Raw genomic sequence first — 144,179 nt, forward strand, 5'->3', positions numbered from 1 at the left:
TCCCATAAATTAATTAGATTAAATATTCATTTTTAGAAAGTGGTTGGTCATCTCTCTGTCCTCACACGCGCGCAGAAAATCAAGAAGATGGAAGCGCTGGGGGAGCAAAATAAGAAGCTCACAACCGAGCTCTCTCAGCTCAACAAGAAAATGGACGCGTTGGAGGAACGAAATAAGGAGCTTACAGCCGAGCTCTCACAGCTCAAAGAGCAAATGGCGCAAATGATGGAACTCATGCGTCACCACAACATACAAGGGGCTGAGCACAGTGACCATGAGTCCCATCATGTTGGAGGAAGAGTGGAACAAGAGCTGAAAAGCGGGAAGCTAGCTAAACCTTCCCAATCATTTAAAGCTAAGAAGACCTTTGGGAAGAAGAAGGAGAGAGAAGTCAGTGCCATAACCATCTCTTCGTCTTCTTCCACTTCGAAGTCAGGAAAATCGCAATTCAAACCTGTGAAGAAGTTTGATAAACTTCCGACCACATATAACGACATCCTGCCGAAGCTAGTGGAAGCACGTCTTCTAGCTTACGTTCCACTAAAGAAGATTGATCCACCTCATCCCAGTTGGTACAAACCACAAGACAAATGTTTATACCATTCGGGGACATCAGGGCATTCAACGGAGAACTGCAGAGCTCTCAAATATAAGGTCCAAGACCTTATTGATGCCGGGTGGATCACTTTTGATTCGATAGCGCCCGACGTGAGCAAGAATCCTCGGCCAAAACAGGATTAGAGAGAATAACAAGCCATGATAGGGCCCCTCCACTTTTTTCTTTTAGGGACTCATGATCTGTACCCGAGATCATGAGAACCTTTTCATGTAAATAAGGGTTTTGTACAGTTCTACATACATATATCAATAAAGAGGCATATTTCACACATTATTCTCTTATTTTGTTCTTTTCTCTCTCTCTCATTAACATTAATAATTCTAAACCTAAACAGAACCAATAAAATAATTATGTCTGTAATTGTTCGCTCTGACCGGGATCCGAAAGTTGAGGATAAACGGGTTGAGTTGGACAGTGATGAGGAGACCATCTCTCCGGATCTGCAAAGACTGCTAGATCAAGAAACTCGTCTACTCCAACCGTGTCAAGAGAAATTAGAGACCGTGAATTTGGGGCAAGGCCGAGAGATAGAAGAGGTCAACATTGGGACCCATATCAGTGATGAAATAAAGACTAATGTTTCCACTATGATTATAATAAAATCATTCTTCATTGCTTCTTTTCTTGCTTATAATAAAATTCTAAACCACATTATTTTTAACCCTGTTTGAATAAACATGAATGAGGTTAAAATCATCTTAATAATAATAAGCCCACATCATTTTTATGTGGAGGTGTGTGTGACAACTTGGAGCACCTTCCCTTGGCCTTGACAAGTGCCATCATGGGTAAAAAGAAACCTTTCAAAATAAAAGAAGCTCGGCAGGAAACTCAAAAAAGGGGACTGCGCAAAAATAAGAGCAAAAGACCCGTTAGGAATCCCACGAAAGGGTGACCTAGGCAAAAGTTAGGGTTACAAAAAATAAACAAAAATAAAGGTCCGCTAAAACGCCACAAAAGGGTGTTTTAGGCAAAAATAAGGGCAATCAAAAAACAAAATAAATCCATGATGGTACCATGAACCGAATTCAAAAAGAAAGGTTCAAGGGAAGTTATCTAAGTTGTCAAATCACAACGTCAATAAACAAAGATTTTCTTAACTTCATAAGTGTTTAATCAAACAAGCCTAAACACATAAGCCTACCTTGGCCAAACATTCTTACAAAAACCATTTTTGAAAAATAAATCCCTTCTAAAACACAAACTTCAAAACAAAAATATCTTTCCCTTCTTTTCTCTCTTGTCCCAAAAGATTTTAGAATAATCTAGTGGAAGCATGGAGAAATAAATCATCACTGATAATGGATCCAATCTAAATAACAAGATGGTGGAAGAACTGTGCCAAGAGTTCAAGATCCAACACCACAACTCTTCCCCATACCGACCAAAAATGAATGGGGCAGTCGAGGCAGCCAATAAGAATATCAAGAAGATAGTACAAAAGATGGTTGTCTCATTCAAAGACTGGCATGAGATGCTACCCTTCGCTCTCCATGGTTATAGGACTTCAGCACGTACATCCACAGGAGCTACTCCATTTTCCCTTGTTTATGGAATGGAGGCAGTTCTGCCTGTTGAAGTCGAAATACCTTCTCTGAGAGTAATCATGGAAGCAAAACTTTCCGAGGTAGAATGGGTTCAAAGCCGGTATGACCAGTTGAACCTCATTGAAGAGAAACGGCTGAACGCCATATGCCATGATCAAGCCTATCAGAGGAAGATCAAAAAGGCTTTTGACAAGAAAGTCCACCCTCGAGTCTACCATGAGGGAGAGTTGGCAATGAAGAAATTACTACCAACTCAAAAGGACAAAATCGGAAAGTGGGCCCTAAATCACGAAGGACCGTACATGGTAAAACGAGCTTTCTCAGGAGGAGCATTGATCCTCACAAACATGGATGGAAAAGAACTTCGATACTTAGTCAACACTGACGTGGTAAAGAAGTACTATGCTTGAAGACGTTGCTTGCATAGGCCCGCTAGGATGAAAACCCAAAAAGGGCGTCCTAGGCAAAAGTTAGGGTAAAATAAAAAGCCCGCCAGTACAAGGGTACTAGGCAAAACAACGGCAAAATCATCCCCGCTAGGATACGTCCTAGGCAAAAGTTAGGGGCAAAAGAATAAGATGTAAAAGCAAAGCAAGTAACGATCGCTTGAATCGAAAACCGAAAGGCGATTCAAGTGATTATCTTCTAGAAGCAAGCATCTTGCAGCATCTACACTCCTGGCTCAGGCCGAAGCAATTAGGGGAACGTAAAGAGCAACAATTACAGATATAATTGTTAAGCCCAATGTATATAGCCTACCCTGGCCAGCCATTCTTCATAAATTTCCTTCTGTATATCTTTCTGTAAAAACACTTGTGAATATCAATAAAAATATCCATTTGTTTCTTTTCTTTCTTGACCATGTGATTATGCCTCTGAATTGGTTTTTCATAAAAATTGTACGAAATTCCATTAATAATCGGTCAATAAAAGAAAATTGGAGGGGTTCCTGTAAAATCCATAATCTCCTGCATAAAGGCTCACAAAAATACTCCCTCGCGTCAATGACAGAAAGTCCTCCAAGAAGAAGAGGATAGGGAGAGCCACTCACTTTTCTAAATAAATGAACAAAAATAAAAAATTGTATTGCATTTGTGCATCACACACACATTAGTTGCACATTCAAAGACCTTATCATGAGGCAACTGCATAAAATAGAAAAATAGAAAATTGCTTGTGTATGACAGCAGCAAGCAAAATACAAAGATTCAGAAAATCAACAGCATCATACAGAATAATTGAGCCTGGAGAGGCTTGCCGAAAGAATACTCTCAAAATAACTGAGCCTGGAGAGGCTCGCCGAAATAATACTCTCAGAATAATTGAGCCTGGAGAGGCTTGCCGAAATAATACTCATACAGAATAATTGAGCCTGGAGAGGCTTGCCGAAACAATACTCCCACAGAATAATTGAGCCTGGAGAGGCTTGTCGAAATAATACTCCTTCAGAATAACTGAGCCTGGAGAGGCTTGCCGAAATAATACTCTCTCATAATAACTGAATTTAATTTCTTTAGCACTTTTAATTTCTTTACAGCAAAAGCCAAAAACATAAAAAAGGCAAAATACAGAAAAAGCCAAATCAGAAGAAAAGGCAAAATACAGAAAAAGCCGAAAATAAAAAAGGCAAGGATATAGAAAATCCAACAAACAATTTGTACCGAATAACTAAGCCTGGAGAGGCTTACCAAAATAATACTCCACATCCTCCACAGTATGCAGAATAACTGAGCCTGGAGAGGCTCGCAGAAATAATACTCCCCAGAGGGAACCTCAGCTCAAGCTCACGGAAAAATCCCCAGCGAGAGCTATCAAAGCAAAATCGACGCAATCCCCAATGGAAGTGCGATCATCCAAACAGTATATACAAGTCAAAGGACTTAACACTTCCTCAGTGGAAGATAGCTCTCCGACTCAAAGCGCTGAGCGAGGCTAAGCCTGTAGAGGCTTCCTAAAAAATACTCTGGGATACGTAAGATCCCCAAATCCCCAGTCGCCTACTCAAGAGGCATTCCTACAAAAAGAAAAGATCAAAAATTTCAATAAATATTCCCCAAGCGGAATGCGGCACTCAGCCAAACACTGAACATCAAGATAATTCGCCTACTTAGAGGCACTCCTACAAAAAGAGAAAATCGAAAAGATCAATAATAATTCCCCAAGTGGAATCTGGCTCTTAGCCAAACATCAAGCGTCAAGATGATACGCCTAACAGAAGAGGCTAATCAAAATGAATGACAAAATCCCCCAGCGGATAATAGCCTACACAGAGGCGACAAAAATCAGAAAACCCAAAGAGATACCCGAATAAGGATAACCGGGATACTCCACCAACGTCAAAAGACGTCAGCCAAACATAAGGCATCGCTCAACTCAGAGAGAGAGCATCTGTGTCTACACCCCAAGGAGTCAAAAATTCCCATGGGTACCAACTAAGCAATGCAAGTTGGGACACAAGAACCTATGAATGACTGCACATCCCCTAGACGGATCCCTGCGTTATCCAGCCCTCAGCGGCACAAAATCAGAAAAACAAACCGTCGAAGCAGCATTGTGGACTGTGGAGACAAACTATACTCAACTACCTCATCTTTGAGAGGCAAAGTCTGGAGAGACGATACTCAAACGAAGTCTGGAGAGACAGTACTCAAACAAAGTCTGGAGAGACAGTACTCAAACAAGGTCTGGAGAGACGGTACTCAAACAAGGTCTGGAGAGACGGTACTCAAACAAGGTCTGGAGAGACAATACTCAAACGAAGTCTGGAGAGACAGTACTCAAACAAGGTCTGGAGAGACGATACTCAAACAAGGTCTGGAGAGACGGTACTCGAACAAAGTCTGGAGAGACGGTACTCGAACAAAGTCTGGAGAGACGGTACTCAAACAAAGTCTGGAGAGACGGTACTCAAGGTCTGGAGAGACAGTACTCAAGGTCTGGAGAGACAATACTCAGCCATCAGCGTCGTCAGAGGCACGTTGGTGTTAAACTCAGCTACCGAGGATGTCAGAAGCGCCGAGGTATGCACCCACCTGGAGAGGCTACTCAACAATTTTCCACCGGAAGACATTACAAGTCAGAAGGTCGGCACATCACCCGGACAATTGGGTCAACTCCTTTACTTGTCAGCCGGTACACTAAAAGGCCGTCCGACCAAGTAAAGGGGGGGCAGCTGTAGACCCCTAAAATTGTCCGGGTCAGAAATAAAGCTTGAAGACTCTCGAAGACTGAAGGAAGATCAGCCAGAAGGACTCCTGGAAGGCCCTAGGAGGGTTCTCTGTAGGTCTAGAGGTCTTAGAATAGCTCAAAATAAGGAAGTGGAGGGAATGAAGCCCAATACGGCCGTACTGAACTTAATACGGCCGTATTGAAGCTTCAATACGGCCGCAGTGAACTCAATACGACGTATTGAAGTTTCTAAAACTTCAATACGGCCGTACTGAAATCAATACGGCCGTATTGAAGCTTCAATACAGCCGTATTGAACTCAATACGGCCGTATTGAAGTTCAAAAATTTCAATACGGCCGTATTGATTCTGTAGCCCGTATTGCGCCTATTCCCTATAAATATGACGTCAATTGGACGTCATTCCACACTTTTTCACATAGTTTTAACCCTCTCCTTGAGTATTCTGGGGTTTTTGAGCAGTGTTCTGCCCTAGAAATCACTCGGAGAGTTGATCCGACGAAGTTCTTGAGCCCCGAGCCATTTTGCTTGAGGATCGAACCTAGTCGAAGGGAAATCCTCCGGATTTCCATAGTTAAAAGTTTTTAGAAGGAGCGAGCGAGCTTGTAAGAGCGAGGGAACGCCAAAAAGCTTCCCAGTTTTACTCAATATATAAAAGCACGCTTCAAGAGGTTTCTTCTTAAATCCTTCCTTTTACTGCTTTCTGTGTGCATATTTAAACTGTCATCATGTAGATAATTAATTTATAATCGCTTATAATAAATAGGGGTAATTTAGTAATTTTACGCTGTTATTTTAGAAAATAATCTGTCATAGGGAACCCGAAAGGGGCGCTGTGGGGTGCTAACACCTTCCCCACGCGTAACTGACTCCCTTACCCAACTCTGGTTGTAATGGCCAAAGTTGATTTGTAAAAATCAATTGCCTTATCCCTTTTTCCAATGTTTTGATTAAAACATTGGTGGCGACTCCACGAACCCCTCCTTTTGCGAAAACTACTAATCCATGGAGGGTCCCGCTTGGGATTAATATGGATTGGTGAATCATTTAATAAAATTGCTCGTTTGACAAGGTCTCAGTTTGAGAATACGTCATTCTAGCAATCCATATTTTTAAACAAATAAACGGGTCCAACCATCCTTCGCGAATGCCGAAAGCCCGTTTCGGGCCGGTGGCGACAGCATTTGCTCTCTTTTCTTTATTATATATTATTACTTATGTGTTGTTCAGTTGGTTGTTGATGTGGCGACCTAAGGCGGGTCGTTACATTATACACCATCTTGTGAGGTTCTATCATTTGATAATTATTCTTTAATTTGACTTGTTCTCTTTCTAGCTTTTAATGTCATTTATGTCTCATAGATTGTTTGTAGCCTTGATTATAGGAATTATTGTACTCTTTTTCTTTTTCTATATATTGGAAATTAATTAAAATGTGTTGACATTTTGTATTTATTTTCTTTTGAGTTTTAGGTTTATTAGTGAGTTTTGCCCTAATGTGCAAAAAAATAAGTGTGGGGGTATTTGATAAATCAATTTTGTATATCTTTCTATGCATTATTTTTTGTTTATTTAACTTTTATTAGTATCATACTGTGATATATTAGTTTTAATTTGTTCTAGTGAGTCATTTTGGTTTTAGTGTAAATTTTAATTAATTCTCGTAATTTATTCTGCTTTGACATTGTTTCTTGTGTAGGCCATATCTAGAGCTCCGGACATTGGATTTGGACGTTCTTATTGTCCCTAGAAAGCTAAGAGAGAGTTCTACAACTTTTCTATTGGGAGCAAAGGCTAGTTCGGACGTTAAGTGACCCAAAAGTGTAACGTAGTAAGTTATTTCAGAAGGCCCAAAAGCCCAATATGGGTGTTTTAGTAGCCCAGAATGGGTCGTTCCCAAACTGCAACGGGCCGTTCCAAACTACTAAATTAACCTATAAATCGTAGTTGAGAACAGGCCATTCCAAACCCCAGAACGGGTCATTCTGGATGGAGTACGGGCCGTTATGGATGGAGAACGAGCTGTTCTAGATGAGTCCCAGAACGGGCTATTCTGATTTCAGAACGGGCTGTTCAGCATGTGATTTTTACACATGATGAAGGGGAGCAAAATGGGCCGTTCCAGATTCAAAATGGGTCGTTCTGGCCACTCCTGAATTTCTATAAATAGGGGTTGTGTGGTTGAGGAGAAAGTGAAGTTTTTTAGAGAGAAGTTTTAGAGAGAAGGACTTTAGGTCTGTGAGCTCCTTTCTCTCCCAAATTTCTCTATATGATTCTTTTTCTCCTCTAGATCACTAATGTCTTTTGTCTTTTCTTGAAATTCAAACTAGAAAGCTTGCTTTGGGTGGATTGAAGTTTCGGGTTGAGCTTTAGAAGGAAATTCTACTTTTCCTCAATTGTTGGCCATTTTGAGCCAATTTTCGGGTAAGGGAAGCTAGAATGTTTGTTGTTTAGGTTGCATGTGAGTTTAGAAACTCAATTGATGCATGAGAGTCGAGGATCCATGGTTAGATCGGAGAATTCGCTCATTTATTTGGGGTTTTGGGAAAAATGGGGATTTTGGTGATTTTGATGCATCGGATGGGTGCATGTGAGATTTAAGTTTATTTTTGAGTTGTATGGAGCCTGTGCATTGTGCTTTGTGTTTGTATGTGGCTAGATTTGTTGGTTTGGATGAGAGTTTTGAAACTCTTTGACTAGGATTAGGTCGGGCGCGCTCAGGCTGCACACGGCGTGAACATGTTTATTTGTGATAGTTGAAATGATGCTTCGGCATGTTTAAAGTTGAAGTTTTAGATCATGTATGTATGATATATGATGTATGATGCATTATTGCATGTAATGTCTTATGACATGTGTATGATTGTTGATCATGATGGTGGGTAGACCATGTACGATGTATGATGCGTTATTGCATGTGATGTCTTATGACATGTGTATGATAGTTGATCATGATGGTGGACATACCATGTATGATGTGTGATGCATAATTGCATGTGATGCCTTATAGCATGAGTCTAACCTAGGACTTGAGGAGAGGAAAAATATTTTCGAACTAGAAGAGCTCACATAGAGTCTCTTGAGAGTGGTGCTTGGATAGGCCACTGATATATGAGAATGGTGCTCAGGTAGGCCACTAGATTTGGAAGAGTGGTGCTCAGGCAGGCCACTAGGTTGGGTGAGTCTTCTCTAAGTCCTTAGCTAGTGTTGGAGCGGGGTATGAGGTCGAGGGTTATTCCCTTAACCAAGTACTCGGGAAGGTGCGTGGATCCTTGTAGATAGTCGGTGGGCGAACTCCACAATTGACTTAGTAATGCATGCCAAGGTCGTGGTAAGCTTGTACCCAGCAGTGTTATACCTGACGATGGATCTAGACTTCCAATTGTGTAAGTGACATCATCCGAGTAAACCCGAGTGAGGATTATATCCTGTTTAGCTATGACCGAGCGAGCGCATTGGGCGTGAAAATGGTTGGAGTGGTTTCGGTAGGATGGGATGTCCCTTATACTGCTTTGTTGTTAGGGAGATCTCCTAGGTGTATGCGTGATGACGCATTAGATGATTGATATGCATTGATATCTGTCATGAGTTGCATGTATTGCATGATTGTTATGATGATGAAGTGTATGGTGTTTGACTTCATGTTTGATGAATGGATGATTTGATTGAGAAGGAAGTTCCTTTGGGACTTAATTTGGATACATGTGTAGTATAGATTTTATTCTATTCTTGTATGATTGATTTTTGAACTCTAGCTTACCCTTCTATTTCCATGTGGTGGGACTGCAATGATCATACTTGGTATGGGAGCAGGTCAAGGATAGCTTGGAGTTGAGGTGACTGCTGCGAAACGGGGAGTTTGATCCTCGTGTTAGAGTTACCATTTTGGGTAATAGTTTTGTCTGTGCTTGACCGGCACTAGGGAATATTATTTTTTTTGGATGACTGTACATATATGGTGTTCTATTTTATAACCAGAAACTTAGTTATTGTCATTCTTATTTATACCTGTATGTATGAGTTATCCAACTTAATATTTCTCTTAGTTCACTGGTAGTAGTGCGATTCCACTAAGTGTAGAGACCATGGCGGGTCGTTACACTTTTATGGTATCAGAGCCGGTCGAGTCTTTTGGATACTCTATGGGGAGTGATCCTTCTAGGTTTCTGTTGTGTCGTATCTCTGACATGTGTTAGTTTTGGTGATATATGGTGGTATAGTGTTACTAAAAGAATGTTTGAATTCTTTTAGTATAGTGAGGGCTCAATATGATCAGATCTCTAGGACCATGGAGATGATGGCCATGGCGATGCAGTAGTAGAGTGCTTACTTTGCTCAGATGGAGGCGGGTAGAGCTGCGATTGAGGTAGCTAGACCGGTGGTCTCTTAGGATGGGAGAGATTTAGCAGAGTTCAGGAGATGTCAGCCTCCTCAGTTCAAGGGGGATTTAGATCCTGATGTGGTAGATCAATGGTTGAGTGAGATGGAGAAGATCTTCAGTGTTCTAGGGTCTTCTAAGGAGAGGAAGTTGGCCTATGCAATTTACATGCTGGCAAGCGAGGCTGAGTACTGGTGGAGAGGCACTAGGAAGATGATGGAGAGTAGAGGTGTGGTTGTAGATTGGGATTGCTTCAAGAGAGTTTTCTTGGAGAAGTATTTCCTGGATAGTGTTAGATACGCTAAGGAGGCAGAGTTTATGAGACTACATCAGGGCAGCTTGTCTATTTCTAAGTATGCTATGAGGTTTGAGCATCTGGCTCGTTTCTACTCTCAGGCATATTTGAGGCTTGGAGATGTAGGAAGTTTGTAGAGGGTTGAAGCATGAGCTGAAGAGGGTCATAGTCCTTATCGTGGAGTTTCCTGCCTTGGTTGAGAAGGCAAAGACTGTTGAGAGATTGAAGGGTGATGGTAGCAGCGACAAGCCTGCTAGAGTTTAGGAGGGATCATCTGGATCTAGGAGGGGAGGCCAGCAGAGGTGACCCTATGACAGGCTTGTTCAGTCTCAGAGGGGTGCTGTTAGTAGGGGACCTCATTCTGCTACTCCTCAAAGTGGAGCACCATCAGTGCGATGCTACAGATATGGAGGAGCACATGTGGTTAGAGATTGTTCCCATCCGGGGAATGTTTGTTTCAGATATGGCAGGCCAGGGCCACCTTTCCAGAGATTGTCAAATGCCATCGACTCCATCTAGGAGTGCTCCGAGGCCACCTAGGTCTACAGTTACGGGGAGAGTTTTCTATTTATCAGGTACAGAGGCTTCCACTTCATCAGATTTAGTGAAGAGGAAGGGGAAGGCAGCAGGTGAGAATGTTTTGTTCCTGTTTGATTTTGGTGCCACGAATTATTTTATCTCTATTGATTATGTGAGGAGAGTGGGTTTATTAGTATTTGTATTGCGTGTTGATTTGTCTGTGTCTACTCCAGCTTCAGTTTCTGTGGTGACGTCGGAGATGTGTGTGAGATGCCCAATAGAGGTGTTTGGTAGGAGGTTCCGAGTGAACCTGATTGTGTTGCCCATGGTGGATATCGACATAATCTTAGGGATGGATTGGTTATCTGCCCATCACATCCTTATAGATTGTGCTCGAAGAGAGTTGGTATTTTCTCAATTGGAGGATGAGGTGTTGGTATCAGTGGGTTAGGCTAAGTAGTTGATGAGGGATTAAGTTAAGTGCTTCATGTTTGCCGCTTTGAGTATTGATACAGAGAGGGCCATCACTGGGATTAAGATTGTTAGTGAGTTTCCTTAGGTGTTCCCAGATGATGTGTCGGGATTGCCACCTATGCGTGATGTTGAGTTTAGTATTGATCTGGTACCGGGTGCAGGATCTGGTACCAAGTGCATGACTAGTATCAGTGGCTCCTTATAGGATGGCTCCAGCTGAGTTGATAGAGCTGAAGAAACAGATTAAGGATTTGTTGGAGAAACAGATGGTAAGGCCTAGTGTTTCTCCTTGGGGTGCTCCGGTATTGTTAGTGAAGAAGAAGGATGGTGGGGCCCGTTTGTGTGTTGATTATCGACAACTGAATAAGTTAACAATAAAGAATAAGTATCCACTTCCGAGGATTGATGATTTGATGGATCAGCTGAGGGGAGCTTTGGTGTTTTCAAAGATTGATTTGAGATCCAGATACCATCAGATCAAGGTAAAGGAGAGTGACATACCGAAGACTGCTTTCAGGACTAGGTATGGTCACTATGAGTATGTAGTGATGCCTTTCGGTGTCACTAATGCTTTGGTAGTGTTCATCGATTACATGAACAGAATTTTCAAGTCATTCTTGGACAAGTTTGTGGTGGTCTTCATTGATGATATATTGGTGTATTCTAGATCTTTAGAGGATCACCGTGAGTATCTGAGGTTGGATTTAGAGGTGTTGAGGTAGAGGTAGTTGTATGCCAAGTTGTTCAAGTGTGAGTTTTGGTTTTCCGAGGTGAGGTTTTTGGGGCAAGTGATATCAGTAGAGGGGATTGCAATGGATCTAGCCAAGATAGAGGCTATGATTCAGTGGGAGTGTCCGAGGACTGCTAGGAGATTAGTAGTTTTGTTGGGTTAACGGGTTACTATCGGAGATTCATAGAAGGTTTTTCTCGAATAGTAATGCCTTTGACTCAACTGACTCGGAAGGATCAACCTTTTGTTTGGACGGATGCTTGTGAGTAGAAGGGGCGATTGACTACTTATCTAATTTTAGTGTTACCGGACATTGGTGAGTATTGTGTTTTGTGATGCTTCTCACCAAGGGTTGGGCTATGTGTTGATGTAGGGAGAGAGAGTAGTGGCATATGCTTCGAGGCAACTTAAGACCCATGAGAGGAATTATCGTACTCATGATTTGGAGCTTGCAACTATGGTGTTTGCCTTGAAATCGTGGAGGCACTATCTGTATGGTGCGAGATTTAGTGTATTTAGTGATCACAAGAGTTTAAAGTACCTGTTTGATCAGAAGGAGCTGAATATGAGGCAGAAGAGGTGGATGGAATTCCTAAAGGACTTTGATTTCCAGTTGTTGTATCATCTTAGGAAGGCGAATGTGGTAGCAGATGCATTGAGTAGGAAATTCATTCACATGTTGACTATGATGATTAGGGAGTTGGAGCTGATTGAGCAGTTCAGAGATTTGAGACTAGAGGTGGAGGTTGTTCAAGATCACATTAGTTGTGGTATGATCACCATAACTAATGAGTTCTTGAGACAGGTGGGAACTAAGCAATTATAAGATCTAGAGTTGTTGAGGATTTCGGGATTGCTTGGTACCGAGAGGACAACTAGTTTTGAGCTTGGTATTGATGGAGATTCCTAAGTGGAAGTGGGATAGTGTCACTATGGACTTTGTAGTGGGGCTGCCTAGGACAGCTAGGAATAGTGACACTATCTAGGTGATTGTTGATAGGTTGACCAAGTGTGTGCACTTTCTTCCTGTCAACAAGAGGCTTGCACAGTTGTATATTAGAGAGATAATACGGTTGCATGGAGTGCCTTCTAGTATTACAGAGATCCAAGGTTTACTTTCAGGTTTTGGCAGACTCTGCATCGAGCTTTGGGGACGAGGTTGAGGTTGAGCTCCGCTTATCATCCACAGACAGATGGTTAGTCGGAGAGAATAGTTCATCACTAGAGGATCTCTTGAGAGCTTGTGTATTGGATCATCTAGGTAGCTGGGAGGAGGTGTTACCATTAGTGGAGTTTACCTACAATAACAGTTATCACTCGAATATTGGCATGGCGCCTTTTGAGGCTTTGTATGGCAGGAGGTGTAGGACTCCATTATGTTGGTATCAGGAGGGTGAGTCAGTAGTGGTTGGTCCAGAGTTAGTTCTTCAGCTACTGAGATGGTGAGATAGATTCAGGAAGGGTTGAGGGCTACCCAGAGTCGACAAAAGTCTTATGCTGATAGGAAGAGGAGACCTCTAGAGTTTGAGGAGGGAGAGCATGTGTTTCACATTTCACAGTTGAGGAAGTACATCGAGACCCAAATCATGTGGTAGAGATGGATGAGGTGCAAGTTAGAGAGAACTTGACCTAGGAGAAGAGACCGATAGCTGTGGTTGATCACAAGTTGAAGGAGCTTCGTGGTAAGTCCATCAGCTTGGTGAAAATTCTTTGGGATGCAGCTACTGGTGAGGCAACTTGGGAAGTAGAGAGTCAGTTCAAGGAACAATATCCATTCCTCTTTTCAAGTAAGCCTATTTTCGGGGATGAAAATTCTTTTTTGTTGGGGGGTATTGTAACGTAGTAAGTTATTTCAGAAGGCCCAAAATCCCAATATGGGTGATTTAGAGCCCAGAATGGGCCGTTCCCAAACTGGAACGGGTCGTTCCAAACTACTAAATTGACCTGTAAATCATAATTGTGAAACGGGTCGTTCCAAACCCCAGAACAGGCCGTTCTAGATGGAGTACGGGCCGTTCTAGATGGAGTACAGGCCGTTCTAGATGGAGAACAGGCTGTTCTGGATGAGTCCTAGAACAGGCTCTTCTGGTTTCAGAACGGGCCATTCTGCATGTGATTTTTGCACATGATGAAGGGGTGCAAAATGGGTTGTTCTAGATTCGAAACCGGTCGTTCTGGACACTCCTGAATTTCAATAAATAGGGATTGTGTGGTTGAGGAGAAAGTGAATTTTTTTAGAGAGAAGTTTTAGAGAAAAGGACTTTGGATCTGTGAGCTTCTTTCTCTCCCAAATTTCTCTGTATGATTCTTTTTCTCTTCTAGATCACTAATGTCTTCTGTCTTTTCTTGAAATTGAGACTAGAAAGCTTGCTTTGGGTGGATTGAAGTTTCAGGTTGAGCTTTGGAAGGAAATTCTACTTCTCCTCAGTTGTTGGCCATTTTGAGCCAATTTTCAGGTAAGGGAAGCTAGAATGTTTGTTTTTTAGGTTGCATGTGAGTTTAGAAACTCAATTGATGCATGAAAGTCGAGGATCCATGGTTGGATCGGAGAATTCGCTCATTTTTTTGGGGTTTTGGGAAAAATGGGGTTTTTTGTGATTTTGATGCATCGAATGGGTGCATGTGAGATTTAAGTTTATTTTTGAGTTGTATGGAGCCTGTGCATTGTGTTTTGTGTGTGTATGTGGCAGGATTTGTTGGTTTGGATGAGAGTTTTGAAACTCTTTGATTGGGATTAGGTCGAGCGCGCTCAGTCTGCGCACGACGTGAAGATGTTTATTTGTGATAGTTGAAATGATGCTTCGGCATGTTTAAAGTTGAAGTTTTAGATCATGTATGTATGATATATGATGCATGATGCATTTTTGCATGTGATGTCTTATGACATGTGTATGATTGTTGATCATGATGGTGGGTAGACCATGTATGATGTATGATGCATTATTGCATGTGATGTCTTATGACATGTGTATGATTGTTGATCATGATGGTGGGCAGACCATGTATGATGTGTGATGCATAATTGCATGTGATGCCTTATGGCTTATGGCATGAGTCTAGCCTAGGACTTGAGGAGAGGAAAAATACTTTCGAACTGGAAGAGCTCACATAGAGTCTCTTGAGAGTGGTGCTTAGATAGGCCACTGATATATGAGAGTGGTGCTCAGGTAGGCCACTGGATTTGGGAGAGTGGTGCTCAGGTAGGCCATTGGGTTGGGTGAGTCTCCTTTAAGTCCTTAGCTAGTGCTGGAGCGAGGTATGAGGTCAAGGGTTATACCCTTAACCAAGTACTCGGGAAGGTGCATGGATCCTTGCGAATAGTTGGTGGGTGAACTCCACAATTGACTTGGTAATGCATGTTATGGTCGTGGTAAGCCTATACCCAGCTGTGCTATACCTGACGGTGGATCTGGACTTCCAATTGTGTAAGTGACATCATCCGAGTAAACCCGAGTGAGGATTATATCCTGTTTAGCTGTGACTGAGCGGGCGCATTGGGCGTGAAAACGGTTGGGGTGGTTTTGGTAGGATGCAATGTCACTTATACTGCTCTGTTGTTAGGGAGATCTCCTAGGTGTATGCGTGACGACGCATTAGATGATTGATATGCATTGATATCTGTCATGAGTTGCATGTATTGCATGATTGTTATGATGATGAAGTGTATGGTGTTTGACTTCATGTTTGATGAATGGATGATTTGATTGAGATGGAAGTTCCTTTAGGGCTTGAGTTGGATGCATGTGTAGTATAGATTTTATTTTGTACTTGTATGATTGATTTTTGAACTCTAGCTTACCCTTTTGTTTCCATGTAGTGGGACTGCAATGATCATACTTGGTATGGGAGCAGGTCAGGGATAGCTTGGAGTTGAGGTGACCGCTGCGAGACAGGGAGTTTGATCCTCGTGTTAGAGTTACCATTTTGGGTAACGGTTTTGTCTATGCTTGACCAGCACTAGGGAATATTATTTTTTTTTGGGATGGCTGTACATATATGGTGTTCTATTTTATAACCAGAAACTTAGTTATTATCATTCTTATTTATACATGTATGTATGAGTTATCCAGCTTAATATTTCTCTTAGTTCACTAGTAGTAGTGTGATTCCACTAAGTGTAGAGACCATGGTGGGTCGTTACAAAAAGTGCATTGAAAAGTTGTAGCCCTACAAAGTATTTTTTTATTTTTAGAATGTAATGTTAGGATTTGTTTAGGATGTAATTAGTTGATTTACTAGACTGAGCCTTGTAAATCTTCTGATTAGGCCCATTATATTTCTCTATTAATAGGTGTTGTGAAACTTTTTATGTACACTTTACACATTTTTTTTAGATTTTAGAGTTGCTTCCTCTACAAGTTTCTCTAAATTCTTTCTTCTCCTTCTTCACTTTCTTTCTTTGAGAATTTTCTCTTTACATTTGTTTACACAAACGAATTGTAGCATCTTGATGAAGATGTGTGACTAATTCATTCATCTGATTCTAGGTTTCAAGAACTACAATAAAATTTGAGTTCTCGATCTTTTTACTAAACAAATTCTCTTCGTCTTCTTCTCCGTTCTAGATCTATTTTCCATTCTTCGTGATTATGAATTTTATTTTAATGGATCTGGATCAGATTTGAAGAATAATTTTGGATTTAGATTTAGATTTAGACCTAAAATAACCTAAACCATCTAATTCAACCGTTCATCATTCTTGAATTTCAAGGAAATTGTGAGATTGCAATTGTGTTTCATGTTTTTATCAAATTCAATAGATCTAGATTTATATTATGTTCATGTTGGTTTAGATTGATTGAATTTGGATTATAATTTTAATCGTGAAAAATTTACCGTAATGATTGAAATCTTGAAATGATATAATTTTTTATTGAATTTTTTGTTTGTCTTTGCAATATTCTAATTTTTCTTTGCTATTCATAAAAATTCCCTTTCTAATTACGTGATAATTTTGAAACCAATTGGCTTGTGTCTTCAAGAAGAATGACCTGGGTTGTTCCCTATATTACAAATCTTTGGGAAAAATCTAGAAATTTTTTATAGTAATTCGACAAAGCTATCACACACATAACTATGAAATTCTCTAGTAATAAGCTATTGAAAAATAGATGCATCTTGTTGATATAGGTAGTATAAATTAATTCCTTTAAGTCATCCTTAGTCATACAATCTGACACATGTACATTTTTTGGAACCATCTCACTCTTGTGTGTCTAAGATATTAAACACATCATTGATAAAACATATTTGATATGTCCCTTTATGCATTGTATTAAGCTCATTTGACATTTATGAGTGTCTTAAATTTGTAATGAGCCTAATATAGTGTATAAAATGATGTATCAAATATGCTTTTATGAACGATGAGTGTAACATCTCAGACACATAAGAATGAGATGGATTCAAAGATTATACATGCATGAGATTGTGTGACTAGATATGGCTTAAAGAAATTAATTTGTACTACCAATACTAACAAGATGCATCTACTTTTTTGATAGTTTATCACTTAAGAACTTTACAATCAAGTGTGCTTAACTTGGAGCGATTTAAGGATGGATGACATTTTAGGAAGTTTTTCGAAAAAGTGTGCAAATGAGGACTAAGCATATTGAAAAGTTTTGTGTTGATTTGTAGGGATAATTGTTAATCCTAAAGGAAAACGAAAATCTTAGAAAGGGCTACCTATAGAGGGTTCTAACCAATGAAGGGTTTTGACCAACGAGAAGTTGTGTGAAGCATCACCATGTAAAATGTCATGGAGTGGATTCGCTGAGAGGTCAAATTTGAGGTGTGTTACAATGTGTTGTTTCTTATGTTGCTAAGTTGTTTACTATGAAGACGGGGTGTATATCTATATTGATAAGTTTAGCTAATTATGTTGCTAAGTTATTTACCTTATATGAAGTTGTTTAGGGTTTAGAGTTGAATAGTTATGTTGTGAGTAGCTATATGAGTTGATGTGTTGTCTTTTTGTGAAGTTTATATGATGAAAGTTGTTCATGTTGATATAGGTAGTTGTTGTTTTCTATTCTATATATGTTGTTTTCTTGTTATACAAAACTATTCATATTTTTTCATGTGTTGGACTACTATGATTATACTTGATATGAGAGCAAGTCAGAATTCGACTAGAGGATGAGTTTGGAGCTTGATGGCCATGTTTAGAGATGGCATTTTGTTGGTTTGTTCATATGAAGCTATGAAAGTGACACTTGACTGATGCTTAGGATTTATGGTTTTAGTGTAGATATTATACTTGTATAAGTATATATGTGCAATTTTTAACCTTGTAAGGAGCTTTATATATGTTTTCTTGTTAATATGAGTAAAAACTGTTTTATGTTTTTTGCACCTTATACGTATATCTATGACATAAATATCTAGGTACTGTTTGCATGATAATCTTAGGTTAGTTGATGTTTATTTTTTCCACTATGTTGTTTTAAATGTAGTGGTTTGTCAGATCATTAGACTTTTACGAATATACATCAATTTCAATTTAGTAAAATATCAAATAATTTTTAAATTTTGTAAAATTTTTAGTCTTAATCTATTCATTTAAAATTTTTAATTTAATTGTTGGATCGTTAAAAAATTTAATATAACCAATGTAAATTATTAAATAAAGTAAGTCTATACAAACTTACTCTTAATTTAACTAAAATCCTTCCTATTAATAATTTATTAAAACATTTCAATAGCATTTTTTTATATTTATATTTCAAATCGATGTAAGAGAAACAAATATTAATTACCTAGATATATCCATGTTTTTGTAAAAACGGAAAATATTTAGTAAAAATATATATTTATCTATTATTATCATAAGATTCCCTTATTTGGTAATATTTTTTAATACCATTAGTGTTATTATTTAATTAAACAATTAAAATAGTAAAATAATAAATACTTTTCATCACAATTTATAATTATTTTATTTCTTGGTATCTAAAAAATTCAAAAAATAAAATGCAAAGAATGTAAAATTAGGTGTTAATAAAAATAATACATGTTCTAAAGATTAATTTTCACATTGTTAAGATAATATTTAACTAATTAAAGTGAAATTTTGTGAGTATAAATTAGCTCTTAATTATCTAATAATTTTGTCTATAAAAATATAATTAGCATTTTAGGGATGCTTGTTAAAGAAAAAAGAAAGATTTTCTTTTAGGAAAACAAGTTTATTGTGTTATAAATATAAAAAAGTTAACACTTATATTTAAATAATTAAATGGATCATGTAATATATTTAATATTCTTTATCTATTACTTATTGTATTAAGATTATGTTTAATAGTGAAATTTTAAAACAAAAGAAAATAAATGAAAAAATTTATTTGATAATTTTAAAATAAAAAAAATATGTTAATATAAACTCAATGTCATGTTAATATTAACTCAATGTCATATGTTTTTTTTATATGCCTTTTTTAATTTAACAAATAAAAAATTGGTTAAAATATTTTTTTTAGTTCTCATACTTTTATTTAATTTTTAATCCTTATAGTTTAAAATAAATATTTTTAGTCATTATAATTATCTTTTTAAACCATTTTAGTCCTAAAATTTAAGATAAATCTTTTTAGTCCCTGTACTTACAATTTTTATTTAATCCTATTATTAATTCATTTTGTGTAACATTTTCTCTTTTGTATTTATATGACAGATGTATTAATTCAACTTTGTGTTTGATGTTAACTTTATTTTACTAGTTACTTTAAATAAAATATCTCGAAGTTTTGTGTCTTTTTGTATCCTCACTCACGATGTCCATTATTGAGACATTTTTTTACTCTAAAAAATTGAATACCTCTATCACTAACACAAAACAAATAACTTTACCAAAAAATTTAATGATAAAGACTAAAAGAATTTAAAAATTGCGAGTAGAGTGTTAAAAATATTTACCTTAAACTATAAAAATAAAAAATATTGATAAAAATAAGTATACAGACTAAAAATGTCTATTTTAAATTATAAGAATTAAAAAATAAAATAAATGAAGTTATAGAGATCAAAAAATATTTCATCCTAAAAAAAATTGTTCTTTTTTCCTTTTCTTTGATATACTTTAGCCTTAATAAATATATCCTAGTACACTTGGTATAGGGACTTACATCTAAGGTGAGAATAGGCTCAAGCTTAAACAACGGTCTATGATCTGTCTCTTTAAAGTCTGGTTTGACATGACATCTTTAATAAAAATATCATATTTAAACTTTTAAAAACAGTCTATTTATTTAAAAATGATAGGTTTAAGTTTATAAAAAAACTTATTAGACCTGATAGGACAACCTATTTATCTATATAATATAATAAAAAATTAATATATATTATTAATAATATAAATAAACAAATAATTATATTAGTATTAAATTGATTGTATTAAATAATTATCATCTTTTTAAATTACTAAATTTTGCTATAATTAAACTAATAATCTGAATAAATATTATCATAGTTATTTTAATTTTTTAAAAGAATAATTGGTTATGAAAGTATGTCAAATGAGATAATTGAAATAATTAGGAAGTTTTTTTTAATAAGATTAACCCTTACATGTAGGGATGGCAACGGGGCGGGGCGGGTACAGGTTTCATGATACCCGTCCCCGTCCCCGCGAGCCAAACTCATCCCCGTCCCCGTACCCGTACCTGTCGGGTATGTGATTTTCATCCCCATCCCCGCCCCCGACGGGTATCGGGTATACCCGTACCCGTCAAATTTTTTATTTATTTATTTTTTAAATATAATATTTTTAAATTATTTTTAAAATTATATTATAATTATAATTAGGTTATTTCTTTATCTCATATTATAATAAATAATCACACATAAAAAAATATTAAAATTCTTTAATAAAATTAAATTGAAAGTGAGTATTAAATTAAAAATGGGAACGGATACGGGTACGGGGCGGGTAAGTACATACCCATACCCGTACCCGTACCCGATTTAATATATCGGGTTTTACCCCGTACCCGTACCCGTACCCGGTCAAACTGGGTATTCACCGTCAAAGTCGGGACGAGTTCAGGTATTACCCGTGGGCAGTGACGGATCTAGAAATTTTAGATAGTGGGGGCAATACTTATTTATATATTTGTAGTATTAAATTTTTTACATATATAACTTTTAAAAGAATAAATATATTATCATAATTAATTTTTACAATTTTTTATATTTACGATTACAAGTAAATATGAAAATAAATTAGGTTAGACTAAATTTTATTATAACTTAATAGGTTTGAACCTAACTTTTTTAAAAAATATATATCTTAAGTATGACTTATTTATCTATCATAGACATTTTTTAAATTTTTGGTTAGAACTACAATCCTAAAGACTTACTTTATAATAATTCAACACTATTAAAAATATAAAATAAATATGTTAAATTTTATAAAAATCAAGTTTAATTTATTTATGATATAAATATGTTTTTAATATCTAATATGTATTTTTAGATGATAATTTATTTTATATTTTATAATAACAATTCTAAATAGAACATAAATCTTTCGATTTTTTTATTTTGATTTTTTTAATCAATATATACAATAAATAGAAAACACAAAAGGTAAACATGCATATTGCAAATTTTATTTTATTAAAAATTAATTTTTTTTAATATATTACATTATATATGTGAGTATTAATATATATATATATATATATATATATATATATATATATTATAATTAAATCTTTTAAGAAAATTGTTTCGTTATTAAGAAGTATTTTTTATCACATAAGAGAATTAATTTCCTTCAAAAATTTGACAGATATCAAATAAATAAATCTCCTTTACAAATCTATATTTTATTCATATAATAATTTAAATATATATTTATTTTATTAAAATATTATTTTTTAAAATAAAAAACATGTATGTGTGAAATAGTAGTGGGGGCAAGTGCCCCCACTATTCTCAATCTGGATCCGTCCTTGCCCGCGGGTACGATTATATTTGTTATCCCTACTTACACGACTATACTTCAGTAATAGATGTACATGAGTTGTATTATTATTATCATTATACATGTACTTGATATCTTGAGATTACCTCATACATAATAAGTATATTTTTAGTTTACAAATTATTATTATAACTATTTTATTTTATTAAAATATAAGTTAATTATTTAGAATATACTAAATTAGATATAGGAAACATTTAAAATATTTTTTTATACTATTATTTTTTTCATTATAACTTTGTAGGCTTATGACATATGTGTAAATATACACCAACATCTCGCACATAAATTGTTCTTATAATAAAAAATGATTCACTTTTTTTTTTCTTTATGAGATTGTATATATTTAAAAATTTTAAATTTTAATAATATTTATATTATATTTTATCATACAAATTAAAAAATAACTTGTAATGACGTATATAAAAATAAATTTGTTATTTTTCTAAAAATTAAGTTTATTCACCTAATTAATATTATTAATATAAAATAATTTTTTTAAATAGATTGACTTTAAAAAAAGCATGTCAGACCAGTAAAAAAAATTATAATAAATAATAAAATCAGATTTAAACTTTAATTTTGTAAAAAAATCTAACTATTCTCATATCTAATTACACTGGACAAAGATGTTGAATAAAATAATTTCACATCTTATAATTATGCCGGAAAACAATCTTATAATTTTTCCTACTATTAAATAAAGAAAATATTAATTGTTTTTAGTTTTTACTTATTCTAATTTTGAACTTACCCAAAAACAAAAAGAATTGAATTCAAATAAACCAATACAATTTTTTGGCCGTTGAATAAGTTACTGTAACTCCTTTTTCATTTAGTCAACAAGTTTAATAGTTAAACATTTTTATATTTTGAATACATTAAATATATATTTTCATTTAATATTTCATTGATAAATCAATAAGAAAATCATTAATAAAATATACCTATATCCTATATTTTATTTATATAATATAAAACAATTTAAAGTTTCCTCTGTCCGTAACAGAAGACAGAAAAAAAAAACGTGTCTTGTGTAATCTTATAAAATTTATTTAATCAATAATAAAAAAAATTATTAAAAATTATATAATAAAATATTATTTAAGTTCTTGAAAATGCATCTCGTTAACACTTTAGTCTATAAAAATAAGAAAATTTAAAAATAATATTTGAAAGTTCTAAATTTTTCATTTAAGTTCCTAAAAATAATGACTTATTGTTAACTTAGTCTTTAAATAAGTTGCATATCTATTTGAATCTTGAACTAAAATGAGTAACATTTTACACTTTCATATATTTGAAAATGATGTTTTACCAAAAAAAAAATAATATATATTATTTATTTTTATATCTAAGAAGAATTTGTGGGTAAGGTGAGTATGAAAGAAGCAATGTAGAAAGAGAGAAGAAAAAAATGTGGAAAAAGAGTTGGCGGGGCAGGGAGGGAAACAAAATTACAAAATCCTCTAGAATCCGAAAAAAACACGGATAAAAAAAAATAAAAATAAAAATGAAAAAATGTTAATAAAAAAGGAGACGGAAAAGGAAAAAGGGGGCGAAAGGAGAAAAGCGTTAAAAAGAAAAGCAGAGTGATGGATCACGCTGCTGCCTAGATACACTTCGGAGAAGACGAGACACAACACTTCAAGCTTCTTCCTTTTTGGTCCTCTTTTCAAATGAAGCGAAAGGCTACCTCGGAAGCTCCGAACGAGGTTGTTGCTGCCTCCGACGCTGCGGATTTGGGTGGCGGAGATGTTGGGGGTGTTCAAGTTGAGAGCTTTGTGGGAGATGAGGGTACTCAGTTGCGGAAAAGTGGGGGTGAGGAACCCCTTGTGGAGGATTCTGAAGATGAAGAAGAAGAGGATGAGGATGAGGATGAGGAAGAGAATGAAGGGGGAAAGGATGGTGCTGTTCCTCATGTGGCTGAAGGAGCACACCAACCTGTTGTTCTGGCTGAGAATTTCTATGAAGTTGAAGCTATTCGTCGCAAGAGGGTGCGCAAGGTCAGAAAGTTCTCTTTTTTAATCTTCTCTGGGGGTTGGGGTTAAGTTTTTTTCCTTGTTTTCTGTTGGGTTTGTGTGTGTGGGTGTTTTTTTTTTTTTTTTTTGTTTCATTTTTTATCTGTTATGGTTTTTTTTAGTTGTTTTACTGCTCTAGTTTTTATTTTTATTTTTTATCTGCAATGGGGATTTTTTATTTTTTGGTTTAATGGCGTCTGTGATTAATGTTGCCATAAGTCTTTGTTGTTGTTGTTGTTTGGCCTGACTTTTTTTTTTTTTTTTTCTTTTTGGGGTTTTGACAATGTGGATTTCAAATGTTGCAAATACAGGGTCAGCTGCAATACTTTATCAAATGGTGAGTGCTCCTCTTGCTGTTTAGTCTTTTGGACTGTATTGTGATGAAACTAAAGGGGAAAATGTTTATGTATGTATTTTTGCTTATTGTTTGTTTGTTTATTACTTAAAGGCGTGATTGGCCCGAGACAGCCAACACATGGGAGCCTCCAGAAAATCTAGAGTCTGTTCCTGATGTTATTGAAGCTTTTGAAGAGAGGTATTCACTTTTTCTTTTATGAAACTCTTACTTTTTTTCTTTGGACCCCATGTTAGATTTTTTGAGTAAGGATGTGAAATGGCTATTTCGATTATATTTTGAATTTGAGTTCTGGTTTTTAACCGTGCCGAAAGGCATCATTGTCATGTAATCCATGTAGCGGACCTCACCCAGTGGGGTAAGGCTTTGTTGTTGTTGTGTTGTGTATTTCTGTGATTGTGAATAGGTTGCTTAAGTTATAGGTAAAAAGACCAATTGCCAGAAACTGGTTGGATTTATGTGCCTAGATTGTGAAAAATTGTTTGTTTACAAATATTTAATTAAAATTGTGGTTTTGAAGCTTGAAGTCAGGAAAACCTCGTAAGCGCAGACGGAAGCACGTGGTGCATCATCATACTCAACCCAAGAAGCGGCTGGAGCGTTCTAGCACTCCTTACAGCCTTCGACGTTTTTCAACTAAAACAGCTGAGAAGCATACACAGTCTGCTCCTCTTAATGATCCTATCCTTAATGATGTACCTGCCTTTCCTCAGACTGTGCTTTTTGCTGATGAAGTGGGAAATGGTGGTGATGGCAACAGTCTTGGAAAGGCCACAGATGGTAACGCTAACAAGGCTGCAAATGGTTCCCAACAAAATATTGAAAGGAATGAGGAAAATGATTATGATCCTAAGCTTAGTGAGCTTAAAGCTACGAGTGCCAATGGGAATGATATAGACAAGCTTGCAATTCAGTTTCAAGAAGATAAGCTTTCTTCAGGCAATAATTGTCAAATGGATGGTACATCAAAGGGGGATTTCTCAGACACAGTTCGAGGAGCCAAACGGAGAAAATCTGGTTCTGTAAAGAGATTCAAGAAAGAAGCACATGCTGGTGGGCTTGCTAATACTCAAAATCCAATTGGCACGCCTGTTGGTACAGTTGAGCAAGCACGAACAAGGAATCCTAATAGTGGTGGTAATACTGATCATGCCAGTCCTGCTAGCAATATTGTAAGGATTATAAAGCCAATAGGCTATTCAGCTTCAGCAGCCAGTGGAATACAGGATGTTTTAGTAACCTTTGTCGCTTCAAGGTAAGTTACTCAGCAATTAACATTGTGCATTAGCTTTCATATTATGTCTGCTAAGATTGGTTGATTTTTACTCATGTTTATTTTTAAGATTTTTTTTTCCTGTGATACAGCTTGTCAGATTAGAAATGGAAAAATGTTAGCTCTGGTTGCGTGTTTCCACCCTCCAGTAATGATTATTCTGATTCATGAGACCAATTTTTGTGCTTATACTTGCTCCTTTGTATTATATTTTGTAAAGACAAAGTTGAACAAGCTTCTGGTTAGTGAATGAGGACAGTCACAAATGTTTGCATCATTTACTTTTATTTTTTGTTTTAATTGATAAAACATATACTTATATGATTAGTATAGATAGAAATGTTAATGTAGCTTGAAATTTATTATGTGGTTGAGGCTTATTTCATTTTTCTTTTTGGCTACAAGTTGAAGCTTGAATTTTCTTATGCGTATGGCTGGTGTTTTTTCTTCGGTTGATGGATGTGGTGCTTAATTCTTGTTAGAAAGGAGGAAATTAATGTAGTTGAGAAGCTAAGATGTCTGCAATTCTTGGGTTAGTTGAGCAACTAAGATGTCTACAAGTTGAATTCAATGCTTACTAATGCTTGGATATATATAAGCCTAGTTGTCAATAGTAGCAAATAGGGGTGCTATGGTGCTACAATGAGATTGTAGCATCTTGATTTAATGTTGTGACTGTTGCGGCCACTATCCCAAGGTAGAATAGTGGGTGCAATTGAAGTGGTGGAGCAGGTGCAACTCCAAAATTTGAAAGAAATTCCTTAAATGCTCTCATCTAGTCATCAATAATGGGGGTATTTTGGGAATTTTAGTTGTTCATCATCCTTCAAAGGGGAAAAATACCCTCTTCAAGTTATTTCTTCCTCCTAGTATCCTTTGTGTGTGACCCAACCTTTGTTTAAGCAACCAACTTCATTTATTGACTAGCCTCTCTGTTTTACAACAATCCACTTATCTTTTTCTCCTCTCCCACTCTTGCAAGTTGAAACCCATTTTCCTTTCTTTTCTTCCTTTGCTCAATTTGCTTCCTATTTCTCTTCTATTGGTGTTGACTTCTATCAAATTCCTTTTTCATTTTTCTCCCACTAGTCAATTACTACATTTTGTTTCATTTACTTAGTTACCCTCTTTTGCTACTTACATGTATGTTTTGTATAATTACTAGATGTTGGCTAGGGTGGGAGAGCATATCATAACCCCCATCATGGGAAATTAGTTTTCAATCCCTAGATTATTTTAAATGGATAATTAAGATTTTCCCTTTTTCTCCCTCTATTTTTTTCAATTTGTCCCTCCACTTGTACCCCTCTTGTGACCCCTACATTTGTAAGGATCTCTTATGTGCTTTTCATTGTAAATATTATGCTCCAATGTCATGGAATTGACCTTCAAAACATGGCTCTTAAGTGCATGTCATTTTGATGTTTGTGAGAGGCAAACGTCCGTTTATTTGAATGCACCTAGATACAGGCTTTTCCATATGGAAGTATCGGAACGTGTGCAAATGATAATGCAAACACACTCTAAATATAAATTTTGGCTCATATAAAATGGACAGGTGAATAAATGCATATTTTGAGCATTCAATCCAACCATAGAGTACATCTTACTCAACACTGAAGTGCAACATGCACATGTTGAGCATCTAACATTAGTGTATGTGCTATCAATGCATTATGACGCACTATTGTTGAATGGATAAATGAATAAGTGCATTATCAGTGTGTTGCAATCTTGGCTAATCCTCTCTACTACCATTGTTGAATCCAAAAACCCATTCAACCAATAGATGAAAATCAACAAAATAGAATGGAGAAAAGAGAAAGGATGACAAACAAAGAGATAATTAAAGAGAAAAAGTTGGGAAGATGACGAGAAAAATGAGTATAAGAATATGAAAATGCACAAGAATGCATTTTACCACTGATGGTGGTGGTGTTGCATTATGTCGCCAGAGCAATTTTCGATTATTGTAGATGATGACACTTGCCTTTTCCCCATTTCTTTCTCTATTTTTCCTTTCCTTCTCACGACATCTCTCTCTCTCCCCCCACTCCCACTCTATCTCTTGCAACTCTATTATCTTTGCATGTTGCGATTGCCATGATCGATTTCTTGATTTGCATTCAACAATACTCTGTCTATTTTTCATTGCCAAATCACAAACCATGTGGACAAAAAGTGTTGTCTCGTGGGAAAAGAGAAAGAGTGGGTTGGGTCAAATTGAGAAAGGGAGGGAGAAAAAGAAATCTTCACCATCCATTTCAAAGTTATTATATCTAAGGGTTAAAATCTAGCTTTTTCACGATGGGAGACTTGATTTACTTTCCTACCCTAGCCAATGTTTAAGTACTATTGGCTTTTTATTATTTATCACAAATAGTTCATGAGTTTAGTAATTTTTCTATTTTTGAACATTTATACATATAGTATTAATAGCCATCATCCTATTATATGCTATCCCATTTTGTAGTTGGCCCGTTCTACGGCGCTATGTGGGATTGATAACCATGTATAAACATTAAAACATATCCAAGAATGAATGAAGACATTCTTTTTTCATGCTCAAACGTGATATGGGCTTTGAGAAGGTCCCATGCGATGACAAGGGAAATGGGAGATGAAGTGCCATTCGCACGCAAGCATCATGTGCCTAAGCTGGAGGCTTGTTGGCAGAAAAATATTATTCGACAAAAAAAGTAACGAGTACCAAAAGAAAGATGAAGGGAAGAAATGGTAATGGGAGAGGAAGTGCCATTAGCACACAAACATTAGGTTTTGGCCAAATGCTTGTTGGCAAAGAAATATCATTGGACAAAAAGGTATTGAGTACTAAAAAAAGGAAATGTGGGCATCAAATGCCTGAGCCAAGGGCTTGTTGGCAAAGAAATATTATTAGATATATAAGTAATGAGTACAAAAACCAAAAGGCCAATAGGGTATTCCCAACAAAGACACAAATATGTTCTTTGGTACTTCTCACTATTATTATATATTCAAGTGTGATTTTAAATTGTATCGAGAATAAATTATCTATGATAGAAGGCATAACAACCAAGGTTTTAAATTGAGGTTGTAGTTTTGTTGCGAACTTTAACATTGCGAGAAATTGTGTATAAATGCAATTAATGCAACCACAATTGTGATTGTGATGCATTCATAGAGAATCGAAGAACTTTAACGTTGCGACTAACCAAACCTTGGGCATAACTTTGGATTCCAAGAAATTGATGTAAACATATATAGCCTATAAAAACAATAACCTTTTCTCAAAAGGTATGTTGGCAACATACATGGATCAATGAAGCCATTCCATTTCATCAAAAACCAATTTTTTTGGAAAGTCCAAATAGATTAAAGTCTTTTTTTTCTTTTTTAATCTTTCCATTAGGTTTTCTTAGGACTTTCTCTACTTTGGTCTATTGGCTATGATCCATAGCATGCTATAGTGGTGAATAACATGCTATAACTAGATAGCAAAGTGGCCTTAGGTCACTATGAGATTCAAATAGTTGAGTGGTTTTCTATAGTGGCTATAGTGGCAACAATAATGGCCAAAATAGTAACTTTTAGTGTGCTACCATGATATTGGCTTCAAAATCCCATTTTTACCCTTGGAACGTCATTGTTTGAGGTTTAATTTTGGGTAAAATATTTCAAAACACGATGAGTTGAAGAACTTCAACATTGTGATTGGGAAATATTGGGGCATATTTTGGGTTCCAAGAAATTCATGTAACACATATAGCCCTAAAACAACATTTTCTCAAAAGGTAGGGTTGGCAACATACATGGATCAAAATGATGCCATTCCATTTCATCATAAACAAATTCATGTAACATATAGCCCTATAACGACAACAAAATTTTCTCGTAAGGTAGGATTGGTAACATACGTAGATCAAATGATGCCATTCCATTTCGTCAAAAGCAATTTTTTTTGGAAAGGCCAATTAGATTATTTTTTTTAATTAGGTGTTTTCAACCTATCTCTATCTTTGTCTATTGGCTATATGATACATTTAACTACTTTACTTTTTAGGGCATCAAATATAGTAGTCAATATTGGATATTGCAATTATAATAATGACTAAAATAGTGACTTTTAGTTTGCTACCATAATATTGGCTTCAAAAACCCATTTTTTCCCTTAGGTCATCATTATGTGGGGTTATATTTTATGTAAATATTTCAAAACATGGAGAGTCAAAGAACTTTAACATTGTGGACAATAAATACTTGGGCATAACTTTGGGTTCTAAGGAATTCATGTAACATCTGTAGCCCTGTAACAACAATAACCTTTTCTCAAAATGTTAGGTTGGCAACATACATGGATCAATGATGCCATTCCATTTCATCAAAACTAATTGTTTTGGAAAGGCCAATTAGATTAAAATCTCTTTTTATTATTATTTTTTTCATTAAGTTTTCTTATCCCTTTCTTGGTCTAATTGCTACGGTCCATTTAATTACTTTTCTTTCTAGGGCATCAAATATAGTAGTCAATAGCATGCTATAATTGGATAGTAGAGTGGCCTCGAGTAGCAATGAGATTTGAATTGTGGAGTGGTTTCCTATAACAACTATATTGGCTGCAATAATGGCAAAATAATGACTTTTAGTGTGCTACCATGTGTGCTACCATGATATTGGCTTCAAAAACCCATTTTTACCCTTGGAACATCATTATTTGAGGTTTTATTTAGGTAGAATATTTCATAACACGGAGAATCAAAAAACTCTGACATTGTGACTAAGAAATCCTTGGGCATAACTTTGGATTCAAAGAAATTCATGTAAACATATATAGCCTTTAACAACAATAACCTTTTCTCAAAATTATAGGGCTTGCAACTTACATGGATCAAATTATGCCATTCCATTTCCTCTAATACCATTTTTTTAAAAGCCAATTAGATTAAATCTTTTTAATTTCATTAGCTTTTCTTAGGGCTTTCACTACCTTGGTCTATTGGCTATGATCTATTTAATTAATTTTCTTTCTAGGGCATCAATTCTCAATAGCATGCTATAATTGAATTGCAAAGTGGCCTTGGGTTGCTATGCGATTCAAATAGTGGAGTGGTTTTCTATATCGTCTATGAAGTTGCAATAATAGCCAAAATAGTGACTTTTAGTGTGCTACCATGATATTTGCTCAAAAACCCATTTTTACCCATCGAAATGTTTGGGGCTTTATTTTAGGTAAAATATTTCAAAACAAAGTCAAAGAAATTTAACTTTGTGACCAAGAAATTCATAAAAACATATAAGTCGGAAGGTCTCACATTGCCTGCCTGAATTCTTGGAGTGCAACTTATATATCTATTAAGCAACTTCACTTAATGCTAATTAGTTTTAAGATAAATCTAGCATAGTATCTATGCCTATAGCCCATCTTGGTAAGTCACGCATTCTGGTTGGCTTGCCTGTTCTATCAAGCATATGTGGAAGGGGAAGATCCCACATCGCTTGCTTCAATTCTTGAGGTGCAACTTATATATATGTTGGGTAACTTCACTTAACAGCAATTGGAAGGAGAAAATGGGCCCAATGTTGAGGGCCTAAGAATTGATGAGGGTGAGTTAGTGGGGCAAGGACCATCAGAAGCACTAGAGGAGGAGAGAGAGGCTAAGTATAGTGTTTTTGTTTAAAAACAAAATTAAAGTATCTTTACATATGATTTATATTTAAAATAACTGAGCTAAAGTTGTTCTAATATTTTGCTTGAATAGTGCTTGGTTTTAGGGAAATGGAGGGGAGGGATTTTTTTAAAATTTGTCTTGTTTGGTTCATTTTTAGGAGGGGAGGGGTGGGGAGCAAAATCCCTTCCAGCTCAATTTTAGCTCCCCTCCAAAATTGGGGGGGTTTGGAGGGGAGAGGAAGGATTTAAAATCCCTCTTCTCTTATGAACCAAACAAGTAAAAAGTTATTTTGTCTCCCCTCTTCTCATCAACTAAACAAAATTTCTAACTCCTTTCCTTACTTCCATTAAAATCCCGTCCCTTTCCTACTTTAAACCAAACAGACCCTTAGATGCTTGATTCCTTTATTGACTAAACAGGTAGAAAGTCTGGAGAAGAAATGTATAGGAAGGAGAGGATTATATCACTTAATTTAAGCCTACAACATGACTGAAGCTTGATCCTGCCTGCCATTTTGTTAATTTCAAAAGCATCTGGAGAGGAGGAAAGTTGTTACTTTTATGTGAGAATTGATTTATATTAAAATAATTTTAAGCTAAATAACTTGGAATGTGTAAAGGAGAGTAACAAAGGAAGCAGTAGGTTTTTATTAATACCATGGTTCTAACTGCCATATAAGTTTGTTGTGAGTTATTGAGTAAATGTACCTACTCTTTGCTTTTTGGCTTATATTACTTCATTCTGTGAGATCCTATGATTTCATCTTCGTTATTCAATTTTGTTCCTAAATGTCTTCATTTACATCACTTTTATGGTGAGCTGGATTATATAGTAATCATTCGACATGCTTCTTCACCTAATCCTTATCTCGTCAACTTTGTAGGTCTGATGGAAAAGAAGTTACGGTTAACAACGACCAACTAAAAAAGATCAATCCAATTCTTGTAAGCACCCTTTGCCATTATACCTTTACATTTTACACTTGAATATCAGACTTAGAATAATCCGGATGCATGAGGAGAATGATTCCTCAGCCCTTTATTTATAATCATCAGAATTAAAATACAATAATGATAGGATCCTTGATTGCAGGATTATACAATCAGACATTGAATAGTGAATAGAGTAAATAAGGTAACTTGTCAAGAATGGTAACAGAAATATGGAATCAGATAGGAACTGGGATCAAATCTGAACAATTAAATTTGATTATTTCCTTGTTAAAATGTTGCTATGGTCTCTTTTTCACCTAAACCTTGTATTGTCATATGTTGCAGCTAATCAATTTCTATGAGCAGCATCTCCGCTACAGCCCTACATCGTGACCAAATGTGGTATAGAAGCTTCAAATATGTAGTTAGATTTCAAAGTGTTGGTAGTTTTGTAGTTATGTTCAAGAATGCCTCTCTTTTGTCGATGCAGAAGTTAGTGAACTGAAGGGTAAGAAATGCATTGCTTGTTAGTGACATATAGGTATGACTTTTTAACCAGTGGTTGCAGTGTGGCTCTACATACTATGATATGATACATGCTGATGGCATAAAGTACTATAGTGCCTCAACACATGAGGATAGGGAATAGTTTTCTTAAGAGTTAATCAAGGATGAAGAACTATTTTGGATTAATGTCAAATTTATGGAAATTCTTAGTCATTTATGAATGATTTTTTTTTAAAATTTATTTATAGGAATTATAACGACGGCAATAGGGTTCAAAGTTAAGACTGCATATTATTCCAACCTTTCACCATTAGGTCGACCTTAGTGGTTCTGATCGATTTGTGTTTGCCTACATTGATTGGATGATTGATTGAATGACTTGATTAACTGTTAAGGTGCAAGTGAAATCTTAGAATGAAAATGCCATGTTTCACCCAGTTTTCTGCCTACATTAAATGCAAGTTTGGTTGAAAAGTTTTTATTTATTTATTTATTTTATATGGTGACTAGGTATTCAGAAGTTATTTTGGTTTTCTTATCAGTCCAGGTTAAGCTTGGTGGTTTCATATAGTGGATGATTTCTAGCTTTTTTTTTTTTTTTTTTTAATACTATATTTAAATGTTACCTTAGAAAAGGGAATACAATTTTCTTGAGTTAGGTGTTGGTGGTCAAAAAGGAGGTTTGCTTATTGCAATGTTAACAAACCTCGTTGAATTAGACTTCTTGATGCTTGTACTCCATTCCACTTGAAGTGCTTGACTATCCAAATATTTGTTGAATTTTTGATGTATATAATTCTTTTGTTGATTGTAAAAAATGTCTTGTAAGATTTAATGTGAAAAATGAAAAATGGATATTTATCTTTTTTAGCAAAGACGCTTGTTAACATTTCTTTTATTTGTTAAGATAGATAGTTGCATTGAGATTTGATATGCCTTGTGGTGTAATTTGATTGTCTGAAGATGGATTCGGAACTTGCTAATTTTCGTTTTATTTTACGTGTTAATTCTTTGATTTTGGGACAAACTTGTATGAGCAACATGCTCCTGGAGCAAGTGAAATATTGGACCATTTGGAATGGGTGAAATATTGGTGTAGCTTGGCTCATGATTGATGTGTCGTTGTCAATCATGTGTAGATAGGCTATTAACAGTGCCTAAGAAATAATTAATTCGTTTTATTCCTATAGATACTAAGTTAACCAAGGGCTTTAGTTCTTCGGTTAAGGAGTGAGTTGTTGAAACAAAGTTATAAACGTAACGATTACTATCAAATAATCATTCCATCTCAACATAACTTCACATTTAAAGGAAACACAACATACAAACTCTTGTGGATTTCATATCGATGAGTGAGATGATCATTAATAGTGTATATAAGTTGTAAGTGATTCTTGGTTTGAGTTAGATTTCAATTTACTATTATAAGATGATATTAGAATTTATTTTAGTGAGTGTTGTTGAACTTATCAAATTATCTGTTATTTGGTAGTTATCATACTATCTGTAGATGGGTAGTCTTGTAAAAATTCTTTTAGAGATGTCGAATTCTAGAGATCAGAAGTGTGTTGAAGATTTTATATAAACTAGTGAGATGGTTATATTAGTGTGTATAAATAAGGAGTGATTCTTATTGAATATGTAAAATTGAGTTAAACTCTAAATCACTCTCTTAATAAATCTTTCATTTATAGCGAAAAAAAAAACTTCAAAATTTGTTTTAGATCTCTCAATTGGATGGGTTTAGGCTACGAACAAGTGTGTGGCTATGTAACTTGATATTGTGCGTGGACTTTTGTCTGTTGATCGTGGCCTGTGAGTGAAGATCAAACAAGAGTGTGGTTGATCACATGCATGGATCCATTCATTGGAGTGTGTGAGGCAATTCTCCCCACTAACTTTTTGAATTTACTTATAATAATGTGATATATTTATAAATTATTTTTGTAATTTGGAATGCTGTAAAAAAGTTATAATAAGAGTATTGGCTTCACAAGTTTATTTGCTCTTATTCTCTTTTCTTTTTTAATTACACATTAAATGCTTTTTTTTTTCTTTTATCTATATTTTATATTATTAATAAAGGAGACTTTTTTGTTGATAACTATGTTTAATTTTCTCATTGAACCATTTCATCCTTAATAGTAATACAAATATGGTATCTAATTATTTTCTCTTCACTTTTTGGGTATATTTATTATTTTTTCTTCTATTTTTTAAAATAAATACATAGAGATATAAAGCATCTTTTTTTTTTCTTTTCTTTCTAGTTGTTTATAATTGTAGTTCACGTAGTATTTCTGCATTAAGTTAAAAAATTTACCTTAATTTTTCATTTCAAACTATATATTTTTTATCTTTATATATAAGTTTTTTTTAATCGCAATCCGTATACTGCTTTTTTAATCACTAAATTTCAATAATAATTTAAATTATCAACAATAAAAATAATTTTACAATACAATTCAAATTATTCAATATAAATTCAAAATTTGATTCATATGTACTCAGATACATTTATTTACAATGAATTTTAATAATAATATAATTTTTGCATTAATTTTTATATATATATATGGTCTCTCATGACATAAATAAGAATATATTTTGGAATTCATGAACATTAAGTTAACTTAATCTAAAATTCACATGCATAAATAACATAACTAGTATATTTCTTCCTAAGTTGTTTAAGTTACTACATAAATTTTAATCATATATTATATTATAATTTATTAATGTATTATATTTCTTAGGAGTAATATATTAATAAAATTATTAAATCGGCGAAAGCTTCATTTTCTCCATCATCCATTGATAACTTCACAAAAAAAAAAATTTCATTTAGTATTGTAGATACTTTTGTTATAGTTTTTCGATCAGATTTGAGTTTCATATTAATAATATATTTTATATAAATGAAAACTCGATATTATATATTCATGCATATTATTGAAGTGAATAACATCAACAATATTGTATCTAAATTTTGTCCTAATTTCAACTACATTTGTAATCTATGACATTAAGTTAGAAATTCGTATAATGAGAAATGGAGACTTATTAATAGAATATGAAATAAATAAAGTTTCCAATTGCATTTTTTTTTTACTTCAAGCCATGACTTAGAAAAAATTATGGGATAGTGAGTCAGTTGAGACGTTAAATCACTCATTGAATTATATATCTTTTGTATTATTTAATATAAATTTAAATATATTTTTACTTTCTACAAAATAAAAGAATCTTAATTTTTGTCTCTATAATTTTTATTTTTATTTTTATTGCAACCGAGATCGCAACGGGACGACAAAAATAAAATTTAAAACAATAAAGTCACCACTATTGTTTATTTTTATATAAAAACATTAGAAAAACTACGAAATCGAAAATGGTCTACAAAAATCAGATTTTTGAGTTCGGGAGTCGGTTACGTGTAAGGAAGGTATTAGTACCTCATATCGTTCGTCCTAAGACGATTACCTTTAATTAATTAAACAAAATTATTTACAGCTTATAAAATATTTATCTCACCCTAAATTAATTAACTATAATGATCAAATATATTTTATTTAACTAATTTAACTAATGCATTTAAAAAAGGTTAAAGTTATTATTATTGTTGTATAAAAATGAAGATAATATTATTTTTTTATCACATACACATTTGTATAAAGAAACAACTTAATCACATAAAATCAATTAAATTAATTTTGTTAAAACAAGAAACAAATACCATCATCTAATATTAAGGGAATTTCACATAAAAATAATCTTTTTTGTTCTATCTTAGTAATATTAATATTGATAAAAGAGTATTATTATTATTATAGTAACTATTATTATTATTATTATTATTATTATTATTATTATTATTATTATTAAGGTTATGTAATAACCTAATCTATAAAATTACGTAAGAATCTATTATATATATATATATATATTAATTATGTATACTATTTGTTATATATACGTATATAATATTATTATAATTATAACTAAAAAATATATTATTTTAGTAAAATATTATCTGATTACTCTTTTTTTTTAAAAATAAAATAGTTAATTAATTGTATGTTAAATGGACTTAACCCATATGCTGGACCAAAATAATTAATTAATTGTTTGTTGAATGGGCTTAACCCATATGTTGGCCCAAAATGGAAAGAAAAGGGGGGAATCAGATGGCACTTGGCCATTTCAGTGGAACCCTAAAAATTGAAAAGGGTGAGGTCTGAGAGGAGTGGGGGAGGCTCTACTAGGGTTTTGCGCTCAACCTCCCTCCACGGACGTTGACGACGCGGGCTGCCATGGCGTCGTTGTGGCTAAGGTGGACGGTCGGCTATGTAGAGGGAAGGAGAAAATGGCTGCAGAGGGAAACGAAGAAAGGTGGAGGGTGGTTGCCGCCACTGGAAATCGTTTCTGATGGTGGTGCACGGTTCGTCACAGTCAGGCATAGTAAGGGTTCACGGAAGAGACTAAAGGCCGACGATGCTGCCACCAAAAATTGCCTCCGATGGCGGCGCATGGTAGTGCACGGTGATACTCGCGATGGTCGGAAATTGCCTCCGACAGCGGTGCATGATGGTGTTCACGGGAAGCACCGTTTCTCTGGTACTGTTCATCAGCCCTTTTTTATTATTTTTTTTAATCTATTTTGCTATTGTAACTGGATTTTTACTTGTTAAATGCTTTATGAGAATGAGGGTTTCAATTCCATTGTAAAAGATTCACTAAAAAAAATTGTTTTACTGATTAGAAATTAATTTGCATTTTATATAATAACAACAACATCATACTAAATAAAAATCAGAGAGAGTAATTGATACCTGCACTACTTTAGCCTCTTCTTTTGCCTTCTGCTTGAGTTGTCCCTGTTTGAAATTTGGTTGTTCCCTGGGTTCTTCTCTGTTTCAAAATTTTTTCATTTTCTTCAGTTCATGTTATGTTCTATTATTTATAGACTCACTACTGTAGACACCCAATTTCGTCCGGGGGGCATACAAACGAAGAAATGAGCGTCTATTATCAAGGAAATGAGCTCCCAATAATGGAAATATCAAGACATGACATCAGGAGGCTAAAAGCCCAAAAAAGCTAGTTTTAGTAGTCCGGAACGAGCCGTTCCAAAATCGGAACGGCTGTTCCAAAATTGGAACGGGCCGTTCCAAATTTGGAACGGGCCGTTCCAGGCTCTTTAAAGAAGGCTAAAAGACACGTTTGGAACGGGCCGTTCCCAGATTGGAACGGGCCGTTCCAAATAACAAAAAAAGGCTTGAATTTTTCATTTGAAACGGGCCGTTCCAGAATGACCTTTATGTGTTAAACGCGCCTCCGGAACGGGCCGTTCCAATTTCGGAACGGGCCGTTCTGGACCCTGTCTGAAGCCTATAAATAGGAATCTCGGCCACATTTCTGAGGGACTCCAAATTTCGTCCGGAGCTCGAAATTTCTCTCTTTTTCTCTCTTTTTGCTTTCTTTTTCTTTCTCTTGTATTTCTTGAGATATTATGAGGTATTGTATTGTGAAAGGTTGCCACAAAGGACCTAGAATCACCATTAACAAAGCTTGATACGAGGTATTTTAGTCAATCTTCTTCTCTCTCCTTTATTTTTTATCTTTGTTTCTTATTTTTGATAAACATTATTATAATAAAAACAATCATGTAGATATTTTAGGGTCATTCGTATAATTTAAATTTCAAGCATGTGAATAGTTATTAACAAAGGGGATCTAATATTTAATTTATTATTTTTTATCATGTTAACTTCATTATAGGGTACCGATTTAGGGCGCTGTAAGGGTGCTTAATACCTTCCTTACACGTAACCGACCCCCGAACACAATTCTGGTTATCAAGGCCATTATTGGACCTTTTAAAAATCTTTTCTTTTTCCAATGTTTTGAGTAAAACATTGGTGGCGACTCCATAAAACCTATTTTCAAAACCATCAATTAAGGATTAGTCTGGTGTTCGGGCATTCCTCAATTGATGAGATCTTTAAAAGGATGTCTAAACCATAGGTCGCAAGATCGGAAATTTTCGGGTTGCGACAACTACTGTTTTAATTGTGCTTTGACAGTTTGTCCAAGCTCATGCTTTTGGAAGCATATATGGTAGAAGCATGCTCTTAGGGACATGTTGGTGGCTATGGCAGAGGTAAGCTTGTTGGAGGAGAATTAACAGTACAAAAAAGTGTAGGATGGCAAAGATTTTGGGTGCAGAGAAAGATTTGTTTTCTGATTTTTTATTATTATTTATGATTATTGTGTATATTTTTTTTTGTTTAAATCTAGTTTATAAATTATTTGTTTTTGAATCATTAATTTGAAAATTTTGGGAAATAAATTAGTAGAAAAATTAGTGGAATAAAATTATTCTTTATGGTTGCCCCTCTTTACTTAAATTTTACTAAAGAATATGAATAATAGTAGTTTTCATATAATTGTAGTAAAAGATAAGTAAAGACTTAAACTCCAATTTTGTCTAGGGCAAAAGTTACGTGTATTCACCACTTAGAGGAAAGATAGTCATGAGGATTTAGCATACATTGGAGAGTATAAGAATCTAAAAGTAATAACCATAAGGATCCTAAAATATCAAAAGAATAGTGGACTTTGGGATATAAAATATTCGAAGCAAAAAGCACGATGACTCAAATATGAAAATAGTGGACTTGGGGGACCCAAAATATTAAAAGCTAAGAGCATGGGAACTCAAAATATGAAAAATAGTGGACTTAAAGATCCAAAATATTTTGAATTAAGAGCACGAGGACTTCAAATATGAAAACAGTGAACTCGGGGATCCAAAATATTGAGAATTAAGAGTACAGAGACTCAAAAGGCTAAAATTTACATTTGGAACGGGCCGTTCCAAATAACAAAAAAGGCTTGAATTTTTAAATTGGAACGGGTCGTTCCAGAATGACAATTATGTGTTAAACGCGCCTCCGGAACGGGCGTTCCAATTTCAGAACGGCCCGTTCCAATACACTAAATTAACACGTAACGGCCAGATCCAGAACGGGCCATTCTGATTTCGGAACGGGCCGTTCTGGACCCCTTCTGAAGGCTATAAATAGACCGCTTGGGCTCATTTCTCAAAACTCCAAAAAAATTTTGTCCAGACTCCTTAAGACTCAAAATTTCTCCCTTTTTCTCTCTTTTTCTCTCTTTTGTATTTCTTGAGATTTTGTGAGGCATTGTAGTGTGAAGGATTGCCACAAAACACCTAAAATTTTCCTATTTTGAAGATTCAAAAGAGCTCATTCAAGAGGTATTTCAGTTAATATCTTTCTCCTTTTTTTTATTTCTTATCTATAATAAATATTGTTATAATAAAAATAATCATGTAGACATTTTAGGGTTAATTGTATAATTTAAATTTCAAGCATGTAAATAATTATTAATAAAAAGGGGATTTAATATTTTTATTATTATCATTTATAATGTTAACTTCATCATAGAGTACCAATTAAAGGGCGTTGTAGAGGTGCTTAATACTTTTCCTACACGTAACCGACCCCCGAACCCAATTCTGGTTATCAAGGCCATTATTGGATTTTTGAAAACCTTTTCTTTTTCCAATGTTTTGAGTAAAACATTGGTGGCGACTCAATGAACTCATTTTTTAAAACCATTAATTAAGGATTAGTCTGGTGTCTGGACATTCTTTAATTGATGAGACTTTTAAAAGAATGTTTAAACCATTAGTCGCAAGATCGAAAATTTTCGGGTTGCGACAGATGGCGACTTCACTAGGGATGTTTAAAGAGGGTCAGACCCATTTAATTGATGAAGTTAATAAAATAAAAATAATAATTTAAATATTTTTCCCCTTTACTTTGTTTGCTTTATTTGTTTGGCTTTAATATTTGTTTGTCTATTTAAATTCAGCATTTGTTTGGAATAAAAATTGTACACAATCCTTTGCACACAACAGTTCCCCCTACACCCGGGGGCATAAGGGTAATAAACATAGGGAGTGGTTGACGTACGACCGACCCAAGTTTGGCCTTGGAGCCTGCGAGCCTTGTCAGAAATCACACTCAAGGTGATAATCGGTTACTCTAGCCTGAAATACTGCGACAGACCTTAGAGTTTGCCAGGTGACGGCGACAGAGATACTGGGTCCCTATAATGGGGGCACCTTGGGGGCCTTAAGACCAGTGAGATTAGAACTATCCTATACAATGCACTTTTCTTGCAGGAACCACATACCAAGGATTTAAACGTGACTGTTCGCGGGTGTACATTTTTTTGAGCATATGTGTGTTGCATTTGTTTGTGTTTATTTATTTCAAATGGATAAGAATTACAAACAAATAAATATTAATAAAAAAAAATGATAAAATTTTAACTCCCTTCTATATACCTAAACCTCAAAGCATCATATAGGATAGTTTATTTCAAAAAAAAAAAACAAACAAAAAAAATATAGCAAAAAAAAAATCATGCATCATAACCTTTAGTAAAAAACATGATAAAATTTAGGTAGAAAACAAATATCAAGCATCTTTTAGTTTAGCATATACATTCATTAGAAATGGAAGACACATAGTATGCAAAGATTTTTGAGAAAGGAGAACATTCTAAAGTACACGAATCGTGTGCCCTTATACTAAGGAGGCCTACTAGACTTTGAACTCTCGTCATCCTTTCAAAAGAAGGCAAAGTCTACATCTTCTCAGACTTCTTCCAATCTAGAAAGATGTCATTCCTCAATTCAAATAGGAGATTATTTGAAATTTCGAAAAGGAGGCACGCAAAAAAAAAAGAAAGGAAATTGAAGCAAAAAAAAAAGAAAAGAATTTGCTTCAAAAGAACATAGTTTGATAATAAGCACCCTTACACCTCCAATTCATGATCAAATCACTCCAAACCGCATCTTTCTTTTCTAACTCATCAAACTCGTTAATAAAGATGGAAATTTTGGTAATCACCAAAATAGTGGGGAACCCGAAGATCCTATTGACGATTACTTCTGATGGGAATGGCAAGAAGAGAATCTGAGAAGAAACGAAGATTAATTGCAAATCAATGAACGAGCAAACATGTCTTTAGGGATATCATTCAAGCATGAGCTTCTGTAGCCTGCAACAATATCATCGAAGTGCACCGAAAGATCTTGTACAAAGAATGTTCTCTAAACAAACAAATCAATAAGAATGATATTTGTTGAATTTCTCAATCATCTTTGCATCCTATTTTGCACTTCATATAGATAATATGCCTTCCTTGTAAATAATAAATAAGAATAAAAAGGGAAACCAAACCTGTGCGTGTTAATCAAATAATGAGATCACTGGTAATCAAGTGCAAACTCGATACATCAAATTGAAAGCACTTAAAAACCAGTAATTGTGCAAGAAGACTGGGGGGCATAACACGCCCAAATTGACGATTCAAACACTAAGAGTTCCCCATGCGAAAATGACAACTGTTGGGATAGGAGGAATGATCAAGAATGAATGAATCATTGCTGTCGCCACCCGCCGAAACGGACCTTGGCATTCGCGACGATGGTCGAACTCTTTTTAAGTTTTGAAAAAATGATGGATTGTTAGAACGACTTATTCTCAAACTGAGACCTCATCGAACTAACAATTTTATTAAATGATTCACCAATCCATGTTAATCCCAAGCGGGACCCTCCATGGATTAGTGGTTTTCGCAAAAGGGGGTTCTTGGAGTCGCCACCAATGTTTTACTCAAAACATTGGAAAAAGAAATAAGGCAATTGATTTTCGCAAATCAACTTAGGCCATTACAACCAGAGTTGGGTAAGGGAGTCGATTACGTGTGGGGAAGGTGTTAGCACCCCACAACGCCCCTTTCGGGTTCCCTATGACGGATTATTTCATAAATAATAGTGTAAAGTTACTAAATTACCCCTATTTATTAGAAACGATTATGAGTAAAATATTTACATGATGAAAACTTTAAACGTGTAATGCAACAATCAGAAAGCGGTAAAAGAAAGGATTTTGGGAATAAACCTTCGAAGCGTGCTTTTATATATTCAAAAAGAGTTAGGAGGCTTTTTGGCGCTCCTTTCCCTAGAACAAATATTCACTATGGAAATCAAAGAGATTTCCCTTCGACTTGTTCGAGTCTCAAGCTTCAAGGCTCATGACTCAAGAACTTAGTCGGGTTGGCTCTCAGAGAGGTTCCTAGGGCAGAGAATAGCTCAAAAACCCAAGAATCCTCAGCAAGAGGGTCCAAACCTGTGTCAAAAGTGTGGGAGGACGTGCCAATGACGTCCTATTTATAGGATTGAGGCGCAATACGGCCTGGGAGGTCAATACGGCCCGTACTGGGTTTTTGAACTACAGTACGGCCGTATTGAATTTGGTACAGCCGTACTGAAGTTCAAAAACTTCAGTACGGCCGTATTGATTTCACTACGGCCCGTACTGAGCCATTTTAAACTACAGTACGACCGTATTGAATTTGGTACGGCCGTACTGAAGTTCAAAAACTTCAGTACGGCCGTATTGATTTCACTACGGCCGTATTGTAGTTCAAATGGCTCAGTACGGCCGTACTGAACCTCTAGGAGGGCGTATTGAGCTCCAATCCTCGCACACCCTTATTCTAAGCTACTCTAAGACCTTTAGACCTACAAAGAATCACCCTAGGGTCTTCCAGGAGTCCTTTTGGCTGACTTTCCTTCGGTCTTCGAGAGTCTTTGAGCTTTATTTCTGACCCGGACAATTTTAGGGGTCTACAGCTGCCCCCCCTTTACTTAGTCGAACGGCTTTTTGGTGTACCGATTGACAAGTAAAGGAGTTGACCCAATTGTCCGGGGAGTAAGCCATCCTTCCGACTTGTAGTGTCTTCCGGTGGGAAAATTGTTGAGTGGCCTCTCCAGGTTGAGTATTAGTCGTCGCCTCTCTAGGCTCGTGCATACCTCCGTGTTTCTGACGACGGGGTAGCTGAGTACCGCCTCTCCAGGCTCGTGCATACCTCGGTGTTTCTGACAACCTCGGTAGTTGCATACCTCCGTGTTTCTGATGACGGGGTAGCTGAGTACCGCCGCTCCAGGCTCGTGCATACCTCGGTGTTTCTGACAACCTCGGTAGCTGCATACCTCCGTGTTTCTGACGACGGGGTAGCTGAGTATTAGTCGTCGCCTCTCCAGGCTCGTGCATACCTCGGTGTTTCTGACAACCTCGGTAGCTGCATACCTCCGTGTTTCTGACGACGGGGTAGCTGAGTACCGCCTCTCCAGGCCGGTGCATACCTCGGTGTTTCTGACAACCTCGATAGCTGCATACCTCTGTGTTTCTGACGACGGGGTAGCTGAGTACCGCCTCTCCAGGCTCGTGCATACCTCGGTGTTTCTGACAACCTCGGTAGCTGCATACCTCCGTGTTTTTGACGACGGGGTAGCTGAGTATTAGTCGTCGCCTCTCCAGGCTCGTGCATACCTCGGTGTTTCTGACAACCTCGGTAGCGTGAGTTTGCCCTCTCCAGGGTCTGCATGCCTCCGTGTTTCTGACGACGTTGGCAGCGTGAGTTTGCCCTCTCCAGGGATGCATACCTCTGTGCTTCTGGTCACTTTGGTAGCGTGAGTTTGCCCTCTCCAGGGATTTGTGATGATTTTGTCTCCACAGTCCACGATGCTGCTTCGACGGTTGTTTTTGATTTTGGTGCCGCTGAGGGCTGGATAACGCAGGGATCCGTCTAGGGGATGTGCAGTTACTCATAGGTTCTTGTGTCCTAACTTTCCATTGCGTAGTTGGTGCCCACTGGGGAAATTCTGATTCCTTGGGGATGTAGACACAAAGATGCTCTTTCTGATGTGAGCGGTGCCTTATGGTTGGCTGACGTCCTTTCGACGGTGGTGGAGTATCCCAGTTATTCTTATTCGGGTGACTCTTTTGATTTTCTGGTTTTGTTGCCTCTGCGTAGGCTGTTATTTGCTGGGGGATTCTGTTGTGATGATTTTGTCTCCACAGTCCACGATGCTGCTTCGACGGTTGTTTTTTGATTTTGGTGCCGCTGAGGGCTGGATAACGCAGGGATCCGTCTAGGGGATGTGCAGTTACTCATAGGTTCTTGTGTCCCAACTTTCCATTGCGTAGTTGGTGCCCACTGGGAAATTCTGATTCCGTGGGGATGCAGACACAAAGATGCTCTTCCTGAGGTGAGCGATGCATTATGATTGGCTGACGTCCTTTCGACGTTGGTGGAGTATCCCGGTGACTCTTTTGATTTTCTGGTTTTGTTGCCTCTGCGTAGGCTGTTATCCGCTGGGGGATTCTGTTGTGATGATTTTGTCTCCACAGTCCACGATGCTGCTTCGACGGTTGTTTTTTGATTTTGGTGCCGCTGAGGGCTGGATAACGCAGGGATCCGTCTAGGGGATGTGCAGTTACTGATAGGTTCTTGTGTCCCAACTTTCCATTGCGTAGTTGGTGCCCACTGGGAAATTTTGATTCCGTGGGGATGCAGACACAAAGATGCTCTTCCTGAGGTGAGCGATGCCTTATGATTGGCTGACGTCCTTTCGACATTGGTGGAGTATCCCGGTTATCCTTATTCGGGTGACTCTTTTGATTTTCTGATTTTGTTGCCTCTGTGTAGGCTGTTATCCGCTGGGGGATTCTGTCGTATTGATCTTGATTGGCCTCTTCTGTTAGGCGGATTATCTTGACGTTCGGTGTTTGGTTGAATATCGAATTCCGCTTGGGGAATGGGTATTGATCTTTTTGGATTTTCCCTTTTTTTGGAGGAGTGCCTCTGAGTAGGCGAATGGGGATTGGGGATCTTATGTATCCCAGAGTATTATTTAGAAAGCCTCTTCAGGCTTAGCTTCACTCGTCGCTTGAGTTGGAAAGCTATCTTCCACTGAGGAAGTCTGAGTCCTTTGACTCGGATATTTTGTTTGGATGATCATGCTTCCATTGGGGAATCTTGCTGATCTTGCTCTGATAGCTTTCACTGGGAATTCGGCCCAAGAGTGCAAGCTGAGATGTCTCTGGGGAGTATTATTTCGGCAAGCCTCTCCAGGCTCAGTTATTCTGTATGATTGTTGGATTTTCTCTTTTTGAAGGAGTGCCTCTGAGTAGGCGAATGGGGATTGAGGATCTTATGTATCCCAGAGTATTATTTAGAAATCCTCTTCAGGCTTAGCTTCACTCGTCGCTCGAGTTGGAAAACTATCTTCCACTGAGGAAGTCTGAGTCCTTTGACTCGGATATTTTGTTTGGATGATCATGCTTCCATTGGGGAATCTTGCTGATCTTGCTCTGATAGCTTTCATTGGGAATTCGGCCCAAGAGTGCAAGCTGAGATGTCTCTGGGGAGTATTATTTCGGCAAGCCTCTCCAGGCTCAGTTATTCTGTTCGATTGTTGATTTTTCTGAATTTTTGCCTTTTTTGTCGATTTTTGGCTTTTTCTGTACGGAAGGATCTCAAACACACTCACAGATAAAGTATGCAGAGGAATGAAGATGTTGTTGATGTACAAAAGAATGGGCCAATACGGGCCGTATTGAATTCAATACGCCCGTATTGGTGTGGACGTTATGGCCAATGCTGCCGTATTCATTTCAGTACGCCCGTATTTGAGTTGAAAATTTGTTCATAACCCTAATTTTAGCACGGGTGTACTGAACATGGTACGGGCGCTTTGTTTTTTCTGAAGTTTATATGTTTTTTGCTTTTTTTGTTTTTTTGTTTTTTTGTTTGTTTTTTCAATAAACAGAGAATAAGTGATCTTCCAGTACACCTATCATCTGTATGCATGTATGTTGTATGATGCACCTAATTCTATTTGATTTATTTTTCAAAAGAATTAACCGATGCGTTTCTTTGCTTGGATTTTGCCATTCCTCTTAGATGGGCTGTGCGCTGCCGATTTCTGTAACCGAGGAATGATGCGTGTTATATCGAGATTGGTGTCATCAACCCAGTGATCCTTCCCTTCCTTTAGAAGATGTATCAACCCTCCTATTGACCACTATATCTCCATGTTTCCACTAGATTATTCTAAAATCGTTTGGGACAAGAGAAAAGAAAGGAAAGATATTTTTTGTTCAAAAGTTTGTGTTTTAGAGGGGATTATTATTGTTTTGAAAGCGGTTTTTGTAAGAATGGCTGGCCAAGGTAGGCTCATGTGTTTAGGCTTGTTTGATTAAACACTTATGAAGTTAAGAAAGTCCTGTTATTGACGTTGTGATTTGACAACTTAGATAGCTTCCCTTGAACCTTTCTTTTTGAATTCGGCTCATGGTACCATCATGGATTTCTTTTGCTTTTTGATTGTCCTTATTTTTTTGCCTAAAACACCCCTTTGTGGTGTCTCAGCGGACCTTTGTTTTTGTTTATTTTTGCAACCCTAATTTTTGCCTAGGTCACCCTTTTGTGGGATTCCTAGCGGGTTCTTTGCTCTTATTTTTGCGCAGCCCCCTTTTTGGGTTTCCTGCCGAGCTTTTTTGTTTTCATGATTTTTGTTTTTAAAGGATTTCTTTTTTATCCATGATGGCACTTGTCGAGGCCAAGGAATGGTGCTCCAAGTTGTCATACACACTTCCACATAAAAATGATGCGGGTTTATTGTTATTAAGACAATTTTAACCTCATTCATGCTTATTCAAACAGGGTTAAAATAATGTGGTCTAGAAATTTATTGCAAGCAAGAAAAGAAGCAATAAGAAATAATAAAGAATGATTTTATTATAATTCTAGCGGAAACATGTGCCCTATCGAGGCTCGGGGGTCGGGCTGTCCCCGAGGAGTAATCTCTAACAGTCATCAGGTCTATACATCCCTATCGGAAGGAGAAGAGCACTTGATGACGACGACCGGCCTTGACGCTTGTGAACCGGCCTTCCTAAAGATCTGGCTTAAAGAACGTCGAGAAGGATCTTGGTTCCTCTTCGTCCTTTGATCTTTATCCTCGGATTCTTTATTTTCCTCGGTTTTTTCTTTTTCTTTTTCCTTTCCTTTATTCTTGGGAGCTTTATCATGAAGATCTTCGGGAGTGTAGATCCTGCCACTCCTAGTCATGCCCCCAAGTCCAGCGATGTTAGAGATATCGCTGTCGGCAGAAGAATGGATGTCGTATATCCGTGGCACAGCCTTATTCGATTCGTAGGGAAAAGGTCTTGGAGTAGTGATCCTTAACAGTGTCGGACCTTCCCCTTTATTCGTCTTGATTACCAACAACGGAGTTGATGTGCGTTCGCTTGGCGCGGTTGTTGGTTTACACTTAATAACAAACGGCGTGCGATCCATTCCGAACATACGCATCGATTAATTCTTTCTTTTTATTAATGTTTATTAATGAATTACTGGGAGAGATATATGCAAATGAATGACTATGAAATGCAAAGGCAATTGAAAGATTTCATAGATCTCAAAAATTCGATTTATTAATCAAAGAAAGTGTACAACTTATTATACAATGCTTTGAATCAATTTTTTACAAAATGAGAAAAGCCGATAGAAACCCACGGGTGGGTTCATGTTTCTTCTCCATTCATCTTCGGCTTCCTCTACATGGCGCGCCATTGCTTCGACTTGCGTATGGACTGCTTGGCTCATATCATCGCTAGTCTTTTGAGCGTCCTTCGCCTTTTGAATGTGGTAGTTGATCATGGCTTGCATCTCATTAAGCTCGTCTTCGGCTCGATCCTTCTCCTCTCGGAGTTTAACCATGTGTGCTAGTCCTTCCCTTTCCTTCTTGCGGAAATCGGAAAGGCTTGCGGTTTGTTGTTGGGCAACTTCCCGCCATTGTTGCGCATCGGATCGAGTCAAGAGCAGATCATCCTGCATGTCCTTGATCAACTGTGCCTGCCTTGCGTACTCGGCTTCAAGGTGTGCTATCTTTGCGTCGACATCTCGGAGTTGACTATTCGGTTCAACCTTTGGCATTTTGGATGCCCGAATAGCCTTCTCATTAAGGTTAGCACACTCATCTTTGCGCCGCTCTATCTCATGATCTTTTTTCTTGCACTGCCTTTGTAGACCATCAATGACAAAACTGGATTCTTCGTTTTTCTCCTCAAGAACTCTCATCTGAGCTCCCATGATTTCTAGCTTCTTGGTCAAGGCGTCGACTTGTTCTTGCAACACCCTCCTTGTGACTGTGGTCGCGCAAGAGGTGGATGGTTGGGGTACCCCCCTCTCGCTCCTCCAAATCTCGTAGTCGGTGGAGACGGATACCCGAGGCCTTCCAAGCTCTCGATCTCCCTCATAGATTGGTATCTCCCACGCTCTAATGACAGCGTGCATGTCCCTCTGATGCTCGGAATCAAAGGAGAAACAAAATCCTCCAAGCTCCTCTTTAGTAGGAACAATCTGAGTCCTCATAAGTTGCCTCATAGCCACTCTAGGTGAGTAGGCTATGCAACCTCTGAGGCCCATCAAAGGTATGCTTGGGTAACTGCCGCATCTCATCAATATATTGCTCGGACGGAACCAAGGACAAATCCATGTGAAGTGCTCAATACTCCACTGTTCCATCTCTTCCTTCCATTCGGAAGCATAGCGGCGGCATACGGGGATCTTCGAAAAGCTCCTCAACGGATCGGGCAAAGTCCCCATGTGACTAGAGGCGTAGAAGTGTGTGATGCTCCACACATATAACAAGGAGGTGCAGCATCGGATAATCTTCCCTTGCTTCTGCTGAGATAGGTGGACAGAAAGCAAGGTGTTGGCAAGAATGGCAGGCACGAGACTCTTCATGTGCACGTCCCATGCGAAGAAAGCGTCCATAGCAGCATGGTCCACTGTGTTAGCGTGAAAGGGGAATAAGACGGTCCCAAACACTGCTAACGCTAGAGTCTTGTTGAAAGCTAACCAATCTCCCTCACCAGCTAAGGAAGAAAGGTGGTCCTCAATCATAGCGAGCTTCCAACCTTTGATACTGCCGTTCCCCACTAAGGCAGATGATCGTGATGGTAGTGATGGTAGTTTGACTTGAGTAGCGACCCTCTCCACGACCACATAATTACCATGAAAGACATAGACCCTTGCTGATTTGGGCCATCGCAACATGAGCTCATACTCCTCGAGAGTAGGAACTAAGTCAAACTGGGGGAACTCGAAGCAATGTAGATCGAGACTCCAGAAGTGAACCAATGCTCTCAGAAAGGCCGGATCCACACATATCTTCTTCAAATCAAGAACTCGTCCATATGATTTCTCAAACTCAACATGAGCCTCACGTGGCATCAAAGAACAGAGGTGGTCCAACCTCTCGGCACGGTACAATAAGAAGTCCACTTTCTTCAACTGCCCTTGCATTCCACTAGATCCCTCCATGATCTACGATAAGAATGCATGATATGAGATGATGACGTTGAATATGCATGCATTGTGTTTATTCAACTAAGCATTATCATGTTTTCAGGATGCTCCTAAGATGATGCATGATATTGCTTGGTTTGGATAAATAACCCTTTTTCTTTTTTTGGGTATTTTGTTTTTTTTGTATTTTTCGAGTGAAAAGGGAAACTACCTATATGAATGTGATGAAGGTAGATGTTAACACCATGTAATGGAAGATTCTTATTCCTATTTATTCTTATTTTAAAAGGGGAATGTTGTATGTTTAAATAATGCAATGTATGCTCAAACAATGTCACATAAACAATGCACAAACAATTCACTCATCCACGAACAGTCACGAGCGAATCACGAGGTAGGGGTATCCTGCAGAAAAGTGCATATTCAAGGAGGTTCTAACTGTTCTCACCGGTCCAAGGCCCCCAAGGTGTCCCCATTATAGGGACCCAATCCCTTTCGTCGTAAGCCGATGGAAAGCTCCAACGCACTGTCGGACTTGAGTTTATGGTTTTCACCTTGAGTGATGTTTTCCGATAACGGTCTACGGGCACCTATAGACCCATTCGACAACCGGCCGTACTAACATCCACTCCTTATGGCTTTCCACTCATGCCCCCGGGTATAGAGGGAACTGTTGTGTGCAAAGGTTTGTGTGCAGTTTATATTTCAAACAATTGTGGAAATTTAAACATCCAACAGTTATTAAAGCTAACTAGGTAAAACGTATTATCATACAAGCGAGGGGTAATGAAGTAATTTTAAACTATCATTTTAGAAATAATCCATCACTAAATGGGACTGACTCTCGAGGCTTCCCCAGTGAAGTCGCCATCTGTCGCCACCCGCCGAAACGGACCTTGGCATTCGCGACGATGGTCGGACTCTTTTTAAGTTTTGAAAAAATGATGGATTGTTAGAACGACTTATTCTCAAACTGAGACCTCATCGAACTAACAATTTTATTAAAAGATTCACCAATCCATGTTAATCCCAAGCGGGACCCTCCATGGATTAGTGGTTTTCGCAAAAGGGGGTTCTTGGAGTCGCCACCAATGTTTTACTCAAAACATTGGAAAAAGAAATAAGGCAATTGATTTTTGCAAATCAACTTAGGCCATTACAACCAGAGTTGGGTAAGGGAGTCGATTACGTGTGGGGAAGGTGTTAGCACCCCACAACGCCCCTTTCGGGTTCCCTATGACGGATTATTTCATAAATAATAGTGTAAAGTTACTAAATTACCTCTATTTATTAGAAACGATTATGAGTAAAATATTTACATGATGAAAACTTTAAACGTGTAATGCAACAATCAGAAAGCGGTAAAAGAAAGGATTTTGGGAATAAACCTTCGAAGCGTGCTTTTATATATTCAAAAAGAGTTAGGAGGCTTTTTGGCGCTCCTTCCCACTACACGCTCGCTCGCTCCTTTCCCTAGAACAAATATTAACTATGGAAATCAAAGAGATTTCCCTTCGACTTGTTCGAGTCTCAAGCTTCAAGGCTCATGGCTCAAGAACTTAGTCGGGTTGGCTCTCAGAGAGGTTCCTAGGGCAGAGAATAGCTCAAAAACCCAAGAATCCTCAGCAAGAGGGTCCAAACCTGTGTCAAAAGTGTGGGAGGACGTGCCAATGACGTCCTATTTATAGGATTGAGGCGCAATACGGCCTGGGAGGTCAATACGGCCCGTACTGGGTTTTTGAACTACAGTACGGCCGTATTGAATTTGGTACGGCCGTACTGAAGTTCAAAAACTTCAGTACGGCCGTATTGATTTCACTACGGCCCGTACTGAGCCATTTTGAACTACAGTACGGCCGTATTGAATTTGGTAAGGCCGTACTGAAGTTCAAAAACTTCAGTACGGCCGTATTGATTTCACTGCGGCCGTATTGTAGTTCAAAATGGCTCAGTACGGCCGTACTGAACCTCTAGGAGGGCGTATTGAGCTCCAATCCTCGCACACCCTTATTCTAAGCTACTCTAAGACCTTTAGACCTACAAAGAATCACCCTAGGGTCTTCCAGGAGTCCTTCTGGCTGACTTTCCTTCGGTCTTCGAGAGTCTTTGAGCTTTATTTCCGACCCGGACAATTTTAGGGGTCTACACTTGCTTTTAGGGAATTACAACAAAACCCAATTGAAGAATAAAGACATTGCATGACAAAAACCCGCTAGGACGAAAACCCGTAAAGGGCGTCCTAGGCAAAAATTAGGGTAAAAGAATCAAAATCCCGATAGGATACGTCCTATGCAAAAGTTAGGGATACATAAAAAAAAATGCAATGTCTGCTCAAGTTGAAAATCGAAAGGCGGCTTGAGTATTCCCTTTAAAAAGCAAGAATTCATAAAGGTTTCACTCCAAAGTCGAAACACCCACATTCAAGCAAGTGGGAATGTGTTCTTAACGTAGTTCAACCAATCGTCAACCATGCCTCTCTAGGGGGCAACCTCGGTTAATCTCTCTGTGTACGAATCACGAACTCGGGGCATGCCCGGGCCTTCGAGCTTTGCTAAAAGGGCACGTGTAAATTGGAAGTACTGTTTTAAATGCCATAACATTCTTTCATTTCTCTTCTCCCTTTAAATATTCACTCTAGGCCTCATCCATCAATCCTTAATAAAAAAAATGTATTTGCGACAAAGATGTTACTCGATAATAGCATGGGAAGGATAACAAAGGAACAATCAAGAATCCAAACATAAATAGGGGTCAATAAAAATAGGGCGTCCCACACAAATTGATAGACCATGGGCCAAGGGCCTAGTCACTAGAGCTATGGCTAGAAGAATTCAAGAAGAATTGGACCTCTTGAAGACTAGTGGGCTTTTCAAGCCTAAGGTATTCTTCACTTGGACCACTCAATCATAAAGAGAAGGCCTAGTTCTACTTGTGTATATTGTATAGTTTATACATAGTCTCTTGTATAGGTTATTTTTGCCTTTGTATTTGTGAGGCACTTCACTTGCTTTTTCTAGTGTTTGTATATTGATTTGAGGGTAGGATACTTGGAGAGTTTAACTCCATTTAACCTCCCTAGTTGATACATTCATTTTGTATTTTTTCAGTAGGGAAAAAGGGGTAGCATTTAGCAATACTTGAGGGTGTGACTAGTAATTGGGCCAGAACTGGGCCTAGGCAAAATTTTGCATAGTGGACTCATTTTGCTCCTAATTTTTCATAGATTTGATTTAGCTAGGTCTCATCATCATATGATGAACCTAACTAAACCAAATCAAGGATTTTCAAAATAATTCATGGAGAAAATTGGAGCCAAGGCCGCCTAGCCTTCTTCTTTAGTTTTAGCCGAAAATTGCTTGTCTCTTCTTCAAGGATTGAAGCTTGCCTTCCAAGTTTCTAAACCTTGGTAGGTTAGGCTGACCTTACCATGGTTCTTAAGTGAACCATGGTCAAGGTTAGCTTCTCCTACAAGCTTTCTAAACTGTGGAAGGTTAGCTAAACCTTACCATGGTTCCTAGTGAACCATGGTTAAGGTTAGCTTCTCCTAGAAGCTACCTCTTCCTATATATTTGTAAAAACCTCTCTTGTATTCACTTTTGGACATTTATGAGAATTAGAAATCAAATTTCTCTCTCATTTTCAAGAGTCAAATTCGTGAGAAACCTTCTCCTAGGTTCTCTCTCAAAGTTCCTTCTCCTAGAAGCTTGGTTCATCAAGCTTCTTCACTTCTCTAAGAGGTGACCGAACCTCCTAAGGTGTTTCTCCTCCATTGGAGTTGCTTCGTGTAACAACCCAATTTTCACTGGGCCAAGGGCCCAAATTAGGGTGGATCAGTAGCCCGGAACGGGCCGTTCCAAAATTGGAACGGGCCGTTCCAAATGACTAAATATACCTATGTTTGATTGCCCAGAACGGGCCGTTCCAAAAGTGGAATGGGCCGTTCTAAATGATGAAAATGAACCCATTTTTAAGTAGCAGAACGGGCCGTTCCAAAGTAGAAAATTTGCCTATTTGGGTTGTTCCAGAACGGGTCGTTCCCAAAGTGAAACGGGCTGTTCCGGAATAAGAAAAATGCTTAAAATATTTTAGTTGGAACGAGCCGTTCCAGTGGAAAATTTTGTGTATACTTGAAGGTTCCAGAACGGGTCGTTCCGCTTTCAGTACAGGCCGTTCCGGTAGGTGAGCCAGAATTCCTATAAATAGACCCTCATTTCTCTCATTTTCACACACCTTCTCTTCCTTCTCTTCCTTCTCTCTTATGCTCTTCTTTCCTCTTCTTCTCTCTGAAGACCAAGAGGAACTCAGAGGATGAGGTTCTGCCCCAGTTTTAGTCCCGGTCCTTGTTTAAGGAAAGAAAGGAGGAGATTATGCCCTAGTTCCTATTTATCCAGGTACGGGGGAAAAGGGGATTATTTATATGTAGGGTTACATGAGGGAATTGGGTAGAGGAAGAGCCCTTAGGGTTATGAATAAATTTATAATTATTTCTGTTTGGAGAATTAATTGTCTTATGTGATTCTATATATATTTAGGACTATGAATATATGTTTAATTTGTAAATATGATGCTTTAGGAGATAGAACAAAATTATAGAAAAGTGCCTGTAAGTTAGGTTGTGAAAATTGGATGATTTCTGTTTGAGGAATTGAGGATCTCATTAGATTTTGTATGTGTTGAGGATTATAAATATGCTAATAATTTCTAAGAATGATGATCTGGGAAAGAGAACGAAATTGTAGAAAAGTGTCTGTGAACTAGGTTTTGGGACAATTGGGGATTTTACTATTTATGTTAAAATTATATTAAATTGATAATTCTATTTTTTATTATATTAATTTATGAATGTTATTATTATATTATTTAATAAGAATTGATGATCTAGATGTGAATTGCTTGAGGGATGTGTAAACCCTTATTTTGTTAGACTTATCTGTTGAGTATGTGATATGGAGTTGTGTATGTGATATGAAATCGTGATATGAGATGAGATGTTGTATGGACATGATTAAGAATGTGATTGCGATGTGTTTCCTCACACTAATGACTAGGGATGGCACGACCCCTGGGTAAGTGGTGCTACAGGGAGGGCGTGGCCCTAACATGGTGTGGGATGAGTAAGACAGTTAACACACACCACTTATGTCGATTATGGAAGCCTTGGCATAAGGTTAATTGCAAGAGACTGTATGGATTGTAATGTGATTGTGGTTCCTCACACTCATGCTTCAGGGACGAGTGTACTCCTGAATGATCAGGGATGATACAAACCCTGGGTAGGTGATGCTTCAGGGACGAGCGTACTCCTGGATGATCAGGGATGATACGAACCCTAGTATGGTGTGGGTTGAGTGAGACAATTAACCCGTATCAATTGTGTCAGATGTGGCGAGGTCTTGGCATAGTGTTAGTTGTAAGATTGTCTTGAATTATGGATGTGGAAATGATATTGTTAATCGTAAAATTGTGTGGATTGTGATGGATTGATAAATTATGATACATGCTTGTATATATATGAATTATGATTTCATTATGATGTGGTTGTATGTACTTTTCATGTAGATATTTTCTTTTCTCACCGTATAAATTGTGGATGTTTTAGGTGAGGAAGATCCGGTTACGAGTGACATCTAGAATGCCAACAGTTGAATTGTGGGTATGCTATGATATTGTGACATCGGGGCAGAGGATTTTTAGGACATAGATTTTATATGGATTTGGAATTGTAAATATGATTTTGAAAACAATTTGTAAACTTTTAAGTTTTATTTTCAATTATTATGTTGATTATTGATAAATGAATATGAAGGTTTATGTGAACCCTTTTATCAACGTTAAAAATTTTATTCTTTAGTTTATTTATATGATTATATTTATATATGTGTTGGGGTAGTAAGGGTGTCACACTTCGTGGAGCTTCAAAGTGTCTTTTAAGGTGTTATCTCAAGAGCATTTTCGGTCCTAAGCATGGAAGCTTGGATGAACATCAATTCTTCACCAAGTGCTTCCATCACAAATGCTGCAAAAATGAAGGCCCGGTAGGAAACCCACTAAGGGGGCTGCGCAAAATTAGGGCAAGATCCATTATGGGGCTGTAAACCCCTAAAATTATCCGGGTCGGAAATAAGACTCGAAGACTATCAAAGATCAATGGAAAGTCAGCCAGAAGGACTCCCAGAAGACCATAGGATGACTATCTGTAGGTTTAGAGGTCTTAGAGTAGCTAAAAATAAGAAAGTGAGAGGAGTGGAGCTCAATACGACCTCTTTGGAGCTCAGTACGGCCCGTATTGCATTTTTGAACTGCAATACGGCCGTACTGAAACCAATACGGCCGTATTGATGTTTTTGAAATTCAATACGGCCGTATTGAATTCAATACGGCCGTATTGAAGTTCAAAACTTCAATACGGGCCGTATTGACACCAGGGGCCGTACTGCGCCTCACCTCTATAAATAAGACGTCATTTGGACGTCATTGGACACTTTTTCACACTTCTTGGACTTTCTCCTTGAGTATTCTGGGGTTTTTGAGCAGTGTTCTGCCCTAGGAATCTCTCCGAGAGCCGATCCGACGAAGTTCTTGAGTTCTGAGCATTTAGCTTGAGAATTCGAACTAGTCGAAGGGAAATCTTTTTGATTTCCATAGTAAAGATTAATTTTTAGGGAAGGAGCGAGCGAGCGTGTAGTGGGAGGGAGCGCGAAAAAGCCTCCTAACATCTATTTAGATATATAAAAGCACGCTTCAAGAGGTTTTCCTTAAAATCCCTTCTTTTATTGCTTTCTGATTGTCGCATATTTAATTTTGTCATCATGTAGATATTTAATTTATAATCGTTTATAATAAATAGGGGTAATTTAGTAATTTTGCACTTTTATTTATGAAATAATCCGTCATAGGGAACCCGAAAGGGGCGTTGTGGGGTGCTAACACCTTCCCCGCACGTAACCGACTCCCTTACCCGACTCTGGTTGTAATGACCAAGGTTGATTTATGAAATCAATTGCCTTATCCCTTTTTCCAATGTTTTGAGTAAAACATTGGTGGCGACTCCAAGAACCCTACCTTTTGCGAAAACCACTAATCCATGGAGGGTCTCGCTTGAGATTAACATGGATTGGTGAGAATCATTTAATAAAATTGTTAGTTCGACAAGGTCTCAGTTTGAGAATAAGTCGTTCTAACAATCCATCACTTTTCAAAACATTAAAACGAGTCCGACCATCGTCGCGAATGCCAAGGTCCGTTTCGGCGGGTGGCGACAGATGGCGACTCCACTGGGGAAGCCTCGAGAGTCAGTCCCATTTAGTGATGGATTATTTCTAAAATAATAGTTTAAAATTACTTCATTACCCCTCACTTGTATGATAACATGTTTTATCTATTCGGCTTTAATAACTGTTGTATGTTTAAATTTCTGCAATTGTTTGAAATATAAACTGCACACGAACCTTTGCACACAACAGTTCCCTCTATACCCGGGGGGCATGAGTGGTAAGCCATAGGGAGTGGATGTTAGTACGGCCGGTTGTCGAATGGGCCTAGGTGCCCGTAGACCGTTGTCGAAAAGCATCACTCAAGGTGATAACCATGAACTCGAGTCCGACAGTGCGTTGGAACTTTCCATCGACTTACGACGAGAGGGATTGGGTCCCTATAATGGGGGCACCTTGGGGGCCTCAGACCAGTGAGAACAGTTAGAACCTCCTTGAATATGCACTTTTCTGCAGGATACCCCTACCTCGTGATTCGCTCGTGACTGTTCGTGGATGAGTGAATTGTTTGTGCATTGTTTATGTGACATTGTATGAGCATACATTGCATTATTTAAACATACAACATTCCTTTTTAAATAAGAATAAATATGAATAAGAATCTTCCATTACATGGTGTTAACATCTACCTTCATCACATTCATATAGGTAGTTTCCATTTTCACCCAAAAAATAAATAAATACAAAAACAAAATACCCAAAAAATAAAATAAAAAAAGGGGTTATTTATCCAAACCAAGCAATATCATGCATCATCTTAGGGACATCCCGAAAACATGATAATGCTTAGTTGAATAAACACAATGCATGCATATTCATCGCCATCATCTCATATCATGCATTCTTATCGAAAATCATGGAGGGATCTAGGTTTGCATTTCATACATCCCTCCTAGTAATTCATTAATAAACATTAATAAAAAGAAAGAATTAATCGATGCGTATGTTCAAGATGGATCGCACGCCATTTGTTATTAAGTGTAAGCCAACAACCTCGCCAAGTGAGCGCACATCAACTCCGTTGTTGGTAATCAAGACGAATAAAGGGGAAGGTCCGACACCGTTAAGGATCACTGCTCCAAGACCTTTTCCCTACAAATCAAATAAGGCTGTGCCATGGATATACGACATCCATTCTTCTGCCGACAGCGATATCTCTAACATCGCTGGACTTGGGGGCATAACTAGGAGTGGCAGGATCTACACTCCCGAAGATCTTCACGATAAAGCTCCCAAAAATAAAGGAAAAGAAAAGGAGAAAACCGAGGAAAATAAAGAATCCGAGGAGGAGACTGACGAGCTGTTAAAGTATATCCGACAGAGCGAGTACTCCATCGTGGATCAACTTCATAGGACGCCCGCAAAGATTACCCTATTGTCGTTGATCCTAAGCTCCGAACCGCATCGACAAGCTCTGTTGAAAGTCTTGAACGAGGCATATGTGTCGCACACTATCTCCCAAGACAAGTTTGAGGGGATTGTTAGTCACATCACGGCTAATGATCACCTCACTTTCACCGATGAAGAAATCCCCGCTGAGGGACCGAACCACAACAAGCCCTTGCACATCTCTGTAAAGTGCAAGGAATATCACATCGCTAAAGTCTTGGTGGATAATGGATCTTCCTTGAACGTAATGCCAAAAAGAACGCTCGATCAAGTGGCAATCAAGGGAATCCAAATGCGCCCGAGCAACATGATCGTCCGAGCTTTCGACGGTTTTAAAAGAGAAGTGGTGGGAGAAGTCAATCTCCCAATCCAAATTGGGCCCACCATCTTCAACGTCGAATTTCAAGTGATGGACATTACTCCCGCATACAGCTGTCTCCTTGGCCGACCTTGGATTCATGATGCAAAAGCTGTTCCTTCTACGCTCCATCAGAAAATCAAGTTCATAGTGGGTGACAAGCTGGTGACCGTACAAGCTGAAGATGACATACTCATCAGCAAGCCATCTGCCATACCTTATGTGGATACAGCGGAGGAAGCTTTAGAAACCGCCTTCCAAGCATTGGAAATCGCCAATGTTGAAACGTTTCCCTGAGAAATGAAGAAGGTAGCCTCCATGCTCACCAAGAACGGATACTTGCCAAGACAAAGACTTGGCAAGGATTCCCAAGGAATTCCCGAGCTACCTATTATCAAGGACAATCCGGGGAAACAAGGGTTAGGATACAACCCTAATAAAGATCAAAGGACGAAGAGGAACCAAGATCCTTCTCGACGTTCTTTAAGCCAGATCTTTAGGAAGGCCGGTTCACAAACGTCAAGGCCGGTCGTTGTCATCAAGTGCTTTTCTCCTTCTGATAGGGATGTATAGACCTGATGACTATTAGAGATCACTCCTCGGGGACAGCCCGAACCCCGAGCCTCGATAGGGCACATGTTTCCATTATGATTATAATAAAATCATTCTTTATTAATTCTTATTGCTTCTCTTCTTGCTTGCAATAAATCTCTAGACCACATTATTTTTAACCCTGTTTGAATAAACATGAATGAGGTTAAAATCATCTTAATAACAAATAAACCCACATCATTTTTATGTGGAAGTGTGTGACAACTTGGAGCACCTTCCCTTGGCCTCGACAAGTGCCATCATGGATAAAAAGAAATCCTTTAAAATAAAAGAAGCTCGGCAGGAAACCCAAAAAGGGGGCTGCGCAAAAATAAGAGCAAAGAACCCGCTAGGAATCCCACAAAAGGGTGACCTAGGCAAAAATTAGGGTTGCAAAAATAAACAAAAACAAAGGTCCGCTAAAACGCCACAAAAAGGTGTTTTAGGCAAAAATAAGGACAATCAAAAAGCGAAAAGAAATCCATGATGGTACCATGAACCGAATTCAAAAAGAAAGGTTCAAGGGAAGCTATCTAAGTTGTCAAAATCACAACGTCAATAACAAGATTTTCTTAACTTCATAAGTGTTTAATCAAACAAGCCTAAACACATAAGCCTACCTTGGCCAACCATTCTTACAAAAACCATTTTTGAAAAAATAAATCCCTTCTAAAACACAAACTTCAGAACAAAAAATATCTTTCCTTTCTTTTCTCTCTTGTCCCAAACGATTTTAGGATAATCTAGTGGAAACATGGAGATATAGTGGTCAATAGGAGGGTTGACATGTCTTCTAAAGGAAGGGAAGAATCACTGGGTTGATGACGCCCATCTCGATATAACACGCATCATTCCTCGGTTATGTAAATCGGCAGCGCACAACCCGTCTTGAGGAATGGCAAAACCCAAACAAAAGCGCATCGGCTAATTCTTTTGAAAGATAAATCAAATAGAATTAGGTGCATCATACACATGCATACAGATGATAGGTGTACTGGAAGATCACTTATTCTCTGTTTATCTTCTTAAAAAAAAAAAAAAAAAAATTCAATACGGGCCGTATTCCTTTCAATGCGGGCGTATTGAAGCTAGGGTTAAGACAACCCTTCAGCTTCAATACGGGCGTATTGATCCCAATACGCCCGTATTGACCTTAACGGTCACACCAATACGGGCGTATTGAGTTCAATACGGCCCGTATTGGTTCCCTGATTTGCACACCAACATCCAAGTCAGTACGGCCGTATTGAATTCAATACGGGCCGTACTGACGTAAATTCTTCTATAAATAGCCCATTTCTCCCTCATTTCTGCACAGCATTCTTCATTCCTCTGTCTATATTGTCTGTGAGTGAGTTCAAGGTCTTCTCAAGTTCAAAGAAATGGCCGAATCATCGAGGAAAAGACAAAGGGTCCCCGCCCAACGAGAAATGACCGCGAAGCATCTAGAGAGGCTAGAGCTTTTTGAATCGTTTGTCTTCAAGCCATCAAGGGTGCTCGACGTGAACATCCTCCAAGCGATGGAGTGGGAAGACGAGGTCCTAGGCTATATCAACGCCATAGGATGGGGGTTCCTCCTTAGCCCTCATTCCAAGATCTTCCCGACAGCGACAAAGGAGTTCTTGGCTACCGTCGGCGTCACAGAGTCGACGAACAGCTTCGGAGAGACGGTCTACTCGGTAGACTTTTGGATGAACGGGGGGTACCGTTCTTTGTCATTGGACGAGTTCAACGTCCAAGCCGGTTTTTTCACACGAGCTGCTCAGCTGGAGTATAGGGATGCCGTGTGCGAGTGTCCGGATGGTCTGACCCAAAATGAGATGTGGAGAGAAATTACGGGTCAGACGGACTACCACGCTGGAGTGAAGGGTACTCGGCTCCCTACCGCACTTCGAATCTGCCACAAGCTAATCACAGGCTCCATTCATGCAAGGCAGAAGAGCCCAGAGTCGGTGACACGGCAGGACTTGCTGGCTCTATATTGCATGGTCACTAGTCAGAAGGCCAACCCCGGATTCTTCTTCCTTGAGCACATAAAGAATCTGGGGGCAAGCGAGGGAAGCGAAGCCCGGCGAGGATACATTCTGGTTTCCACGCTCCTCTCGACACTCGCCGAGGCTTGGGGATGTCCCGACGGCATAGATGCGGCGGATTTGGCGCCTAAACCCATTGGTGCTCCCACCTTACTCAACATGAAGATGATTGTCAAGGTAGGGAGGCAATACGTGCGGGCCACCGACGACTTCAGCGAGCTTTTCGCAGATATTGAGCTCCCGGGTGACGAAGACCCGCAGCCAGAGGCCGGCACCTCGCAGCAGGACAGGGCCTACTTCGATGCCCACTTCGACGCCTTACAGCGGAGCATCGATAGTCGATTCGATACCGCTCAGCATAGCATCGGCGCCTTGCAGCAGAGTTTCGACACTCGATTTGATGCTGCTCAGCATGGTATCGATGCCCTCAGACAGGAGTTTGACAGCCTGTCGGTCTGGCTACACCGCCGCTTCCCCGACCCTCCACAGGACCCGCCGGCAGAGGAGTGAAGACCTGCTACCTTTTTCTCGCTTTTTGTGTATTTGCTTGATTGGGCTTTGCCCCACTTTTTAATCATCTTTGTACAAATTCATTCTATTAATGAAATTTTTCATTTTGAATTCAAATTCTTTAGCACCTTTAATTTCTGTATAGAAAAAGCCAAAAATCAACAAAAAAGGCAAAAATACAGAAAAGCCGAAATCAACGAAAAAAGGCAAAAGATTTAGAAAATCAACCGCATCGTACAGAATAACTGAGCCTGGAGAGGCTTGCCGAAATAATACTCCCCAATTGTACAGAATAACTGAGCCTGGAGAGGCTTGCCGAAATAATACTCCCTCATCAGAATAACTGAGCTTGGAGAGGCTTGCCGAAATAATACTCCCTCATCAGAATAATTGAGCCTGGAGAGGCTTGCCGAAATAATACTCTCTCATCATAACAGAATAATTGAGCCTGGAGAGGCTTGCCGAAATAATACTCTCTCATCATACAGAATAACTGAGCCTGGAGAGGCTCGCCGAAATAATACTCTCTCATCATAACCGAGCCTGGAGAGGCTTGCCGAAATAATACTCTCCAAAATAACTGAGCCTGGAGAGGCTTGCCGAAATAATACTCCCCAGAGACTTCTCAGCTCACTCTCATGGATCAAAATCCCCAGTAAGAGCTATCAAAGCAAGACCAGTAAAATTCCCCAATGGAAGCATGGTCGCCCAAACACGAAATATCCGAGCCAAAGGACTCAGACTTCCTCAGTGGAAGGTAGCTTTCCAACTCAAGCGATGAGTGAAGCTAAGCCTGTAGAGGCTTCCTAAATAATACTCTGGGATACGTCAAATCCTCAATCCACATTTGCCTACTCAGAGGCACTCCTTCAGAAAGCGGAAAAATCAAAAAGATTAATAATCATTCCCCAAGCGGAATCCGGTACTCAGAACATCAAGATCATTCGCCTACTCAGAGGCACTCCTTCAAAAAGAGGAAAAATCGAAAAAATCAATAATCATTCCCCAAGCGGAATCCGGCTTTCAGCCAATCACTGAACATCAAGATGATACGCCTAACAGAAGAGGCTAATCAAAATCAACGACAAAATCCCCCAGCGGATAACAGCCTACACAGAGGCAACAAAATCAGAAAATCAAAAAGAGTCACCCGAATAAGGATAGCCGGGATACTCCACCAACGTCGAAAGGACGTCAGCCAAATCATAAGGCACCACTCACATCAGAAAGAGCATCTTTGTGTCTACATCCCCAAGGAATCAGAAATTCCCCAGTGGGTACCAACTACGCAATGGAAAGTTGGGACAAAAGAACTTATGAAATAACTGCACATCCCCTAGATGGATCCCTGCGTTATCCAGCCCTCAGCGGCATCAAAATCAAAAATAGTCGTCGAAGAAGCATCGTGGACTGTGGAGACAAAACTATCACAAATCCCTGGAGAGGGCAAACTCACGTTACCAAAGTGACCAGAAGCACCGAGGTACGCAGCTTCCGGCTCGGGCGTCGAGTGAAGCTGACCCTGGAGAGGGCAAACTCATGCTACCGAGGTCGTCAGAAACGCCGAGGTATGCAACGAGCCTGGAGAGGCGACGACTAATACTCACACTACCCCGTCGTCAGAAACACGGAGGTAGGCAACTTCCAACTCGGGCGTCGAGTGAAGTTGAGCCTGGAGAGGCGGTACTCAGCTACCAAGGTTGTCAGGAACACCGAGGTATGCAACGAGCCTGGAGAGGCGACGACTAATACTCAACCTGGAGAGGCTACTCAACAATTTTCCACCGGAAGACACTACAAGTCGGAAGGGTGGCTTATTCCCCGGACAATTGGGTCAACTCCTTTACTTGTCAACCGGTACACTAAAAAGCCGCTTGACTAAGAAAAGGGGGGGCAGCTGTAGACCCCTAAAATTGTCCGGGTCGGAAATAAGACTCGAAGACTATCAAAGATCAATGGAAAGTCAGCCAGAAGGACTCCCAGAAGACCATAGGATGACTATCTGTAGGTTTAGAGGTCTTAGAGTAGCTAAAAATAAGAAAGTGAGAGGAGTGGAGCTCAATACGGCCTCTTTGGAGCTCAGTACGGCCCGTATTGCATTTTTGAACTGCAATACGGCCGTACTGAAACCAATACGGCCGTATTGATGTTTTTGAAATTCAATACGGCCATATTGAATTCAATACGGCCGTATTGAAGTTCAAAACTTCAATACGGGCCGTATTGACACTAGGGGCCGTATTGACACCAGGGGCCGTACTGCGCCTCACCTCTATAAATAAGACGTCATTTGGACGTCATTGGACACTTTTTCACACTTCTTGGACTCTCTCCTTGAGTATTCTGGGGTTTTTGAGCAGTGTTCTGCCCTAGGAATCTCTCCGAGAGCCGATCCGACGAAGTTCTTGAGTTCTGAGCATTTAGCTTGAGAATTCGAACTAGTCGAAGGGAAATCTTTTTGATTTCCATAGTAAAGATTAATTTTTAGGGAAGGAGCGAGCGAGCGTGTAGTGGGAGGGAGCGCCAAAAAGCCTCCTAACATCTGTTTAGATATATAAAAGCACGCTTCAAGAGGTTTTCCTTAAAATCCCTTCTTTTATTGCTTTCTGATTGTCGCATATTTAATTTTGTCATCATGTAGATATTTAATTTATAATCGTTTATAATAAATAGGGGTAATTTAGTAATTTTGCACTGTTATTTATGAAATAATCCGTCATAGGGAACCCGAAAGGGGCGTTGTGGGGTGCTAACACCTTCCCCGCACGTAACCGACTCCCTTACCCGACTCTGGTTGTAATGACCAAGGTTGATTTATGAAATCAATTGCCTTATCCCTTTTTCCAATGTTTTGAGTAAAATATTGGTGGCGACTCCAAGAACCCTACCTTTTGCGAAAACCACTAATCCATGGAGGGTCTCGCTTGAGATTAACATGGATTGGTGAGAATCATTTAATAAAATTGTTAGTTCGACAAGGTCTCAGTTTGAGAATAAGTCGTTCTAACAATCCATCACTTTTCAAAACATTAAAACGAGTTCGACCATCGTCGCGAATGCCAAGGTCCGTTTCGGCGGGTGGCGACAGGGGCCCACAATCAAAAAGGGTGACCTAGGCAAAAGTAAGGATCAAAAGAAAAATGTCTGCTAGGAAACACATCCCGAGTGACCTAGGCAAAAGTTTAGACGTTAAAGCAACAACTTGAGTTGAAAACCGAAAGACAGCTCAGGGGAATCATTCAATCAGAGCGCGACCCCAAGACATCACTCCACTTTCCAAAAAGGCTAAAACACAATGATAGCTTCCTTGCAACAAATACATTTTGTTTAATAACCCTAAACACCAAAGCCTACCTTGGCCAGCCCTTCTTCTAAAAAACCCTTTTTCAAAAATCCCTTCTAACAACCCTTTTAAAAAAAAACAAAATAATAATAATAACATTCCTTCCTTCTTTTCTCTTGACCCTTATGGCATTAAAATAACACTGAAAAGATACACGAAAAATGCACAGTGAATACTCACAGAGGGAAGGTCGAGATGTCCTCAAACAGAGGTTAGAGACGCTTGACCACACATCGACTGGATAATCAAGGAGCCACTGAAGCTTGGGCTTAAAAGAACATATCCCGACAGTAATCAAGATTGACATGGATAGAAAGAAATCGTCAACATTAAGCTTAATGCGTACAGGTTAATTTCCCGACATAAAAAAAAATGAATTGCATCTTTAGGAATAAACACATGAGCATAAATTGCATCGCATGCATATGAGTTAGGGGCATATGGAAGGGCGTTACACAAAAAAATAAATAAATAAAAGAATCATTCTTGTCTTGCATTTTCATTGCATCCATGCATCCATGCATCCATGCATTCTACTTGCTATGGGTCAGAAAGACTCATCAGGACAAAGCACTCATAAAAGTTCAATAGCCAAGCATGAGTCGAAGCGGTGTCAAATGGCAACCCCAAGTGATTCTATGTGCCCACTAAGCAAAGACATATCATAGTGGAATAGAATCAACCAAATAAGCAAACCCATAAGCATGAAGAGGCCATCGCGCCCTACTCCTCAACCGAATGATGGAAAATTCATGAAAATGCCAAGACCAGGAATGTTCTCCTACCAAAGCCAAAAGTGGCTTCCAAAATAATACTCCTCAATAAAGATCCAGCAAATAACATCATGGGAATAGATCCCTCCACCAATGATGACAATAAAAAAGCAAAAATAATATCAGAAAAAGGCAAGCTTCACAAATGTTGAAAAATCCGAAGCATTTAGAAAAATAGCAAAAAAGGAAAGCTTCAAACATGAAAGAGCCGAAGCTAAACAAAAAAATGAAATTCAGAAAGAAACCTACCACAAGCAGGCGCCTGGAGAGGCATCACAATACTCACATGGCAGGGGCAGTACCAGAATCTCTGTCAACCATCTACTCCTTTGCCTACCAGCACAAGGGCTCTGTCGCCACCGGCCCAAACGGGCCTCGGCGGTCGCGAAGACGGTCGAGCTCGCTTTTATTTTAGTTTTGAAAATGTATTGGATTATTAGAACGACTTGTTCTCAAACTGAGACCTTGTCGATCTTATCCAATTTATTTATTAAATGTCTCACCAATCCATGTTAATCCCAAGCGGGACCCTCCATGGATTAGTGGTTTTCGTAGTAAAAGGGTTCGTGGAGTCGCCACCAATGTTTTACTCAAAACATTGGAAAAAGGGATAAGGCAATTGATTTTATAAATCAACTTTGGCCATTACAACCAGAGTTGGGTAAGGGAGTCGGTTACGCGTGGGGAAGGTGTTAGCACCCCACAGCGCCCCTTTCGGGTTCCCTATGACAGATTATTTCTAAAATAACAGTGTAAAATTACTAAATTACCCCTATTTATTCTAAGCAATTATAAATTAACTATCTACATGATGACAGTTTAAATATGCACACAAAAAGCAGTAAAAGGAAGGATTTAAGAAGAAACCTTTGAAGCGTGCTTTTATATATTTCGTAAAACTGGGAAGCTTTTTGGCGTTCCCTCGCTCTACAAGCCCGCTCGCTCCCTCCTATAAAATTTTGACTACGGAAATCCGGAGGATTTCCCTTCGACTAGGTTCGATCCTCAAGCAAAATGGCTCGGGGCTCAAGAACTTCGTCGGATCAACTCTCCGAGTGATTTCTAGGGCAGAACACTGCTCAAAAACCCCAGAATACTCAAGGAGAGGGTTGAAATTATGTTCAAAAGTGTGGAATGACGTCCAATTGACGTCATATTTATAGGGAACAGGCCCAATACGGGCTACAGAATCAATACGGCCGTATTGAATTCAATACGGCCGTATTGAAATTCAGAAATTTCAATGCGCCCGTATTGAGTTCACTGCGGCTGTATTGAAGCTTCAATACGGCCGTATTGATTTCAGTACGGCCGTATTGAAGTTTCAGAAACTTTAATACGCCGTATTGAGTTCACTGCGGCCGTGTTGAAGCTTCAATACGGCCGTATTAAGTTTAGTACGGCCGTATTGGGCTTCATTCCCTCTACTTCCTTATTTTAAGCTACTCTAAGACCTCTAAACCTACAGATAGCCATCCTATGGTCTTCTAGGAGTCCTTCTGGCTGACTTTCCTTCGATCTTTGAGGGTCTTCGAGTTTTATTTCCGACCCGGACAATTTTAGGGGTCTACAGCTGCCCCCCCCTTTACTTAGTCAAACGGTCTTTTGGTGTACCGGCTGACAAGTAAAGGAGTTGACCCAATTGTCCGGGTGATGTGCCAACCTTCTGACTTGTAGCGTCTTCCGGTGGAAAATTGTCGAGTAGCCTCTCCAGGTTTTGCTTTGCTTGCTGCCCAAGCTGGAAGCTGTGAGTACCGCCTCTCCAGGCTTAGCTTCACTCTTTGTTCGAGCCGGAAGCTAAGTACCCTTGTGACAACGGTAGCAGTGTGAGTTTTGCCTCTCCAGGCTTAGTCTCGCTCTTTGTTCGAGCCGGAAACTAAGCACCTTTGTGATGACGGTGAGCAGTGTGAGTTTCGCCTCTCCAGGCTTAGTCTCGCTCTTTGTTCGAGCCGGAAACTAAGCACCTTTGTGACGACGGTGAGCAGTGTGAGTTTCGCCTTTCCAGGCTTTGCTTTGCTTGCCGCCCAAGCTGGAAGCTGTGAATACCGCCTCTCCAGGCTTAGCTTCGCTCTTTGCTCGAGCCGGAAGCTAAGTACCTTTGTGACGACGGTGAGCAGTGAGTACCTCCTTTCCAGAGATAGCTTCGCTCATTGCTCGAGCCGGAAGCTGCATACCTCCGTGTTTGTGACGACGGGGTAGCGTGAATATCTCCTTTCCAGGGATTTGTGATGATTTTGTCTCCACAGTCCACGATGCTGCTTCGACGGTTGTTTTTTGATTTTTGTGCCACTGAGGGCTGGATAACGCAGGGATCCGTCTAGGGGATGTGCAGTCATTCATAGGTTCCTGTGCCCCAACTTGCATTGCATTGTTGGTACCCATGGGGAATTTCTGACTCCTTGGGGTGTAGACACAGATGCTCTTTCTCTCTGAGTTGAGCGATGCCTTATGTTTGGCTGACGTCCTTTGACGTTGGTGGAGTATCCCGGTTTATCCTTATTCGGGTATCTCTTTTTGATTTTCTGATTTTTGCTGCCTCTGTGTAGGCTGTTATCCGCTGGGGATTCTGGATGTTGATTTTGTCTCCACAGTCCACGATGCTGCTTCGACGATTGTTTTTGATTTTTGTGCCACTGAGGGCTGGATAACGCAGGGATCCGTCTAGGGGATGTGCAGTTACTCATAGGTTCTTGTGTCCCAACTTTCCATTGAGTAGTTGGCGCCCATTGAGGAATTTCTGTTTCCTTGGGGTGTAGACACGAAGATGCTCTTTCTGAGATGAGCAGTGCCTTATGATTGGCTGACGTCCTTTGGACGTTGGTGGAGTATCCCGGTTATCCTTATTCGGGTAACTCTTTTTAATTTTTTGGATTTTGTTGCCTCTGTGTAGGCTGTTATCCGCCAGGGGATTTTGTCATTGGTTGTGATTGGCCTCTTCTGTTAGGCAGATCATCTTGATGTTCAATGATAGGCTGAGCCGGATTCCGCTTGGGGAATGATTATTGATCTTTTCGATTTTTTTCTCTATTTTGAAAGAGTGCCTCTGAATAGGCGAATTATCTTGATGTTTGATGATTGGCTGAATGCCGAATTCCTCTTGGGGAATGGTTATTGATCTTTTTGATTTTTTTCTCTTTTTGAAGGGGTGCCTCTTGAGTAGGCGACTGGGGATTTGAAGTTCAGTGTTCGGCTGAGTGCCAAATTCCGCTTGGGGAATGGTTATTGATGTTTTTTTGATTTTTCTCCTTTTGCAGGGATGTCTCTGAGTAGGCGACTGGGGAATGTGGGATCTTATGTATCCCAGAGTATTATTTAGGAAGCCTCTGCAGGCTTATCCTCACTCAGCGCTTGAGTCAGAGAGCTATCTTCCACTGAGGAAGTTTTAAGTCCTTTAACTAGATATACTGCTTGGGTGATCGTGCTTCCATTGGGAATGTCGTCGATCTTGCTTTGATAGCTCTCGCTGGGGATTCGTTCCGTGAGCTTGAGTTGAGGTTTCTCTGGGGAGTATTATTTCTGTGAGCCTCTCCAGGCTCAATTATTCTTTGATGTGGAGTATTATTTTGGCGAGCCTCTCCAGGCTCAATTATTCTGAAGGAGTATTATTTCGGCAAGCCTCTCCAGGCTCAATTATTCTGCGGGAGTATTATTTAGGCAAGCCTCTCCAGGCTCAATTATTTTGCGGGAGTATTATTTCGGCAAGCCTCTCCAGGCTCAATTATTTCTGAGAGAGTATTATTTCAGTAAGCCTCTCCAGGCTCAGTTATTCTGAAAGAGTATTATTTCAGCAAGCCTCTCCAGGCTCAATTATTCTGAGAGTATTATTTCGGCGAGCCTCTCCAGGCTCAATTATTTTGAGAGAGTATTATTTCGGCGAGCCTCTCCAGGCTCAATTATTCTGTACGAGTATTTTTTCGGCAAGCCTCTCCAGGCTCAGTTATTCTGTATGATTTGTTGGATTTTCTGTATTTTGCCCTTTTTTCGATTTTGGCTTTTTCTGTGTTTTTGCCTTTTTTGTTGATTTTGGCTTTTTCTGTATTTTTGTTGATTTTGCCTTTTTTTGTTGGTTTTGGCTTTTTCTGTACAGAAATGTCTCAGTTATTCTGAGAGAGTATTATTTCGGCGAGCCTCTCCAGGCTCAATTATTCTGAGAGTATTATTTCGGCGAGCCTCTCCAGGCTCAATTATTCTGTATGAGTATTGTTTCGGCAAGCCTCTCCAGGCTCAGTTATTTTGAGAGTATTCTTTCGGCAAGCCTCTCCAGGCTTAGTTATTCTGAGAGTATTCTTTCGGCAAGCCTCTCCAGGCTCAGTTATTCTGTATGACGCTGTTGATTTTCTGAATCTTTGCATTTTGTTTGCTGCTGTCATACACAAGCAATTTTTCTATTTTTCTATTTTATGTGGTTGCCTCATGACGAGGTCTTTGAAAATTCCTTTATGGCCAATACGGCCGCATCCATTTCAGTACGCCCATGTTGAGTTGAAAATTTGTTCATAACCCCAATTTTAGTACGGGTGTACTGAACATGGTATGGGCGCATTGTTTTTTCTGAAGTTTATATATTTTTTGTTTTTTTTGTTTGTTTTTTCAATAAACAGAGAATAAGTGATCCTCCAGTACACCTATCATCTGTATGCATGTATGCGGTATGATGCACCTAATTCTATTTGACTCTTTTTTCAAAAGAATTAACCGATGCGTTTTTGGATTTTGCCATTCCTCTTAAACGGGCTGTGCGCTGCCGACTTCTGTAACCGAGGAATGATGCGTATTATATTTGAGATTTGGTGTCATCAACCAAATGATCCTTCCCTTTCTTTAAAAGATGTGTCAACCCTCCTATTGACCACTATATCTCCATGTTTCCACAAGATTATTCAAAAATCGTTTGGGACAAGAGAGAAAAGAAGGAAAGGATATATTTTCAAAGGTTTGTGTTTTAGAGGGGATTATTTTATTTTTGAAAAATGGTTTTTGTAAGAATGGCTGGCCATGGTAGGCTTATGTGTTTAGGCTTGTTCGATTAAACACTTATGAGGTTAAGCACATCTTTGTTATTAATGATTGTGCTTTGACAACTTGGATAGCTTTTCTTGAGCCCCTTGTTGAATTCAATTGATGGTACCATCATGGATTTATTTTGTTTTTTTTTTTTTTTTCTTTTTTTGACGGCCGTAACTTTTGCCTAAAACACCCTTTTGTGATGTCTTAGCGGGCTTTTGTATTCATTTTGTAACCCTAACTTTTGCCTAGGTCACCCTTTTCGTGGGATTCCTAGCGGGTTTTTGTCTTCATTTTGTAACCCTAACTTTTGCCTAGGTCACCCTTTTGTGGGATTCCTAGCGGGTCTTTTGCTCTTATTTTTGCGCAGTCCCCTTTTTGGGTTTCCTGCCGAGCTTATTATCTTTAGGATTTCTTTTATCCATGATGGCACTTATTGATGCCAAGAAAAGGTGCTCCAAACTGTCATGCACATTTCCACATAAAAATGATGCGGGTTTATTGTTATCAAGATGATTTTAACCTCATTTATGCTTATTCAAACAGGGTTAAATAATGTGGTTTAGAATTTTATTGCAAGCAAAAAAAGAAGCAATAAGAAATAATAATGAATGATTTTATTATAATCATAGTGGAAAACATGTGCCCTATCGAGGCTCGGGGGTCGGGCTGTCCCCGAGGAGTGATCTCTAATAGTCACTGAATTTACACATCCCTATTAGAAGGAAAAGAACACTTGATGACGACAGCTGGCCTTGACGTTTGTGAACCAGCCTTCCTAAAGATCTGGCTTAAAGAACGTCGAGAAGGATCTTGATTCCTCTTCGTTCTTTGATCTTTAACAGGGTTGTATCCTAACCCTTGTTTTCCCGGATTGTCCTTGATAATGGGTAGCTCCGGGATTCCTTGGGAGTCCTTGCCTAATCCTTGTCCTGGCAAGTATCCGTTCTTTGTGAGCATATGAGCTACCTTCTTCATTTCTCGGGGAAACGTTTCAACATTGGCAATTTCCAATGCTTGGAAGGCGGTTTCCAAAGCTTCCTCTGCTGCATCCACATAAGGTATGGTGGATGGCTTGCTGATGAGTATGTCATCTTCAGCTTGCACGGTCACTAGTTTGTCACCCACTATGAACTTGACTTTCTGGTGGAGCGTAGAAGGAACAGCTTTCGCATCATGAATCCAAGGTCGGCCAAGGAGACAGCTGTATGCGGGAGTGATGTCCATCACTTGAAATTCGACGTTGAAGATAGTGGGTCCAATTTGGATTGGAAGATTGATTTCTCCCACTACTTCTCTTTTAGAACCGTCGAAAGCTGAACGATCATGTTGCTCGGGTGCATTTGGACTCCCTTGATTGCCAATTGCTTGAGCGTTCTTTTTGGCATCATATTCAAGGAAGATCCATTATCTACCAAGACTTTAACGATGTGATACTCCTTGCACTTTACAGAGATGTGCAAGGGCTTGTTGTGATTTGGTCCCTCGGCGGGGATCTCTTCATCGGTGAAAGAGAGGTGATCATTAGCCGTGATGTGACTAACAATCCCCTCAAATTTGTCTTGGGAGATAGTGTGTGACACATATGCCTCGTTCAAGACTTTCGACAGAGCTTGCCGATGCGGTTCGGAGCTTAGGATCAACGACAACAGCGTAATCTTTGCTGGCGTCTTATGAAGTTGATCCATGATGGAGTACTCGCTCTGTCGGATATACTTTAACAGCTCGTCTGTCTCCTCCTCGGATTCTTTTTCCTCGGTTTTCTTTTCTTTTTCTATTCCTTTATTCTTGGGAGCTTTATCATGAAGATCTTCGGGAGTGTAGATCCTGCCACTCCTAATCATGCCCCCAAGTCCAGCGATGTTAGAGATATCGCTGTCGGCAGAAAAAATGGATGTCGTATATCCACGGCACAGCCTTATTCGATTCGTAGGGGAAAGGTCTTGGAGCAGTGATCCTTAATGGTGTTGGACCTTCCCCTTTATTCGTCTTGATTACCAACAACGGAGTTGATGTGCGCTCGCTTGGCGCGGTTGTTGGCTTACACTTAATAACAAATGGCGTGCGATCCATCTTGAACATACGCATCGATTATTTCTTTCTTTTTATTAATGTTTATTAATGAATTACTAGGAGGGATGTATGAAATGAATGACTCCTAGATCCCTCCATGATCTATATGCATGATATGAGATGATGATGTTGAATATGCATGCATTGTGTTTATTCAACTAAGCATTATCATGTTTTTAGGATGTCCCTAAGATGATGCATGATATTGCTTGGTTTGGATAAATAACCCTTTTTTTCTTCTTTTTTGGGTATTTTTTATTTTATATATTTTTTGTATTTTTTGGGTGAAAAGGGAAACTACCTATATGAATGTGATGAAGGTAGATGTTAACACCGTATAATGGAAGATTCTTATTCCTATTTATTCTTATTTTTAAAAGAATAGGAATGTTGTATGTTTAAAAGATGCAAATATATGCTCATACAATGTCACATAAAAAATGCACACACAATTCACTCATCCATGAACAGTCACGAGCGAATCACGAGGTAGGGGTATCCTGCAGAAATGGTGCATATTCAAGGTGGTTCTAACTGTTCTCACCAGTCCAAGGCCCCCAAGGTGCCCCCATTATAGGGACCCAATTCCTCTCATCGTAGGTCGATGGAAAGCTCCAACGCATCGTCGGACTCAAGTTCATGGTTATCACCTTGAGTGATGTTTTCCGACAACGGTCTACGGGCACCTATAGACCCATTCGACAACCGGCCGTACTAACATCCACTCTCTATGGTTAATCACTCATGCCCCCGGGTATAGAGGGAACTGTTGTGTGCAAAGGTTTGTGTACAGTTTGTATTTCAAACAATTGCGTAAATTTAAACATACAACAGTTATTAAAGCCAAATAGATAAACATGTTATCATACAAGTGAGGGGTAATAAAGTAATTTTAACTATTATTTGTTAAAAATAATCTGTCACTAAATGGGACTGACTCTCGAGGCTTCCCCAGTGGAGTCGCCATCTGTCGCCACCGGCCCAAACGGGCCTCGGCGGTCGCGAAGACGGTCGAGCTCGCTTTTATTTTAGTTTTGAAAATGTATTGGATTATTAGAACGACTTGTTCTCAAACTGAGACCTTGTCGATCTTATCCAATTTATTTATTAAATGTCTCACCAATCCATGTTAATCCCAAGCGGGACCCTCCATGGATTAGTGGTTTTCGTAGTAAAAGGGTTCGTGGAGTCGCCACCAATGTTTTACTCAAAACATTGGAAAAAGGGATAAGGCAATTGATTTTATAAATCAACTTTGGCCATTACAACCAGAGTTGGGTAAGGGAGTCGGTTACGCGTGGGGAAGGTGTTAGCACCCCACAGCGCCCCTTTCGGGTTCCCTATGACAGATTATTTCTAAAATAACAGTGTAAAATTACTAAATTACCCCTATTTATTCTAAGCAATTATAAATTAACTATCTACATGATGACAGTTTAAATATGCACACAAAAAGCAGTAAAAGGAAGGATTTAAGAAGAAACCTTTGAAGCGTGCTTTTATATATTTCGTAAAACTGGGAAGCTTTTTGGCGTTCCCTCGCTCTACAAGCCCGCTCGCTCCCTCCTATAAAATTTTGACTACGGAAATCCGGAGGATTTCCCTTCGACTAGGTTCGATCCTCAAGCAAAATGGCTCGGGGCTCAAGAACTTCGTCGGATCAACTCTCCGAGTGATTTCTAGGGCAGAACACTGCTCAAAAACCCCAGAATACTCAAGGAGAGGGTTGAAATTATGTTCAAAAGTGTGGAATGACGTCCAATTGACGTCATATTTATAGGGAACAGGCCCAATACGGGCTACAGAATCAATACGGCCGTATTGAAATTTTTGAACTTCAATACGGCCGTATTGAATTCAATACGGCCGTATTGAAATTCAGAAATTTCAATGCGCCCGTATTGAGTTCACTGCGGCTGTATTGAAGCTTCAATACGGCCGTATTGATTTCAGTACGGCCGTATTGAAGTTTCAGAAACTTTAATACGCCGTATTGAGTTCACTGCGGCCGTGTTGAAGCTTCAATACGGCCGTATTAAGTTTAGTACGGCCGTATTGGGCTTCATTCCCTCTACTTCCTTATTTTAAGCTACTCTAAGACCTCTAAACCTACAGATAGCCATCCTATGGTCTTCTAGGAGTCCTTCTGGCTGACTTTCCTTCGATCTTTGAGGGTCTTCGAGTTTTATTTCCGACCCGGACAATTTTAGGGGTCTACAGGCACCATTTACCAACAATCCTCGTCAAGGGACAATCACATCATCAGCACCAGCAGACGGCCTGTAGAGGCTATGAAAATACTACGACTTGGAGAGGCTATGAAAATACTACGGCCTGGAAAGGCTATGAAAATACTACGGCCTGGAAAGGCTATGAAAATACTACGGCCTGTAGAGGCTTTGAAAATACTACGGCCTGGAGAGGCTATGAAAATACTACAGCCTGGAGAGGCTACGAAAATACTACCGCCTGGAGAGGCTACGAAAATACTACGGCCTGGAGAGGCTACGAAAATACTACGGCCTGGAGAGGCTATGAAAATATTACGGCCTGGAGAGGCTATGAAAATACTCTATCTTTAACAAGCTACAAATAAAGAAACACACAATCATGAGACAACCAGAAGTAGTAGGAAACATCTACATCAAGACTAGAAGCCTAGATGTTTCGGTTTACCATCCTTATCACTCGAAGGAGCATATAAACCAACACTCAAATGCTCTTAGGGACAATGATATGAGTAAACACCATCTATCCAGAGGAAATAGTGTGGGGCATCTACACTGCTGGAGTAAAGGAGAAGATTCGGACACAAAAAGCGACATGAGGCATTCACATGGATCTTAAAACCTAGATGTTTCGGTTTACCATCCTTGACACCCAACAGAGCATACAACCTAACACTCAGTTGCTCCAAGGGGCAAGGATATAGGGAACACCGTCTACCCGAAGGAAACAATGTGAAGGTATCTATTGTCAAAACAAGAGTGAAGATCTGATTTTTCACCTCACTATCACAAGAGAAACAACGGAGTTTCTACTTGAAGACTAAAGATCAGGAGTATAGTTTGTCACCCTTGTTACCCCATAGAGTATGCAACCCAACACTCAGCTACTCTAAAAGGTAATGATACGAGTAAATACACCTATCCAAGGGAAGCAACATAGAAACATCAACACAGAGACGAGAAGAAGACCCGGACGAAATGTCTACGTCTTTACTTGCCTTTGGAAAACCAACACAGCTATTCCAAAGGACAAGTAAAGAGGGACAACTGTAGACATCCAATTTCGTTCGGGGGCATGCAAACAATGGGACAGGATTTTAGAGGGCCCAAAAGCCCAAACAAGCTGACTTTAGAAGACTGGAACGGGTTGTTCCAAAACCGGAATGGGCTGTTCCCAATTTGGAACAGGTCGTTCCAAGTTTCTAAAAGGGCCAAAAACCCTAAATTGGAACGGGGCGTTCTAGAATTGGAACGGGCCGTTCCAGACTCTTTTAAAAAGACTAAAATTTACATTTGGAATGGGCCGTTCCCAAATTGGAACGGGCCGTTACAAATAACAAAAAGGGCTTGAATTTTTAAGTTGGAACGGGCCGTTCCAGAATGGAAATTATGTGTTAAACGCACCTCTGGAACGGGTCGTTCCGATTTCAGAACGGCCCGTTCCAATACACTAAATTAACACGTAACGGCCAGATCCAGAACAGGCCGTTCTGATTGCGGAACGGGCCGTTCTAGACCCCTCCTGAAGGCTATAAATAGACAGCTTGAGCTCATTTCTCAAGACTCCAAAAAACTTTCGTCCAGACTTCTTAGGACTCGAAATTTCTCCCTTTTTCTCTCTCTTTCTCTCTTTTGTATTTCTTGAGATTTTGTGAGGCATTGTAGTGTGAAGGGTTGTCACAAAGCACCTAAAGTTGCCTATTTTGAAGATTCAATAGAGCTCATTAAAGAGGTATTTCAGTTAATCTCTTTCTCTTCTTCTTTTTTTATTTCTTATCTATAGTAAATATTGTTATAATAAAAATAATCATGTAGACATTTTAGGGTTAATTGTATAATTTAAATTTCAAGCATGTAAATAATTATTAATAAAAAGGGGATTTAATATTTTTATTATTATCATTTATAATGTTAACTTCATCATAGGGTACCAATTAAGGGTGCTGTAGGGGTGCGTAATACCTTCCCTACACGTAACCAACCCCCGAACCCAATTCTGGTTATCAAGGCCATTATTGGATTTTTAAAAACCTTTTCTTTTTTCAATGTTTTGAGTAAAACATTGGTGGCGACTCAATGAACTCATTTTTTAAAACCATTAATTAAGGATTAGTCTGGTGTCCGGGCATTCCTTAATTGATGAGACTTTTAAAAGGATGTCTAAACCATTACTCGCAAGATCGAAAAATTTTCGGGTTGCGAAAGGAGGCGTATTCCCACCTATCATGGAAGGGAGCTTATGAATAAGCTCCAAAGGCTCCAATAAAGAGATATGTCTATAGAACAGTACAGACAACAAATGGAGCTTTACATGATAAGGGCATCCATTAAGGAAGAGGAAGCTATAGCTGTAGCAAGATTTTTGAGTGGTCTTAATTTAGAGATAAGAGACCAAGTGGAGCTACTACCCTACAGGGAACTAAATGACTTGGTCCAACTTTGTGTAAGGGTAGAACAACAAAGAATGAGAAAATCCACTTTTAAAAGGGAAAGCTCCCACTCTTCATCTCTATGGAAAGATCACAAGAGGGAGGGAAAGTCTATTGAAAAGAAGAAAAATTTTGAACCCTCCATGAGTCTAGCTATAGAAAAGGATAAAGTAAAATGGAAAGTCACTTCACACACTAGTTCTAGGACTAGTGATATTAAATGCTTTAAGTGTTTAGGGAGAGGCCACATTGCCTCCCAATGTCCCACAAAAAAAGTTATGATCATGAGGGGACATGGCATTTATAGTAGTCAAGAGGAGACTACTACTTCCTCTAGTGATAGTGGGAAGAAGCAAGTGAACATGAGGGAAGTGTGGAGTCTACTTTTCCTTATGAGGTGGAGCTCTTAATGATTAGGAGACTCCTCAACAACCAACCTAGTGGTACTCTATCACAAAGGGAGAACATTTTTCATACTAGATGCAAAGTTTCAAATAATGCATGTTCTCTCATTGTTGATAGTGGATCGTGGTGCAACTGTTGTAGCACTAGGCTGGTTGAGAAGTTGGGCTTAACTACTAGTCCCCATCCTAAACCTTATCAACTTCATTGGCTTAATGAGGATGGTGACCTAGTAGTTGACCAACAAGTAAGGGTCAAGCTCTGCATCGGGAATTATGAAGATGAGGTGCTGTGTGATGTAGTACCAATGGAAGCTTGTCATATCTTATTAGGAAGGCCATGGGAATTTGATAAGAAAACCATGCATAATGGCCTTACCAACGAGATAACCTTTACTTATAAAGAAAAGAAATTTGTGCTTCATCCTCTTTCTCCTCAACAGGTGGTTGAGGATCAAGCAAAAAATGAAACTCAAAAGAGATAGTGAGAAAATGATGAAAAAAAAGAGAAGAAAATATAGAGAGAAAAAAGTCCGTGAAAACTAGGAGTAAAGAGAAATCTAGGGAGAAAATAGTCCCCTCCCTAGAAGTTGTTGATCAAGAGAAAGAAATTTCCAAACAAACTCTCTTGATCCAACAACCCTCTTTTATCCTATTATGTACAGGGACTCTAACTTGCACTGCCACATCTAGTGGACATGAGACTCTTTCAAAAGGGGTAAAAATTCTTTTAAAGGAATTTGATGATCTATTTCCTCTCGAAGGTCCAATAGGCCTTCCTCCTTTAAGGGGGATGAACATCAAATTGATTTGGTGTTTGGGGCTAGCCTACCCAATAGGCCAGCCTATAGGATTAACCCCCAAGAGACTAAAGAAATAGAGTCTCAAGTCCAAGAGTTGTTGGAGAAGGGTTAGGTTCGAAAGAGCTTAAGTCCTTGTGTTGTACCTGTGTTGTTGGTCTCTAAAAAGGATGAGAAATGGAGAATGTGCTATGATAGTAGGGCCATCAACAACATAACTGTAAAATATAGGCATCCTATCCCTAGGCTTGATGACATGCTAGATGAGCTTCATGGAGCCATCATATTTTCTAAAGTTGACTTAAAAGTGATTATAATCAAATTAGAATAAAATAAGGTGATGAATGGAAAACTGCTTTCAAGACCAAGTTTGGATTATATGAATGACTAGTGATTCCCTTTGGGCTCACCAATGCTCCTAGTACATTCATGCGCCTCATGAATCATGTCCTAAGGGATTGTATAGGAAAATTTGTTGTAGTTTATTTTGATGATATTCTTATATATAGTAGGTGCCTAAGTGATCACAAAGGACATTTATGACAAGTTTTTAACATTTTTAGGAAAAACCATCTTTTTGGAAATTTAGAAAAGTGTACCTTTTGTGTAGATAGTGGTGTCTTTTTAGGTTTTATTATTTGTGTAAAAAAGAGGTTCATGTGGACCCCGATAAAATCAATGCCATCCAAGAATGGTCCACTCCTAAAAGTGTTGGAGACATTAGGAGCTTCCATGGGTTGGTTAGCTTCTATAGGAGGTTTGTTACCAATTTCTCCACACTCGCCTCCCCATTAAATGAATTGGTTAAGAAAAATGTGGAGTTTATATGGGGAGAAAAACAAGAAAGAGTCTTCCTAGCTTTAAAGGATAAGCTCACCTATGCACCATTTTTAGCTCTTCCGGATTTTTCAAGAACTTTTGAGCTAGAATGTGATGCCTCTAGGGTTGGCATAGGGGCGGTTTTGTTATAGGGTGGGCACCCAATTTCTTATTTCAGTGAAAAACTTAAAGGTACCTTTCTTAACTACCCAACCTATGACAAAGAGTTTTATGCTTTGGTTAGGTCCCTTCAAACTTGAGAACACTACTTTATTCCCAAGGAGTTTGTCATTCATAGTGACCATGAGTCACTAAAGTATTTGAGGGGTTAAAGCAAACTTAATAAAAAAACATGCTAAATGGGTAGATTTTTTGGAACAATTCCCATATGTGATCAAATACAAGAAAGGGAAAATAATGTTGTAGCTGATGCCCTTTCTAGGAGACATGCTTTCATAGTCTCCCTTGGTTCTCAAATTTTGGGATTTAATCACATTAAGGAGTTGTATTCCAATGACTCCGAGTTTAATGATTACTATACCCAATGTTTGGCAAAGCCTCAAGGAGGTTTCTATATTTATGAGGGGTACTTGTACAAAGAGGGAAGAATATGTATACCCCAAGGATCTACTAGGAAACTCCTTGTGAAAGAAAGTCATGAGGGTGGACTCATGGGGCATTTTGGAGTTGAAAAGACTCTAACCTTTGTAAAAGAAAATGTCTTTTGGCCCCACATGAGAAGGGATGTTGAGAGGTTTTGCTCTAGATGTATAGCTTTCTTGCAAGCAAAGTCTAAAGTAATGCCTCATGGCTCCTGTACACCTTTGCCAGTTGCAAACTCTCCATGGGTTAATATAAGTATGGACTTTATATTGGGCTTGCCCAGGACCCAGAGAGGCATGGATTCTATCTTTGTGGTAGTGGACAGATTTAGTAAAGTGGCCCATTTTATACCATGCCACAAGATAAATGATGCAAGCAACATAGCAAGACTCTTCTTCAAGGAAGTGGTTAGACTTCATGGTCTATCCAAGACAATTGTGTCAAATAGGGATACTAAGTTCCTTAGCCATTTTTGGAAAACTCTTTGGAGTAGGCTAGAAACTAAACTACTTTTTTCAACTACTTGTCATCCCCAAACTGATGGGCAAACATAAGTAGTTAATAGATCCCTATCTACCATGTTAAAAGCAGTCCTTAAGGGTAACCATAAGCCTTGGGATGATTACTTGCCCCATATTGAATTTGCTTATAATAGGGTTGTCCATAAGACTACCAAAATCTCACCTTTTGAGGTTGTTTATGGTTTTAACCCTCTCACTCCTTTGGACCTAATACCCTTACCAGATTCTTCTCATTATTTTCATAAAGAAGAGGTATCTAGGATTGATTTTGTGAAGAAATTACATGAGAAGGTTAAAACACATATTCAACAACAAAATAAGATAACTGCTTTAGAAAGAAACAAAGGTAAGAAAGACCTGATTTTTTAGGAAGGAGATTGGGTTTGGCTTCATTTGAGAAAAGAAATATTTCCTTCTCAAAGGAAGTCTAAACTTAATCCAAGAGGAGATGGTCCTTTTCAGGTCCTCCAAAGAATCAATCATAATGCTTACGGTTAGGTCTTCCTAGTGATTATGGAGTAAGTAACACTTTTAATGTTAGTGATCTTATTCCTTTTGCAAGTTATGATGAGGATGATGAACCTACAGATTTGAGGACAAATCCTTCTCAAGAGGGAGGGGATGATAGACTATGGGCCAAGGGCCCAATCACTAGAGCTATGACCAGGAGCATACAAGAAGAGTTGGACATCTTGAAGACCAGTGAGCTTTCTAAGCCCAAGGTACTCTTGACTTGGACTACTCTATCAAGAAGAGAAGGCTTAGTTCTAATTGTGTATAGTTTGTACATAGTTCCCGTTCCAGAATGGCAATTATGTGTTAAATGCACGGAACGGCCCGTTCCATCACACTAAATTAACACGTAACGGCCAGATCTAGAACGGGCCGTTCCGATTTCGGAACTGGCCGTTCTGGACCCCTCCTGAAGGCTATAAATAGATAGCTTGGGCTCATTTCTCAAGACTCCAAAAAAATTTCGTCCAGACTCCTTAGGACTCGAAATTTCTCCCTTTTTCTCTCTCTTTCTCTCTTTTGTATTTCTTGAGATTTTGTGAGGCATTGTAGTGTGAAGGGTTGCCACAAAGCACCTAAAGTTGCCTATTTTGAAGATTCAATAGAGCTCATTCAAGAGGTATTTCAGTTAATCTCTTTCTTTTTTATTTTATTTCTTATCTATAGTAAATATTGTTATAATAAAAATAATCATGTAGACATTTTAGGGTTAATTGTATAATTTAAATTTCAAGCATGTAAATAATTATTAATAAAAAGGGGATTTAATATTTTTATTATTATCATTTATAATGTTAACTTCATCATAGGGTACCAATTAAGGGTGTTGTAGGGGTGCGTAATACCTTCCCTACACGTAACCAACCCCCGAACCCAATTCTGGTTATCAAGGCCATTATTGGATTTTTAAAAACCTTTTCTTTTTTCAATGTTTTGAGTAAAACATTGGTGGCGACTCAATGAACTCATTTTTTAAAACCATTATTTAAGGATTAGTCTGGTGTCCGGGCATTCCTTAATTGATGAGACTTTTAAAAGGATGTCTAAACCATTAGTCGCAAGATCGAAAATTTTCGGGTTGCGAAAGGAGGCATATTCCCACCTATCATGGAAGGGAGCTTATGAATAAGCTCCAAAGGCTCCAATAAAGAGATATGTCTATAGAACAGTATAGACAACAAATGGAGCTTTACATGATAAGGGCATCCATTAAGGAAGAGGAAGCTATAGCTGTAGCAAGATTTTTGAGTGGTCTTAATTTAGAGATAAGAGACCAAGTGGAGCTACTACCCTACAGGGAACTAAATGACTTGGTCCAACTTTGTGTAAGGGTAGAACAACAAAGAATGAGAAAATCCACTTTAAAAGGGAAAGCTCCCACTCTTCATCTCTAAGGAAAGATCACAAGAGGGAGGGAAAGTCTATTGAAAAGAAGAAAAATTTTGAACCCTCCATGAGTCTAGCTATAGAAAAGGATAAAGGAAAACGGAAAGTCACTTCACACACTAGTTCTAGGACTAGTGATATTAAATGCTTTAAGTGTTTAGGGAGAGGCCACATTGCCTCCCAATGTCCCACAAAAAAAGTTATGATCATGAGGGGACATGGCATTTATAGTAGTCAAGAGGAGACTACTACTTCCTCTAGTGATAGTGGGAAGAAGCAAGTGAACATGAGGGAAGTGTGGAGTCTACTTTTCCTTATGAGGGGGAGCTCTTAATGATTAGGAGACTCCTCAACAACCAACCTAGTGGTACTCTATCACAAAGGGAGAACATTTTTCATACTAGATGCAAAGTTTCAAATAATGCATGTTCTCTCATTGTTGATAGTGGATCGTGGTGCAACTGTTGTAGCACTAGGCTGGTTGAGAAGTTGGGCTTAACTACTAGTCCCCATCCTAAACCGTATCAACTTCATTGGCTTAATGAGGATGGTGACCTAGTAGTTGACCAACAAGTAAGGGTCAAGCTCTCCATTGGGAATTATGAAGATGAGGTGCTGTGTGATGTAGTACCAATGGAAGCTTGTCATATCTTATTAGGAAGGCCATGGGAATTTGATATGAAAACCATGCATAATGGCCTTACCAACGAGATAACCTTTACTCATAAAGAAAAGAAATTTGTGCTTCATCCTCTTTCTCCTCAACAGGTGGTTGAGGATCAAGCAAAAATGAAACTCAAAAGAGATAGTGAGAAAAGGATGAAAAAAAAGAGAAGAAAATATAGAGAGAAAAAAGTCCGTGAAAACTAGGAGTAAAGAGAAATCTAGGGAGAAAAGAGTCCCCTCCCTAGAAGTTGTTGATTAAGAGAAAGAAATTTCCAAAAAAACTCTCTTGATCCAACAACCCTCTTTTATCCTATTATGTACAGGGACTCTAACTTGCACTGCCACATCTAGTGGACATGAGACTCTTTCAAAAGGGGTAAAAATTCTTTTAAAGGAATTTGATGATCTATTTCCTCTCGAAGGTCCAATAGGCCTTCCTCCTTTAAGGAGGATGAACATCAAATTGATTTGGTGTCTGGGGCTAGCCTACCCTATAGGCCAGCCTATAGGATTAACCCCCAAGAGACTAAAGAAATAGTGTCTCAAGTCCAAGAGTTGTTGGAGAAGGGTTAGGTTCGAAAGAGCTTAAGTCCTTGTGTTGTACCTGTGTTGTTGGTCTCTAAAAAGGATGGGAAATGGAGAATGTGCTATGATAGTAGGGCCATCAACAACATAACTGTAAAATATAGGCATCCTATCCCTAGGCTTGATGACATGCTAGATGAGCTTCATGGAGCCATCATATTTTCTAAAGTTGACTTAAAAGTGATTATAATCAAATTAGAATAAAATAAGGTGATGAATGGAAAACTGCTTTCAAGACCAAGTTTGGATTATATGAATGGCTAGTGATTCCCTTTGGGCTCACCAATGCTCCTAGTACATTCATGCGCCTCATGAATCATGTCCTAAGGGATTGTATAGGAAAATTTGTTGTAGTTTATTTTGATGATATTCTTATATATAGTAGGTGCCTAAGTGATCACATAGGACACTTATGGCAAGTTTTTAACATTCTTAGGAAAAACCATCTTTTTGGGAATTTAGAAAAGTGTACCTTTTGTGTAGATAGTGTTGTCTTTTTAGGTTTTATTATTAGTAAAAAAGGGGTTCATGTGGACCTTGAGAAAATCAAGGCCATCCAAGAATGGTCCACTCCTAAGAGTGTTGGAGACATTAGGAGCTTCCATGGGTTGGTTAGCTTCTATAGGAGGTTTGTTACCAATTTCTCCACACTCGCCTCCCCATTAAATGAATTGGTTAAGAAAAATGTGGAGTTTATATGGGGAGAAAAACAAGAAAGAGTCTTCCTAGCTTTAAAGGATAAGCTCACCTATGCACCATTTTTAGCTCTTCATGATTTTTCAAGAACTTTTGAGCTAGAATGTGATGCCTCTAGGGTTGGCATAGGGGCGGTTTTGTTACAGGGTGGGCACCCAATTTCTTATTTCAGTGAAAAACTTAAAGGTACCTCTCTTAACTACCCAACCTATGACAAAGAGTTTTATGCTTTGGTTAGGTCCCTTCAAACTTGAGAACACTACTTTATTCCCAAGGAGTTTGTCATTCATAGTGACCATGAGTCACTAAAGTATTTGAGGGGTCAATGCAAACTTAATAAAAAAACATGCTAAATGGGTAGAGTTTTTGGAACAATTCCCATATGTGATCAAATACAAGAAAGGGAAAATAATGTTGCAGTTGATGCCCTTTCTAGGAGACATGCTTTCATAGTCTCCCTTGGTTCTCAAATTTTTGGGATTTAATCACATTAAGGAGTTGTATTCCAATGACTCCGAGTTTAATGATTACTATACCCAATGTTTGGCAAAGCCTCAAGGAGGTTTCTATATTTATGAGGGGTACTTGTACAAAGAGGGAAGAATATGTATACCCCAAGGATCTACTAGAAAACTCCTTGTGAAAGATTCATGAGGGTGGACTCATGGGGCATTTTGGAGTTGAAAAGACTCTAACCTTTGTAAAAGAAAATGTCTTTTGGCCCCACATGAGAAGGGATGTTGAGAGGTTTTGCTCTAGATGTATAGCTTTCTTGCAAGCAAAGTCTAAAGTAATGCCTCATGGCTCCTGTACACCTTTGCCAGTTGCAAACTCTCCATGGGTTAATATAAGTATGGACTTTATATTGGGCTTGCCCAGGACCCAGAGAGGCATGGATTCTATCTTTGTGGTAGTGGACAGATTTAGTAAAATGACCCATTTTATACCATGCCACAAGATAAATGATGCAAGAAACATAGCAAGACTCTTCTTCAAGGAAGTGGTTAGACTTCATGGTCTACCCAAGACAATTGTGTCAAATAGGGATACTAAGTTCCTTAGCCATTTTTGGAAAACTCTTTGGAGTAGGCTAGGAACTAAACTACTTTTTTCAACTACTTGTCATCCCCAAACTGATGGGCAAACATAAGTAGTTAATAGATCCCTATCTACCATGTTAAAGGAAGTCCTTAAGGGTAACTATAAGCCTTGGGATGATTACTTACCCCATATTGAATTTGCTTATAATAGGGTTGTCCATAAGACTACCAAAATCTCACCTTTTGAGGTTGTTTATGGTTTTAACCCTCTCACTCCTTTGGACCTAATACCCTTACCAGATTCTTCTCATTATTTTCATAAAGAAGGGGTATCTAGGATTGATTTTGTGAAGAAATTACATGAGAAGGTTAAAACACATATTCAACAACAAAATAAGATAACTGCTTTAGAAAGAAACAAAGGTAAGAAAGACCTGATTTTTGAGGAAGGAGATTGGGTTTGGCTTCATTTGAGAAAGGAAATATTTCCTTCTCAAAGGAAGTCTAAACTTAATCCAAGAGGAGATGGTCCTTTTCAGGTCCTCCAAAGAATCAATCATAATGCTTACAGGTTAGGTCTTCCTAGTGATTATGTAGTAAGTAACACTTTTAATGTTAGTGATCTTATTCCTTTTGCAGGTTATGATGAGGATGATGAACCTACAGATTTGAGGACAAATCCTTCTCAAGAGGGAGGGGATGATAGACTATGGGCCAAGGGCCCAATCACTAGAGCTATGACCAGGAGCATACAAGAAGAGTTGGACATCTTGAAGACCAGTGAGCTTTCTAAGCCCAAGGTACTCTTGACTTGGACTACTCTATCATGAAGAGAAGGATTAGTTCTAATTGTGTATAGTTTGTACATAGTTCTCTGGTATAGGCTTTTTTTTGCCTTTGTATTTGTGAGGCACTTTATTTCATTTTATTGATCATTAAATATTGTTTCTAGGGTTGGTTACTTGGAGAATTTTTGTAACGTAGTAAGTTATTTCAGAAGGCCCAAAAGCCCAGTATGGGTGATTTAGTAGTCCAGAATGGGTCGTTCCCAAACTGGAACGGGTTGTTCCAAACTACTAAATTGACCTATAAATCGTAGTTGAGAACGGGCCATTCCAAACCCCGAAACCTGTTTGCCTTGAAGTCGTGGAGGTACTATCTTCATGGTGCGAGATTCAGTGTATTCAATGATCACAAGAGTTTGAAGTACTTGTTTGATCAGAAGGAGCTGAATATGAGGCAGAGAAGGTGGATGGAATTCCTAAAGGACTTTGATTTCTAGTTGATGTATCATCCTGGGAAGGCGAATGTGGTAGCAGACGCATTGAGTAGGAAATCCATTCACATGTCAGCTATGATGATTAGGGAGTTGGAGCTGATTGAGCAGTTCAGAGATTTGAGACTAGAGGTGGAGGTTTTTCAGGATCACATTAGTTGTGGTATGATCACCATAACTAATGAGTTCTTGAGACAGGTGGGAACTAAGCAATTACAGGATCCAGAGTTGTTGAGGATTTTGGGATTACTTGGTACCGAGAGGGCAACTGGTTTTGAGTTTGGTGCTGATGGGATTATGAGATTTAGAGGTCAGATTTGTTTACCTCAGGATTCAAAATTGAGGAGATCTTTTCTGGGAGAGGGACACATGAGTCGTCTTAGCATACATCCCAGTATGACTAAGATGTATCAAGACATGAAGAAAAGTTTCTGGTGGCCTGGTATGAAGAGGGAGATCACAGAAGTTGTGGTAGCTTGTCTGACTTGTCAGAAAGCAAAGATTGAGCATCAGAGGCCTGGAAGGGTTTTGCAGTTGATGAAGATTCCTGAGTGGAAGTGGGATAGTGTCACTATGGACTTTGTGGTTGGGTTGCCTATGACAGCTAGGAATAGTGACTTTATCTGGGTGATTGTTTATAGGTTGACAAAGTGTGCGCACTTTCTTCCTGTCAACAAGAGGTGGTGCTTGGAGAGGCTTGCACAATTGTATATCAGAGAGATAGTACGGTTGCATGGAATGTCTTCCAGTATTATTTCTGATAGAGATCCAAGGTTTACCTCTAGGTTTTGGCAGACTCTACATCAGGCATTGGTGACGAGGTTGAGGTTAAGCTCTGCTTATCATCCACAAATAGACGGTCAGTCAGAGAGGACAATTCAATCTTTGGAGGATCTCTTGAGAACTTGTGTGTTGGATCATCTGGGTAGCTGGGAGGAGGTGTTACCATTGGTAGAGTTTACCTACAATAACAGTTATCACTTGAGTATTGGCATGGAACCTTTTGAGGCTTTGTATGGCAGGAGGTGTAGGACTCCATTATATTGGTATCAAGAGGGTGAGTCAGTAGTGGTTGGTCCAGAGTTAGTTCTTCAGACTACTGAGATGGTGAGACAGATTCAGGAGAGGTTGAGGGCTACCCAGAGTCGAAAAAAGTCTTATGCTGATAGGAGGAGGATACCTCTAGAGTTTGAGGAGGGAGAGCACGTGTTTCTCAGGGTGACACCCACTACTGGTGTGGGAAGGGCAGTAAGGGCTAAGAAGCTCACTTCAAGGTTCATTGGTCCTTACCAGATCCTTCGTCATGTATGTCCGGTAGCTTATCAGTTGGCGTTGCCTCCGGTTCTATCCAACCTGCATGATGTGTTTCATGTTTCACAGTTGAGGAAGTACATCAGAGACCCGAGTCATGTGGTAGAGATGGATGAGGTTCAAGTTAGAGAGAACTTGACCTATAAGAAAAGACTAGTAGCTGTGGTTAATCACAAGTTGAAGGAGCTTCATGGTATGTCCATCAACTTGGTGAAGATTCTTTGGGATGCAGCTACTGGTGAGGCAACCTGGGAAGTAGAGAGTCAATTCAAGGAACAATATTCATTCCTCTTTTCAGGTAAGCCTATTTTCAGGGACGAAAATTCCTGTTTGTTGGGGGTATTGTAACGTAGTAAGTTATTTTAGAAGGCCCAAAAGCCCAGTATGGGTGATTTAGTAGCCCAGAACAGGCCGTTCCCAAACTAGAACGGGTCGTTCCAAACTACTAAGTTGACCTATAAATCGCAGTTAAGAACGGGCCGTTCCAAACCCCAGAGCAGGCTATTCTAGATGGAGTATGGGCCGTTCTGGATGGAGAACGAGCCATTCTGGATGAGTCCTAGAACAGGCTGTTCTGGTTTCAGAACTGGCCGTTCTGCATGTGATTTTTGCATGTGATGAAGGGGTGCAGAACGGGCCATTCTGGATTTGAAACGGGCCGTTCTGGGCACTCCTGAACTTCTATAAATAGGAGTTGTGTGGTTGAGGAGAAAATGAAGTTTTTAGAGAGAAGAACTCTGGGTCTGTGAGCTCCTTTCTCTCCCAAATTTCACTATATGATTCTTTTTCTCCTCTAGATCACTAATGTCTTCTGTCTCATCTTGAAATTCAGGCTAGGAAGCTTGCTTTGGGAGGATTAAAGTTCCGGGTTGAGCTTCGGAAAGGAATTCTACTTCTTCTCAGTTATTGGCTATTTTGAGCCAATCTTTAGGTAAGGGAAGCTAGAATGTTTTTTGTTTAGGTAGCATGTGAGTTTAGAAACTCAATTGATGCATGAAAGTCGAGGATCCATGGTTGGATCGGAGAATTCGCTCATTTTTCGGGGTTTTGGGATTGGGAAAAATGGGGTTTTTGGTGATTTTGATGCATTAGATGGGTGCATGTGAGATTTAAGTTTATTTTTGAGTTGTATGGAGCCTTTGCATTGTCTTTTGTGTTTGCATGTGGCTGGATTTGTTGGTTTGGATGAGAGTTTTGAAACTCTCTAACTGGGATTAGGTCGGGCGCGCTCAGGCTGCACAAGGCATGAACATGTTTATTTATGATAGTTGAAATGATGCTTCGGCATGTTTAAAGTTGAAGTTTTAGATCATGTATGTATGATATATGATGTATGTTGAGGTGTGATTCATATGTATGCTTGGTAATGATATATATGAATGTATAAATATGATGTGACATGAGTATATGTTCATATGAGTATGATTGTTGATCATGATGGTGGGTAGACCATGTATGATATATGATGCATTATTGAATGTGATGTCTTATGATGTGTATGATTGTTGATCATGATGGTGGGTAGACCATGTATGATGCATTATTTCATGTGATGTCTTACGACATGTGTATGATTGTTGATCATGATGGTGGGCAGACCATGTATGATGTGTGATGCATAATTGCATGTGATGCCTTATGGCACGAGTCTAGCCTAGGACTTGAGGAGAGGAAAAATATTTTCGAACTGGAAGAGCACACATAGTCTCTTGAGAGTGGTGCTTGGATAAGCCACTGATATATGAGAGTGGTGCTCAGGTAGGCCACTAGATTTGGGAGAGTGGTGCTCAGGTAAGCCAGTGGGTTGGGTGAGTCTCCTTTAAGTCCTTAGCTAGTGTTGGAGCGGGGTATGAGGTCGAGGGTTATTCCCTTAACCAAATACGCAGGAATGTGCGTGGATCCTTGCGGATAGTCGGTGGGCGAACTCCACAATTGACTTGGTAATGCATGCCAAGGTCGTGGTAAGCCTGTACCCAGTTGTGTTATACCTGACGGTGGATCTAGACTTCCAATTATGTAAGTAACATCATCCGAGTAAACCCGAGTGAGGATTATATCATGTTTAGCTGTGACTGAGCGGGCGCATTGGGCGTGAAAACGGTTGGGGTGGTTTCGGTAGGATGGGATGTCACTTATACTGCCTGTTGTTAGGGAGATCTCCTAGGTGTACGCGTGACGACGCATTAGATGATTGATATGCATTGATATCTGTCATGAGTTGCATGTATTGCATGATTGTTATGATGATGAAGTGTATGGTGTTTGACTTCATGTTTGATGAATGAATGATTTGATTGAGATAGAAGTTCCTTTGGGACTTGAGTTGGATGCATGTGTAGTATAGATTTTATTCTATACTTGTATGATTGATTTTTAAACTCTAGCTTACCCTTCTATTTCCATGTGGTGGGACTACAATGATCATACTTGGTATGGGAGCAGGTCAGGGCTAGCTTAGAGTTGAGGTGATCGCTGCGAGACGGGGAGTTTGATCCTCGTGTTAGAGTTACCATTATGGGTAACTGTTTTTTCTGTGCTTGACCGGCACTAGGGAATATTATTTTTGGGATGACTGTACATATATGGTGTTCTATTTTATAACCAGAAACTTAGTTATTGTCATTCTTATTTATACCTGTATGTATGAGTTATCCAACTTAATATTTCTCTTAGTTCACTAGTAGTAGTGCAATTCCACTAAGTGTAGAGACCATAGCGGGTCGTTACACTTTTACTCCATTTAACCTAACCTTGAAGAATACTCTTTTTCTATTTTTCAGTAGTAGAAGTGGGGTGGCATTTAGTAATACTTGAGGGTGTGACTAGTAATTGGGCCAGAATTGGGTCTAAGCAAAATTTTACATATTGGACTCATTTTGCTCCTAATTTTTCATAGGTTTGATCTAGCTAGGTCTCATCATTTTTGGATGGACCTAACTACAAACCAAACTTTTTCTAAAAACCGGTTTGGAGAAAATAAGTTCAAATAGCTGCCTAGCTTGCCTTGGTTCATGCCTTGGCCGGATTCCTTTTTTTTCCCTCAAAACTTGAGAAGCTTATGCTACAAGCTTCGCATTTAGCTTGCTTCCCAAGCAAGCTAAGTGAGAAGCTTGCTCCACAAGCCACTCAAACTAGTTTGGACAGTCAAGCTAACTAAACCATGGTTCACTTGAACCATGGTTAAAGTTACTTTGCTCCTTAAGCTACCTTCCACTATATATTTCTAATTCTCACCTTGTAGCTTACTTTTGATGAATGAACTTCAGAATTTTACCTAAAATTCTCTCATCTCAAAGTCACCAAAACCGTGGAGACACTTTCCCTAGGTTTTCTCTCAAAGGTGCTTCAATCTTTGAACAAGGTTCCTTAAGCTTCTTCATCTTCTTGGAGTGGCCGAACCTCTTAGCTTTCTTCTCCACCATTGAAGACTTCTTTAAGGTGTTTCAAGCTTCAAAAACGATTCTCCTCAAGAGTGAATAGGTCTTGGCCAGATTGGATCTTGAAAAAGAAAAATCACTTCAAGTTTCTTTCTATCAAGCATCAACATATCTAAGCAATACTATGTCATGATTTCTTTTATAAAGTACTTCTCCATTTAAGAAGAAACTCATTGCCAATCTCCTTAAAGTTTTCTTGTCATTTTCTGAAGCTCCGGGAGGGTACTCTCTGTCTTTTAGGTAGTGCTTGATGTCATAGAACCATGGCTTGCCGTCTGGTTCTTCCTCTATTGCTTGACAATGTGCTGGTTGACCTCGATTTTCTATTCTTATCAGTGGAACCTCTTTTCCTTAACTAATCTTGAACATCAAAGACAATGTAGCCAAGGCATCAGCCAATTGATTTTCCTCACTGTCGCCACCGGCCCGAAACGGGCTTTCGGCATTCGCGAAGGATGGTTGGACTCTTTTATTTGTTTAAAAATATGAATTGCTAGAATGACTTATTCTCAAACTGAGACCTTGTCAAACGAGCAATTTTATTAAAAGGCTCACCAATCCATGTTAATCCCAAGCGGGACCCTCCATGGATTAGCGGTTTTCATAAAAAGGGAGGGTTCATGGAGTCGCCACCAATGTTTTACTCAAAACATTGTGATGGAATCATGCTTTGGAGTGCAAGAGGTGACATACTCAAAGAACCAAGAGGAGTTGGCTAGACATGAAGGTTTGGGCCTTTCAGGGCCCATCGGGCCCATTGGGCCTAGGAAGGCCCAAGTTGAACTTTTCATGGACCATATTTTGTCATAGCTATTTTCATATGTTTTGTATATGTTATGTTAGTATAGGTATCATATATTTTGGTCTTGTATTTTGGACCACATAGAGTAGCACTTTAGGTTTTAGGCTTGTTGGGCCTAGTTTTGGGCTTCATGGGCCTTTGGGCTTTTGGTACCCAATATTGGGCTCATTTTCATTCTTGTAATTTTTCCTTTCCATTGTATTTGTTTGACCATTGTATTTAGGTCATTAGATTAGGAATATACAAGAATTACTTAAATAGGTAAAATAGGTTAAACTAGGTTTAATTTGGAAGTCATTTAAGTTACATTTGAGTCACATGTTTAGCACCATGGGTGGATGAACATGTGCCACTCAAATTAACCCTAAATAACTCTCAAATCAAACCTAAATGCATCTAGGCACCTAAATTTTCGGACTAGCACATGGGAGCCAAAATTTGAATTCAAATTTCAAGTTTGAATTCAAATTTTGGGCGCCACATGTAGCCTTGGATTTAGGCGCCCAAAGTTGCACACTTGGAACCCTACTTAAGTGATTCTTCCACTCTTTGTATTCACTTTTGAGAATAATGAAATTTGAGAGCTTATTCAGCCAAATTTCGTTCAAGAGTCACCATGAGAGAAAGCTTCACCTTAGGAACCCTTCTAGGATTTCCTCCTCTTTGAAGTGAGCTTTCCCTTGCACCTTAAGCTTGGATGCTTCCATCCAAGGCTTAAGCCTTCTTCCTATCCGAGAATCTCCTCCATATAGTGTTCATCTTTGTGGTTTCCATCTCCTTGAAGAAGATCCGTGCATAAGGAGAGCTAAGGAGAAGAACATTCATCACTCCTCCTTACCATCTCCATCATTTTTGGTATCAAGAGCAAGGTCTTCAAGGAGATAAGTTCTTGAGTTTTTGGTCCGATTATTTTTGTGTTCTTTGTGTTCTAAGTGTCTTGTTTGAGTTTCTTTTCGGATCTACATGCTTTATATCATATTTTGTTCTATAGATCCATTGGTTGATTGTTCTTGAATTTTCTTCCTCAATCAACTTGTTTAGGACCTATTAGCTTGTGCTTATTTTTGATTTTAATTTTGAGTCTCTCCATTCCTAATATGTTTCCGTGATTGGACTGCATACATTGCATTTAGATTTTGGTTTTTAATCCATGTTTTGTCTTAGTATGTTTGTGTAGTCCTTATATGTCATAAAATTCCTTGAATAGCATGTTGATCTAATTTTTGTTGAGTTCATTGTTCATTAATTTTGCTCTCGGTCATTGTTCATATGTGCCTACCTATATGTGCTTTTTCTTTTACCTTATTGTGTTCATGATTTGCTATTAGTCCTAGCAAGTTTCCTTAGAGTTAGGTTTCCATTGTGTTCTTAAAGTTTTCAAATCACTTTCCATTGAAAAAAATCTTACAAAAACATTTATGATTCAAAATTTCAAGTGCTTCTAGTGCATTATCTTTGGATTCAAGTTTTTTTAAAAAAAAATATATACATTAAGTCTGGAAAAACAGAGTTAAAACAGAGCCTAAAGTGTTCAAAAGATCAAAAGAAAAGAGTTCATAAAGAAGCCAAATCAAAACCTAAAGATTAGTGCACTAGTTTCTCAAATTTACTTGAATTTTGACCTAATTTTTGGCTAACTTGTAGTCTCGGTTTCTATAGCTTGGAATCATAGAAAAATTTGAAACAAAAGGCAAATATACTCTCTGGACTCTTAACTTGAAACTGGAAAAAGAAAGAATAAAAAAAAAATAGAGAAAGCAAATTAAAAGGAAAAAGCCGAGAGGTGTACATTGGTGAAAAACCTACTTGATTCCTTGTTATTGTTTTGACTACTATTTTTGCTATACTTATCCAATTGCTTTCAAATTTTTTTTGTTTTGTTCATCTACTCTAGTACCTATATAGGAACATTCCTAACTGAGTGCTAGCTTTATTTGGAGTCTTATTTTCCAGTTTTACTTGTTGAACCTCTTTGAGTCTTGTCATATATACATATTACTCTTAACTTTTGGTATAAGCTTTTCAAATTGTGCTTCTATTGCTTGTCTAGTTTTCTTTCAATAATTTCCCTGTGCTGGAAGTGGCCTCAAATCCTTGCTCAAGGATCAAGCATTGCTCAACAAAGAGTAGGAAAAGTTTGGACACTAAGACCTAAAAATTTGACCTAAATTAGTGACCAAAACTTCTCCTAAACTTCCTTCACTTGAGTGACCATTCCTTTCACCTTGTGAGGCAGCCACCATTAACCTCTTTTGTTGTGATTCTTTGCAGGTCCAGGAGCATCAAATTTGAAGGATTAGTGGCGGATTAAGACACTTAAACAAGTGTTAGAAAAGTTGAACACAAAAACCGTCACTAATTGGTCACCAAAACCGCCATTTATTGCTTTCTAGGCTAGTTTAAATTTTGCAATCTCACTTGTATTTTAAAATCAATTTGTAAAGCTTGGAGGGAGTATTAAGAAGCTGGTCAGGTATATCTAACTCCTTGTTAGCATTCTCACGTGTAGTACTAGTGGAAGTGGCTTGAAAATTTCATGTTTCAAGCTTCCACCTAGGGCAAACCGACTAGTTGATTTATCCTTGCTTCCTTCAAGTGTTTGAACTTTAATTGTGTTTACTTAGTTGCTTAAATTCGTCTAGACTTGTGTAGATTTACTTGCTCACGTTTAGTTTAGTCTCAAAAAACAATCAAATTGTGAAAAAGCATTCAAAATTTTTGTGAAAAGTTTTGGGGAATTGGAGATACCACAAAGGAGTTTAGTGATTTCCACTTGAAAAGGCTTGGTTATTAAGTGACTCTTTGTAGCTCACCTCCCTTGATAGTGCAACTTGTACACTTAGACTTCCAAGTGTTATTTTCATTCCTAGAAAATACCAAAAACATTTTATAACTTTTTGCATAGCATATACAAAAAAATTCTTTTGTTTAATCATGAGAAAATATTTCTCAAGTGGTAGTGAATTAAGCTCTCCAAAAGGTTTTTCACATTCTACTCAAAGGCTTAAATCACTAACACCTTGGACAAAGCAAGAAGCTTTAAAAAAAGAAAAAGAAAAACTTGAAAAAAAAGCACAAATTGCAATTTTAGAGGAAGAAATTCACATTATTAAACAAAAGAGAGAAAAACTTTTAGCAAAAGAAAAATTGAGAAAAACAAGAGAAAAAGAAAGAAAAAAGGAATTGCTCTTAGGGAAGAGTAAGGAGGAAAATAATTCCTCTAAAGGACTTGTGAGTGAAGAGAGTTGTTCTACCACTAAAAATCATTTACAAAATACTCTCTTCATAAATAAAGACCTTAACTCTTACCCTAATCTTACCACTAGTCATGAAGTAGAGATTCAAGAACAAATCATTCTAAAGAAAAATGAATCTCAACTTCAAGATGTAGTGAAGAAGGAGTGGACTACATTTAGTTCCACTTCTTGTGCTACTTCCTTGGAGGTGCCCAAGGAAGATAGCCTTCCTCTCTTTAGGAATCCTTCTATCATAGTTTTTCTAATAAAGCACCCAAATTTTGGAATATATTGTTTGATAGATACATCTTGTCATATTTCATATTCTATTTTTGATCTTATGGGAAGTTCATCTTTATTTGAACTTAATTTGCACCCTTCCCTACAAAACAAAAATAGTTTATATGAGTTTTCAAGATTTTCCAAGACATTTTATCTACCAAACAATATGATTCAAAATTGTTTAGGACGTTTTCTAGTATTCTTTTCTTTATATTTTAGGAAAAGCCTAGGCTACCATTTAGGGTATTTTAGGCAAGATATTGTAGTGTTTAAAAATCATTCTTTTCATTGTCTTAGTCATAGTGTTATTACATTTTTAGGTTTTACTTCTAGGTTATGCTTAGAAGAGGAGCCTATTTCTAGAGAGTCTAATATTTTATCTTTCTTTGTTAGGTTAGATACTAGGACTCCTCTTAGGATCCATGATCTTTTATCTTATCATGTTACTTCTTATTCCTTGCATGTTTTATATGTAGGTGTTAATTTTTCTTCTTCCATTCATCATCGAGATTTGAGGACAAATCCTTTTCAAGAGGGAGAGGATGATGGAATCATGCTTTGGAGTGCAAGAGGTGACATACTCAAAGAACCAAGAGGAGTTGGCTAGACATGAAGGTTTGGGCCTTTCAGGGCCCATCGGGCCCATTGGGCCTAGGAAGGCCCAAGTTGAACTTTTCATGGACCATATTTTGTCATAGCTATTTTCATATGTTTTGTATATGTTATGTTAGTATAGGTATCATATATTTTGGTCTTGTATTTTGGACCACATAGAGTAGCACTTTAGGTTTTAGGCTTGTTGGGCCTAGTTTTGGGCTTCATGGGCCTTTGGGCTTTTGGTACCCGATATTGGGCTCATTTTCATTCTTGTAATTTTTCCTTTCCATTGTATTTGTTTGACCATTGTATTTAGGTCATTAGATTAGGAATATACAAGAATTACTTAAATAGGTAAAATAGGTTAAACTAGGTTTAATTTGGAAGTCATTTAAGTTACATTTGAGTCACATGTTTAGCACCATGGGTGGCTGAACATGTGCCACTCAAATTAACCCTAAATAACTCTCAAATCAAACCTAAATGCATCTAGGCACCTAAATTTTCGGACTAGCACATGGGAGCCAAAATTTGAATTCAAATTTCAAGTTTGAATTCAAATTTTGGGCGCCACATGTAGCCTTGGATTTAGGCGCCCAAAGTTGCACACTTGGAACCCTACTTAAGTGATTCTTCCACTCTTTGTATTCACTTTTGAGAATAATGAAATTTGAGAGCTTATTCAGCCAAATTTCGTTCAAGAGTCACCATGAGAGAAAGCTTCACCTTAGGAACCCTTCTAGGATTTCCTCCTCTTTGAAGTGAGCTTTCCCTTGCACCTTAAGCTTGGATGCTTCCATCCAAGGCTTAAGCCTTCTTCCTATCCGAGAATCTCCTCCATATAGTGTTCATCTTTGTGGTTTCCATCTCCTTGAAGAAGATCCGTGCATAAGGAGAGCTAAGGAGAAGAACATTCATCACTCCTCCTTACCATCTCCATCACATTGGAAAAAGAAGTTTAAGGCAATCGATTCAAAAATCGACTTCGGCCATGACAACCAGAGTCGGGTAAGGGAGTCGGTTACGCGTGGGGAAGGTGTTAGCACCCCACAGCGCCCCTTTCGGGTTCCCTATGACAGATTATTTAAAAATAATAGTGCGAAATTACTAAATTACCCCTATTTATTCTAAGCAATTATAAATTAACTATCTACATGATGACAGTTTAAATATGTACACACAGAAAGCGGTAAAAGAAGGGACTTTAAAGAGATAAACCTTTGAAGCGTGCTTTCTTATATATCTTGACAGAAATTGGGAAGCGTTTTGGCGTTCCCTCCCTCTACAAGACCGCTCGCTCCCTCCTATAAAATTTTAACTATGGAAATCCGGAGGATTTCCCTTCGACTAGGTTCGAGACTCAAGCAAATGGCTCGTGACTCAAGAACTTTGTCGGATCAACTCTCCGAGTGATTTCTAGGCAGAGCACTGCTCAAAAAAACCCAGAATACTCAAGAAGAGGGTTAAAACTCAGTAGCAAAGTGTAGAATGACGTCCCATTGACGTCATATTTATAGGGATGAGGCTCAATACGGTCTCTGGGGGTCAATACGGTCCGTATTGAAGTTTTGAACTACAATACGGCTGTATTGAATTCAATACGGCCGTATTGAAGTTCAAAAAACCTCAATACGGCCGTATTGAAGTTCAGTGCAGCCGTATTGAAGTTCAGTGCAGCCGTATTGAATTCAATGCAGCCGTATTGAAGTTCAGAAACTTCAATACGGCCGTATTGAGTTCAGTGCGGCCGTATTGAAGTTCAAAATGTTCAATACGGCCGTACTGAACCTCTGGGAGGCCGTATTGGGCTTCATTCCTCCCACTTTTCTTATTTTAGCTATCCTAAGACCTCTAGACCTATAGAGAACCTTCCTTGGGCCTTCTGGAAGTCCTTCTGGCTGATCTTCCTTCAGTCTTCGAGAGTCTTCAAGCTTTATTTCCGACCCGGACAATTTTAGGGGTCTACAGCTGCCCCCCCCTTTACTTAGTCAAACGGCCTTTTAGTGTACCGGTTGATAAGTAAAGGAGTTGACCCAATTGTCCGGGGAATAAGGCCATCCTTCCGACTTGTAGTGTCTTCAGGTGGGAAAATTGTTGAGTAGCCTCTCCAGGTTGAGTTTGCCCTCTCCAGGGTGAGTATTAGTCGTCGCCTCTCCAGGCTCATTGCATACCTCGGTGCTCTCGACAACTGGGTAGCTGAGTACCGCCTCTCCAGGCTTGTGCATACCTCGGTGCTCTCGACAACTGGGTAGCTAAGTATTGCCTCTTAGGCTTGTGCATACCTCGGTGCTCTCGACAACTGGGTAGCTGAGTATTGCCTCTTAGGCTTGTGCATACCTCGGTGCTCTCGACAACTAGGTAGCTGAGTACCGCCTCTCCAGGCTTGTGCATACCTCGGTGCTCTCGACAACTGGGTAGCTAAGTATTGCCTCTTAGGCTTGTGCATACCTCGGTGCTCTCGACAACTGGGTAGCTGAGTATTGCCTCTTAGGCTTGTGCATACCTCGGTGCTCTCGACAACTGGGTAGCTGAGTATTGCCTCTCCAGGCTTGTGCATACCTCGGTGCTCTCGACAACTGGGTAGCTGAGTACCGCCTCTCCAGGCTTGTGCATACCTCGGTGCTCTCGACAACTGGGTAGCTGAGTACCGCCTCTCCAGGCTTGTGCATACCTCGGTGCTCTCGACAACTGGGTAGCTGAGTATTGCCTCTCCAGGCTTGTGCATACCTCGGTGCTCTCGACAACTGGGTAGCTGAGTACCGCCTCTCCAGGCTTGTGCATACCTCGGTGCTCTCGACAACTGGGTAGCTGAGTACCGCCTCTCCAGGCTTGTGCATACCTCGGTGCTCTCGACAACTGGGTAGCTGAGTATTGCCTCTCCAGGCTTGTGCATACCTCGGTGCTCTCGACAACTGGGTAGCTGAGTATTGCCTCTCCAGGCTTTGAGATGATTTTGTCTTCACAGTCCACGATGCTGCTTCGACAGTTGTTTTTGATTTTGATGCCACTGAGGGCTGGATAACGCAGGGATCCGTCTAGGGGATGTGCAGTCATTCATAGGTTTTTGTGCCCCAACTTGCATTGCTTAGTTGGTACCCATGGAGAATTTCTGACTCCTTGAGGTGTAGACACAGATGCTCTCTCTTTGAGTTGAGCGATGCCTTATGTTTGGCTGTCGTCCTTTCGACGTTGTGGAGTATCCCGGTTGTCCTTATTCGGGTATCTCTTTTGGTTTTTTTGATTTTTGTCGCTTCTGTGTAGGCTATTATCCGCTGGGGGATTTTGTCATTGATTGTGATTAGCCTCTTCTGTTAGGCAGATCATCTTGACGCTTGATGTTTGGCTGAAAAGCCAGATTCTGCTTGGGGAATTGTTATTGATCTTTTGGATTTTTGCTTTTTGTAGGAATGCCTCTGTGTAGGCGGCTGGGGATTTGAAGTTCTTATGTATCCCAGAGTATTATTTAGAAAGCCTCTTCAGGCTTAGCTTCACTCTTCGTTTGAGTTGGAAAGCTATCTTCCACTGAGGAAGTCTAAGTCCTTTGACTTGGATATTTTGTTTGGATCATCAAGCCTCCCTTGGGGAATTTTGCTGATCTTGGTTTGATAGCTTTCACTGAGGAATTTGGCCCGTGAGTGGAAGCTGAGGTTTCTCTGGGGAGTATTATTTCGGCGAGCCTCTCCAGGCTCAATTATTCTGAGAGAGTATTATTTCGGCAAGCCTCTCCAGGCTCAGTTATTCTGTGGGAGTATTGTTTCGGCAAGCCTCTCCAGGCTCAGTTATTCTGCATGAGTATTGTTTTTTGTTCAGCCCGAGAATGCGAGCTGAGACGTCTTTTGGAGAGTATTATTTCGGCAAGCCTCTCCAGGCTTAATTATTTTGTGGGAGTATTTTTTCAGCAAGCCTCTCCAGGCTCAATTATTCTGTGGGAGTATTATTTCGGCAAGCCTCTCCAGGCTCAGTTATTCTGTGGGAGTATTGTTTCGGCAAGCCTCTCCAGGCTCAATTATTCTGAGAGAGTATTATTTCGGCAAGCCTCTCCAGGCTCAGTTATTCTGTACGAGGCGATTGATTTTCTAAATCTTTTGCCTTTTTTGTTGATTTGCGGCTTTTTCTGTTGACCGCTGCCATACACAAGCAATTTTTCCTATTTTCTATTTTATGCAATTGCCTCATGATAAGGTCTTTGAATGTGCAACTAATGTGTGTGATGCACAAATGCAAGTTTTATTATTTAATGTTTTTAGAAAAATGAATGGCTCTCCCTATCCTCCTTTTCTTGGAGGAATTTCTGTCATCGACGTGAGGGAATATTTTTGTGAGCCTTTTATGCAGGAGATTATGGATTTTATAGGAACCCCTCCAATTTTCTTTATTGACCGATTATTAAGGAATTTCATACAATTTTTAGAAATACCAATTTAGAGGCATAATCACATGGTCAAGAGAGAAAAGAAATGAATAGATATTTTATTGATATTCACAAGTGTTTTTTTTACAGAAAGATATACAGAAGGAATTTTCTGAAGAATGGCTGGCCAGGATAGGCTATATACATTGGGCTTAACAATTATATCTGTAATTGTTGCTCTTTACGCTCCCCTAATTGTTTCGGGTGAGATGCCTGTGCCAGGAGTGTAGATGCTGCAAGACGCTTGCTTCTAGAAGATAATCACTTGAACCGCCTTTCGGTTTTCGATTCAAGTGACCGTTACTTGCTTTGCTTTTACATCTTATTCTTTTGCCCCTAATTTTTGTCTAGGACGTATCCTAGCGGGGATAAATTCGCCTTTGTTTTGCCTAGTACCCTTGTACTGGCGGGCTTTTTATTTTGCCCTAACTTTTGCCTAGGACGCCCTTTTTGGGTTTTCATCCTAGCGGGCCTATGCAAGCAACGTCTTCAAGCATAGTACTTCTTTACCACGTCAGTGTTGACTGGGTATCGAAGTTCTTCTCCATCCATGTCTGTGAGGATCAATGCCCCTCCTGAGAAGGCTCGTTTTACCACGTATGGTCCTCCGTGATTTGGGGCCCACTTTCCGATTTTGTCCTTTCGAGTTGGTAGCAATTTCTTCATTACCAACTCTCCCTCATGGTAGACTCGAGGGTGGACTTTCTTGTCAAAAGCCTTTTTTGGTGTTCCTCTGATAGGCTTGACCATGGCATATGACGTTCAGCCATTTTTCTTCAATGAGGTTCAACTGGTCATACCGGCTTTGAACCCATTCTTCCTCGGAAAGTTTTGCTTCCATAATTACCCTTAGAGAAGGTATCTTGACTTCGACGGGTAGAACTGCCTCCATCCCATAGACGAGGGAGAATGGAGTAGCTCCTGTAGATGTGCGTACTGAAGTCCTATAACCATGAAGAGCGAAGGGTAACATCTCGTGCCAGTCTTTAAATGAGGCAACCATCATTTGCCCTATTTTCTTGATGTTCTTATTGGTTGCCTCGACTGTCCCATTCATCTTTGGCCGATATGGGGAAGAGTTGCGGTGTTGGATCTTGAATTCTTGGCACAGTTCTTCCACCATTTTATTATTCAGATTAGATCCATTTTCAGTGATGATTTATTTCTCCATGCTTCCACTAGATTATTCTAAAATCTTTTGGGACAAGAGAGAAGAGAAAGGAAAGATATTTTTGTTCTGAAGTTTGTGTTTTAGAGAGGATTTATTTTTCAAAAATGGTTTTTGAAAGAATGGATGGCCAAGGTAGGCTTATGTGTTTAGGCTTGTTTGATTAAACACTTATGAAGTTAAAAAGTCGTGTTGTGATTCGACAACTTGGATAGCTTCCCTTGAACCTTTCTTTTTGAATTCGGTTCATGGTACCATCATGGATTTATTTTTGTTTTTTGATTGTCCTTATTTTTGCCTAAAACACCCTTTTGTGGTGTTTTAGCGGACTTTTGTTTTTTTTGTTTATTTTGCAACCCTAACTTTTGCCTAGGTCACCCTTTCGTGGGATTCCTGGCGGGTTCTTTGCTCTTATTTTTGCGCAGCCCCTTTTTTGGGTTTCCTGCCGAGCTTCTTTTATTTTAAAGGATTTCTTTTTATCCATGATGGCACTTGTCGAGGCCAAGGGAAGGTGCTCCAAGTTGTCACACACACTTCCACATAAAAATGATGCGGGTTTATTATTATTAAGATGATTTTAACCTCATTCATGTTTATTCAAACAGGGTTAAAAATAATGTGGTTTAGAATTTTATTATAAGCAAGAAAAGAAGCAATGAAGAATGATTTTATTATAATCATAGTGGAAACATGTGTCCTTATTTCATCACTGATATGGGTCCCAATATTGACCTCTTTTATCTCTCGGCCCTGCCCCAAATTCACGGTCTCCAATTTCTCTTGACACGGTTGGAGTAGACGAGTTTCTTGATCTAGCAGTCTTTGCAGATCCGGAGAGATGGTCTCCTCATCACTGTCCAACTCAACCCATTCGTCCTCAACTTTGGATCTCGGTCAGAGCGAACAATTACAGACATAATTATTTTATTGGTTCTGTTTAGGTTTAGAATTATTAATGTTAATGAGGGAAGAGAGAAAAGAACAAAAGAGAGAGTGATGTGTGAAAAATGCCTCTTTATTGATATGTATTAAAATTTGTACAAAGACCCTTATTTACATGAAAAGGTTCTCATGATCTCGGGTACTGATCATGAGTCCCTAAAAGAAAAGAAAAGAAAAATATGAAGGGGCCCTATCGTGGCTTGCCATTCTCTACTCCTGCTTTGGTAGAGGATTCTTGCTCACGTCGGGCGCTGTCGAATCGAAGGTGACCCGCCCAGCATCAATAAGGTCTTGGACCTTATATTTGAGAACTTTACAGTTCTCCGTTGAATGCCCCGATGCCCCTGAATGGTATAGACATTTGTCTTGTGGTTTGTACCAATCGGGGTATGGTGGATCAAATTTCCTCGGTGGAACATAAGCTAGAAGACGCGCTTCTACTAGCTTCGGCAGGAGGTCGCTATATGTGGTCGGAAGTTTATCAAACTTCCTCACAGGGTTGTATTGCGACTTTCCCGACTTCGAAGTGGAAGAAGATGAAGAAATATTTATGGCGTTGACTCCTCCCTCCTTCTTCTTCCTGAAGGTCTTCTTAGCTTCGAATGATTGGGAGGGCTTAGCTAGCTTCCCACTTTTCAGCCCTTGTTCCACCCTTTCTCCAATGGTGATGATGTCCGAGAAGAGTGTGGTCGTGTTCCCTATCATTTTGTCATAATAGGGACCGGTCAACGAATTTATGAACAAGGACACCGTCTCCTTATCTGACAGCGGGGGCTCTATTTGTGCCGCCAACTCCCTCCATCGTTGGGCATACGCCTTGAAAGATTCATCATTTGTTTTACTCAAGGCTTGAAGATCAGACCTATCGGGTGTTAGGTCGATGTTATATTTATAGCGCTTGAGAAAGGCGTCGGCCAACTGCCTCCATGTGTGTACTAGATTTCCATCTAGCTGCATATACCAGTTGAGCGCGGTATCAGCCAAGCTCTCTTGGAAGCAGTGGATCAAGAGCTTTTCGTTTGTGGCATATGCAGCCATCTTTCGGCAGTACATGGTGAGATGACTCTTGGGGCAAGTCGATCCCACGTATTTCGGGAAATCTGGCACTTTAAATTTAGGAGGGAATTGAATGTCCCTCACTAAGCACATGTCGGTGGCATCTTTGATGTCAAAATCATGCCCCTCCATAGCCCTCAACCGATCCTCTAGGGCGTGGAATTGTTCTTTTGAAACCTCGGGCTCTTTGATTACAATTCCAGCCCCTATAGGTATGGCGTGCGGAGGCTCTTCTTCATGCACCTCCTCTTCCTCATGATGGGACCCATGGTCATTGTGGCTTGATCCATGGAAGTTATGTTGACGCATGAGTTCCATCATTTGCGCCATTTGTTCTTTGAGCTGTGAGAGCTCGGCTGTAAGCTTCTTATTTTGGTCCTCCAGCGCTTCCATCTTCTTGATTTTCTGCGCGCGTGTGAGGACAGAGAGATGACCAGCCACTTTCTAAAATGAATGTTTTATTCTAATTAGTTTATTCATGAATACGCTCTTGACATGAGCTTGATAACCCTCCATTTTTAAGGCGCTGCCTTTTTAAAACAGAGTGTTACTACCCTCCTTGACTTATGATCTCTCCTCAACGGAGAATCTCGATAATTATGGGTCTCTTTTACTCATGTCAAGAGGTATTGGTGAACCTAGAATGCATGGTTTATGAGGATGCATGATATCTTATTGGTAATGATGCACATGCTCCTCACTTTTATTATATTTTCGCACATGGTCTTTCCTCTCATGTCATGGTTTTTTTTTTCATGCATGGGGATTTATTCTTAGACTTTATCACGAGGTTATTTATTAATGCACAAACAATTGCACATAAGCATTTACACAAACAATTCACTCATCCACGAACAGTCACGAGCGAATCACGAGGTAGGGGTTTCCTGCAGAAAGGTGCATATTCAAGGTGGTTCTAACTGTTCTCACCGGTCTGAGGCCCCCAAGGTGCCCCCATTATAGGGACCCAATTCCTCTCGTCGTGAGTCGATGGAAAGCTCCAAAGCACTGTCGGACTCGAGTTCATGGTTATCACCTTGAGTGATGCTTTCCGACAACGGTCTACGGGCACCTATAGACCCATTCGACAACCGGCCGTACTAACATCCACTCCCTATGGCTTACCACTCATGCCCCCGGGTATAGAGGGAACTGTTGTGTGCAAAGGTTTGTGTGCAGTTTTTATTTCAAACATTTGCGGAAAATTAAACAAACAACAGTTATTAAAGCCATATAAATAAAGCATGTTATCATACAAGCAAGGGGTAATAAAGTAATTTTAACTATTATTTGTTAAAAATAATCTGTCACTAAATGGGACTGACTCTCGAGGCTTCCCCAGCGGAGTCGCCATCTGTCGCCACCGGCCCGAAACGGGCTTTCGGCATTCGCGAAGGATGGTTGGACTCTTTTATTTGTTTAAAAATATGAATTGCTAGAATGACTTATTCTCAAACTGAGACCTTGTCAAACGAGCAATTTTATTAAAAGGCTCACCAATCCATGTTAATCCCAAGCGGGACCCTCCATGGATTAGCGGTTTTCATAAAAAGGGAGGGTTCATGGAGTCGCCACCAATGTTTTACTCAAAACATTGGAAAAAGAAGTTTAAGGCAATCGATTCAAAAATCGACTTCGGCCATGACAACCAGAGTCGGGTAAGGGAGTCGGTTACGCGTGGGGAAGGTGTTAGCACCCCACAGCGCCCCTTTCGGGTTCCCTATGACAGATTATTTAAAAATAATAGTGCGAAATTACTAAATTACCCCTATTTATTCTAAGCAATTATAAATTAACTATCTACATGATGACAGTTTAAATATGTACACACAGAAAGCGGTAAAAGAAGGGACTTTAAAGAGATAAACCTTTGAAGCGTGCTTTCTTATATATCTTGACAGAAATTGGGAAGCGTTTTGGCGTTCCTTCCCTCTACAAGACCGCTCGCTCCCTCCTATAAAATTTTAACTATGGAAATCCGGAGGATTTCCCTTCGACTAGGTTCGAGACTCAAGCAAATGGCTCGTGACTCAAGAACTTTGTCGGATCAACTCTCCGAGTGATTTCTAGGCAGAGCACTGCTCAAAAAAACCCAGAATACTCAAGAAGAGGGTTAAAACTCAGTAGGAAAGTGTAGAATGACGTCCCATTGACGTCATATTTATAGGGATGAGGCTCAATACGGTCTCTGGGGGTCAATACGGTCCGTATTGAAGTTTTGAACTACAATACGGCCGTATTGAATTCAATACGGCCGTATTGAAGTTCAAAAAACCTCAATACGGCCGTATTGAAGTTCAGTGCAGCCGTATTGAAGTTCAGTGCAGCCGTATTGAATTCAATGCAGCCGTATTGAAGTTCAGAAACTTCAATACGGCCGTATTGAGTTCAGTGCGGCCGTATTGAAGTTCAAAATGTTCAATACGGCCGTACTGAACCTCTGGGAGGCCGTATTGGGCTTCATTCCTCCCACTTTTCTTATTTTAGCTATCCTAAGACCTCTAGACCTATAGAGAACCTTCCTTGGGCCTTCTGGAAGTCCTTCTGGCTGATCTTCCTTCAGTCTTCGAGAGTCTTCAAGCTTTATTTCCGACCCGGACAATTTTAGGGGTCTACAGCTGCCCCCCCTTTACTTAGTCAAACGGCCTTTTAGTGTACCGGTTGATAAGTAAAGGAGTTGACCCAATTGTCCGGGGAATAAGGCCATCCTTCCGACTTGTAGTGTCTTCAGGTGGGAAAATTGTTGAGTAGCCTCTCCAGGTTGAGTTTGCCCTCTCCAGGGTGAGTATTAGTCGTCGCCTGTCCAGGCTCATTGCATACCTCGGTGCTCTCGACAACTGGGTAGCTGAGTACCGCCTCTCCAGGCTTGTGCATACCTCGGTGCTCTCGACAACTGGGTAGCTGAGTACCGCCTCTCCAGGCTTGTGCATACCTCGGTGCTCTCGACAACTGGGTAGCTAAGTATTGCCTCTTAGGCTTGTGCATACCTCGGTGCTCTCGACAACTTGGTAGCTGAGTATTGCCTCTTAGGCTTGTGCATACCTCGGTGCTCTCGACAACTAGGTAGCTGAGTACCGCCTCTCCAGGCTTGTGCATACCTCGGTGCTCTCGACAACTGGGTAGCTAAGTATTGCCTCTTAGGCTTGTGCATACCTCGGTGCTCTCGACAACTGGGTAGCTGAGTATTGCCTCTTAGGCTTGTGCATACCTCGGTGCTCTCGACAACTGGGTAGCTGAGTATTGCCTCTCCAGGCTTGTGCATACCTCGGTGCTCTCGACAACTGGGTAGCTGAGTACCGCCTCTCCAGGCTTGTGCATACCTCGGTGCTCTCGACAACTGGGTAGCTGAGTACCGCCTCTCCAGGCTTGTGCATACCTCGGTGCTCTCGACAACTGGGTAGCTGAGTATTGCCTCTCCAGGCTTGTGCATACCTCGGTGCTCTCGACAACTGGGTAGCTGAGTACCGCCTCTCCAGGCTTGTGCATACCTCGGTGCTCTCGACAACTGGGTAGCTGAGTACCGCCTCTCCAGGCTTGTGCATACCTCGGTGCTCTCGACAACTGGGTAGCTGAGTATTGCCTCTCCAGGCTTGTGCATACCTCGGTGCTCTCGACAACTGGGTAGCTGAGTATTGCCTCTCCAGGCTTTGAGATGATTTTGTCTTCACAGTCCACGATGCTGCTTCGACAGTTGTTTTTGATTTTGATGCCACTGAGGGCTGGATAACGCAGGGATCCGTCTAGGGGATGTGCAGTCATTCATAGGTTTTTGTGCCCCAACTTGCATTGCTTAGTTGGTACCCATGGAGAATTTCTGACTCCTTGAGGTGTAGACACAGATGCTCTCTCTCTGAGTTGAGCGATGCCTTATGTTTGGCTGTCGTCCTTTCGACGTTGTGGAGTATCCCGGTTGTCCTTATTCGGGTATCTCTTTTGGTTTTTTTGATTTTTGTCGCCTCTGTGTAGGCTATTATCCGCTGGGGGATTTTGTCATTGATTGTGATTAGCCTCTTCTGTTAGGCAGATCATCTTGACGCTTGATGTTTGGCTGAAAAGCCAGATTCCGCTTGGGGAATTGTTATTGATCTTTTGGATTTTTGCTTTTTGTAGGAATGCCTCTGTGTAGGCGGCTGGGGATTTGAAGTTCTTATGTATCCCAGAGTATTATTTAGAAAGCCTCTTCAGGCTTAGCTTCACTCTTCGTTTGAGTTGGAAAGCTATCTTCCACTGAGGAAGTCTAAGTCCTTTGACTTGGATATTTTGTTTGGATCATCAAGCCTCCCTTGGGGAATTTTGCTGATCTTGGTTTGATAGCTTTCACTGGGGAATTTGGCCCGTGAGTGGAAGCTGAGGTTTCTCTGGGGAGTATTATTTCGGCGAGCCTCTCCAGGCTCAATTATTCTGAGAGAGTATTATTTCGGCAAGCCTCTCCAGGCTCAGTTATTCTGTGGGAGTATTGTTTCGGCAAGCCTCTCCAGGCTCAGTTATTCTGCATGAGTATTGTTTTTTGTTCAGCCCGAGAATGCGAGCTGAGACGTCTTTTGGAGAGTATTATTTCGGCAAGCCTCTCCAGGCTTAATTATTTTGTGGGAGTATTTTTTCAGCAAGCCTCTCCAGGCTCAATTATTCTGTGGGAGTATTATTTCGGCAAGCCTCTCCAGGCTCAGTTATTCTGTGGGAGTATTGTTTCGGCAAGCCTCTCCAGGCTCAATTATTCTGAGAGAGTATTATTTCGGCAAGCCTCTCCAGGCTCAGTTATTCTGTATGAGGCGATTGATTTTCTAAATCTTTTGCCTTTTTTGTTGATTTGCGGCTTTTTCTGTTGACCGCTGCCATACACAAGCAATTTTTCCTATTTTCTATTTTATGCAATTGCCTCATGATAAGGTCTTTGAATGTGCAACTAATGTGTGTGATGCACAAATGCAAGTTTTATTATTTAATGTTTTTAGAAAAATGAATGGCTCTCCCTATCCTCCTTTTCTTGGAGGAATTTCTGTCAACGACGTGAGGGAATATTTTTGTGAGCCTTTTATGCAGGAGATTATGGATTTTATAGGAACCCCTCCAATTTTCTTTATTGACCGATTATTAAGGAATTTCATACAATTTTTAGAAATACCAATTTAGAGGCATAATCACATGGTCAAGAGAGAAAAGAAATGAATAGATATTTTATTGATATTCACAAGTGTTTTTTTTACAGAAAGATATACAGAAGGAATTTTCTGAAGAATGGCTGGCCAGGGTAGGCTATATACATTGGGCTTAACAATTATATCTGTAATTGTTGCTCTTTACGCTCCCCTAATTGTTTCGGGTGAGATGCCTGTGCCAGGAGTGTAGATGCTGCAAGACGCTTGCTTCTAGAAGATAATCACTTGAACCGCCTTTCGGTTTTCGATTCAAGTGACCGTTACTTGCTTTGCTTTTACATCTTATTCTTTTGCCCCTAATTTTTGTCTAGGACGTATCCTAGCGGGGATAAATTCGCCTTTGTTTTGCCTAGTACCCTTGTACTGGCGGGCTTTTTATTTTGCCCTAACTTTTGCCTAGGACGCCCTTTTTGGGTTTTCATCCTAGCGGGCCTATGCAAGCAACGTCTTCAAGCATAGTACTTCTTTACCACGTCAGTGTTGACTGGGTATCGAAGTTCTTCTCCATCCATGTCTGTGAGGATCAATGCCCCTCCTGAGAAGGCTCGTTTTACCACGTATGGTCCTCCGTGATTTGGGGCCCACTTTCCGATTTTGTCCTTTCGAGTTGGTAGCAATTTCTTCATTACCAACTCTCCCTCATGGTAGACTCGAGGGTGGACTTTCTTGTCAAAAGCCTTTTTTGGTCTTCCTCTGATAGGCTTGACCATGGCATATGACGTTCAGCCATTTTTGTTCAATGAGGTTCAACTGGTCATACCGGCTTTGAACCCATTCTTCCTCGGAAAGTTTTGCTTCCATAATTACCCTTAGAGAAGGTATCTTGACTTCGACGGGTAGAACTGCCTCCATCCCATAGACGAGGGAGAATGGAGTAGCTCCTGTAGATGTGCGTACTGAAGTCCTATAACCATGAAGAGCGAAGGGTAACATCTCGTGCCAGTCTTTAAATGAGGCAACCATCATTTGTGTAACGACCCACCCTAGGCCGTCACATCAATAACCAACCAAAATAAAATATATAAAATAAAGAAAATAGAGCAAAAGCCAGCTACGCTAGAGTGTAATTATACAATAACATATAAATTGTTTCCAAAATATATAATATAATCTGCTATGGCAGAGTCATCATCCTTAGTAAAGTTATACAGTAATCCAAAAGATAATATAATATAGACACCCTAGGTGCTGGTCAAGCTCTAAACCTTGCTACTACTCAAAGCAGCTATCATAAGACTTCTTGCTATCCCAAGCCTCACACCTGATCTGCTCCCCCACAAAGTGAGATCATCACAGTCCAAACCACATGGAAAACATGCAAGGGTTAGCACATATAAAACCAACCATAGTACATGATAAAATATCATTAAACAGATATTTATCCATAATATATATATATCCGCACCAAGGAAATAAACCTTATAAATAGTTATTTCCATGCCAAATATAAATCAAATCTAGAATCCAATGCATACAATCCACACCATTTGTATACATATTCCACATCTAGAAACAAAGTCACACCACTGTATAATTATTCCATGATCTCACACCAACATATACTCACAATGTTGGCCTCAACACCATCCACCAAGTGTTGACACGCACGCTGAAACATATCATCAACACAGGGATCACACCTGACCTCTCATGGAAAATATACAGCTGGAATTACGTCGTCACGTAACCCTGGTGATCATGGCCACTTCATCCATCGGTATGACTCGGCCTGGCCCTCATACCGGTAGCAAATAGAATACTTAAAGGAGTACTTCAGAATCCACCTAACATCTGAAGTGGTTTATCATATAACCTTTGGAAAAGTTCCACATTGGAATCCTCACCATGGGATTCCCAATTTCATATTTTTCCAAAGATTATATCCTGATCTCACCAAGAGATCTAATCCATACCATAACCTTACTCCTTTAAGTCCTATTTACTTTTCCAAACCACATACACAGCATATTCCATAATTAAACATAACCATAACCATAACCATGCCAATTTGTCAATATAATAATAATATAAATATCCAAAACAACCATCAATTGATCCAAATTATACTATATGAAAGGAAAATCTCCACATAAAATAGCATATTAAAATTATACTATTCCTATCATGGTCATACGCACTAGATTAATTTTATAAGCACTACCCTTACTTAGCATACTAGATTAATTTTATAAATACCACCCTTACTTAGCATACTAGATTAATTTTATAAATACCACCCTTACTTGGATAATCCTGAACTGAAACTCGGGCAGAACCTCCACCTCTCTCCTTAAACAGGAACCGAAACTCGGGCAGAATCTCCTCTACTGGATTCCTCTTCCTCTCTTTCCTCTTTTCTTTCCCCTCTTCTCTCTTTCTCTCTCTAGGAATTCTTCTCTCTCAAGGCATACATTTCCAACACCCCAAGGCCCCTATTTATAGCAAATTTTCGCCACCTAACCAGAACGGCCCGTTCCGAAAACGGAACGCCCGTTCTGAACCCTTCAGAACAACGTAAAATTTTCGACTGGAACGGCCCCGGAACGGCCCGTTTCGAAACCCAGCAGAACGGCCCGTTCTCCTTTCGGAACGGCCCGTTCTGCAAGGAGAACGCCCTGTTCTCCAAGCAGAACGGCCCGTTCTGCAAGGGGAACGCCCCGTTCTCCAAGCAGAACGGCCCGTTCTCCTTTGGAGAACGGCCCGTTCCGGCCCTGTACTGCACAAACCCAGTACACACATTTTTTCTCTTTTGGAACGGCCCGTTTCGCTTTTGGAACAGCCCGTTCCAAAATCCGAAAATGCCCCAAAAATTTTAATAAAAATTACGAAAATGCCACCGATAATTACTAAAATGCCATCCAATAATAAGATTACAAAAATACCCCTATACCTTTGAAAATTTACGAAAATGCCATTATAATACAATGGGTATTACAATTCTCTCCAACAACAAAAATTTTCGTCCTCGAAAATTCACTTACTCTAAAAGAGATATGGGTATTGATCCTTCATTCTATCTTCCAACTCCCAAGTGGCTTCATTAGTAACCTCATCCCAAATAACTTTCACCAAATTGATAGATTTACCTCGCAACTGTTTAACTTTCTTATCTGCCACTGAAACTGGCTGTTTCTCAAAAGTTAAATTTTCCTTAACTTGTACTGCCTCTGATTCCAAGACATGACTTGGATCGTGAATATATTTCCTCAGTTGTGAAACATGGAACACATCATGCAGATTAGAAAGGAATGGAGGTAATGCAATCTGATATGCCACTGGTCCAATCCTCTTGAGAATTTGATACGGTCCAATAAACTTAGGATTCAACTTCTTAGCTTTGATAGCTCTTCCCACACCTGTGGTAGGAGTTACTTTCAAAAACACATGTTCTCCTTCTGAAAACTCCAAAGGTTTCCTCCTTTTGTCTGCATAAGACTTTTGCCGACTCTGAGCAGCTCTCATTCTTTCCTGAATTTGTTTCACCTTTTCAGTAGTCTGTAAGATGATCTCTGGCCCCACCATCACTGATTCTCCCTCTTTAAACCAACACAAAGGTGTTCGACATTTCCTCCCATACAGAGCCTCAAACGGTGCCATTCCTATACTTGCATGAAAACTGTTATTATAAGTGAACTCGACCAAAGGCAACATCTCTTCCCAATTCCCTAGATGATCCAAAATACAAGCCCTCAACAAGTCCTCCAAAGATTGGATAGTCCTCTCAGACTGCCCATCAGTTTGTGGGTGATAAGCAGAACTGAGCCTCAACTTAGTCCCTAACGCTTGATGCAAACTTTGCCAAAATCGGGATGTAAAACGAGGATCCCTATCAGAGATGATACTGGAGGGCACACCATGTAATCTAACAATCTCCTTAATATACAATTGAGTTAACTTTTCCAAGGACCACTTTATATTCACCGGAAGAAAATGAGCACACTTAGTTAATCTATCCACGATCACCCAAATAGAATTACAATTCTTAGCAGACCTTGGTAATCCAACAACAAAATCCATGGTTATACTATCCCATTTCCATTCTGGCACTTCCATCATTTGTAACAAACCTCCTGGTTTTTGATGTTCCACTTTAGCTTTTTGACACACAATGCAAGATGCAACATACTCAGCTATTTCCCTTTTCATCCCATTCCACCAAAACATTTTCTTCAAATCTTGATACATTTTTGTCATACCTGGATGTACACTCAACTTACTTTTATGACCTTCCTCAAGTATCAACTTCTTCAACTCCTCATCTTGTGGAATACAAATTCTACCCTTATACCTCAAGATTCCATCCATATCTTGTTCAAATCCTTCAGCTTTCTCAGAACCCAACAACTCTCTAACTTTATTCAAACCAGCATCCTGAACTTGTTTTTGTTTCACCATCTCTAAGAAATCACTAGTAATGGTAGTCATACCACAACTAATAAAATCTGAGGCAATCACAACATTAAGATTCATATCCCTGAATTTCTCTACTAACTCCATCTCTTTAACCATCATGTAAGACATATGAAGAGATTTTCTACTCAAAGCATCTGCCACCACATTTGCTTTACCTGGATGGTACATTAACTGAAAATCATAATCTTTCAAAAATTCAATCCACCTCCTTTGCCTCATATTTAACTCTTTCTGATCAAACAAATATTTCAAACTCTTATGATCACTGAACACATCAAACTTTGCTCCATAGAGATAATGTCTCCAAATCTTCAAAGCAAAAACCACCGCAGCCAACTCTAGATCATGCGTAGGATAATTTCGTTCATGAGTCTTTAACTGTCTAGATGCATAGGCCACAACCTGTCTATCTTGCATAAGAACACATCCTAAACCTTGATGAGATGCATCACAATAAACCTCAAAAGATTTATTAAGATCTGGCAGAATCAACACTGGAGACGAAGTCAACTTTTCCTTTAACTCTTGAAAACTCCTCTCACACTCCTCCGTCCATATAAAAGGATGATTCTTCCTAGTCAGCTGTGTCAAAGGCATAACTATTTTAGAAAATCCTTCTATAAATCTTCTATAATAGCCAGCCAATCCCACAAAACCTCTAATTTCAGTAACTGATTTTGGACGCTCCCACCTCAAAATCGCTTCCACCTTAGTAGGATCAACTGCAATTCCTTGTGCAGAAATCACATGACCCAAGAACTTAACTTCAGATAACCAAAACTCACATTTTGACAACTTTGCAAATAACTGTTTCTCCTTCAATACCTGCAAAACTATCCTCAGATGTTCTCTATGTTCTTCCATAGATTTAGAATAAACCAGAATATCATCAATGAACACCACAACAAACTTATCCAGAAAGGGTCTGAAAATCCTGTTCATATAATCCATGAAAATAGCTGGAGCATTCGTCACTCCAAAAGGCATGACAACATACTCATAATGACCATATCGAGTCCTGAAAGCAGTCTTTGGTATGTCCTCCTCCTTTACTCGAATCTGGTGATACCCCGACCTCAAATCAATCTTGGAGAAAACAGAAGCTCCCCTCAATTGGTCCATCAAATCATCTATCCTTGGCAAAGGATACTTATTCTTGATTGTCAATTTATTTAACTGCCTGTAATCCACACATAACCTCACACCACCATCCTTCTTCTTTACCAATAACACTGGTGCTCCCCACGGAGAGACACTTGGTCTGATCATCTGCTTCTCCAAAAGCTCCTCAACCTGCTTTTTCAATTCAAACAACTCCGCTGGTGCCATTCTATAAGGAGAAATGGACACTGGTCCCGCCCCTGGTATAAGATCAATACTAAACTCTAACTCTCGCTTTGGTGGTAATCCCGGAACATCATCCGGAAAAACCTCTGGAAATTCTCTAACAACATCAATACTATTCAACAACTTTTCATTCTCTATACTAATAAAAGATAAGATCATAAACCCAAGAGCTCCATTCTTCAACAACCCATCCACCTGTCTATTAGAAATAAATCTCTCCTGTTCATCAGTAGGAAAGATTAATTTCTTCTCTGAACAATCTATCAAAATCCTATTGGCAGAAAGCCAATCCATCCCTAAAATCACATCCAAATCGGATAGAGGTAAACAAAACAAATTCACTTTATAACAACGCCCTTCCACCTCCACTGGACATCTCAAACAAACCTCAGAAGTCAAAACAGACCCTGAAGCTGGGGTAGAAACAACTAGATCCACACACAAGGAACTCACAACTAAATTTAACCTTGCCACGCATTCATAAGAAATAAAAGAATGTGAAGCACCAGAATCAAATAAAATAGAAATATCATTACCATCAGCTTTGCCCTTTCCTTTTACCAGCTCAGATGTCGTCTCAGCTTCAGCACCTGTTAAAGCAAAGACACGACCTGCTGCAGTAGGCCGATCCACTTTCTGGTTCTCTCTAGCTGGAATATTTTTGACATTGCAATCTTTAGCCATGTGACCCACCTTGCCACATTTAAAACACGTATAGTTCTTTGTAGGACAATCCCTTATCATATGTGGGCCTCCACATCTATAACATCTAATACTCTGAACATCTCTTGTGGTAGTAGTCCCCATCGGTTTCTTATTAGCATTTCCAATTTGAAACTGAGATGGTCTCTTTTGAGGATGTTTCCCCCTACCAAATCCAGATGATCCCTCTGGACCCTTTTCCATTTTATTTCCTCCTTCAAATCTTTCCACTGTTTTTGCCTTTTCAACTAAAACTGGAAACTCCATAATTCCCATAGGAACAATAGTCTTTCTCAGCTCAAATCTTAGACCCTCACTAAACTTCCTACACCTCCAGGCTTCAGTGATAGCTTGAGAATAATATCTAGCCAAGTGTTCAAACTTGACCACATACTCTTGTACTGACATATTCCCTTGTTGCAGTCTCAAAAATTCAGCTTCTTTAGCATATCTGGCGCTATCTGGAAAATATTTCTCCAGAAACACCTTTTTAAAGTTATTCCAATTTACCACTTCACCTCTAGCCTCCATCATAGCTTGAGCACCCTTCCACCAGAAGCTAGCCTCACCCACTAGCATATAAACAGCATAATTTAGCTTCCTCTCCTCGGGGCATTGCATCACCATGAAAATTTTCTCCATCTCCTCAATCCACTGGTCAGCAACTTCAGGTCCATCAACACCTGTAAATTGAGGAGGATTCCCTTTTCTGAATTCTGACAAGCCCTTATATTCATCAGGTACCTCAGTCCTAGCTGCTTCAGCTGCAGCCCGGTTAGTCTCCATCTGAGCCAACAAGGTATTCTGTTGTCCAATAGCAGCAGCAATTTGCTCCATAGCTTGAGCAATCTGTTGCGCATCCACGCCTGAAGAAGGATTAGAATGATTTCCCCTACCAGCCATCCTAAAAAGGTCAAAGAACTTTATGAGTTTACACGAAACTCATAAGAAATTCCTAATCAAGATTAAGAAACTCATGAAATTCCTTTCATTTCCACACAACGGAAATGCAACAAGACCATTCCCCACAAACCCTAAAGAGACTCGACCTGGCTCTGATACCAAAATTGTAACGACCCACCCTAGGCCGTCACATCAATAACCAACCAAAATAAAATATATAAAATAAAGAAAATAGAGCAAAAGCCAGCTACGCTAGAGTGTAATTATACAATAACATATAAATTGTTTCCAAAATATATAATATAATCTGCTATGGCAGAGTCATCATCCTTAGTAAAGTTATACAGTAATCCAAAAGATAATATAATATAGACACCCTAGGTGCTGGTCAAGCTCTAAACCTTGCTACTACTCAAAGCAGCTATCATAAGACTTCTTGCTATCCCAAGCCTCACACCTGATCTGCTCCCCCACAAAGTGAGATCATCACAGTCCAAACCACATGGAAAACATGCAAGGGTTAGCACATATAAAACCAACCATAGTACATGATAAAATATCATTAAACAGATATTTATCCATAATATATATATATCCGCACCAAGGAAATAAACCTTATAAATAGTTATTTCCATGCCAAATATAAATCAAATCTAGAATCCAATGCATACAATCCACACCATTTGTATACATATTCCACATCTAGAAACAAAGTCACACCACTGTATAATTATTCCATGATCTCACACCAACATATACTCACAATGTTGGCCTCAACACCATCCACCAAGTGTTGACACGCACGCTGAAACATATCATCAACACAGGGATCACACCTGACCTCTCATGGAAAATATACAGCTGGAATTACGTCGTCACGTAACCCTGGTGATCATGGCCACTTCATCCATCGGTATGACTCGGCCTGGCCCTCATACCGGTAGCAAATAGAATACTTAAAGGAGTACTTCAGAATCCACCTAACATCTGAAGTGGTTTATCATATAACCTTTGGAAAAGTTCCACATTGGAATCCTCACCATGGGATTCCCAATTTCATATTTTTCCAAAGATTATATCCTGATCTCACCAAGAGATCTAATCCATACCATAACCTTACTCCTTTAAGTCCTATTTACTTTTCCAAACCACATACACAGCATATTCCATAATTAAACATAACCATAACCATAACCATGCCAATTTGTCAATATAATAATAATATAAATATCCAAAACAACCATCAATTGATCCAAATTATACTATATGAAAGGAAAATCTCCACATAAAATAGCATATTAAAATTATACTATTCCTATCATGGTCATACGCACTAGATTAATTTTATAAGCACTACCCTTACTTAGCATACTAGATTAATTTTATAAATGCCACCCTTACTTAGCATACTAGATTAATTTTATAAATGCCACCCTTACTTAGCATACTAGATTAATTTTATAAATACCACCCTTACTTAGCATACTAGATTAATTTTATAAATACCACCCTTACTTGGATAATCCTGAACTGAAACTCGGGCAGAACCTCCACCTCTCTCCTTAAACAGGAACCGAAACTCGGGCAGAATCTCCTCTACTGGATTCCTCTTCCTCTCTTTCCTCTTTTCTTTCCCCTCTTCTCTCTTTCTCTCTCTAGGAATTCTTCTCTCTCAAGGCATACATTTCCAACACCCCAAGGCCCCTATTTATAGCAAATTTTCGCCACCTAACCAGAACGGCCCGTTCCGAAAACGGAACGCCCGTTCTGAACCCTTCAGAACAACGTAAAATTTTCGACTGGAACGGCCCCGGAACGGCCCGTTTCAAAACCCAGCAGAACGGCCCGTTCTCCTTTCGGAACGGCCCGTTCTGCAAGGAGAACGCCCTGTTCTCCAAGCAGAACGGCCCGTTCTGCAAGGGGAACGCCCCGTTCTCCAAGCAGAACGGCCCGTTCTCCTTTGGAGAACGGCCCGTTCCGGCCCTGTACTGCACAAACCCAGTACACACATTTTTTCTCTTTTGGAACGGCCCGTTTCGCTTTTGGAACAGCCCGTTCCAAAATCCGAAAATGCCCCAAAAATTTTAATAAAAATTACGAAAATGCCACCGATAATTACTAAAATGCCATCCAATAATAAGATTACAAAAATACCCCTATACCTTTGAAAATTTACGAAAATGCCATTATAATACAATGGGTATTACAATTTGCCCTATTTTCTTGATGTTCTTATTGGTTGCCTCGACTGTCCCATTCATCTTTGGCCGATATGGGGAAGAGTTGCGGTGTTGGATCTTGAATTCTTGGCACAGTTCTTCCACCATTTTATTATTCAGATTAGATCCATTTTCAGTGATGATTTATTTCTCCATGCTTCCACTAGATTATTCTAAAATCTTTTGGGACAAGAGAGAAGAGAAAGGAAAGATATTTTTGTTCTGAAGTTTGTGTTTTAGAGAGGATTTATTTTTCAAAAATGGTTTTTGAAAGAATGGATGGCCAAGGTAGGCTTATGTGTTTAGGCTTGTTTGATTAAACACTTATGAAGTTAAAAAGTCGTGTTGTGATTCGACAACTTGGATAGCTTCCCTTGAACCTTTCTTTTTGAATTCGGTTCATGGTACCATCATGGATTTATTTTTGTTTTTTGATTGTCCTTATTTTTGCCTAAAACACCCTTTTGTGGTGTTTTAGCGGACTTTTGTTTTTTTTGTTTATTTTGCAACCCTAACTTTTGCCTAGGTCACCCTTTCGTGGGATTCCTGGCGGGTTCTTTGCTCTTATTTTTGCGCAGCCCCTTTTTTGGGTTTCCTGCCGAGCTTCTTTTATTTTAAAGGATTTCTTTTTATCCATGATGGCACTTGTCGAGGCCAAGGGAAGGTGCTCCAAGTTGTCACACACACTTCCACATAAAAATGATGCGGGTTTATTATTATTAAGATGATTTTAACCTCATTCATGTTTATTCAAACAGGGTTAAAAATAATGTGGTTTAGAATTTTATTATAAGCAAGAAAAGAAGCAATGAAGAATGATTTTATTATAATCATAGTGGAAACATGTGTCCTTATTTCATCACTGATATGGGTCCCAATATTGACCTCTTTTATCTCTCGGCCCTGCCCCAAATTCACGGTCTCCAATTTCTCTTGACACGGTTGGAGTAGACGAGTTTCTTGATCTAGCAGTCTTTGCAGATCCGGAGAGATGGTCTCCTCATCACTGTCCAACTCAACCCATTCGTCCTCAACTTTGGATCTCGGTCAGAGCGAACAATTACAGACATAATTATTTTATTGGTTCTGTTTAGGTTTAGAATTATTAATGTTAATGAGGGAAGAGAGAAAAGAACAAAAGAGAGAGTGATGTGTGAAAAATGCCTCTTTATTGATATGTATTAAAATTTGTACAAAGACCCTTATTTACATGAAAAGGTTCTCATGATCTCGGGTACTGATCATGAGTCCCTAAAAGAAAAGAAAAGAAAAATATGAAGGGGCCCTATCGTGGCTTGCCATTCTCTACTCCTGCTTTGGTAGAGGATTCTTGCTCACGTCGGGCGCTGTCGAATCGAAGGTGACCCGCCCAGCATCAATAAGGTCTTGGACCTTATATTTGAGAACTTTACAGTTCTCCGTTGAATGCCCCGATGCCCCTGAATGGTATAGACATTTGTCTTGTGGTTTGTACCAATCGGGGTATGGTGGATCAAATTTCCTCGGTGGAACATAAGCTAGAAGACGCGCTTCTACTAGCTTCGGCAGGAGGTCGCTATATGTGGTCGGAAGTTTATCAAACTTCCTCACAGGGTTGTATTGCGACTTTCCCGACTTCGAAGTGGAAGAAGATGAAGAAATATTTATGGCGTTGACTCCTCCCTCCTTCTTCTTCCTGAAGGTCTTCTTAGCTTCGAATGATTGGGAGGGCTTAGCTAGCTTCCCACTTTTCAGCCCTTGTTCCACCCTTTCTCCAATGGTGATGATGTCCGAGAAGAGTGTGGTCGTGTTCCCTATCATTTTGTCATAATAGGGACCGGTCAACGAATTTATGAACAAGGACACCGTCTCCTTATCTGACAGCGGGGGCTCTATTTGTGCCGCCAACTCCCTCCATCGTTGGGCATACGCCTTGAAAGATTCATCATTTGTTTTACTCAAGGCTTGAAGATCAGACCTATCGGGTGTTAGGTCGATGTTATATTTATAGCGCTTGAGAAAGGCGTCGGCCAACTGCCTCCATGTGTGTACTAGATTTCCATCTAGCTGCATATACCAGTTGAGCGCGGTATCAGCCAAGCTCTCTTGGAAGCAGTGGATCAAGAGCTTTTCGTTTGTGGCATATGCAGCCATCTTTCGGCAGTACATGGTGAGATGACTCTTGGGGCAAGTCGATCCCACGTATTTCGGGAAATCTGGCACTTTAAATTTAGGAGGGAATTGAATGTCCCTCACTAAGCACATGTCGGTGGCATCTTTGATGTCAAAATCATGCCCCTCCATAGCCCTCAACCGATCCTCTAGGGCGTGGAATTGTTCTTTTGAAACCTCGGGCTCTTTGATTACAATTCCAGCCCCTATAGGTATGGCGTGCGGAGGCTCTTCTTCATGCACCTCCTCTTCCTCATGATGGGACCCATGGTCATTGTGGCTTGATCCATGGAAGTTATGTTGACGCATGAGTTCCATCATTTGCGCCATTTGTTCTTTGAGCTGTGAGAGCTCGGCTGTAAGCTTCTTATTTTGGTCCTCCAGCGCTTCCATCTTCTTGATTTTCTGCGCGCGTGTGAGGACAGAGAGATGACCAGCCACTTTCTAAAATGAATGTTTTATTCTAATTAGTTTATTCATGAATACGCTCTTGACATGAGCTTGATAACCCTCCATTTTTAAGGCGCTGCCTTTTTAAAACAGAGTGTTACTACCCTCCTTGACTTATGATCTCTCCTCAACGGAGAATCTCGATAATTATGGGTCTCTTTTACTCATGTCAAGAGGTATTGGTGAACCTAGAATGCATGGTTTATGAGGATGCATGATATCTTATTGGTAATGATGCACATGCTCCTCACTTTTATTATATTTTCGCACATGGTCTTTCCTCTCATGTCATGGTTTTTTTTTTCATGCATGGGGATTTATTCTTAGACTTTATCACGAGGTTATTTATTAATGCACAAACAATTGCACATAAGCATTTACACAAACAATTCACTCATCCACGAACAGTCACGAGCGAATCACGAGGTAGGGGTTTCCTGCAGAAAGGTGCATATTCAAGGTGGTTCTAACTGTTCTCACCGGTCTGAGGCCCCCAAGGTGCCCCCATTATAGGGACCCAATTCCTCTCGTCGTGAGTCGATGGAAAGCTCCAACGCACTGTCGGACTCGAGTTCATGGTTATCACCTTGAGTGATGCTTTCCGACAACGGTCTACGGGCACCTATAGACCCATTCGACAACCGGCCGTACTAACATCCACTCCCTATGGCTTACCACTCATGCCCCCGGGTATAGAGGGAACTGTTGTGTGCAAAGGTTTGTGTGCAGTTTTTATTTCAAACATTTGCGGAAAATTAAACAAACAACAGTTATTAAAGCCATATAAATAAAGCATGTTATCATACAAGCAAGGGGTAATAAAGTAATTTTAACTATTATTTGTTAAAAATAATCTGTCACTAAATGGGACTGACTCTCGAGGCTTCCCCAGCGGAGTCGCCATCTGTCGCCACCGGCCCGAAACGGGCTTTCGGCATTCGCGAAGGATGGTTGGACTCTTTTATTTGTTTAAAAATATGAATTGCTAGAATGACTTATTCTCAAACTGAGACCTTGTCAAACGAGCAATTTTATTAAAAGGCTCACCAATCCATGTTAATCCCAAGCGGGACCCTCCATGGATTAGCGGTTTTCATAAAAAGGGAGGGTTCATGGAGTCGCCACCAATGTTTTACTCAAAACATTGGAAAAAGAAGTTTAAGGCAATCGATTCAAAAATCGACTTCGGCCATGACAACCAGAGTCGGGTAAGGGAGTCGGTTACGCGTGGGGAAGGTGTTAGCACCCCACAGCGCCCCTTTCGGGTTCCCTATGACAGATTATTTAAAAATAATAGTGCGAAATTACTAAATTACCCCTATTTATTCTAAGCAATTATAAATTAACTATCTACATGATGACAGTTTAAATATGTACACACAGAAAGCGGTAAAAGAAGGGACTTTAAAGAGATAAACCTTTGAAGCGTGCTTTCTTATATATCTTGACAGAAATTAGGAAGCGTTTTGGCGTTCCCTCCCTCTACAAGACCGCTCGCTCCCTCCTATAAAATTTTAACTATGGAAATCCGGAGGATTTCCCTTCGACTAGGTTCGAGACTCAAGCAAATGGCTCGTGACTCAAGAACTTTGTCGGATCAACTCTCCGAGTGATTTCTAGGCAGAGCACTGCTCAAAAAAACCCAGAATACTCAAGAAGAGGGTTAAAACTCAGTAGGAAAGTGTAGAATGACGTCCCATTGACGTCATATTTATAGGGATGAGGCTCAATACGGTCTCTGGGGGTCAATACGGTCCGTATTGAAGTTTTGAACTACAATACGGCCGTATTGAAGTTCAAAAAACCTCAATACGGCCGTATTGAAGTTCAGTGCAGCCGTATTGAAGTTCAGTGCAGCCGTATTGAATTCAATGCAGCCGTATTGAAGTTCAGAAACTTCAATACGGCCGTATTGAGTTCAGTGCGGCCGTATTGAAGTTCAAAATGTTCAATACGGCCGTACTGAACCTCTGGGAGGCCGTATTGGGCTTCATTCCTCCCACTTTTCTTATTTTAGCTATCCTAAGACCTCTAGACCTATAGAGAACCTTCCTTGGGCCTTCTGGAAGTCCTTCTGGCTGATCTTCCTTCAGTCTTCGAGAGTCTTCAAGCTTTATTTCCGACCCGGACAATTTTAGGGGTCTACACTCACGAGGAATGTGATGGAAAGTTATTTCCTCAAATTGTTCCATCAAATTTTTGATGTATGAGTGGTATGGAATTAATTTGGAATCTCAAGTTTCCCATTCATCTCTAAGTTGATGAATAACCAATGCTAAGTCTCCATAAACCTCTAACACTTTAGCCTTAAACTCCAAAGCTGCTAGAATCCCCATTACACATGCTTCATACTTTGCCACATTGTTAGTGCAATCAAAACCCAACCTTGCGGTGAAAAGGATTAATCGGTTCTCTAAAGTAATCAACACTGCCCCAATTCCATGCCCTAGTGCATTAGAAGCTCCATCAAATAACAACGTCCACTTCTCTCCATTTATGGACTCTCCCTCCTCAAATAAAGTCATGATATCTTCATCTGGAAAATCATATTGCATAGATTGATAATCCTCTATGGGTTGATGAGCCAAATACTCAGCCAATGCACTGCCTTTAACAACCTTTTGGGTTACATATACAATATCATACTCTGACAAAAACATTTGCCAGCGAGAAACTCAACCAGTCAAAGCAGGCTTTTCAAATATATACTTGATCGGATCCATCTTGGACACTAACCAAGTAGTGGGACTTAACATGTATTGTCTTAAATGTCGAGTAGCCCAAGCCAAAGCACATCAGGTTCGCTCTAGCAAAGAATACCTTCTTTCATAATCTGCAAACTTCTTGCTCAAGTAATAGATTGCTTATTCTTTCCTTCCAGATGCATCATGTTGCTCCAATGCACAACCCATAAATTCATCAAGTACTGAGATATACAGAATGAGAGGTCTCCCTGAAATGGGAGGTACCAAAACTAGAGGGTCTTGCAAATACTGCTTGATCTTCTCAAAAGATTTTTGATAGTCTTCATTCCACACCATTGGTTTACTCTTGCACAGTAACTTGAAAATTGGATTGCAGGTGGCAGTTAATTGAGATATGAACCTAGCAATGTAGTTCAACCTACCCAAGAAACCACGAACTTCTTTTTCCATACTGGGAGCTGGCATTTCTAAAATTGTTCACACTTTGTCAGGATCGACTTCTATACCTTTTTCATTGACTACAAATCCCAACAACTTGCCTGACTTCACACCAAAAGTACATTTGGCAGGATTAAGTCGGAGCTTATACTTCCTCAGCCGTGCATATAGCTTTTGTAGATTTGTGATATGCTCTACCTCTATTCATGACTTAACAATCATATCGTCGACGTAAACTTCAATCTCTTTGTGCATCATATCATGAAAAAAAGTCACCATAGCTCGTTGATAGGTTGCTCCAGCATTCTTCAATCCAAAGGGCATCACTTTGTAACAAAATGTTCCCCAAGATGTAATGAATGTAGTTTTTCCCATATCTTCAACAACCATCCTTATTTGATTATATTCTGAAAATCTATCCATGAATGAAAAGAAATCATGTTGGGCAGTGTTATCCACTAGAACATCTATATGTGGCAATGGAAAATCATCTTTAGGACTAGCCCTGTTAAGGTCTCTATAGTCAACACACATTCAAACTTTTCCATCTTTCTTTGGAATAGAAACTATATTAGCAACCCATTGAGGGTACTTCGCCACTACAAGGAATCCAACATCAAATTGTTTCTTCACCTCTTCTTTTATCTTTAAAGAGACCTCTGGCTTCATGCGTCTCATTTTTTTCTTAACCACTGTGCACTCAGGGTTCAAAGGCAAGTGATGCTCAACTACGCTAGGATCTAACCCAGGCATGTCTAGGTATGACCATGCGAAGACATCGGCATAATCGAACAACAACTTGAGAAACTTATTTCTTTCTTCTCTTTTTATAGAAACTCCTACTTTTATTTCTTTTTTTATCATTTTCATTTCCCAAATTAATCACTTCAAGTTCTTCCTCATGGGGTTGGGTTAGCCGATCCTCTTGTTCCACCAACCTTTCCATTTCTGGTGGGGTGCTCAAGTCATCGTCATCCTCCTCAGCTTCATTAATGGGTGATCAAAATTGTGACATGGGATATTAGCGTTATTATTTTTGGCATGGTTATTATTGGATCTGCAATTTAGGGTTGACGAAAGAAAATGAAGGTTGGAGCAATAAATGAAAGAAAATAAAAATTAAAGGATAGAAAGCACACATGATAGAATATTGAAATGCATTTCATTCATTGATATACTAAAAACAACATGCACGCCCATTAACAAAAATTCACACTAAAATCACGGGCATAATCATAGAGTTTGTGTTACAATTACTTTGAAATTGAATTAAGAGTCATAGGAAATTCAATAATCTTCCAATTGTGGAGCTCTTCACATGGGTCACACTAATACACGAAGTTGGCGTGATTATCATCATTATCTTCCTTAATCATAGCCACTTGATCTGCGTGCACCACACCTCCACTTCGAAAGCTTTGATAAAGGTGACAAATGAGAATCCTCTGAACTTTAGGCTCTTGATTCTCTAAACGAGCCAACCTCTTCTCTTTATTCTCCTCTACCATTCTTCTTTTATCGGCTTGAGTAGGTTTGTACCCTAACCCCCCATCAATTCTTGTTTTCTAGCAATTCTATCAATTTTGTAACTCCTTCCAAGCATTTTCCCAACCAAAGTCCTGGCTGATACCCTTCATTCATCATGACCTTTGCAACCATCATGGATGCGTTTGATGGTTGTGGACTTCCCATTTGAGATTCAACATAAGCAGTACTAATTATTTCCAATGACTGAAATGAGGTTTCCAGAGCCTCCTCGGCTACTTCAATATAACGAGTGGGAGTAGGACAACTCACTAACATGTCTTCCTCACCTGATATAATCACTAGCTTGTCCTCCACAATGAATTTCAGCTTCTGATGTAAAGAAGAGGGAACAACCCCAGCTGAATGGATCCATGGCCTTTCTAACAAACAACTGTATGCAAGTTTAATATCCATGACTTGAAAAGTTATGTTGAAAGTGAATGGGCCAATCTGGACAGGGATCTCGGTCTCTCCCATAACTTCCTTTCGCGATCCATCAAAAGCCCTCACGATCATGGAACTTGGTTTCATATATGTCCCGTAACAAGGCAATCGATCCAATGTTGACTTGGTCATCACATTCAATGAGGACCCATTACCGATAAGCACCCTAGCAAAAATGTGATTTGCGCATTTCACAGAGATGTGTAAAGCCTTGTTATGTCCCCTTCCTTCAACTAGGACTTCATCGTCTGTGATGTCGCCACCCGCCGAAACGGACCTTGGCATTCGCGACGATGGTTGGACTCGTTTTAAGTTTTGAAAAATGATGGATTGTTAGAACGACTTATTCTCAAACTGAGACCTCATCGAACTAACAATTTTATTAAATGAATCACCAATCCATGTTAATCTCAAGCAAGACCCTCCATGGATTAGTGGTTTTCGCAAAAAGAAGGGTTCTTGGATTCGCCACCAATGTTTTACTCAAAACATTGGAAAAAGGGATAAGGCAATTGATTTTCGCAAATCAACCTTGGCCATTACAACCAGAGTTGGGTAAGGGAGTCAGTTACGTGCGGGGAACGTGTTAGCACCCCACAACGCCCCTTTCGGGTTCCCTATGACGGATTATTTCATAAATAATAGTGTAAAATTACTAAATTACCCCTATTTATTATAAACGGCTATGCATAAGATATCTACATGATGAATAAATTAAACATGCGATGCAACAATCAGAAAGCAGTAAAAGGAAGGATTTTGAAGAAGAAACCTTTGAAGCGTGCTTTTATATATTCAAATGTTAGGAGGCTTTTTGGCGCTCCCTCCCACTACACGCTCGCTCACTCCTTCCCTAAAAATTAATCTTTACTATGGAAATCAAAAAGATTTCCCTTCGACTAGTTCAAATTCTCAAGCTAAATGCTCAGAACTCAAGAACTTCGTCGGATCGGCTCTCGGAGAGATTCCTAGGGCAGAACACTGCTCAAAAACCCCAGAATACTCAAGAAGAGAGTCCAAGAAGTGTGGAAAAGTGTAGAATGACGTCCAAATGACGTCCTATATTTAGGAGTGAGGCGCAGTACGGCCTCTGGGGTCAATACGGCCCGTACTGAAGTTTTGAACTACAGTACGGCCGTATTGTAGTTCAAAATGTTCAGTACGGCCGTACTGAACTTCTAGGAGGCCGTATTGAGCTCCAATCCTCCCACTTCCTTATTTCAAGCTACTCTAAGACCTCTAAACCTACAGATAATCATCCTAGGGTCTTCCAGGAGTCCTTTTGGCTGACTTTCCTTCGGTCTTTGAGAGTCTTCGAGTCTTATTTCCGACCCGGACAATTTTAGGGGTCTACAGCTGCCCCCCCTTTACTTAGTCAAACGGCCTTTCGGTGTACCGGTTGACAAGTAAAGGAGTTGACCCAATTGTCCGGGGAATAAGCCATCCTTCTGACATGTAGTGTCTTCCGGTGGAAAATTGTTGAGTAGCCTCTCCAGGTTGAGTATTAGTCGTCGCCTCTCCAGGCTCGTGCATACCTCGGTGCTTCTGACAACCTCGGTAGCTGAGTACCGCCTCTCCAGGCTTAGCTTCGCTCGTCGCTCAAGCTGGAAGCTGCATACCTCCGTGTTTTTGACGACGGGGGTAGCGTGAGTACCGCCTCTCCAGGCTTAGCTTCGCTCGCCGCTCGAGCCAGAAGCTGCATACCTCCGTGTTTGTGACGACGGGGGTAGCGTGAGTACCGCCTCTCCAGGCTTAGCTTCGCTCGTCGCTCGAGCCAGAAGCTGCATACCTCCGTGTTTGTGACGACGGGGGTAGCGTGAGTACCGCCTCTCCAGGCTTAGCTTCGCTCGTCGCTCGAGCCAGAAGCTGCATACCTCCCTGTTTGTGACGACGGGGGTAGCGTGAGTACCGCCTCTCCAGGCTTAGCTTCGCTCGTCGCTTGAGCCGGAAGCTGCATACCTCCGTGTTTGTGACGACGGGGTAGCGTGAGTACCGCCTCTCCAGGCTTTTGTGATGATTTTGTCTCCACAGTCCACGATGCTGCTTCGACGGTTGTTTTTGATTTTGATGCCGCTGAGGGCTGGATAACGCAGGGATCCGTCTAGGGGATGTGCAGTTACTCATAGGTTCTTGTGTCCCAACTTTCCATTGCGTAGTTGGTGCCCACTGGGGAAATTCTGATTCCTTGGGGATGCAGACACAAAGATGCTCGTTCTGATGTGAGCGATGCCTTATGATTGGCTGACGTCCTTTCGACGTTGGTGGAGTATCCCGGTTATCTTTATTCGGGTGACTCTTTTGATTTTCTGATTTTTGTTGCCTCTGTGTAGGCTATTATCCGCTGAGGGATTCTGTCGTATTGGTTTTGACTGGCCTCTTCTGTTAGGCGGATTATCTCGACATTCGGTATGTGGTTGAATACCAAATTCCGCTTGGGGAATGGGTATTGATCTTTTGGATTTTCCTTTTTTGGAGGAGTGCCTCTGAGTAGGCGAATGTGAATTGAGGATTTTATGTATCCCAGAGTATTATTTAGAAAGCCTCTGCAGGCTTAGCTTCACTCTTCGCTTGAGTTGGAAAGCTATCTTCCACTGAGGAAGTCAGAGTCCTTTGACTCGGATATTCTGTTTGGATGATCATGCTTCCATTGGGGAATTTTGCTGATCTTGCTTTGATAGCTCTTACTGGGGATTCGACCCAAGAGTGCGAGCTGAGAAGTCTCTGGGGAGTATTATTTCGGCAAGCCTCTCCAGGCTTAGTTATTCTGTACGATTGGGGAGTATTATTTCGGCAAGCCTCTCCGGGCTCAGTTATTCTGTACGATTGAGGAGTATTATTTTGGCAAGCCTCTCCAGGCTCAGTTATTCTGTACAATTTGTTGATTTTCTGTTCAGCCCAAGAATGCAAGCTGAGATGTCTCTTGGGGAGTATTATTTCGGCAACCTCTCCAGGCTCAGTTATTCTGTATGATGCGGGAGTATTATTTCGGCAAGCCTCTCCAGGATCAATTATTCTGTATATTTGTTGGATTTTCTGAATTTTGCCTTTTTTCGTTGATTTTGGCTTTTTCTGTTGGAGGGATCTCAAACACACTCACAGATAAAGTATGCATGGGAATGAAGATGTTGTTGATGTACAAAAGAATGGGCCAATACGGGCCGTATTGAATTCAATATGCCCGTATTGGTGTGGACGTTATGGCCAATACGGCCGTATTCATTTCGGTACGCCCGTATTGAGTTGAAAATTTGTTCATAACCCTGATTTTAGTACGGGTGTACTGAACATGGTACGGGCGCATTGTTTTTTCTGAAGTTTGATTTTATTTTATTTTATTTTATTTTATTTTATTTTATTTTATTATTATTATTATTATTTTTTTATTTTTTTTGATTTTTGGTTTTTTCAATAAACAGAGAATAAGTGATCTTCCAGTACACCTATCATCTGTATGCATGTATGCGGTATGATGCACCTAATTCTATTTGATTTATTTTTTCAAAAGAATTAACCGATGCGTTTCTTTGCTTGGATTTTGCCATTCCTCTAGACGGGCTGTGCGCTGCCGATTTACATAACCGAGGAATGATGCGTGTTATATCGAGATTGGTGTCATCAACCCAGTGATTCTTCCCTTCCTTTAGAAGACATGTCAACCCTCCTATTGACCACTATATCTCCATGTTTCCACTAGATTATCCTAAAATCGTTTGGGACAAGAGAGAAAAGAAAGGAAAGATATTTTTGTTCTGAAGTTTGTGTTTTAGAGGGGATTTATTTTTCAAAAATGGTTTTTGTAAGAATGGTTGGCCAAGGTAGGCTTATGTGTTTAGGCTTGTTTGATTAAACACTTATGAAGTTAAGAAAATCTTGTTATTGACGTTGTGATTGTCGCCACCGGCCCAAACGGGCCTCGGCGGTCGCGAAGACGGTCGAGCTCGCTTTTATTTTAGTTTTGAAAATGTATTGGATTATTAGAACGACTTGTTCTCAAACTGAGACCTTGTCGATCTTATCCAATTTATTTATTAAAAGTCTCACCGATCCATATTAATCCCAAGCGGGACCCTCCATGGATTAGTGGTTTTCGCAAAAGGAGGGTTCGTGGAGTCGCCACCAATGTTTTACTCAAAACATTGGAAAAAGGGATAAGGCAATTGATTTTATAAACCAACTTTGGCCATTACAACCAGAGTTGGGTAAGGGAGTCGGTTACGCGTGGGGAAGGTGTTAGCACCCCACAACGCCCCTTTCGGGTTCCCTATGACAGATTATTTTCTAAAATAACAACGTAAAATTACTAAATTACCCCTATTTATTATAAGCGATTATAAATTAACTATCTACATGATGACAGTTTAAATATGCACACAGAAAGCAGTAAAAGGAAGGATTTAAGAAGAAACCTCTTGAAGCGTGCTTTTATATATTGAGTAAAACTGGGAAGCTTTTTGGCGTTCCCTCGCTCTACAAGCTCGCTCGCTCCTTCCTAAAACTTTTAACTATGGAAATCCGGAGGATTTCCCTTCGACTAGGTTCGATCCTCAAGCAAAATGGCTCGGGGCTCAAGAACTTTGTCGGATCAACTCTCCGAGTGATTTCTAGGGCAGAACACTGCTCAAAAACCCCAGAATACTCAAGGAGAGGGTTGAAACTATCTCAAAAAGTGTGGAATGACGTCCAATTGACGTCATATTTATAGGGAATAGGCGCAATACGGCCTACAGAAGCAATACGGCCGTATTGAAATTTTTGAACTTCAATACGGCCGTATTGAGTTCAATACGGCCGTATTGAAATTCAGAAATTTCAATACGGCCGTATTAAATTCAATACGGCTGTATTGAAGCTTCAATACGGCCGTATTGATTTCAGTACGGCCGTATTGAAGTTTCAGAAACTTCAATACGCCGTATTGAGTTCACTGCGGCCGTATTGAAGCTTCAATACGGCCGTATTAAGTTCAGTACGGCCGTATTGGGCTTCATTCCCTCCACTTCCTTATTTTGAGCTATTCTAAGACCTCTAGACCTACAGAGAACCCTCCTAGGGCCTTCCAGGAGTCCTTCTGGCTGATCTTCCTTCAGTCTTCGAGAGTCTTCAAGCTTTATTTCCGACCCGGACAATTTTAGGGGTCTACAGCTGCCCCCCCTTTACTTAGTCAAACGGTCTTTTTAGTGCATCGATTGACAAGTAAAGGAGTTGACCCAATTGTCCGGGTAATAAGCCAACCTTCTGACTTGTAGTGTCTTCCGGTGGAAAATTGTCGAGTAGCCTCTCCAGGTTTTGCTTTGCTTGCTGCCCAAGCTGGAAGCTGTGAATACCGCCTCTCCAGGCTTAGCTTCACTCTTTGTTCGAGCCGGAAGCTAAGTACCCTTGTGACAACGGTAGCGGTGTGAGTTTCGCCTCTCCAGGCTTAGTCTCGCTCTTTGTTCGAGCCGGAAACTAAGCACCTTTGTGACGACGGTGAGCAGTGTGAGTTTCGCCTCTCCAGGCTTAGTCTCGCTCTTTGTTCGAGCCGGAAACTAAGCACCTTTGTGACGACGGTGAGCAGTGTGAGTTTCGCCTCTCCAGGCTTAGTCTCGCTCTTTGTTCGAGCCGGAAACTAAGCACCTTTGTGACGATGGTGAGCAGTGTGAGTTTCGCCTCTCCAGGCTTTGCTTTGCTTGCTGCCCAAGCTGGAAGCTGTGAGTACCGCCTCTCCAGGCTTAGCTTCACTCTTTGTTCGAGCCGGAAGCTAAGTACCTTTGTGACGACAGTAAGCAGTGAGTGCCTCCTTTCCAGAGATAGCTTCGCTCATTGCTCGAGCCGGAAGCTGTGTACCTCCGTGTTTGTGACGACGGGGTAGTGTGAATATCTCCTTTTCAGGGATTTGTGATGATTTTGTCTCCACAGTCCACGATGCTGCTTCGACGGTTGTTTTTTTGATTTTGTGCCACTGAGGGCTGGATAACGCAGGGATCCGTCTAGGGGATGTGCAGTCATTCACAGGTTCCTGTGCCCCAACTTGCATTGCATTGTCGGTACCCTTGGGGAATTTCTGACTCCTTGGGGTATAGACACAGATGCTCTTTCTTTCTGAGTTGAGCAATGCCTTATGTTTGGCTGACGTCCTTTTGACGTAGGTGGAGTATCCCGGTTATCCTTATTCGGGTAACTCTTTTTAACTTTTGGATTTTGTTGCCTCTGTGTAGGCTGTTATCCGCCAGGGGATTTTGTCATTGGTTGTGATTGGCCTCTTCTGTTAGGCAGATCATCTTGATATTCAATGATAGGCTGAGAGCCGGATTCCGCTTGGGGAATGATTATTGATCTTTTTATGATTTTTCCTTTTGAAGGAGTGCCTCTTATGTAGGCGACTGAGGAATTGGAGTTCAGTGTTCGGCTGAGTGCCAAATTCCGCTTGGGGAATAGTTATTGATGTTTTTTTTTTGATTTTTCTCCTTTTGCAGGGATGCCTCTGAGTAGGCGAATTATCTTGATGTTTGATGATTGGCTGCATGCCGAATTCCGCTTGGGAAATATTTATTGATATTTTTTGATTTTTTTTCTCCTTTTGCAGGGATGCCTCTGAGTAGGCGATTGGGGAATGAGGGATCTTATGTATCCCAGAGTATTATTTAGGAAGCCTCTGCAGGCTTAGCCTCACTCAGCGCTTTGAGTCGGAGAGCTATCTTCCACTGAGGAAGTGTTAAGTCCTTTGACTTGTATATACTGTTTGGATGATCGCACTTCCATTGGGGATTGCGTCGATTTTGCTTTGATAGCTCTTGCTGGGGATTCGTTCCATGAGCTTGAGTTGAGGTTTTCTCTGGGGAGTATTATTTCTGCGAGCCTCTCCAGGCTCATTTGCTCTGTACAGTTGGGGGATGAGGAGTATTTTGGTAAGCCTCTCCAGGCTCAGTTATTCTGTACAAACTGTTTGTTGGATTTTCTGTATCCTTGCCTTTTTTATTTTCGGCTTTTTCTGTATTTTGCCTTTTCTTCTGATTTGGCTTTTTCTGTATTTTGCCTTTTTTATGTTTTTGGCTTTTGCTGTACAGAAATTAAAAATGCTAAAGAAATTAAATTCTGTTATTATGAGAGAGTATTATTTCGGCAAGCCTCTCCAGGCTCAGTTATTTTGTAGGAGTATTATTTCGGCAAGCCTCTCCAGGCTCAATTATTCTAAGAGTATATTTTTTCGGCAAGCCTCTCCAGGCTCAGTTATTCTGAGAGTATTCTTTCGGCAAGCCTCTCCAGGCTCAGTTATTCTGAGAGTATTCTTTCGGCAAGCCTCTCCAGGCTCAGTTATTCTGTACGATGCTGTTGATTTTCTGAATCTTTGCATTTTGCTTGCTGCTGTCATACACAAGCAATTTTCTATTTTTCTATTTTATGCGGTTGCCTCATGATAAGGTCTTTGAATGTACAACTAATGTGTGTGTGATGCACAAATGCAATACAATTTTTTTATTTTTGTTCATTTATTTAGAAAAGTGAGTGGCTCTCCCTATCCTCTTCTTCTTGGAGGACTTTCTGTCATTGACGCGAGGGAGTATTTTTGTGAGCCTTTATGCAGGAGATTATGGATTTTACAGGAACCCCTCCAATTTTCTTTTATTGACCGATTATTAATGGAATTTCGTACAATTTTATGAAAAACCAATTCAGAGGCATAATCACATGGTCAAGAAAGAAAAGAAACAAATGGATATTTTATTGATATTCACAAGTGTTTTTTACAGAAAGGTTTACAAAGGGAATTTCTGAAGAATGGCTGGCCGAGGTGGGCTATACATTTTTGGCTTAAACAATTATATCTGTGATTGCTGCTCTTCCCGTTTCCCTAGTTGTTTCGGGTGAGATGCCTGAGCCAGGAGTGTAGATACTGCAAGACGCTTGCTTCTAGAAGATTATCACTTGAACCGCCTTTCGGTTTTCGGTTCAAGTGATCGTTGCTTGCTTTACTTTTTGCATCTTATTCTTTTGCCCCTAATTTTTGCCTAGGACATGTCCTAGCGGGGATAATTTTGCCTTTGTTTTGCCTAGTACCCTTGTACTGGCGGGCTTTTTGTTTTGCCCTAACTTTTGCCTAGGATGCCCTTTTTGGGTTTTCATCCTAACGGGCTGATGCAAGCAACGTCTTCAAGCATAATACTTCTTTACCACGTCAGCGTTGACTGGGTATCGAAGTTCTTCTCCGTCCATGTCTGTGAGAATCAATGCTCCTCCGGAGAAGGCTCGCTTCACCACGTATGGTCCTTCGTAATTTGGGGCCCACTTTCCGATTTTGTCCTTTTGAGCTGGTAGCAATTTCTTCATCACCAGCTCTCCCTCATGGTAGATTCGAGGATGGACTTTCTTGTCAAAAGCCTTTTTGATCTTCCTTTGGTAGGCTTGACCATGGCATATGGCGTTCAGTCGTTTTTCTTCGATAAGGTTCAATTGGTCGTGTCGACTTTGAACCCATTCTGCCTCGGAAAGTTTTGCTTCCATGATTACTCTCAGAGACGGTATCTCGACTTCAACCGGCAGAACTGCCTCCATTCCATAAACAAGGGAGAATGGAGTAGCTCCTGTGGATGTACGTACTGAAGTCCTATAACCATGGAGAGCGAAGGATAGCATCTCATGCCAGTCTTTGAATGAGACAACCATCTTTTGTACTATCTTCTTGATATTCTTATTGGCTGCCTCGACCGCCCCATTCATCTTTGGTCGATATGGGGAAGAGTTATGGTGCTGAATTTTGAACTCTTTGCACAGTTCTTCCACCATCTTATTGTTCAAATTGGATCCATTATCAGTGATGATTTTGTCGGGAATACCGTATCTGCATATGATATTCTTTCTGATGAAGGATGTTACCACCTTTCGGGTCACATGAGCATACGATGCCGCTTCTACCCATTTGGTGAAATAGTCAATGGCCACAAGGATGAACCTATGTCCATTGGATGCCTTTGGCTCGATGGGTCCAATAACATCCATGCCCCATATTGCGAACGGCCATGGTGAAGCCAACACATTGAGTGGCGTTGGTGGGACATGAATGTTGTCGGCGTATGCTTGACACTTGTGGCATTTCCGGACGTATTGGTAACAATCCCTTTCAATGGTCGACCAATAATATCCTGCTCTGAGGATTTTCTTAGCCATTGCAGGCCCGGGAATATGGGTACCGAAAACCCCCTCATGTATTTCTTTGATTACATTTTGAGCTTCGACTCGGTCTATGCACCTCAACAAGACCGAGTCATAATTCTTTTTGTAGAGGGTTTCTCCAATCAACAGAAATCCCATGGCCCTTCTTCGGATATGCTTTTTATCATTATCGCTAGCCATATCAGGATATTCCCCTTTTGACAGATATTGTTTGATGTCATGGAACCATGGATGATCGTCAACAGCTTCATCTATCAGTAGGCAGAATGCTTGCTTATCGTGCCGCCGGATATTGATGATGGGCATTTCATGCTCCTTATCCAAGGCGAACATCGATGATAGTGTGGCAAGGGCGTCAGCGAACTGATTTTCCTCCCTTGGGATATATTCAAAGACGACATTTTGAAAGAATTGTATCAGGTCTTTGATATGCTCAACATATGGTATCAGCTTAGGATTTCGGACTTCCCATTCACCTCGCAGTTGGTGGATGACTAAAGCCGAATCTCCGAATACTTTGAGCTTTAGGATACCATTGTTGATTGCTGCTTGGATTCCTAACGCGCAAGCCTCGTATTCGGCCATATTATTTGTACAGTCGAAATTGAGTCTTGCTGTTAGAGGGATATGCTTTCCTTGTGGGGAGATTAACACTGTCCCAATCCCCTGTCCAAGCATGTTGGAGGCTCCATCAAAATACATGGTCCACGCATCATCTTTTGGTTCTTCATGTTGTATACTCATTATATGCTCATCGGGGAAATCATCCTGAAGGGATTGGTAATCATTGGTCGGCCCGTGTGCTAGGTAATCAGCTAGGGTACTACCCTTGATGGCTTTTTGTGTGACATGTATGATGTCAAATTCTGATAATTGTACTTGCCATCGGGCGATCTTCCCAGTGATTATTGGCTTGTCGAACACATACTTAATTGGATCCATTTTGGAAACCAACCAAGTAGTATGCCTTATCATATACTGCCTGAGCCTTTGTGTTGCCCACGCTAACGCACAGCAAGTCTTTTCTAATGGCGTGTAGCGGGTTTCATAATCTAGAAATTTCTTGCTCAAGTAGTAGATGGCTCGTTCTTTCTTTCCAGTTTCGTCCTGTTGCCCTAGCACGGCTCCCATGGACTCATCAAGCACTGTCAGATAGAGGATTAATGGCCTTCCTTCGACAGGTGGCACCAATACTGGTGGATTGGCCAAGCACTGTTTGACCTTGTCAAAAGCTCGTTGACAATTCTCATCCCAAGTTTCGGAATGAATCTTGCGCAATAGCTTGAATATTGGCTTGCACGTGTCAGTCAACTGTGCGATGAACCTTGCAATGTAGTTCACCCTGCCAAGGAATCCTCTTATCTCCTTCTCGGTTTTAGGAGGAGGCATTTCCATTATTGCCTTTACTTTATCGGGGTCCACCTCTATGCCTTTTTCACTAACGATGAACCCGAGAAGCTTACCCGACCGGACTCCGAAAGTACACTTAGCCGGATTTAGCTTAAGTTGATACTTGCGAAGCCGATTGAATAATTTTCTCAAATATTGAATATGGTTCATCTCGTCTTTCGACTTTGCGATCATGTCATCCACGTATACTTCAATTTCCTTGTGGATCATGTCGTGGAATAGTGTCACCATCGCTCGTTGGTAGGTGGCGCCCGCATTTTTAAGTCCAAAAGGCATTACCCTATAGCAAAAAGTGCCCCAGGGTGTGATGAAAGAAGTTTTCTCGCGGTCTTCCATATTCATTTTGATTTGGTTATACCCCGAGTATCCATCCATAAAGGAATAGAGCGTGTTCGTGGCTGTGTGATCCACGAGTGTATCAATATGTGGCAAGGGAAAATCGTCCTTTGGACTGGCACGATTCAGATCCCTATAGTCAACACACACTCTAACCTTTCCATTCTTTTTGATAACTGGCACAATGTTAGCCAGCCATTCGGGATATTGGGATACAACCAAGAATCCCGCGTCTAATTGTTTTTCCACCTCCTCCTTGATCTTTAAAGACCATTCGGGCTTGATTCGTCGAAGCTTTTGTTTAACGGGTCGAAACCCTTCTTTCAATGGCAACTTGTGCTCGACGATTTTAGAGTCCAAACCGGGCATATCACGGTACGACCATGCAAATACATCCTTGTATTCCCTTAATAATTGGATCAACTGTGATTTTATTTCATCACTGATATGGGTCCCAATGTTGACCTCTTTCAATTCTTGACCCTGCCCCAAATTCACGGTCTCCAATTCTTCTTGATACGGTTGGAGTAGACGAGCTTCTTGATCTAGCAGTCTTTGCAGATCCGGAGAGATGGTCTCCTCATCACTGTCCAACTCAACCCATTCACCTTCGGCTTTCGGATCCCGATCGGAGCGAACAATCACAGACATAATTATTTATTGGTTCTGTTTAGGTTTAGAGTTTATTAATATTAGTGAGAGAGAGAGAATAGAACAAAATGAGAGAATAATGTGTGAAAAATGCCTCTTTATTGATATATGTATGTAAAACTGTACAAAACCCTTTATTTACATGAAAAGGTCCTCATGATCTCGGGTACTGATCATGAGTCCCTAAAAGAAAAAATGTGGAGGGGCCCTATCATGGCTTGCCCTTCTCTCTACTCCTGCTGCGGTAGAGGATTCTTGCTCACGTCGGGCGCCGTCGAATCGAAAGTGACCCACCCAGCATCGATAAGGTCTTGGACCTTATACTTGAGAGCTCTGCAGTTCTCCGTTGAATGTCCCGGTGCCCCCGAATGGTATAGACATTTGTCTTGTGGATTGTACCAATCGGGGTAAGGTGGATTCACTTTCTTTGGTGGAATGTAAGCTATAAGACGCGCCTCCACTAGCTTCGGCAGGAGATCGCTATAAGTGGTCGGAAGTTTATCAAACTTCTTCACAGAGTTGTTTTGCGATTTGCCTGACTTCGAAGCGGAAGGAGATGGAGAAATGGTTATAGCGTTGACTCCTCCTTCTTTCTTCTTCCCGAAGGCCTTCTTAGCTTCATATGGTAGGGAAGGCTTAGCCAGCTTCCCACTTTTAAGTCCTTGTTCCACCCTTTCTCCAATGGTGATGATGTCCGAGAAGAGTGTCGTTGTGTTCCCTATCATTTTATCGTAATAGGGACCAGTCAACGAGTTGATGAATAAGGACACCGTCTCCTTATCCGACAGCGAGGGCTCTATCTGTGCCGCCAACTCCCTCCAACGTTGGGCGTACGCTTTGAAGGATTCATCGTTCTTTTTGCTCAAGGCTTGAAGATCAGACCTATCGGGTGTTAGGTCGATGTTGTATTTATAGCGCTTGAGAAAGGCGTCGGCCAACTGCCTCCATGTATGTACTAGATTTCCATCTAGCTGCATATACCAGTTGAGTGCAGTTTCAGCTAAGCTCTCTTGAAAGCAGTGGATCAAGAGCTTTTCATTTGTGGCATATGCAGCCATCTTGCGACAGTACATGGTGAGATGACTTTTGGGGCAAGTCGATCCCACATACTTTGGGAAATCCGGCACTTTAAATTTAGGAGGGAATTGAATGTCCCTCACTAAGCACATGTCGGCGGCATCTTTGATGTCAAAATCATGCCCCTCCATAGCCCTTAGCCGATCCTCGAGGGCGTGGAATTGTTCCTTTGATACTTCGGGCTCTTTAATCATAATTCCAGCCCCAAGGTGTACAGCGTGTGGAGGATCTTTTTCATGCTCTTCCTCCTCTCCCTCATGATGGGACCCATGATCACTGTGATGAGATTCATGGATGTTGTGATGACGCATGAGTTCCATCATTTGCGCCATTTGGTCTTTAAGTTGTGAAAGCTCGGTTGTGAGCTTTTTGTTTTGCTCCTCCAATGCTTCCATTTTCTTGATCTTCTTTGCGCGTGTGAGGATAGAGAGATGACCAGCCACTTTCTAAAAATGAATATTTAATCTAATTAATTTATGGAATGAATACGCTCTTGACATGAGCTTGATAACCCTCCATTTTTAAGGCGCTGCCTTTTTAAAACAGAGTGTTACCACCCTCCTTGACTTATGATCTCTCCTCAACGGAGAATCTCGATAATTATGGGTCACTTTTACTTATGTCAAGAGGTATTGGTGAACCTAAAATGCATGGTTTATGAGGATGCATGATATCTTTATTGGTAATGATGCACATGCTCCTCATTTTTATTATATTTTTACACATGGTCTTTCCTCTCATGTCATGGTTTTTTCATGCATGGGGATTATTCTTTAGACCTTATCACGAGGTTATTTATTAATGCACAAATAATGTCACATAACGAATGCACAAACAATTCACTCATCCACGAACAGTCACGAGCGAATCACGAGGTAGGGGTCTCCTGCAGAAAAGTGCATATTCAAGGAGGATCTAACTGTTCTCACTTGGTCAAAGGCCCCCAAGGTGCCCCCATTATAGGGACCCAATTCCTCTCATCGTAGGTCGATGGAAAGCTCCAACGCACCGTCGGACTCAAGTTCATGGTTATCACCTTGAGTGATGTTTTCCGACAATGGTCTACGGGCACCTATAGACCCATTCGACAACCGGCCGTACTAACATCCACTCCCTATGGTTAATCACTCATGCCCCCGGGTATAGAGGGAACTGTTGTGTGCAAAGGTTTGTGTGCAGTTTTTATTTCAAACAATTGCGTAAATTTTAAAAATACAACAGTTATTTAAAGCCAAATATATAAAGCATGTTATCATACAAGCAAGGGGTAATGAAGTAATTTTAACTATTATTTGTTAAAAATAATCTGTCACTAAATGGGACTGACTCTCGAAGCTTCCCCAGTGGAGTCGCCATCTGTCGCCACCGGCCCAAACGGGCCTCGGCATTCGCGAAGGATGGTTGGACTGTCGCCACCGGCCCGAAACGGGCTTTCGGCATTCGCGAAGACGGTCGAGCTCGCTTTTATTTTAGTTTTGAAAATGTATTGGATTATTAGAACGACTTGTTCTCAAACTGAGACCTTGTCGATCTTATCCAATTTATTTATTAAAAGTCTCACCGATCCATATTAATCCCAAGCGGGACCCTCCATGGATTAGTGGTTTTCGCAAAAGGAGGGTTCGTGGAGTCGCCACCAATGTTTTACTCAAAACATTGGAAAAAGGGATAAGGCAATTGATTTTATAAATCAACTTTGGCCATTACAACCAGAGTTGGGTAAGGGAGTCGGTTACGCGTGGGGAAGGTGTTAGCACCCCACAACGCCCCTTTCGGGTTCCCTATGACAGATTATTTTCTAAAATAACAACGTAAAATTACTAAATTACCCCTATTTATTATAAGCGATTATAAATTAACTATCTACATGATGACAGTTTAAATATGCACACAGAAAGCAGTAAAAGGAAGGATTTAAGAAGAAACCTCTTGAAGCGTGCTTTTATATATTGAGTAAAACTGGGAAGCTTTTTGGCGTTCCCTCGCTCTACAAGCTCGCTCGCTCCTTCCTAAAACTTTTAACTATGGAAATCCGGAGGATTTCCCTTCGACTAGGTTCGATCCTCAAGCAAAATGGCTCGGGGCTCAAGAACTTTGTCGGATCAACTCTCCGAGTGATTTGTAGGGCAGAACACTGCTCAAAAACCCCAGAATACTCAAGGAGAGGGTTGAAACTATCTCAAAAAGTGTGGAATGACGTCCAATTGACGTCATATTTATAGGGAATAGGCGCAATACGGCCTACAGAAGCAATACGGCCGTATTGAAATTTTTGAACTTCAATACGGCCGTATTGAGTTCAATACGGCCGTATTGAAATTCAGAAATTTCAATACGGCCGTATTAAATTCAATACGGCTGTATTGAAGCTTCAATACGACCGTATTGATTTCAGTACGGCCGTATTGAAGTTTCAGAAACTTCAATACGCCGTATTGAGTTCACTGCGGCCGTATTGAAGCTTCAATACGGCCGTATTAAGTTCAGTACGGCCGTATTGGGCTTCATTCCCTCCACTTCCTTATTTTGAGCTATTCTAAGACCTCTAGACCTACAGAGAACCCTCCTAGGGCCTTCCAGGAGTCCTTCTGGCTGATCTTCCTTCAGTCTTCGAGAGTCTTCAAGCTTTATTTCCGACCCGGACAATTTTAGGGGTCTACAGTGATTTGACAACTTAGATAGCTTCCCTTGAACCTTTCTTTTTGAATTCGGTTCATGGTACCATCATGGATTTATTTTCGCTTTTTGATTGTCCTCATTTTTGCCTAAAACACCCTTTTGTAGTGTCTTAGCGGACCTTTGTTTTTGTTTATTTTTGCAACCCTAACTTTTGCCTAGGTCACCCTTTCGTGGGATTCCTAGCGGGTCTTTTGCTCTTATTTTTGCGCAGCCCCCTTTTTGGGTTTCCTGCCGAGCTTCTTTTATTTTAAAGGATTTCTTTTTATCCATGATGGCACTTGTCGAGGCCAAGGAAATGTGCTCCAAGTTGTCACACACACTTCCACATAAAAATGATGCGGGTTTATTGTTATTAAGACAATTTTAACCTCATTCATGCTTATTCAAACAGGGTTAAAATAATGTGGTCTAGAGATTTATTGCAAGCAAGAAAAGAAGCAATAAGAAAGAATAAAGAATGATTTTATTATAATCATAATGGAAACATGTGCCCTATCGAGGCTCGGGGGTCGGGCTGTCCCCGAGGAGTAATCTCTAATAGTCATCAGGTCTATACATCCCTACCGGAAGGAGAAGAACACTTGATGACGACGACCGGCCTTGACGCTTGTGAACCGGCCTTCCTAAAGATCTGGCTTAAAGAACGTCGAGAAGGAATTTGGTTCCTCTTCATCCTTTGATCTTTATTAGGGTTGTATCCTAACCCTTGTTTCCCCGGATTATCCTTGATAACGGGTAGCTCGGGAATTCCTTGGGAATCCTTGCCAAGTCCTTGTCCAGGCAAGTATCCGTTCTTGGTGAGCATGTAGGCTACCTTCTTCATTTCTCGGGAAAACGTTTCGACATTGGCAATCTCCAATGCTTGTAAGACGGTCTCTAGAGCTTCCTCTGCTGCATCCACATAAGGTATGGCAGATGGCTTGCTGATGAGTATGTCATCTTCAGCTTGTACAGTCACCAGCTTGTCACCCACTATGAATTTGACTTTTTGGTGGAGCGTAGAGGGAACAGCTTTCGCATCATGAATCCAAGGTCAGCCGAGGAGACAGCTGTATGCGGGAGTAATGTCCATCACTTGAAATTCGACGTTGAAGATGGTGGGTCCAATTTGGATTGGAAGAGTAATTTCTCCCATGTCGCCACCGGCCCGAAACGGGCTTTCGGCATTCGCGATGGATGGTTGGACTCTTTTATTTGTTTAAAAATATGGATTGCTAGAATGACTTATTCTCAAACTGAGACCTTGTCAAACGAGCAATTTTATTAAAAGACTCACCAATCCATGTTAATCCCAAGCGGGACCCTCCATGGATTAGCGGTTTTCATAAAAAGGAAGGGTTCATGGAGTCGCCACCAATGTTTTACTCAAAACATTGGAAAAAGAAGTTTAAGGCAATCGATTCAAAAATCGACTTCGGCCATGACAACCAGAGTCGGGTAAGGGAGTCGGTTACGCGTAGGGAAGGTGTTAGCACCCCACAGCGCCCCTTTCGGGTTCCCTATGACAGATTATTTCTAAAAATAATAGTGCGAAATTACTAAATTACCCCTATTTATTCTAAACAATTATAACTTAACTATCTACATGATGACAGTTAAATATACACACAGAAAGCAGTAAAAGGAAGGTCTTAAGAAGAAACCTTTGAAGCGTGCTTTTATATTCAAGTAAAACTGGGAAGCTTTTTGGCGTTCCCTCGCTCTACAAGCCCGCTCGCTCCCTCCTAGAAAATTTTAACTATGGAAATCCGGAGGATTTCCCTTCGACTCAGTTCGAGACTCAAGCAAAAAGCTCAGAACTCGAGAACTTTGTCGGATCAACTCTCCGAGTGATTTCTAGGCAGAGCACTGCTCAAAAAAACCCAGAATACTCAAGAAGAGGGTTAAAACTCAGTGTAAAAGTGTAGAATGACGTCCAAATGACGTCTTATTTATAGGGAACAGGCGCAATACGGGCCCTGGAGTCAATACGGCCCGTATTGAAGTTTTGAACTACAATACGGCCGTATTGAAGTTCAAGAAACCTCAATACGGCCGTATTGAGTTCAGTGCGGCCGTAGTGAAGTTCAGACACTTTAATACGGCCGTATTGAGTTCAGTGCGGCCGTATTGTAGTTCAAAATGTTCAA

General features: G+C 39.8%; 2 protein-coding genes across 8 annotated transcripts; both read left to right on the forward strand.

Moving 5' to 3' along the window:
• Nucleotides 1–23,275: 23,275 nt before the first annotated feature.
• LOC109793277 (chromo domain protein LHP1) lies at nucleotides 23,276–32,718 on the forward strand. Of its 2 annotated transcripts, XM_020352735.3 has the most exons (6): nucleotides 23,278–23,747; nucleotides 24,074–24,099; nucleotides 24,211–24,297; nucleotides 24,638–25,372; nucleotides 31,922–31,982; nucleotides 32,316–32,718. In XM_020352735.3, exons 1-6 carry the CDS (start codon nucleotides 23,421–23,423, stop codon nucleotides 32,361–32,363), a joined length of 1,284 nt encoding a protein of 427 aa, XP_020208324.1. In that variant the 5' UTR covers nucleotides 23,278–23,420; the 3' UTR covers nucleotides 32,364–32,718. The 2 variants fall into 2 exon arrangements, with proteins under 2 accessions (XP_020208325.1, XP_020208324.1); XM_020352736.3 differs by lacking the exon at nucleotides 32,316–32,718 and having other exon boundaries at nucleotides 23,276–23,747; nucleotides 25,483–31,972.
• Nucleotides 32,719–35,648: 2,930 nt separating this feature from the next.
• LOC109793278 (uncharacterized) lies at nucleotides 35,649–98,109 on the forward strand. Of its 6 annotated transcripts, XR_014432443.1 has the most exons (4): nucleotides 36,663–37,094; nucleotides 86,417–86,577; nucleotides 94,875–95,076; nucleotides 96,598–97,693. XR_014432443.1 is itself a non-coding variant. In XM_083070892.1 (3 exons), exons 1-3 carry the CDS (start codon nucleotides 36,791–36,793, stop codon nucleotides 94,893–94,895), a joined length of 486 nt encoding a protein of 161 aa, XP_082927018.1. In that variant the 5' UTR covers nucleotides 36,664–36,790; the 3' UTR covers nucleotides 94,896–95,223. The 6 variants fall into 6 exon arrangements, 3 of the variants coding, with proteins under 3 accessions (XP_082927016.1, XP_082927018.1, XP_082927017.1); XM_083070892.1 differs by lacking the exon at nucleotides 96,598–97,693 and having other exon boundaries at nucleotides 36,664–37,094; nucleotides 94,875–95,223; XM_083070891.1 differs by lacking the exons at nucleotides 94,875–95,076; nucleotides 96,598–97,693 and adding an exon at nucleotides 90,807–91,044 and having other exon boundaries at nucleotides 36,664–37,094.
• The last annotated feature ends 46,070 nt before the right edge of the window (nucleotides 98,110–144,179 follow it).

Source organism: Cajanus cajan, chromosome 3 (genome assembly GCF_000230855.2).
Source record: "Cajanus cajan strain Asha chromosome 3, NIPB_CcT2T_4, whole genome shotgun sequence".
In the NCBI taxonomy this organism is placed as follows: Eukaryota; Viridiplantae; Streptophyta; class Magnoliopsida; order Fabales; family Fabaceae; genus Cajanus; species Cajanus cajan.

Excerpts from the sequence above, each read along its gene's own strand:
- LOC109793277 (XM_020352735.3), top strand. The coding sequence starts at position 23,421 with ATGAAGCGAAAGGCTACCTCGGAAGCTCCGAACGAGGTTGTTGCTGCC. Across the intron at positions 24,298-24,637 it reads ATTGAAGCTTTTGAAGAGAG|CTTGAAGTCAGGAAAACCTC; the intron begins GTATTCACTTTT and ends GTGGTTTTGAAG. Across the intron at positions 31,983-32,315 it reads AAAAGATCAATCCAATTCTT|CTAATCAATTTCTATGAGCA; the intron begins GTAAGCACCCTT and ends CATATGTTGCAG.
- LOC109793278 (XM_083070890.1), top strand. The coding sequence starts at position 60,737 with ATGGCCGAATCATCGAGGAAAAGACAAAGGGTCCCCGCCCAACGAGAA.